The following is a 103,508-nucleotide window of genomic DNA, read 5'->3' on the forward strand; positions in this document are numbered from 1 at the left end:
ACCCAGGATGTTGGGTGCGTGTACCCTTTACGCGAGAGCGGCTGGCGAGCGCCGCCATTTTTGATCCAAACCTCCCGCCATCCGCCATGTTGTGGAAGGCGCGTAATGATGAGTGACAAGGTCGCCCAGTCATCAAACATTACCAGTTCTTCACCCGCCACCCACACAGCCGCCCAAGTCAGTGATAGTGATAATTATGGTGAGGATATGGACTTATATGGACTTTGGGGAGTTTGACAAAGAGGCCCTGCAAGCCTCTGTATAGTGATACAATTGATACAAGTGACACAGGTGAGGGCCAATAATCTGCCCTCTGCCTCGAACCAACCGCCCATCCTCGTGCCCAGCCATTTTTCTACTAATGTAAGTGTTAAAACCTAATATTATTGATATTTCTCTTAATTATTAATTGTGTGTGCATACCATCATAAAGTTAAGATAATATTTTTACAACATAGTTGTGTGTCGCCAAAAAGTGGAGTTGGATCGCCCGACTCCATTTCAATTAATCCCATATGTTATGTTATTCACTTTATGCTTCACTTTTTTACGCTGACCTCCGGTCAGTAAATCACAAGAAAGTGAGGGTTAACTATATATATATATATATATATATACTCTGAGAATAAATTATGAATTCTCTCTAGAGAAGTATTATGAATACACTTTGAGAGAACACTTGAGTTACATGTTCACCCCTGATCAAGTGGTAAGGTTCTACTGGCACTTGCCACTCTCTGTCTCAGCGAGAGGTGTGGGAGCGAGCCAGCTGTTTTGATTACTGAGCTAATGTGCGCTCGACCTCTGAGATAGTTACAAGCTCGGCCGTGAATAATCGTCAACAGTCTAGTCATTGTTGAATAACTTGATGAATAAGTTGGTGCTATTCATTTGGGTGAATATTTATATAAAACAGAGGTGCTGTTACATTAGTTTTTATCAATAGTTTTTTTTTTTTTTTTGCATAAAAATGTTAAATGCCTTTATATCTCCAAATCTTCAAAACTCAATGGTAAAATTTGAAATAATTTCTAATGATTGTCTGCTGGTTTGGTTGTTAAGCAGGTGAAGCAGCCAGGGTCAGACCCAGACAGGGTAGTCTAGAGAGAGCACGGTTTGACCATCAAGTGTGCATAGGTAGTAGGTAGTAGGCAGCTACCAAACAGGGAGGTACTACCACCTGGGAAGATATTGGAAGCATAATGTGTTGTCTAATGGTAGACCCTGCTGCCATTTGGCATCACAAAAATTGTGAACAAGTCCCAGGTTGCTGATCTGACTTTCTGCCTCATTTACATACAATTGCAGGGTCTCAATTGTTTCACTTACTTTGACAACACAATATATGCAAGTATACAGTACAGGTATATCGTTTCTTACTTAGATCTTTTAATTTTTTTTTTTTTTGCATTTATTTTTGGTTCAATTTTTTTTTCACCCCACAGGCCTTGATGTGGGTTGGTGACCTGTGCCTGGGTGGGATAATCCGGTAAAAAAATACTGTACATAAACTTTTAATTAAAATTAATTCAACAGGTTAGGTTAATAGTACTGTACAGTATAGGATAATACTGTACAGAAAACAATGTGCTGGTTTTACTAATATTGTACAGTACTCTACTTAAGGAATATATACAAGACTTCATTATTATATAAAAATATATATTACAGTAATAATGAATGCTGTATTTATTTGCACTATATTATAATCAGAGTTGTAAAGTAACTAAATAAATTTACTTGAGTTCTTGTTAGTACTTTAACTTTTTTTTATGGGGAACAACCCACCTGGGCACAGGTCATCGACCCACACTAGGGCCTGGGGGGCCAAAAAATAAAAGTAAAAAGAAATTAAAAATGGAAGAGAAAAAAGACTAAATTAATCTACACCACAAAGATGCCGTTAAACCAGCTTTTTAAAGTGAGACATTGTATGAGTATGGAAACACAAAAGAAGGCAGAGCATTCCACAGTTTTTTACATTGTGAGGAAAGAAGCATGTACTATAAATGGTTATTCTACTGTGAGCAACATCCACACAGAAATGGTGGGCACTGCGGGCAAGACGTGTGTTACGAGCCCACAGGCCTTGCCGATGTAGCAGTTAAAAGTGAAGCGTTAGGTGAAAATGAAGTGCCAGACGTATGACTCATTCAGACAGCGGCGGACAGCAGTCAGTTGGCTTTGCTCTGCAGTCAGCCTCAGTTGAAGTCAGTTCTGCTTAGATGATGGACATGCATTCCTATGACACGTACGTGCTTATACATTTGGTATTGCTAAAATAATATTATTTTAATACAGTTTAGTGAGTGTTACCCTAAGGTCAGGATGTTATGTGGATGATATTACAGTACGTACTGTATATTAATACAGTTTAGTGAGTGTTACCTCAAGGTCAGGATGTTGTGAGTGTTACCCTTAGGTATATATACAGGGATCCCCCGCGTTACGGAACCCCGGGTTGCGGAATTTCGCTCTTACAGAATTTGTAAATTATGACCAATAATTTTGTGATACTGCCCATAAATCCGCCCTTACGGAAATTGGGGTAAATTTTAACAATTAAAAAAAAAATCACTAAAATTAAAAATTTTTGTTAAAAATTATAATTTGTTTGGTGTGGATTTCTTGCTGTTTGCTACCGCCAAGTGTGCATCGCCATGCGGAGTCAGTCCATTTGTTACATCCAGTGTGCACGCATGTTTCTCGTCCCAGCAGTTGGATTTAACTTTTACAAACATTCAGTAAGTACAGTACAGTACAGAGCATTACCCTTATTCAAGATGACTGGAAAGAGGCCATCAAGTGGAAGTGACCGCAGTAATGCAAAAATAAGTCGCAAAGGCATTACATTGGATATTAAACTTGATGTTTTAAGAAGGTATATCATAAATTATTTAATGTACAGTACTGTATTGTATGTGTTTATAAATGTTTATTTTCATTCATAAAAGTGCTTGAATTACTTTTTTGGGGACGAAAAAAATTCCTTAGGAACACATCTCCAGTTTTATAATGGAAGTCAATGGGAAAATAGGTTTCGTGTTACGGAATTTTGCGATACGGTCAATTTTATAGGGACACAACCCTTCCGTAACACGGGGATGCCTGTATATATTTTACTTTCGGAAATAGTGCGCCCGAAAGTTATAAACATTTAGATCTCCCTATTCTGAGCATTTTGAACCCCATATATACCAGGCTGGAAGGAAGGTGTAGGTGTGCTATTTACTGTATGATGTATGGGCCAAGTGTATGATTGATTTTCCACCAGTCTGCATTTTAAGAAAAGTAGAATGTTTTAAAGCTGAAACGTGACTCTGATAAGTTTTTTATCAAGGATTTCAAAAATAAACTTTATTTTTCTCTTGCACGTCACATTTCATTACCAATAAGACAAGATAATATAACTTATACATATACATATACAACATACAAATATGACAAGATAATACAAATAAGACAATTCAGTTGGCTTCAAAGTTAACTAAACCTAAAGATTATTGTGATTATATTTGTCTGCAAATACAGAAAGAAATGATATACAGTACTGTACTGTATATCTACTTTATCCTCTTCACCACTGATCGGCTCGTTAGCTGCTTGGGTGATCGGTCACGTCTCTGTTATGCACTATTGGCAAGTACTGGGCATGTATGAACATAATATTAGGCTTCTAGGATGGGTGAACTTTTTTTTTCTCGATTTTATGGCAATCTTTTCACTGACAAAATCTCTTCAGCATCCAGCAATATTCTGCCATCATGTTCACATTCCACCTTAATGTCTTGGTAAAATCTTTCACCTTGCTCTTCACTTAAACTACCAAAATTTTCAGGAAAATACTCAAGGTGGGAATATAAGAAATGCACTTTTACACTCATATTGCAACCCATGTTTTTAAAGTCATTCAATTTACAGTTACCTTCAACAATGTTTTGATACTTTAGATCTTTTCTATTGTCTAAAAAACTAAACACAACATTCTTGAAACTATTCCATGCTTCTTTCTCACACTGGTTCATCATTCTTCAAATTGGTGGTCCAACATAAACTTTCGGATTTGAGGGCCCACGAAAATGCCACTTTGATTTTTTTCAAATGTGACTGATGGAAATTCCCTGCATATGTACTTGAAACAATCACTTTCCTTATCTATGGCTTTTACAAATTGTTTTATTAACCCTAATTTAATATGCAGAGGAGGCAACAGCACTTTCTTAGGGTCAATCAATGGTTCATGTAGAATATTTTTTGAACCTGGCACAAGAGCCTGTCTAGGTGGCCAGTGTTTTTTGTCCCAATGTTCACGTCTTGCTCTGCTGTCCCACTTGCACAAAAAACATGGCATTAAGTCTCCACAATCCAACCAACCATGATCTTTATAATGAACTTTCTCTAGAAGTATCTGCAAATTTTTATAAGTTTCCTTAAGATGAACAGAATGAGCCACAGGGATTTATGAAAATACATTTCCATTATGAAGTAAAACTCCTTTGAGACTCGTTTTTGAAAAATCAATGGACAACCTCCATTCAGTAGCTGTGTAGGTAATGCCAAAATAGTTAATTAAAGCAGACACATTACTACAATAAACCAAGGAGCCTTCCTCTGAAAAAGTACTAGTACTAGTTCTTATTCACGTTGCCTATACCATGAAAAATAGGTCCCTATGTTCAATAACTTTTGATTTCAACCTAGATCCTAAAAGTTCAGCAGACTCCTTTGGTAAATTCAAATCCCTAACCAGATCGATAAGTTCACTCTGGGTAACCTCCGGTACATCACTAATATCTTCAGGTTGATAACCATCACTTGCGTTACCTGATGGTGATTCACGGTCAGGTTCTGATGACACGGACTGGAACCTTAGCACCATGTGGCATTGGTCTCATGGCGGATGGAATATTGGGATAAAGGATTCCTTGTATATTTTTTTGCATTATATCCAACTATCTTCACAGAGCAAAAAACAGTCTTCACCTTGATCTTTAGGCTCCCGCCATACCATAGGAACTTCGAATGGCATAATTTTGTTCTTACCATACTGTATTTCCACAGTCTTAAACCTTCAACACAAGTGTGACATACTTTATGTGGCGCCCATTGTTTATCTAAATTACCAATTATCACTGTGAAGTAGATAAAATATGCATTTTCACGGATGAGATTATTTCTTGTCGTTGCTTATGCACAACAATAATACCCACACATGTAGCAGAATACGTTTGGGTTGTTCAAACATCCAAGAGAAGACATATTTACTACAGGAATAGTATCTTAGTAGAGCAAAACAAGGAGATTTAACACTGCATCCACGAGGAAAGGAAACAACTTGGTTAGGTAATTCAATAAAAGATTTTTCTCACGACTTGTAATAGGAGCCCTATACACAGCACCAATTAGTATATTATCCCTTTTCATAATGATCTCGCACCATAACGCTTTATCATACAAATGACCATGAAATTTACATTGTCTACAAAAGAAATAAGAGAATTACCTCACAACACTGGAGCAGGTTCAGGTACAGTCAGGAGCCGGTGTATGCCCAGTACTTGTCAACAGTGAGTAACAGAGAGCCAGTACATGCCCAGTACTTGCCAACAGTGAGTAACAGAGAGCCAGTACATGCACAGTACTTGCCAACAGTGAGTAACAGAGAGCCAGTACATGCACAGTACTTGCCAACAGTACGTGACAGAGACGTGACCAGGATTGCCAACTCGGATTTTCAAATGTCGCTAGGCTGGTACCTAAAAGTAGCTAAATGTCGCTAAATCTTCCATGGAAAGTCGCTAGCTATTATTCCTCCCCTTCAGTAATTTGATGCAAATTATATTTTCATAATGCCGACTATAATGGACGGAGTATAAATAAAATGCATTATGTAAAAATAAAAATATTATCTGTATTTTGTTTAAAGTTTAATGTGCACACTTACCTATTATTCAATAGTAATTGCATCCCAGTCCTCTTGGTAGTGTGAACAACTGTAGAGCTGGAAGCATGTGAAGTGCTTGGTTCAGGTTCTCTTGTAACTGTATGCCTCCACAGTCCCTATCTTTCTTAAAATATCACTAGGAAGTTCATAACAGGTGTTCTGTCTTTTTAACCCATACTTTATTGTAAGAATTGCCTTTAATGTCGATAGTTTCATTTTGTTGCGCAATTTTGATTTCACAAAGTTCATATTACTAAATGTGCGCTCTACATCTGCGTTTGAATGCGGAAGAGATAAGGCAGCGAGTGCAATTTCAGCCAGATTATGGTAAGGGTTTTCACCTGTCGCATCTCTGTAATTTGCCACTTCTGACCACAATTTTAGGGTGTTAGATGCATGGACGGGCTGACATCAAGTGATCAGAAATAGACGTGTCCCTCCTTCTGTACCACGACCCGTTCAAATGTATTAAACTTTTCTTATTATTTATTGTCCCTGTAACCCCGTTGCTATATATTATGGCTCGAAATTAGGAAAAATGAGTTTTCATGGACAGTCCAAAAGTATCCAGAAAGTCGCTAGATTTCTGTGGATATCTCGCTAGAAAAAAACAAAAACCTCACACCAGTGGCCAATCAGCGTAGCCTGGAGATGCCGCCAGCCAATGAACGTCCAGTATTCCTCCACTGCGGGCGCTGGGTTTTAATGACACCACTCTTCTCGTTCACGCTGCAGTGGTTTCCGGTATAATTTGTGTTTAATATTCATAAATAATGAGTTCCTCAATTAGTGATAATTAGTCAGTGGTGTCTGGATATTCACAGAAGCTCAGGAGGTATGTGGAGAACTGTTTGGTGTGATAAAACAGAAAAGGAAAGGGTGAGACGAACACATACAGTACATAGATACTAAACAACCTATTGCTGTGGTTGTGTCCGGCTTGTGCTTCAGTAATATAGACAAGGACATGGTGAAGGTTATTTTAGAAAAGGTTTGGGCTATAGTGGACTTCAGTCTACAAAATGACTGTCTAAGCTTCTCCAATAACTCTTCCTCACCACGAAACAAGCGGACGAGCATCAGCAGTCATGGTAAGTGTTAGTAGAAGTTCGTTAACAATAGTAACTTTTATCTCGTATTACCTTTTTTTTTTTTGCTTTATACCATTAATATTTGTGTTTATGACAGGAGCTATGTGTCCATATTTTCCCTTTTGTATTATTACAGCCATAATCTAACGTTATGGTAAATACTGGTCAATTTATGAAAGAGGATATAATTTGATATTGGGTTTTATTTTTGTTTAATGATTTAAGACAAAAACAAGACGATTTTCATCTATGACACTTTTGGCCCATTTTACCCATAAACCGAGATTATGGGTAAAATGCGAGAAAAGTGTCATAGAAGAAATTAGTCTTGTTCTTGTCTTACTTATTAAAATCCAATAATAGTTGATGATGTTATATATTTTCCATGTTGAAAAACTTCGAATTTTGATTTTACATTAACAAAAAGGTGTAACTCATTACTGTCCTGCACCACGACACCTTATTTTATATGCGGTAATTCAGTCAGATCACATCTGTTATCATCAGTTTTTTTGATACTGTAGCGTAGTATATGTGGCGCAGTAGTCAAAGTTCTCTTTGTGCTTGTCAAAGTGATGCACTTTGTTCATTCTTTGTGGGAACCAATATGAGACCGTGGACAATAAATTTTGGTAATGAGGGCTGTCACTAATCACACGTAAAATTTCGGAGCATATCGACCCCCACCTGCACAGATAGTTTTAGCGGTGGACGGAAAAAAATGACAATTTTGGCTAGGAAAAAAAAGCCACGGGAAAAAAGTCACAATTAAGGAAATAAAACTAAAAATATTTTAAAACAGTTAACTGACAATACATGACTTTTACATATTGACAACACAATTTATATATGATGCACGTAGGTTAGGTTTTTTCCGTGCCTTTTTTTTTTTTTTTTTTTTTTCCTGTGATTTTTCCTGGATTCGTTTTAGCTACTGTACAAAAGGGAGATCTCGCACTCAGGATGGAGGTGAAAAAAACTCGGAATAGCTTTACTCTACATGTGCTAGGGAGTTGCTGTGTGGGGAGGAGTTTGTTGAGAGGCGGTCCTGTCCGTTTGAGAGGGTTGAGTAGAATGACCAGCACGAACAGGGCTGCCGTTTGTCGGAAATTGCTTCTGCTAGTCGGATGAAAGAAAACGGATACGACGCCATCTGATTAGTGACGTGTCAATATCCATCAATCGGAAATTTCAATAATTTTTTGGGGGGAGGGCCTAAATACCATATACTAATAAAGGAAGAAATTGCCCAGCTATATAAAAATAGACATTTGGGTAATTAGTCGGACCATAAAAACATCAAGATTAAAAAAGTTTGAGTGGTTGAATAATATGCCAGTGGGCTGAAGTACCAATGTTGGCCATTAAATCTTCCTACTATTCATTGCAGATGGCCTCAAAAAGTCCCTGAAATTGGTCAAATTAAAAACAAAATCGGGTGAGGTGGGGGGGGGGGAGCGGCTTACAGCTGTACTGGGCTTGCTGTGCTCGCCCCCTGCTTACACCATTCGATGAAAATAAAATAATGCCCCTATCTTCCAGAAGCTTTTATACTGTATGCTACTTCTCATGTGGTACACTGTCAAATGGCTTCTCGAAATGTAAAGATTTTTCTCCTGCTTTAGATATTTCTCTTGTCGTTGCTGGCCATAAATATTGTCTCTGTAGTTCCTTGCACTGGCATGAATCCAAACTGCATTTCCTCCTTTCTATGGCTTTCATAACCTGATCTAGCAGCTTCAGGCTCCTGTAGTTCCTGTATTCCTCAACTCTAGCCTATATACAACTGCATTCCCTCTCTCATCTTCGTCTAAATCTTCAGATTTTTTATTTAAATGTAGGGTATTTGATCACCTTTTATCCCACATCTAGAGATAAAGCTACTGTACATTATTTACATTTATCTTAGTCACGATGTAGCTACAGTACAAGAGTAGCCTAGCGTGATTAAGGTCACACACTGTCGTGTGTACCTCCTCGAGTGCATCACAATGTTAAAAACCAAGTAGCAAAGACTACTACAGTGTGGTTATAAAAACAACATTTCAGAACTGTATTACTATTATTAATGTATAATAAGTTGCATATATCTATATCACATCATATCGAATGATAATTAATCTTATATTCAAGGCAGATTTAAAACTCATGATGCTTGACTTCATGAAAATTAATTTTGAAAACATGAATGAAAATCTTTTCTACGATACAAAAGGTTCACTGTAGTAAAGCTTAGTTGTGACAATCTCTCGATTAAATGTGATGACTACAATGGAATTTCAGCAATAAGATGATCTACTGTATATTATGATGTACTGGTACTTAAAAATGAGTTTAAATATAATCATTTCAGTTTTCTACACAATACATGGAATGGTTCTCTCGTAACGAGGATGGCTCGCCTAAGGGCCACCTAGGCGTGAATTTGTTTTAAGGTGTAGCTAACCTAACAACCAACAACAACAACCACACCCTGAGTTAACGAGCTGCATGACCCAGTGTCAAGGAATAGTCCGAGGAGACCACACAACTTCGCCAACTGCACTGGCTAACCATTACCCCGGAACACGATCCGCAAATTGATTAACCTGGGTGTTGCTTGGTGAGGTGAACATGCTGACCATTACACCACGGGCTGCCACACCCCAACACAATAGGACTAACTTGCAGTGCTGTACAGTATTTCTAATGCTTAGGTACAGTAATTACTGTACTTCTTGTCTGTAACATATGAGGGGGAGGGGACTACACCCACGAAAAAGAAGTAATTGTTGATGCCTACAGTATATATTAGTAATTTCACAAATAAGGTGATTTATACTTGCTTTTAGTCACCTTTTTATTTCTCAATTAATTATATTTTTCATGTATGCACACTGCTCAGTATCATTAAAGTTTATGCAATCTTCAATAATGAATGTATAGTGCAGTATGTAGTGTAGTTTTTACCCCAGATGAAAAACTAAAACAAATCACCACTGAATTAAATCCTACTGTAGTAGAAATGAATGCATCCATTTCTTACTTAATCAGACATACCGGTACAGTACAGTAGTTCATTGATGGTCCGTTTTCATTCAATGTAGTGCACAGAGGCAGCAACATATGCAGTGCAGGTATAGCTACATACTGGACAGTAGTCTTTCATGAAAATTAAATAAAACAATTTCCAAACTCCTGCAACACGCATGGATGAAAGTCACTGATTATAACAAAATTCCTTCCATTGTATTGGACAAGACAACATTAAAAATTGTGAAATGAAAGTACAGTACTGTACTCTCAGAACACTATCTTATTAAAAAGGGATAAAAAAAGTCAAGAGTACAAGGGAGGAGGTGGAGAATTTTGAATAGTAATAAATCTAATTACCATTTTCCTTTGGTTAGCTTACAAACTGGGCAGTCTGTTTACTGTTATGGACTGATCTCAAGTTTGGGTATGTACAGGTTCTTCAATGTACTGGGTAATTAAGCACAGCAGCTCAGACATTTCTCTCGACATACAGTACTCTGTATCTGTGTAATATTAGCCTTTAGGTTAGAGAGACAAGACCTAAGGCCACGGCCGCACTGAGAGCGGGGCAGGCAGTGGGCGGGCGGGCTGGCGCTGGAGACTTTGCAGCCTTGTAACCCATAGACGCGGCCGCACTGGCAGCAGGCGCGAGCGTGGACAGCTAAGACTAAACAGTGTAATGTATGTCTGTGTGTGTGTGAATGCAGTATAATGATGCTTATAAGCCACACACATTGACACCACACCCACAGCTCAAGACACAAACCACTGCTTGTCTACTGCTCAAGACACACAGACCACTGCCTGCCTACTGCCTGCCAAGACACAAAACAACTGCCTACAGCCTTGCCTACAGCTCAAGACATAAACCAGCCTACAGCTCCAAGACATAAACCACTACCCACAGCTCAAGACATTATAAACCACTACAGCTCAATAAACAAATCATTGCCTGCCAGACACAAACCACGCTTCAGCTCAAGCGCCTACAGCTCAATAAACAAATCATTGCCTGCCTACTGCTCAAGACACAAACCACTGCCTACAGCTCAAGACACAAACCACTGCCCTACAGCTCAATAAACAAATCATTGCCCTGCCTACAGCTCAAGATCAAACAAACCAAATATAACAGCCCAAGACGCAAACCAGTTCGTGTGCTCACACAAACCACTGTGAATGCAGCTCAATAAACAAATGATGCTATAAGCCTGCCTACAGCTCAAGACACAAAACCATGCCTGCCTACACACCACACCCACACAAACCATCAAGACACAAACCACAGCTCAAGTCTAAACCACTGCCTGGAAGACGCAACCACTGCCCGCCTACAGCTCAAGACTGCAAACCACTGCCCGCCTACTGCCCAAGACGCAACCACCATTGCCACAGCTCAAGACACAAACCACTGCCTACAGCTCAAGACACAAACCACTGCCCGCCCAGCTCACACACAAAGTCCACTGCTCTCGCCTACAGCTCAAGACGCAAACCACTGCCTACAGCTCAAGACACAAACCACTGCCCACAGCCTGGAAGACACAAACCCACTGCCTGCCTACAGCTCATGCCAAGACACAAACCACTGCCTGCCCACAGCTCAAGACACAAACCACTGCCTGCCTACAGCCCAAGACACAAACCACTGCCTGCCCACAGCTCCAAGACAAACCACTACAGCTCAAGCCTTTCAAGACACAAACCACTGCCTGCCTACAGCTCAAGACATGTAACACTCACTACCTGCCTACAGCTCAAGACGCAGTAAACCACTGCCTAAGCAGCTCAAGACACAACCACTGCCTGCCTACAGCTCAAGACACAAACCACTGCCTACAGCTAAACCACTGCCAAGACACAAACCACTGCACTGCTAGCCTTCAAGACAAACCAGTGCCGCACAGCTCAGCCTACAGCTCTAAGACAACCACCGCCTGCCTACAGCTCCAAGGCTGCTCACAGACAAACCACTGCCTGCCTACAGCTCAAGACACAAAACCACTGCCTGCCTACAGCCTAAGACACAAACCACTGCCTGCCAGCCAAGACACAAACCAGGTGCCTGCCCTGCAGCTCAAGACACAAACCACTGCCTGCCTACAGCTCTCAACACAAACCACCTCCCTACAGCCTGGGCGACTAACTGCTCTCAGCAGCCCAAGACGCACCATCCGCTTCACAGCTCAAGCTCAACACAAACCACTGCCTACAGCTCAAGACACAAACCACTGCCCGCCTACAGCTCAAGACACACAAACCACTGCCTACAGCTCCAAGACACAAACCACTGCCTACAGGCCAAGACACAAACCATTGCTCACACATATTTAAACCACTGCCTGCCTACAGCCTGACACAAACCCTGCTCAGCTCACACACACAAACCACTGCCTGCCTACAGCTCAAGACACAAACCACCGCTTCCTCAAGACACAAACCATTGCCTACAGCTCAAGCACAAGACACAAACCAACCCGCTGCCCACAGCCCAAGACACAAACCACTGCAGGTCACAAACAGCTCAACAACACAAACCAGTGCCTGCCGCCTGCCTGACACAAACCAGCAAGCCTGCCTACAGCCCAAGACACAAACAAGATTAAAACCACTGCCTGTCACAGCTCAAGACACAAACCACTGCCTGCCTACAGCTCAAGACACAAACCACTGCCTGACACAAAACCTACAGGCTCAAGACATTAAAACCACTGCCTGCCTACAGCTCAAACACAAACCACTGCCTACAGCTCAAGACACAAAACCACTGCCTGCCTGCTGCTCAAGACACAAAATCCACTGCCTGCCGCCCAAGACACAAACCACTGCCTACAGCTCAAGACACAAACCACTGCCTGCTCTAAGGCTCAAGACACAAACCACTGCCTTGCTATATCAGCTACGCAACCATTATTTCTACAGCTCAGACACAAACCACTGCCTAAGACACAAACCACTGCCTGCCTACTGCTTCCAAGACGCAAACCAGCTCAAGACACAAACCACTGCTGTCTACAGCTCAAGACACAAAACCACCTGCCTCTGTCTACAGCTCTGGGCAGCACAACTGATACAGCCCAACCGCATCGTCTACAGCTCAAGACACAAACCACTGCCTGCTGATCAAAACAAACCACTGCCCAGCTCAAGACACAAACCACTGCACACACAAACCACTGCTCAACAGCTCAAGACACAAAAACCAGTGCCTGCCTACAGCTCAAGACACAAACCACTGCCTGCCTACAGCTCAAGACACAAACAAACCACTGCAAAACACCGCCTACAGCTCACATAATCCACGGCCTGCCTACTGCTCAAGATACAAAACCCACTCGCCTACTGCTTTCCAGCTCAAGACACAAACCACTGCCTACAGCTCAAGATATAAACCACTGTCTACAGCTCAAGACACAAAACCACTGCCTACAGCTCATACACAAACCACCACGCCTGTCACAGCTCAGCCCACTGCCACAGCTTTCTCCAAGACACATACCACTCTGCCCATAGCCTGGAAGACACAAACCACTGCCCTGTTGCTCAAGACACAAAACCACTGCCTACAGCTCAAGACACAAACCACTGCCTGCCTACAGCTCAAGACACAAACCACTGCCTCTACAGCTCAAGACACAAACCACTGCTTCCAGCTCAAGACACAAACCAGTGCCTGCTCTACAGCTCAAGACACAAACCACTGCCTGCCTACAGCTCAAGACACAAACCACAGCCTGCCAAGACACAAACCACTGCCTACAGCTCAAGACACAAACCAGTGCCTGCCCAGCTGCCAAGACACAAACCACTGCCTGCTCATCATTAGCCAAAAACCACTGTCTACAGCCTTCAGACACAAACCACTGGCTCTTAGCCTACACAAACCACTGCCTGGCTACAATCCACTTTGGCCTATGCCTGTTGCTCAATACACAAACCACTGCCTACAGCTCAAGACACAAACCACTGCCTGCCTACAGCTCAAGACACAAACCACTGTCTACAGCTTAAGACACAAACCACTGCCTGCAGCTCAAGACACAAACCACTGCCTGCCTACAGCTCAAGACACAAACCATTGCCTACAGCTCAAGACACAAACCACTGCCTACAGCTCAAGACACAAACCACTGTCTACAGCTCAAGACACAAACCACTGCCTATCTGCACCTCATGGCACAAACCACTGCCTGTCTACTGCTCATGATACATATATCTACAAACAATTTACAATAATCACTCGTGAATATATATATATATATCACCAAGTACTGCTGATAGTTTAGTCTTGGTTTATTTAAGTGGCAGTACACATCCAAGATTCCAATATGCTATAGCCTGGCAGACCTCTAGTAAGGTTAGGACTTGGTTCATTGGGGAACTGCCTTGTACAGTAAGAGTATAATCTTGGATTTTATCATTGACTGTATATACATGCTAATACCCACAGCTCCTACCCATAACTTAAGACACTGCACCAATCATTAACCACAACTCCAGGGACATAATATTCTTACATCTCGACATAACATACAGAGCCCAAATAACACACCACTGCCTTCACCTCCAGATACTGGTACAAATCACCTTACATTCGCGTACCTAAAGTCAAGGATACGTACGTGTGCCAATAACTACATTACTACAGGTATATGATACATTATGACTATATGCAGTTAAAGACATACCAATACCTGCTATTCAGATTACATAACTGTATATCAAAAAGAGTCCAAAATATATACCAGTGCCAGTAAATGTAACCCATGAGTCAGAGTTGTAAACTCTTGGAACAATCTACCAGAAAGTGTTGTGACAGCACCGAGTGTGAGCTCTTTCAAGACCAGACTTGACCAACACTGGAGCAGGTTCAGGTACCTTCAGCAGCCGGTGCATGCCTAGTACTTGCCAACAGTGCGTAACGAGCCGATCTTTTGGTGAAGAGGATAAAAGAAAGGGAAAAGTAATCAGAGACGTGACTGATTGCCCAAGCGGCAAGCGAGCCGATCAGTGGTGAAGAGGATAAAAGTAAAAGTGAATATCAATATTTTAACATACATCACCATATATATTAGTTGCCAACAATTTATTATACTATACACACCTTATCAAACAAACTGACACCAACACCCTACAAAAATTTCTAGATACATGTCAACATCAAGTTTATCCCAAAAGACTACCATACCATCAACCTAAGAAATAGTACAGGTACTCCTCGACTTACGACCACCGTAGTCGTACCAAAAATTTTTCAAATTACGTATTTTCGAGTCCCAACGTTAGTGATTATGCTGTGTACTGACAAAATTTTCGTTTGTAATTCCCTTTAAAATGGCTGGCAAGTGTAAAAGTGAGAGTTTCGTGAAGCTGAGAAGAAAAAGAGACACCCATTTTAGATTTTTATGTATTATTTTCGCATTTTCGACTTACGACCAATTTTACTCACGACCTGGATGTCGGTCCCTAACCCCGTCATAAGTGTGGGACTGACTGTATATGTCTTTATCAGTTACCTAAAATACATACCAAAACTGTACCACTTTATTCCATCAATCCAATGTACCTGACACAACTCATATCTGTATTTAAAGCTCATGATATATACCAGCAGCATTAGCTATAGCGTGAAATATGCCCAAACAGCTAACTCAAATTCCATGTACCAAAATTCCGAGATACATACAGTACCAATATCATTCTCTTGAAGAATGACTCACGTGTTGACTCAAAATGTGTACCCGTGCCAAAACTGTACATGTTAATACTGGCGTCACAATACTGTAGATACTTACACCAAGTCAAAATATGTGTCAATACCAGTAGCCACAGGAAAGCAGACAATTTTTAAGATTAATATGACACTATCCATACAGTACCGTACTAGCAGAAGGTGGAATAGGAATCTAGGGTGTATCTTATAATGCATTATCAGTTTTAAGATTATTGTCAGCCTTTATAATCCATGACATACTGTACCACCAGTAATAATGACTAAAAGGTAAAGGATTAATGATCCAGCAATGGCATCAAAATGTGTCCGCAGTACAGTATGTATATAATCATCACTAGTAAATTATCAGTACTGTACTGTATTAACAACACTAAGGTTAGCCATCAGCCTTACATGATTCTATTTAATAAAGAAAATTTGTCTGTTTGCAATGCTCTTTTTTTTACTTGTATAGTAATTTGCTAAAAATTAAGATCCTCACGGTCGAGGATAAATACTGTACTCTAACATAACAGAAAACCTTGGAAAATACTTTGGTCCTAAATTTACATACTCAGAATTCATTAACATTTATTAGTAAGACAAAGTTTCTACAATATTTTTATGTAATAAACCAATTTCCCTCAGTTATACAGCACAAGTATTATACAATTACCCCCTCAAAAAAAAATTAAATAAATAAATAAAAAATTTCATCATTATGCGAGTTAATTTACTCATTGGCTTATAAAAGTCATTTGGAAAGAATTCCAATTAGCATCATACAGTACAGTATATTGTTATAAGTTGTAAATATGAGAATAATGATTACAAATGAATACATTAGTTATACCTAAGTAAATGTCCGGAATATTTCAGTCACTATTAAATTTACTGGAGAAATTTGTGAAGCAGATTCATTTATAGTACTGTACAGTATTATGCAAGAAGGTCACCCAAATATATGTTGTGTTGTATCTTATACCGGTAACCAAAAATAACAATTACTGTATACAAATATTAATAATCACCTTTACTATTTCACAAATTGTGTTGTGCCATAATAATGGCTTTAAACCTTCATTCACTCACACTTTCAAAAATATTGCACACAACAATTATTTGACTATTTGTCACAGTATATACTGTAAATGACATGCATTCAAAGTACTGTACATAGTACTGTACAGTATCTCTAAACAAGGCTCAAATTTATCAGTAAATTTTGAAAATTACTGAGAAGGTCATTATTAAGTGACTTCAATATGCTATACATGTACAATACTGTATACAAGTTATGGCAGCAATGTTTGGATCATATCACCACAATTTCCCCGTTCTAGTATTCGTTGCTATGAAATGATAATCCTTCCAGTGTGTAAGTACTGTACATATAACATAGCTAGCTACAATAAGATATTGTTCTATCAATAATATATATTCTGTAGATATGTTGCTACTAAAATATAATGAAACACTAGGCTCCACAAACCACTCTGTGCTTCAAAAGTGTGCATTGTCAAATATACGCAACATTCAAATAAAACACAGTAATATGCATATACATTATACTATATGTATGTATATGTGTGTGTGTGTGTGTGTGTGTGTGTGTGTGTTCCATATAGCTATCAGAGCGAGGTGATGGATGGAATGTATACTCTGGTTATGCAGTACACTACCTACCACCACCACCCCTCTGGTACTGATGACCCACGAACAACCTGAAGGTACTATGCTAAATGAATTCTGTATGTTTATCTGTCTATCAAGTAAGCATTTAGCACATCCATACAGGGCAAATGAAGGATGTTTGAAAAGAATGAATGAAAGCTTGTTTGCAAATACTGTACTGTATAATAAGGAAAGAAGATGGTGAGAAGAAACAGAAAAAGAGTAGACAAATAGGGAAACATTGAAAGAAACAATAGAGCAATGAAAAGCTGATAATACTAAGAAATAGTACATATAAAACTGAAACATGGAGCTGCAGTGTAAGAAAATAAGACCTAAGAAAATAATCCTCTGAAACTTTAATGACAAAAAAATACAGACATTTGAATTGCAGGGTTTGTGACTTGAATGATTTTGTAACTAATGCTTTTATTGAATTACTAAGATTACCTCCTAACATACCAGCTGTTTGTATCTATATCATTTATTTTAGCATGGCTGATGTGTTTGTAGTTGTGCTTATGTCTGTATTCGGTATACTGTACAGGGGGTCCCCAGGTTACGAACAAGTTCCACCTCCATACAAATGTTTGCGGATGATGCCAAGTTATTTCGGGAAATTAAGAATCTAGTAGACTGTGAAGAGCTGCAGGAGCTCTGTGAGCTTCAAGAATGGTTGAAGAATTGGCTGCTAAGATTCTTGTTTTTTGTTTTTATCCTCTTCGCCACTGATCGGCTCGTTACCCGCTTGGGCGATCGGTCACGTCTCTGTCACACACTGTTGGCAAATACTGGGCATGCACCGGCTCCTGAATGAACCTGAACTCGGTGCCGTCACAACACACTCTGCTAGATTGTTCCAAGAGTTTACAACCCTCATTCCGAAAAAGATTCAATGTCATGAAGTGTATGAGGATGCACCTGGGACGTACCAACGTAAGGAGACTTAGCGTATGTCTCAATGGCATGAAGAAACTGCATTAATTGAGAGTGAATATGAAAAGGACCTGGGTGTGTATGTTGACAATGAGTTGAAGTTTTTGGGCCACTGAGAGAAGAAGGTAAATCAGGCAACTAAATTATTAGGTCTTATAAGAAGGTCATTCAGATATCTAGACGGTCCGTCCCTATGATCTCAAGAGTGAGGTGCTTCCCCGCCTGGAGTACTGTCACCCCATGTGGTCCCCAAGATATGCTAGGGACTGTCAGTTGATTGAAAATGTCCAAAGGAGGACCCCCCAGACTGGTGCTTGCGCTAAGGCACCTCAGCTACCCTGAGAGATTAAAGCGCCTGAAATTGCCTAGCTTATACTACAGACGGACAAGGGGGGACCTAATTGAGGTGTATAAACATCTCAAAGGGCACTACTCAGTCGAGTGCCCATGCCTGGAGCCGGTGGACGCTCGCCCCACAAGGGGTCACAGCTCAAGGTTGAAGAAGCCGCAAGCCCAGAAAACTATGAGGGGTAACTTTTTCGGAGTGAGAGTTATGAACTCTTGGAACAACCTGCCAGAGATTATTGTGACGGCACCGAGTGTGAGCTTTTTCAAGACCAGACTTGACCAACACTGGAGCAGGTTCAGATACATTCAGGAGTCTGTGCATGCCCAGTACTTGCCAATAGTGCATAACAGAGACGTGACCGATCGCCCAAGCAGTTAATGAGCCAATCAGTGGTGAAGAGGATAAAACTAAAGTAAAAGTAAATTCCTGAGGACGTTCTTAAGTCGGATTTGTACGTAAGTCGGAACACATGCTATGTGCATACCGTACTTACAGAACAATGTTTAAAATCTCACTATATCATAACCTAAGTCATTATATACATCTAAATTCACTTAATTTAAGACAAAGTAAGAAATAGAATGACAAAAAATAGTAAATGAAAGTAAAAAGTCATCAAGTAAATATAATACTGTAAATTTCAAGTTTAACCCCGATCATATTGGTGTTTGCTTGTAAGTAGGGGACCCCCTGTATACGCAGTACAGTACTTGAACCAATAGGTGATCAAATATTTTACAAAGGTTGTTATGTTGACTGGCCATTATCAATAAAACATTCAGTTAATACCATGTAATGAATGAATGACTGAAATACTAATGACAAGGCAAATCCTATACTGACAGATATAATTTGGGAAATTATATATTGTATTCATATTTGTTAACAAGATTTTCGTCCATTTTTTCAAACATTCTGGCCAGTAAGACGAGGAGTCCCGAACATTGGGTTACTTTTAAGTTACCCAACAAATGGATTCGTCAAAGCTGCTATTTGGGCTTGATGAATCCATTTGTTTGGGTTTCCTCTTTGGACTAATTACCCGGATTGTTTAAAAAGTGGCCATCTACCTCTTGCATCTTAACGACGTTAAAAAGTTATCATTTAGTAATTTACAGAAAGTTGTGTGATAAAGGTTTGGTCTTGGAATGTATGAAGTAGCTTTGTTGCTAATGCATGTTCAAGTTATGAATACAGTATATCACAGGAGCAACAAGTGGAGACATAAAGTTTCAAATGAGCTTTGCTCTAATGTTACTTATATTAACTCTACAGTATTCTAAAAGATATATGTTGTGATATACAATACAAACCATCCCTGCTTTCATGGATTGTCAGAAATATTGGCCATTATAGTCGCCAAAAACATTTACATAAATTTATAATATGACTCAAGCGGTTTATAGTGTTATCCACATAAATTTTGGTATTTGGAGTTTTGGTTATCAACAAAAGACTTTTTACAATTTCAGAAGAATTTCCACTGACTGATACACTGATATGGCTGTACTATGCAGTTCATATCAAAATATAAATCACCTTGAGAGTAGGGAATTTTTAACTCAACTGTCAAGTTCTACTGATATTGTGAAATATCTTTGAGCAATAAAGGCTTACCTCACACCCTCTCTCTCATTGAGGCCTGTAACACAAGGCTACTCAGAGAAGCTATGATAATTATTTTACCCATCATTTTGTGAGCAAAAAAGTTATCAGAAGCCTTGTGCATAATGAACATGAAAACCTGGCTTATGTGAAGATGAGAAGTCAGCACCATTTTTCGTACTGTAGTAAATAAAGGGATGCATTTATGACACCAAACTAGAATGACTCTCAGTGACAGGAGCGATGGTCACCAGACGTGAGAGAGAACAACCAAGGTGCAATACGCAGGACCCTGCCTTGAAAGGCCAGGGTAGTTACAAAATCTTTCCTCATGTCATCTGGTTACAAATGATATACTGTACAGTATAACAAAATACAGTCTAGAGAATGCTGTGTGTAACTGTCAACAGCAACAAGCTCTCCTACAGTACTGTATTTACTAGTGAGGTGATGCATTTATGGGAACAAAACTAGACTGCCGAGTTGAAGGGAACATTCTTAACAGAGGGTAACAAGGTTGCTGTAGTAAACTCTTTAATACCATATTCAGCTGTTGCACATCTTTCTTTCTGCAAAACCTACAGTACTAAAGTGGTCCACATTTGAATTCAAAAGTCCTTTGTTATCTCTTTGCTGATGCCACTCTTAATAATATAAGCAATGGTAGGTCTGCTGCACCTGTTTATGATTACCAGTGATACAAGTTACTGAAGACTGTAAAAAAAGAATTGAGTTAACCTGTGCAGATTTATATAATACAGTATTGTAATATAAATCCTAATTCAAAGAAACTGTAACAGAACAGAAAATTACAGCAATACATACTATAGCTGTAGTGCCATTTGATTCCCTACACTGTTGTGATCAAATGGTGTAAGTGTCCCCAACTAGTACTGATTTTTCCTTTAAATCAATGTCTGTACTGTAGTTCTTTTAATACAGTACAGTATTATGTTTAAGATAGGAGGTGCAAATCAAATTCAAATTTCCCAATCATGCAAAGATGAATACTGTACTCTATAAACATTAGCTATAGCAAGTGTTTGTTAGTTGCCTCTGTTGGGTAAATTATTGATGAAGTGCATCCTCAGGCAACAGTCCTCCAGGCTGGATCCATATGTAGCCGAGAGCAGACATAGTACAATATGCATGGTAGTAGCGACCAGGGCTACGACACCAGTACCATCGGGGGCACTTGCATCGAAATTCTGCCTGGAACTCTGTCTTGCATACTTCACCGGTCCAGCATGTTCTCTGTGGGAGGAATGTCTGAGGTAATAAGAGAGCTTTATTTGTCTAAGTTCAATATTAACACTGATGTGAACTGTGACTGCCAACACTTTTATCATTTTAACTCTTGTGAAGTTGAAGTCTAACATAAGCAAGTGTGAAAATAAAGTTGTCCTTCAGATTTAACTGTTACTTGGTTCATGACGAAACCAGGACAAGGTTCAAATATTACAATGGAAATTACGACGAGAAGAGGGAGGAGATGAGGAGTACTGTATACATTGACCTGACTCACTAAGGAATAAAAATGAAGATACTGTAATACTTTAAATATCATAACCAGTAAAGTTAACTATTCTATCAATAAATATATACCCCAAACCAAACCCAGTGCCTCCAGGAATGCTACACATAAACCATGCGGTGGTCGGCAAAGTTAAGAAGAAAACTCAGGATTTTGAGATGTGGGTTTGGACAAATGATGAGCAGGACAGGAGGATGTATGCCAGATCCAGGAACCAAGCAAAGTCAGAGTGTAGAAGGGCTGAAAAGAATTCCAGAGGTTTTTCACCGCTACGATATGTCGAAATTAAAAACGCGAGTAGGCATATCGGACCTGAGGGTTGGAGATGAAAGTTATGCGGCTCGTCGGCTGCTTGGGCGATCGGTCATGTCTCTGTTTCTCACTGTTAGCAAGTGCTGGGTATGCACTGACTCCTGGATGTATCTAAACCTGCTCCAGTGTTGGCCAAGACTGGTCTTGAAACAGCTCACACTCGGTGCCGTCGTCACAGCAATCTCTGGCAGGTTGTTCCAAGAGTTCACAACTCTCACTTCAAAAAAGTTAGCCCTCGTAGCTTTCTGGACTTGCGGCTTCTTTTACCTTGAGCTGTGACCCCTTGTGGGGCGAGCGTCCGCCAGCTCCTAGTAAGAACACTCGACTGAGTAGTGCCCTTTGAGATGTTTATGCACCTCATTTAGGTCCCCCTTTGCCTGTCTGTTGTATAAGCAAGGCAATTGCAGGCGCTCTAATCTCTCTGGGTAGCGGAGATGCCGAAGTGCCGGCACCAGTCTGGTGGCCCTCCTTTGGACATTTTCAATCAACTGACAGTCCCTAGTATATCTTGGGGACCAGAAGAGGTGACAGTACTCCAGGCGGGTAAGCACCTCAGTCTTGAAGATCGTTACGAGGGACGGGCCGTCTAGATATCTGAACGACCTTCTTATAAGACCTAATAATTTAGTTGCTTGGTCCACCTTCTTCTAACAATGGCCCGAGAGCTTCAGTTCATTGTCAACATACACACCTAAGTCCTTTTCGCATTGTTTCAATTAATACAGTTAATTCGTCCTATTAGGACATATGATACGCCTCCTTACCGTTGGTATGTCCCAGGTGCATCCTCTTACACTTCATGACATTGAATCTTAGCAGCCATTTCTTTGTCCATTCTTGAAGTTCACAGAGATCTTTCTGTAGCTCTTCACGGTCTGCTTGGTTCTTAATTTCCATAAGTAACTTGACATAGTCCGCAGACATTTGTATGGAGGAATGTACAGCTTCTGACATGTCATTTATGAAGCAAACAAACAACAGTGGGCCCAATACACTGCCCTGTGGTACCCCGCTTATCGCAGGTACATATGACAATTTCGTGTCATTAATCACCACACAGTGCTTGTGATCATAGAGAAAGCCTCCAAACCATGCAAGGACATTTCATCGAATCCCATACCCTTCCAGTTTAATTTTTAGCCTTTCATGGGGTATGCTGTCAAAGCCTTGACAAAATCTAGGTATATACGTATTGTCGATATTGCCACCCCGTTCCAGAATTCGGGTCCAAACATCCAGTACCTTGAGTAATTGTGTTAAGCAGGAGCGTCCCGGCATAAAACCGTGCTGGTAATCCTTTACAAGGTTGTTTCGTAGTAGATGTTCCATCATGGCATCTCTTATAATGCTCTAAAGCCAGTTGTTAATCCACTTAAAAATTTTGCCTATGATGCCATCGTAGAGGCTAGTTGTACATGTGAGACTTTGTTAAATGCCTTCAAGAAATCCATGTACAGCCCCCTTCACTAGTGCGTTTACAGAGGCTCGGAAGGTTTTGTGCAGTGTGGCAGGGCCGTGTTTGTTTATATTTGACGGAAGGAAACTCGAAATAGTAAACATATAATGGAATCAAAGAAAAATAATATTAAAACTAATATCTCAATGTAATGATTTGTGGAATGTTTATATGATAAGCCCCTGTAAATGCACTAGTGAAGGGGACTGTACAATACATCCACGATTTTCTAAGCTTAGTTGATAACAGTTACACAGCTCCCTGTCTTTCTAGGAAATTGGAAACTGTTTTCCATGAATTCTAATTTTTGTACAACTTCTGGGTAAACACTTTCAGCCCTAAATGTGGTAGAGGTGGTGGGGGTATTCAACAGGGGGGAGGGGGGCAAGTGTGAGGTGTCCTATGTCTACAGTGTGCAGTGTCAAGTTAATGGTGTTTGTAACTTCATTTGCTTTCGATCATTTATTTCAAGTTCACAAAGTTTGCTAATGGAAAAATAAGATTTATGCACTGTTCCCTTACTGCTAATGTTCCACGATACAACTACAGTACTGTATCACTCTGAGCATTATTGTAATACATGTATAGGTATCTGCCGTTAAGCAATCGTTACTTAGCAATAATTCGGTTTAGCGATTTAAATTTTCTAACACCCTTGGTTATTTAACGTTCTGCATTGTTCAGTTTAGCGATCTTCAACTCACTGGGAAAAACTCAGGAGGGAAAATTATGTTTGAATTCCATTTATCTATTCACCTACCTATCCAGTAATATATAATCACGAGTGTAATACGTATATAAAAAAAGATGTAAATAACAAAATTAAGTGGTGTAAAATAAATGCCGAGTGTGATACTGAATATCTCCCGGCCCACTCAGAGATCGTGGCAATGTAGTATCTTCAAGGACAACACTAAACCATTTGGAAAGGGAGCCAACCTGAAATTTTGAAACGATTTTAGAACAAAAACCAAAGTAATTTTTAGGTAACCAGACGGGGTACATATCTAGGTTTGTTATAGAGAAATCATGTATTGTAAGGGTATGCTACTGGCACGCCACCTACGAACCCAGGTCATTCTTACACTAGTGATTACCATGCCTTTGAATATTGGGATCTATGATTTATTATACTATATTGCTCTGTATATTATTGATCGCTGTGCATCATTCCTATTGCTGTGCATTTCTGTTATTGTCGTGAGTTTGGCATGTTATTGAGTACACTGTACTGTATGGACTGTTCATTACCCTGTACTATTGTGATATTGTATACTAAAGTGAGTGCTCCTCCACCCCTCTTTGCTCATGTCGGCTAACAGGTGGACGAGGTAAGAACTGTGTACTGTATTCCCTTTATGTTTTTGACCTTATGGCAATGATTTTTTATTCCTTTGGATATTCTGTATGAACGAATGTGTGTGTGCATGTAACAGAGTAAAATAAAATAAAAAAAGAATAAAATATCTCGCAGCTCACCCCCACCAGCTCTGAGTGCTACTGGGTGGTGAGTCGGCCAGGCAACTCCGCTACACACTTATGTGCAATCTCCATAGATATTATTCCTTGTTATCCCTTGTTTAAGTTATCATTTCCCATTACTGTACTCTTGGATCTGTTTTTTCAGGAACTCATCCCGATCGCTAAATGACGCATCCCTGTACTAAAAAATTCGTGACTTAGTATCTTGATGGCACTTCGGTGACCTGATGACACACTAGTTACCAGGTCACTAATTTATCCTCATTCATTATTCCCATTTCTTTTATATACCTGTAAGGGCGGAAACGATCTTCCTGCTCGTTACCGCTGCTCACTCGCTCGTTTGCTGGCGCGACCCTCACTTGGGGGTTGGACAGAGGTGAGAACGTCGCTGCTACCTGTGTCATTGGCTCAGATTCACCCCAGCCGTCATTACAGTCACTATCTCCCCGCTGTTCGTCAAATTCTGGCTGAGATCTCATCAAAGGCTCTGGACTCATGGGCTGTGTCCCCAGACCTTCACCTATCGACTGTCATTCCCTGGACCCCATACCACGACCGTCAGTTCACCTCCTCCGTCTGTGCCCCGGTGTCTCTCCCGCGGTAGCAATACATCGGCCGCTGTCGCTCGAGTGGATCACTGCGTTCCAGAACCTTTCCCTGGGCCGCTGCCGTAGGAAATGTCTGTTCATTGTTTGATTCCATTAATTGTTGGACTTCCTTTAACTGTTGATTGCTTTAATTGTTTGACTCCCGTCATTGTTATTTGATGTTTGTCGAGTGGTGTCAGAGTTTTGTGTTATATTTTTTATAGTAAAGAGATGTCAATCTCAAATGGTTGTTTGTTATTCCTCATAAAACCATGGTCCTTGACTTTCTTTTATTAAGATCCTGATTAGTCCGGTAAGGGACTTCTATCCCTAAGTCCCAGGCCTTTACAATACCAATGTTAATTGATCTTGGTGTTTCTTTACTATATTACCCAATCCTTCTATAGTGGGTAACTCGAGGTCACCACTAATGGATATCTCTGGTTTATTGCTTTATTTTCCTCTTTTTCCTGTAACTGGCAGCCTGAGGCAACTGTTACTTAACCATTTGGCATTTCACTGAAACTTATAAAGTTGATAGCAACTTTACCTCAGTTTCTGCAAACCCATACAGTACCTGTCCACCTTTTAAGCCAGTTGTAAGTCTTACCTCATTATCATACTCCTTGATAGAGGTGTCAAAGTGTGGCCCTCGTCCAGGCTTGGCATCCACAACCAACATTCCTCCAGTAATTACCACCGCCACCATCATCAGCAACACTACTCGACCCATCATTAACGGCACCGTGGACCCAATCGACATCTGAAAAATATTATGTTGTTAAAAAAAAAATTAAACTTGGCATGTGCAATATCAATTTTGGAAACCATACATAACAAGAAAATACTTTTGAGATAATACACTTATGTGACAATTAATGGTACAAAATCGTCATGTGTTCCGTAAATGCTATGCCAGATGCTATTCATTCTTCCTTGAAAGTGTATGCAGACAAATTAAAAGTACAGCATATGTACAGTATAATGGAATATGAAATACTAAAGGAAGATCTCTATTGGCTTCAAGAGTAATTACACAGGAATGAATATTGGAATAACAACGTCAAGAAGTGCAATAGGATGCACCATGGTTGTACCAATAATATCTTAGTGATGACATTTCTCTAAGTGAAACTAGATTTGAGAAAGATTTGAATGCTTATGTTGATAATGAAAAGAAGTTCTCAGGTAATTGTGAGAAGACGATTCTTGCTAATCAACTGGTGTCTCTGAGTTACACCAAAGACTACCAATTAATTGAGAATATCTAAAGGAGAGTCACCAAACGAGTGCCGGCACTCGGATAAGAGAGCCACCAAGCGAGTGCCGGCACTCGGATATCTCACTTACCAAGAGATTAAAACATCTCCACTTGCATTTTTTTTACAGGGAATAGTCTACCCGGGCACAGGTCATCGACCCGCAACGGGGCCTAGGGGGCGAAAAAAAGTAAAAAGAAATTAAAAATAGAAGAGAAAAAGATTATATTAATCTACAAAAAGAAGATGCCGGAAAAACCAGCTTTTTGAAGCGAGACATTGTATGAGTGTGGAAACACAGAAGAAGGCAGAGCATTCCACAGTTTGGCTGTGTGAGGAAAGAAGGATGTACTATAACGGGTTATTCTAGTGTGACCGACAACCACAGAGAAATGGTGGGCACCGCGGGCAAGACGAGTGTTGACCAGCCCACGACCTTGCCGGTGGTACGCAGGATGCCAAATCCACCGAACATTGCCCATTAAAGTACTGTACCTGTAAAAGAGAGAGAGTGAAGCAACATTGCGGCGAAGAGAAAGGGAAGAGAGATTATCAACTAAAGGAGGAAAGTTAATAAGTCGAAATGCCATTGATTCCACTCTAACAGTTGGACAGAAGAACCACCCCAGACATAAGAGCAGTACTCCGTGTTAAGACGAATGAATCTCTTATAAACTTGAAGCAACTGCTCAGGAGTGATGTAGCTATGGCATCTGTACAGCATTCCCAGCTTTTGGGAGGCAGCTTTAGCAATGTTGTGGATGTGTGGCTTCCATGACATATTACAGGAAATGGTGAGGCCTTGCATATGTATTTTAGAATTTGGCAGAATGATTGCATCCTGAAATGTGATTGGTGGAAAATCATCTAATTTGGAAAGTGTAATTGGTGAATACTGTGTTTTAGTACTGTTGAATTTATCTAAGTTTCTCCCTCCCTATTCGGAGATGGCTACTGTAGAAGGCAAGGGATTATTTAGTATTAGTTTATAAGCATCTTTAAGCACATTATTCCGTCAAATATACATAGTGTATATGGAGTTATCAGATGGGTGACCCACAAGAAGTCACATCCTCAAACAAGAGAAGCTAACTTCTTTGGAATAAGACTTGTTAGCTTTTAGAACAACCTGCCAGAGAATTTTGTGACAGCACCAAGTGTGAGCTGCATTTAAGTCCGAAGTTCACCAACACTAGCACATGGAAGAAGTTACAAAGTGAAATTAAATAAGCATGTAAACTAATCTAAAATAACATCACCACCAAACCATGAGATTGTCACCAAGAAACTCCTGAAAACCAAATAAAATGCGGTTCACCAACAACCCCAAAAGCATTTTAATCAGGTATTTCACCATGAAAACAAAAGCACATCACTATGACACCATCAGCCCTTGACCAACATCTGGCTGAGAATGGGGTTGGCCTTGAGGAAGAGACACCAGCCTCATTGTGAGTATCCTGCTGTGCTCGCCTCAACACAGGTACTGTCGTGTCGACTACTTTAGTATTAGCCGCTTCCTCTTGTTACCACACAACCACAAGAAACTCTGCGACACTTCTTAGTGAGAGGGTAGCACCACCCAGCGTATTTAAGACGCCATTAGTGGTTCGTTGGTGTAAATTTGGAACAATTGGAAGTGGATCGAGATTGAATGCGATATTTAACCATCAATCCATGTGGAGTCTACGAAAATGTGTTCTACTTCGAACTAATGCTAGAGGTGGATTAGCTAGTGGAAGTGGCAACTAGCCACTTGTTCCTGGACGGAAAACTACAGTAACCACTATTTATTGAATCTGTAGAAGACAATTAATCACCTGGGACTGGATCAGTGGAACACACAACTTACTTCTTGGTGTTGGATGAATGGAACAGTCTCCCAACCCCTCCAGAGTGGATTAGTCATTAATGGAACAGGCAACTAGTAGATCGGTTTCTAAAGGGCCAATTGCTTAGTGTGTGATATTTGTTCATATAAATCCTAATTTTATGTTTATTTAACTTCGCCGTCAGTTGTACAAGTCTGCAAGTCCCGTCCATGTTTATTTTCCTAAAATGAAACTAAAAATGTCGCGCTGGAACTATGTTGGATAATGTATACTGTCACAGTCTTTCTCATTTTCTTATTGAGAAAACCAAATGAAATAAAGACACGCACAAGACCGAAGATGATCATAGTAAACAAGATCCTCAAGAGAGAGGTCGTCCTTGAGTAACCCCTCTCCAGCATCCTGCTCGAGGCGTCACCCTCAGGACATTAAATTATTAGGTAAATGCGTCCTAAGTTCGCGATTTAAAATGGTTTGTTTTCTTCGGGAGTTTCACTACCGTATACGTTATTTGTTTTACTGCAAAGAAACTTAAGAGTCAAGTTTCCTACAGGCAGTCGGCCTGTCGGCTTTACTTCATAGAAACTTAACCCTGGTTTTAAGTTGTATTAATATGTCTGACGCTCAGTGGCGTGTTTCTTCTTTAAATCACAGTTAAACACTGTAGTTTATTTCACCGAAGGCGCAGAGAGGTCGCTATTTACTTGCAGCTTCATAAGTAAATTCAAGCTCGCCTTTTCCTTGCTTCCCCATGATACCATCAGATTTGCGTTCTATGCGTTACACACAGTTCAGTGAAAATCCTGAGAAAAAAACAAACAAATCATTACAACGGATGCTAGCATGAAGGATATTTTCACCGTCTCATAAATATTTAAGGCTGAAGATGCTTGTAATACGATAATTTGGCAGTTGTTCAGATGAATGAACAGTATTGTACAGTATTCCGGAAGATTAAACCTCAGCGCCAAGGTCCAGAGGTGTGTGGGTAGTATTGAAGGGGAAGTGTCATTGTCCCACTTTTCCTGCCTAGAGTGTTTCTTGGTAGTCATCTCACTACGCCATCGAGCTCCTGGCTCATTCCTGGAAGGCAGACACGTAAAGCATCCCTAGTGTGGTATCCATCAAGCGGGGCAAAGAATACTGTGACCTACCGGGCAATCAGTCCGGAAAAAAAGAAATAGATTGCCCTTACTACCACACCAAAATATTTTTCTCCCTGTCGGGATAAGATACCTTCACATAATTATATTCATTCTCTAGTCATTATTTGGAAGACCTTGGAATATGAAAGATGTAATGGGGCGCCTAATGTGAGAGGCGGGACCACATAACTTAGGTAATGCTGAGTGGAGTGAAACTGGCGACACGAGTCATCAGAGGCTCCCTCACCCCGTCTCCACACATTCCCCAGGTCCACCACCGTCCAGGTGCTCCCTCACCTTCAACCATTCGCTCTTGCCTCCCTCTCCCTCATCTATCATATCCTCTCCTAACCTCTGCCCTTCACTTTCCCTACTATACCCCTTGCCTCACTTCCACTCCCCTCTCCGGGTTGCTCGACCAGTGGCTGCCTCACCCAGTCCCTTCACCTTTAACCATCTGCGTCTCGCCGCGGACCCGCCAGCCAGGAACCTCCCTCCCTCCCCTCTCCTGCCTACTCTTCTCCTCTCTCCCTTCCTGCCTCATCCCCTCCCCTAACACCCTGTACCCTTTAGTATGTTTTGTGTTCTATATTTAGCGTATTCGTTTCTTGTACCGTTTCGCCCACATTCATATCACCACCCTAGTCCGTTTTACCATTGATGCCTTATTATTTAGGTTTCCGACGTTCTCACTCACCTCAGTTACTTTAATCATTATCATTTAGTCTCACCATTACATAATTATTTTTATTCGTCACTATTATCCCTGACCATCACCCAACTTCATTCGTCATTCTTAATAACCATTCAGGCTTTTTTTTCTTCATAAAGATTGCCCCCAATCCTCCCCCATTTTTATGCAAATGCAATCATTACTATGTTACGTGGATCATTTTTTATGTCATTGTACATAAAATAATATGAAATCTTAACACTATCTCTTGAAGCATGATTTTAACCTTCAATGGCGCGTACCTGGCCTACCTCACCCAAGTACAACATGCTTAAGAAAATATTTCCTGCCACTACTATTATCATCATCCCTAATAACCATCGCTCTCATTATCATTCAGTTTTAACACAATCATAAATTACCCACTCTTGTCAGTCACTGCTACTCATTATCAGTCATTGAAAATCATTATGACTTGCTGGCAGCTTCACCATCAGTTATCATCACTACCATTCATTATCAGTCATCATCAGCACCACTCATTATCACTCATCACCACCACCCTCGTGTTTAATCATCCTCACTATCACTCAGAGGCTTGTTTTCACGTCAGTATACACCTTGGACATCATCCTTCATCATTACCTTCCTCCACTGCCGCCCGTGACATGTTCTGGAACTGTTTATCGTCGCAGCGGTTGTTTCTAACTTGTGTCCGGGCAGGAAATGTTAATGGCTTGGCTGTCCAACTTGTCCATAGTTTTATCTTCACTTAACTTTATCCGTTTTTCCATTTTATTTTTTCTGTTTTCATTTAGTCAGACGATGGGTTAATTTGGCTGTTACGCCGCACTGCTGGCAAATACTGGGCGTCTAAGGGCATTTGAATGTACTTAAACAGGCCCCCCCCCCCCCAATAAAATGCTCATCAGTAATTAATAAGACTAATTTTAAAGTGATTTGTTTTAATCCATTCTAGGAAAACCAGATGGCAGGTAAAAATATATTTTTTTCTAAGCCTTCGTAAATAATGCTATAATTTTTTTTGTTAGTTTTAAGAATTTCACACACGCAATAGTCTGCCAGTTCTCGTAAGTGAATGAATGTCTTCTGAATTTGCTTGATGTAAAATCTAGAATGTTATCAACGCAAAAATGACCATCAAACTAAAAAGCTGAACTTCTGGCAGCGTCATAACTACGAACAAGAGGTAGTTTGGGGTAATTCCTGAACGACGCAATGTATGGGAACAAAATTAATTCAATACGATACAGTTGTCGATAGATAATAGGTAGGAAGAATACAGTTACTCACGGATTAAACACTAAAGTTGTTATTTTAGACTGGGATGAGGAAAGGGGGCAGGCGGTCTTAAACTTTTCAACTTCACCATAAATAATCTCATCTTTACTGCACATAATCACAGTGTGTCACCATTTTTCGTCTACCTTAGGGGATCCGCGTTTAGTTTCAATACGGTTTAATCTTCGTTATTTTATTGTTATCTGTGAGGAAGACGTAGTGTCACTCTCATCAGGGAGGTTGATTAGTGGCGTTACATTACGTTCAGAGCTCTGGAATTCTGCACATCTTTTGCTGTCTTCTCTCGTAGGTAAACGTCAGCGTGGGTACTTAATAGTTGTGTTTGTATTAGATGAGGCAATTCATGTCCAAGTGAAAACGAAACACCCTACACAAATGTATACTGTTGCATTGAAATATATTGGGATGAACGAATCACTTAAAGGTTGGCCGTTATTTACTCTGTGCCTGGTAGCGAAGCCTTGGCCGGCCAGTCTCTAGGGTAAAAGTTTGTCGGTACGGGGCTGGGGCTCTGGGATAGGGGGTGTGCCAGGCTAGGCTCTCCAGAGCGTAAAGTCGGGGCAGACTTATCCAATAACAAAACAGTATCACAAACATGGAACACAGTTGGTCGCCTCCAGAGTATCAAATGTTGTGAGAGGCAGCACCAGCCATCGGTACCATATATTGAACATTAAATAACTTAGTTACCCCCTTCTAACCAGCACAAGTCATCACAACGTACCTACACCCAGCACCACCCCCCACACAAACACACACTCAGCACCACCACACATACAAACACAAACCCAGCACCACCCCACACAAACACACACCCAGCACCACCCCCACACAAACACACACTCATCACCACCACACATACAAACACAAACCCAGCACCACCCCCACACAAACACTCACCCAGCACCACCCCCACACAAACACCTCACCCAGCACCACCACACATACAAACACAAACCAGCACCACCCCACACAAACACACACTCAGCACCACCACACATACAAACCTAAACCCAGCACCACCCCACACAAACACTCACCCAGCACCACCCCCCACACAAACATCACCCAGCACCACCCCCACACAAACACCACCCCACCACCCCCACACCACACACACATCACACCACACCACATACAAACACAAACCCACACCACCCCACACAAACACACACCCAGCACCACCCCACACCACACACCCACACCAAACCACCAGCACCACCCACACAACACACCACACACCACACACACACAAACACACACACAGCACCACCACACATACAAACAAACCCAGCACCACCCACACACAAACACACACCCAGCACCACCCTACACAAACACACACCCAGCACTACCACACATACAAACACAAACCCAGCACCACCCCCACACAAACACACACACCACCACACACATACAAACACACACCCAGCACACACCACACCACACACACACACACACCCAGCACCACCACACACCACACACACAAACACACCCAGCACCACCCCACACAAACACACACTCAGCACCACACACACACATACAAACACACACCCAGCACCACCCCCACACAAACACTCACCCAGCACACACACACAAACACAAACCAGCACCACCCCACCACACAAACCCAGCACCACACACCCAGCACCACCCACACAACACACACCCAGCACCACCACACAAACCACCCAGCACCACCCCCACACAAGCCCAGCACCACCACACACCAAACCAAACCCACACTCACCACACACACACACACACACACACACCAGCACCCCCACAACACAAACCCACACCACCCCCACACCCAGCACCACACACACACCACAGCACCACACACAACACACACACAAAACACACTCAGCACCACACAAACCACACCCAGCACCACCCCCACACAAACACACACACCCAGCACCAGCACACCCAGCACCACTCCCCACACAAACACACACTCAGCACCACACACACACAAACACACACCCAGCACCACCCCACACAAACACACACTCAGCACCACCACACATACACAACACACACCCAGCACCACCCCCACACAAACACAAACCCAGCACCACCCCACACAAACACACACCCAGCACCACCCCACACAAACACACACCTCAGCACCACCCCACACAAACACACACTCCAGCACCACCCATCTGCACCAGCACACAAACACATCCAGCACACCCCCACACAAACACACCACCACACACAAAGCACATACAATCCCACACCACACAAACACACACACTCAGCATACCCCACACATACACACACCACAGCACCAGCACCACCCACGCACACCTAGCACCCCCCACACACAGTTTACCCGGGGATGTAAAAACATGCCAGTAAAGCATATTCAATATACTGTACAGTATGCTGGTATACCAAATACAAATAAAAACGTATTCACTGTGCACTTTACAACGGTGTTCTGTTTTATACCTTATCCTGTGTTGTGTGTGTGTGTGTGTGTGTGTGTGTGTGTGTGTGTGTGTGTGTGTGTGTGTGTGTGTGAGAAGAGAAGTTAATCAGTATGGTGGTGGGGTACAACAGATGATGCAAGGTGGTACAAGACAGGTAGGACAGGTGTAAGGTAGAATGTGGCAGGACTGGTGTGTGGGCAAAGGTGTGGCAGGACAGGTGGTGTAGGCAGAGGTGTGGCAGGTGTAAGGCAGGGTGTGTAACAGGGTGGTGTGTGGGACAGTGGTGTAAGGTGGTGGTGTGGCAGGCAGGTGGTGTGAGCCAAGGTGTGGGTGTGGTAGGCAAAGGCGGGGGCTAAAGTATTGTGCAGGGTGTAAAGGGTGTAAGGCAGAGGGGTGGTGGTGGCAAGACAGGGGGTATAAGCGGGCAGGGGGTGAAAGGCAAAGGTGTGGCAGGGCAGTGGGTAGCGTTACAGAATAATGCCTGGTGGACGTGTGACAGTACTGTGGGGGTGTGACGGGATAATTAGTAGTGACGGGACTGGATATAGTGTGGTGAGACAGGTGGTTCATTGAGGGGAGATGGATGGACAGGTAGTTTGGAGGGTGTGTGGTGTAGGACAGGTGGCGCGGGGTGGAGAGACCAGCTACCTGCCATGCCACCGCAGTATTGAACGTAGGCACTGAGGCAGCTTTGGAAACCACTATCACCACCACAGCTCCTCTTGATGTCTCGCCCACACTGCATGTTTACCTCTCACAGTCTATTAAACTACTGTAGTTGTCCACTTAATAAAGGCATTTGTGAATTCTGGTGTGTAGTTGTCTGTCTGTCTGGCAGTGTTCAGGGGGCGGCTTAAGAGGCCACTGGAATGTAATTGGAACAGATTGCACTGGTTCCCTCGTGATTTCCATTTGCTTATCATGATACAGTATTTTCCGTATTATAAACAGTGTCCTGGTCCATAGGGTAAGAAAAAATAATAATATAATCCTTTGTATTTAAGATTTATAACCTACATAGGTAGTGTCATTTATAAATTAATTGAGCAACTTTTTTAATTTTAAAATTGTTAAACGTATTACCAAATCAAGATTTAATTAAAAACCCGTCATATCAGTTCGTTATATTTTAATATTGGCCAGCGAGTGTCGCAACCCAGGGTATGATGCATGACAACTGATATGACATAAAATGTAAATATTGCAACATTAATTCAATTACCCTGGACACACTAGATATTTGAAAATTCAGTTCATATGACTTTTCATACTTTTTTTGTTTTACCAATGAATGCTAATGTTGCCACTAGCTATTGCCTTGTTGATAAAGTATTTTGTAATATTTCAGAAAACTTCACTTGATGGTCCTAGTAATGAAAGTTAGGGCGATAAAATAAAAGCAATGAAATTTTGTTACATGATATCAAACAAATTTAGAAGTATGTATTTGCCTGGTGGCCCATTTATTGCGAACGTTCAAACTGGTGCGCGTACACACACACACACCATTTACTAGGGACGTTTCCAGTTGTCTAGTTTATATTACTATAGAAGGATAAGGGGCGAATTATCAAAAGTTTGTCAACACCTCATATTGGCATGTTTGCAAGAAGCGTTATGAACAATTTTAAATAACCTCTAGAGCAGTGCCGGATTTAGACCTGTGGAGGCCCATGGGCAGCCTCTTTGTGGAGGCCCCCCCTCATTATAACTACCCAAGAGGGTGGGGTGGCGAGTGAAGCGAGCCTAAACATCTGGGAGTTCCGGGGGGCGCTGTAACCCCCCCGGGAAATTTTTGAAATTTGAACACTTCTTTGGAGAACTTTGAAGCCATATGCAGTTATATTGAGGAAATTAGAACATTGAGAAATTTTTAATTAACTGTATATTTATTGATAGTGTACAAATTCCCAACACACACACACACACACACACAAAAGTGAGACATGACTGGAGTCATTCATGTGGTTTCAAGTCGACCAGCCCTGATATGTGGAGGCCCCCAGATTGTGGAGGCCCCTGGGTAGCTGCCCACTTCCCGCGGCCTCCTGTCCACCCTTCTTCATTGACGTCCTAACATTCTCATGTAATTAATTTCGCGCAAACGCCGGCTTTTTCGCAACTATTCCAAACAAATCTAATAAAACGTAATTGGAAATACTAGATATAGTCGGTCTCAATTCTGTATATCCACCACACCCTTCACCTACGAGGACACGATCAGGATTACTGTGTTGCCCCACCTGCTATTTTTAAACTAATATACTGTAATAAGTGTGAATATATTAAATCACCAGTAGGAACCATGAGGTACACACCATAGCTCACCGTCAGTAGCAACGAGCGATGGTTGAGTGGGTGCTGGGGACAAGGACGAGTACGGCTGTAAATGACGCGTTAACCAAAAGGTTGAGTGATGACTTGAAGGGAGTGGAGGGGCGGTAGCAGGACAGTATCATCTAAAGTGAGCAGCTGAGTGATGGTTCAGCAGGGGAACACTTGTATTAATACGGAGAAGTACAGTACTATTCGCCCTCACTTAAAATGATAAATTCCTGTAAATTACCTGTAACTAGACTACCTATGGGGAGTGTAAGAAGTGACGTATGTTATTCTGTAGTCTGCGATTCATTTGTTCTTCGCCTGACAAAACCAAAGTGGTACTGTATGACTTCACATGTGTTAAGAATTTCTGATCTCTGGAATCGCTGAGGTTCCACGTGTATTATAACCTTTGTTCACCGATGAATTTATTAAAGTCCTGCTGACTAGTTGGAATCGCTAAGTTGATAAAAATGTGCAAGACCTCTAACAACGGCAGTGTGTTATTTTTACGTAAAACGCAAGACTGGTAATACAAAACCACGTGACGCGGGTGACATTACACCTGTCCGGGAGAATATTTCTTGTATCATCGAGCTGGCACGAAATTATGTCTCCAGCAAGACCCTTCCTCTCCTTTCTTCCATGTTCCCTCTAAGTGAAAAACACAAATTCGGACATTTCATTCCAGAAGATACTCTGAAATCATGCCTGTTTTAATTAGCAATCTGATACAGTATATAATGACTGTTTAGTGTCAGTTCATCCGCCCGTCTCGAGAGGCACACCAGGGGGCCCGGACCTTCGTTTTCATCCAGAGAATTCCAATACTTTTTCTTAAATTTAGTCTTGTACTCAGAAATTTTTGTAGGGTAAAAAGTAATTACTATTGATATCAGCTGGGTGGGTTCGCTGTGCTCGCCATGTTCCCCCCACCCACAACCTCGAAGATCCTCCTCCTCTTTTGATATTCCTGGTTCCGCCCCTGACTGTTCATTATGACCTCTGCTTTATATCGGTTGTTGCTTCATGTTCTGACTTATTGTTACTTCAAACCTGCGTTGGTTATATCTTAATCCCTGTTGATCATTGCTTCACACCTGTTCTGATTAATGACTAACACCTGATTGGGTTATTTCGTCACATAAATGTTAGTTGTTGGTGATTGAAGCCTCATACCTATGATATTTAGTATTTTGAACTTTTTTGATTAAGGCTTCACAAGTGTTGACAATAAAACTGACATTAAAAATACAGGTGTAGACGAAATTAATGGAAGCAACACAATTAAAGTTGGAGACTGAAGAGACAACACTGACGTAGACAAGATTAGTAGACAACACTTGAGCACAACAATACTGTACTGATGTAAACGAGACGGAAACAGCAAGATTGGGTTAGATAAGAACATAAGAATGGAGGAAACTGTAGCTGTCCTATTGGCCCATACTAGGTACGTCGTCCCATTTACACCAAACCCCTATAGCTCAGATAAGATGGGTGTACAGTATACAGCAAGACTGGCATAAACAAGACAAGTAGACACTATGACATAGAGACAATAACATTGTTGTAGACAAATCTGATACAGGCAACATGATTAGTTCAGGCTTTGGCTGATGTAGACAGCAACCTTTGAGTAAACAAGAGTGGTGTAGACAAATACAGTAGAATGTAGACAGGACTGAAGCAGACAATAAGACTAGTGTAGACAACATGATTGAACTACAATTCTACGCTAAAGAATGTAGATCACACTGGTGTAGATTGGACATTATTCTGAAGTATACGTTAGTGTTGACAATAACAAATGCACAACAATTGGAGTGTTGTAGAAAATAATTATAAGTGTAGATAACAAGATTTATAACTACGAGATGAAACCCGTATATACAACGGCAATAATGTAACCAAGATAATTACTGACTCGATTGTATAGCCTAATCTAGTGTGAAAAACACTCTTGACATTGCAGATGAAATCATGACCTCTTGATTCGTGAAATTTACGATCCAAAAAATCATAGTGATTTAGTGTAGAAAACATTGCTGTTAAACAATCCTACTAACCTTGGTAACGTAGTGATTAATAACAGAGGCTAAATATTTATACGCGCCACCTTGTACACTCAACGTCTACTGATGCACAGCTTCCCCTCACTGCTCGCTCCCTCACATTGAGCGTCGCAGTTTATAACACAAACCGGAGATCCTGACGACGCTGCCAGACGCTTGATGTGGGTGTCGTTCCTACTACCCTCAACAAACTGATCCACATAGAAGGTGTCAAGTAGCCGTTAGGTATGCAACTACAAAATGTATGATTCATAAAGAGTAACTGTTGCATGCTTCGCAATTTAGGTAAAGTTCTTATCATCACTTCCAGACCTATAATAACCAGTATTGTTTACGCTATCAGTATGATACTAATACATGTTGCTTCACCCAAGGTACAATCTTGGCTTCACCCGTCAGGTATATTCACCTAATTTACCGAATGACCACCTGTTAGAGGTAGACATGCCAAGGGAAGGACCGGTTTTGTCCTTCCAGGGTAATATTACGCGTGTGGGTTGTTCTAGCAGGCACGTGTTCACACGGGCGTGTTTTTCACGCTTCAGGTCGCCTGCATTTACTCATGATGAAGGATGTAAGCAAAATAATTATTAAGCCACAAATATAAATGCGATAAGCAATTAAAGTAATTGGGAAACGATCAAAAGAGCCCACTATTTGTTAATTTGATGTAGTACTTCACTCCTAATGGGTTATTGTCAAAAGAGCGTTTTGCTTCCCAAACAATACAAAATACCAAAACTCATTTTTTTTCTTTTACGGGGAATAGCTTACCCGGGCGCAGGTCATCGACCCACAACGGGCCTAGGGGGCGAAAAGATAAGAGTAAAAATAAATTAAAAATATAAAGAAAAAGGCCATATTAATCTACACCACGAAGATGCCGGAAAACCAGCTTTTTAAAGTGAGACAGCTTGTGTGAGTATGGAAACACAGAAGAAGGCAGAGCATTCCACAGTTTGGTTGTGTGGGGAAAGAAGGGTGTACTATAACGGGTCATAGCTCAAGGTTGAAGAAGTCGCAAGTCCAGAAAACTGTGAGGGAAAACTTTTTCGGAGTGAGAGTTGTGAACTCTTGGAACAATCTGCGAAATAGTGTTGTGACGGCACCTAGTGTGAGCTCTTTCAAGACCAGACTTGACCAACACTGGAGCAGGTTCAGGTACATTCAGCAGCCGGTGCTGCATGCCCAGTATTTGCCAACTTTAATAGCTATGATATTCAGCGTAGAGTCTGCGTTCTTATACCTTTGTGAGTCAGGCTAGTGGTTACTCCTCATCTCGTCGTAATTTCCATTGTAATATTTGAACCTGGCCTGGTTTTGTCATGAACCGAGTAACAGTTATATCTGAAGGACAACGTTGCGGTGGCTGGTCCCAACAGGGACTAGGTGTTCCAGCTTGACCACCATACTCTCCTCGTTAGTAATGATGAGGTCCAGTGACTGAATGTTTGCTTTAAAAAGTAAAGGTTTCAAGGTCAAGGTCAATCAGGGTATCAAGATCGGATGCTAAAAACAGCCCTAAAACTACTGATGATCTAAAAGGTTGATTCTGTTGTCAAAATGATCTTTATAATAAAGCAGAGCCACACTCTAAGGCACGTGCAACCCACCCTATCACCTGGTCATACACACGGGGTCATAAGGTCAATCACGTGACCGCTAGGTTTGCTTACTCTTAGAGGAGCATCAGTCTTCTCTCTACAAAATTTACAGTTTGACAATATCGCCAAAAAGCACGCTGTGTGTCAAAATTCATGTTGACTTACTATATTGAATGTTGGATTGGCCGCTAAACTTGCCTCCAGGCTGGATTAACACGGGGATCGACAAATCCGATCTCAAACCCGGTTTGAATCTTTGTGTTGGCTCAAGACAGCGTTCTGAATACCAACAATCTTCAATCTTTGCTCGATCCTTGGTTTAAACCTTCATGTGGTTTCAAACCAGAGTTCTGAATTCGGGCCTAGGCGTTCATGAGATTTTAGTCATCATTTATTGCAGAAGCAAGTGTACAGATGAGTGCAGACTTCCTGTAGGTGCAGGAGCTACATTAGTTTTTACAACTACACTGCCGAGGAGATGTTTGAATCTTTCTTCCATCCGTAATCTTCTCGAGATGACATTTTCAATAGAGGAGTGTTACCTTTGGTCCAGATGAAGACTTGATATAGGGGTCTGTTCAGATGGAGGAGTAGAACATCTGCTGTTGGTGGGGCACTCCACTCTTTGAGACTTGTGGCAGAACAATTTTTCCAGTAGGAGATTGACTTTTTCCAGGTCGGAGGCTTTGTTATAGAGGCAGCATGTGAACCTGTGAAGAATTATAAAGCTTTCATCCATTGCACTAATGAGGGAGAGGCCCGTCATTGTGAGACTGTTTATTGTCGAGCTAATTCTTTACCCAAGTTCTGCCATGATACTTCTTTGCAGCTTGGGATTGTGTGATGTGGTTCAGCCAAACTTACTTCTCTTTGAATGCCTTTTCGAAGACTGGCAGATTTTATGGAATGGCGACTGGAAGCATTGCCACGAGAGAGTGCCATTCATAACATTTCGTAGCTCACCATGTATCAAAGGATAGCAATTTAAATGTAACGTGTGCTGAATATAGAGGCAACTGACATACGGTAGTACTCCACCTACAAAGGGCCACAAGTCTTGCCAATGAGAGAAGAAATATTTCTGTGCAAATGTTTAGAAATTTATGGTAGTGAATAATGGTACAGATGTAAATGGGAGGTAAATTAGCTTTTGTTTGCAGATGACACCGCTCAAGTGGACGATTTAGAAGAAAACTTGATAAAAAAGGTGTGCATGCTTTAAAAATTTGTATACAGTACTGTCCTAGGTGACAATTACTAGTTAATGTGAGAAAAATAAATGTTGAAAGTACAGTAAATAGAGAAGGAAGAAATCTTGTACAGTATTTGGGTTACCTTCAATAGGGATAACTGGAGAAAGTGGAGTGTTTCAGGTGCTTAAGCCTTCACTGTATAGACCATAAAACAACACTGACCCAATATACATACTTGACAGTGCTGTACTGCATGCTATAAAGCTGTATGATAAGAATTTACAGTGTTCTATTCAAAATGGGAAAATAATACTGTACATTGTTTGAGATCAATCTTTACTAAAAAATTTTTGTACCATCAGCAACCCATTTACCAGTGAGCTTAATGGTTACTCACAGAACACAGTACATGGTGGACATTGTTTGCTTACAGCTATATTTATACATTATAGAAGAATGAAGTCAACAAGATAAGAAATAAACATATAATAGTTCTCTTTAATCAGTTCACAAATGGATAACTGGCAGGCCTGCATACCTTTCAGTAAATGACTCTTGTCTTCAGGTTTAAATTCACTTGTTCTTTTCTAACCCTTATACCACTTCTGGTTTTGATCCAGATGACTTTACATCAGAGGCAATATTTTATTTTGTCATACCCCAACCTGTGTCTGTTGAGTTCTTGATATTACCCTTAATCAAGTACAGTACTGTACTGCACTGTACCAGTACAGGGGTACAGTATTCACAATTCTATATTCAAACCTTGATTTTTTCTTTTATGAACTCAGATGTAGCAAATAATTTCATGCATTATTTGGGCTGTAATTTTAAGACATAAATGTTTTATTGTTTTTCCTCAAAAAATGCACCTCGTCAAAGTAAGTTCGCAAAGAATATCCTTAGAGTAATCAATCCCTGCATGTGATAGCTTGAACAAAAATCTAACTATACCTGTATAAACTCTTAAGTCTCTTTCATTTTTGCCTCTTCCCGGAGGAAGCAATATCTGGAACAAAATGGCAACAGGTATTGGAGAGTTGGTGAGCCATAGATGCAGAAAAAACACTGATCAGTTAGTAATGTCTGTTTTGCCATTGGCATAGAGGCAGTTTACCATTTACACTATTGAATAAAAATTTACAGGGATTTACTGTACTGCATTCTAACACTATGATGTTGTGCGAATTTGATTTACTTTATACATTCAAGTACTGTACATTATGGAATACATGTACTGTGCTGTACAGTACAGTACAGTACACTGTTAAGTGCAAAGAGCATCTTCAACTGTAGAACTGCCATTACAAAGTATAGGGTACTACCGGATTTTACAGCAGATAAGATGCCCCCTCACCCCCCATTTCAGCAGGGAATACTGTATTGAGGAAAAACACGTTTGCCTGTTTTTGGCCTCATGAAGAAAATTACGTGTACAGTATTTACATGAAATTATGAGTTGAAAAATAACCATAACATAGTCTCACAGCTCTGTCTGGAGTGAGTGGTAGGGAGAGAGCTAGGGAATGTGACTATAGTGATGAGTTTTATGTTACAAGTACAAAACTATTACTATAACATACAGAAAAAAAACAAGGAATATTATCACAAATGTAAAGTAACGGCCTACACAGCAATTGCCTCAACACTTGCCATAGCAACGCAGCCCAGCTGGGATGCTGCCTCTGCCGACTTTGCAATCACCCCCCACACACACACTGCACTGCCTTCTCCGTTACTCGGCCTGCTAACTTGTGAACACAGAAATGTTTCCCTTTGTGTTTGACCTGATGAAAAGTATTTATTTTAATCATTTTTATTTTTGGCACAATATGTATGTAGGATTGTGTGTGCATGCAACTGACAAAAAATGAAATAAAATAAAGTTACATACCGGTACTGTATATCTAACCAAAATTACAAGTTGAAAACTAACAATTACACTTCACAGCTCGGCGTGGTAGCTACAGTGATGAGTCTAACTTGGCAACAATTTCACCAGCAATCTTAACAGATGCAAATGTGAAGAATTTTGTTTAAAATTAATTAATTAAAAGTAATAATGTGTTTTATGCACTACATATTTTTAATTCTGGAGTTAGGCTAGGTAGTGTTTAGCTTACTGGAGACAGCAACTGGGGGATTCATAAGCCTATAGGAGACTGCACCTTCACATACAGGATGCAGGCTGATTTGTTTCAGCCATTTATCCAACAAAAACCGTGCATCTTATATGCTGTACAATACGGTAATCATTGAAATGCAAAACCGATTACTAACTCCTGGTCAACAGGCAACGAATCATCTATGTATCACAGAAAATATGTGCAATGATATTAATGAGCGAACTGTGATTAATACAGTACCTCTCTCTGAAGCTTTTAACGCACCTAAGAGGCATACAGTATTTGTAATCCCCCTGAAGAAACTGGGGAGTAGAGTCAACTACTGTACAGTATTCCTAGTTGAGAGTTGTGCGATGAAATACTGTACAGTCAACCCTCACTTTACGCGGTCCCACATTCCGCGTTTCCACGTTTACGCGGTACCCTGTCGAAACAGGAATGCTCACATTCTGCGGTGCGTGTACCCCTTTACGCGGAGAGCGGTTGGCGAGCCGCGCCATTTTAGGATCCAAACCTCCCGCCATCTCTCCCGCCATCCGCCATGTTGTGTAAGCGGCGCGAGCATGGTGCACACAAGGTCGCCCAGTCATCAAAACATTACCGAGTTCTTCACTCGCCACCCACCACAGCCGGCCCAAGTCAGTGATAGTGATAATTATAGTGAGGATATGGACTTATATGGACTTTGAGGGGTTTGACAAAGAGGCCCTGCAAGCCTCTGTGGTGGATAGTGATACAATTGATACAGGTGAGGGCCAATAATCTGCCCTCTGCCTCGGAACCAACCGCCCATCCCCGTGTGCCCAACCATCTTTTCTATTAATATAAGTGTTAAAAAACCTAATATTATTGATATTTCTCTTAATTATTAATTGTGTGTGCATACCATCATAAAGTTAAGATAATATTTTTACTACAACATAGTTGTGTGTCGTCAAAAGTGGAGTTTGGGGGGTCGGCCCAGTCTCTATTTCAATTAATCCCATATGTTATGTTGTTCACTTTACGCGTTTCTCACTTTCCGCGGTACCCTGTGGGTTGAATTAACCGCGTAAAGTGAGGGTTGACTGTACTGTATATATATCAAAACTTTAAAATTAAATTCATAGCAAATCTTTAGGCTCCAATTCAATTTAATTTTGATTATTATTTTTTCATCCATTATAACATAGATTACTGTACAAGCATTAATATAGTAAACAGGTACAGTATATTATTTTTTACATAAGACTCTTGATTATCTGCAGTTCTTGGAGACAGACCTCCTGTAGATAATCAATTTTAAAAGATAACATCAAGTAAAGGTCAACTAGAAACACAGGAAACCTAAATAGTACAGTACAAACATATAAAATATTAACTAAATACAGTATACATGCATTACTGTACAGCACTGTACCGAAAAATTTTCCTTTTTCTTTAAAGTGATTATTACACCAATTCCTGGAAAATTCCTTATACAGTATATCAAAGACATAATACAGCACAAGTACACTGTATCTGCTTTGTAATGCACATGGATGCACTTTTATGAATATATATCAATATACATACTGTATAAGACTTAGTAGTGCTTAATAAGAAGCTGAAACCAGTGCATTCCTGCAGCATTTGACAACTTACGTTGCTAATTCTGTTGTTTAATTTAACGTCCTGATGCTGAGGCTTCCTCACCACCAGATAGCATCTGTATTACCAAACATCAGTAATAAACAGCAGTTTCATCAGCATTATACACTGACTTTTTGGGGACAGGTTAAGGTGTTCAGCCACCTTTTGGAAATCTGATGTATGGGTCATGTGTTACCTCACTGGCAGATGCTTTCTGTCCGTAAAATGTAAGCATATGGATGCCATGGAAATTCAGGTACAGTTCTCTACTTAAAACATGTTGACTACCCAGACAACAATTTATTAAGCCTGTTTAAGGCTTTCATCATATTTTTTTTTTTTTATGAAATTCCTTTTGTTTTTCAATACAAGAATGAGGATACAAAAACTATACAGTAGGTACATGAATAAATGCATACATATACCATAGTGACAGCTATATATATATATATATATATATATATATATATATATATATATATATATATATATATATATATATATATATATATATATATATATATATATATATATATATATATATATATATATATATATATATATATATATATATATACACACACACACAGTGGTCCTCGGTTAACGATTTACTTCCATAAGATTCTAACTTCGTTAACGAAAGCAACCTCGATTAACGAGTTTTTACGAGCCGACTTCAACATGTTTTCGCTTGCATTTGGCGGTCCACCAGCTGTAGTATTAGTCCGCCAATACAGTAATCGGTTTTAGGGCTTAAATGCCTTACTATTTTAGTAAATATCAAGAAGTTTATACTATTCAATAATTTTAAAAGTTTAATATTAACTTTTTTAGTCATTTTAACAATTATTGAACATAATTGAAGGTAAAGAAACTAGTTTCTGGCGTGCCATCCAGCCTGTTAACACACCAGACAGGCGTTAGTCTCTCTCTGTTTTCAGTGGAGGTAACATCTTGCTTGAGACTCTCTTCAACTAAATGCTTTTTTCTGTGTTTCCAAGCAAATTATTGGTCATTTTGAAATATATTTTACATATTGACAATATATAATGCAGTGCAGTGTTGATTTAAAGAAAATAATCTTGAAATACACCAAGAGAACTAAAATTTTATGGGTGAAATGGCGCCATGGGGTGACTTCTCTTCCACCCCAATGCCTTCTCTTCTTCCTTCTCCTCCACCCCCATTCTAATTCCCATCATCATCATCCAGGAGCCTTCTACATACACACCTCAAAGTATGTGTACTTTTCTACCTTTTTTGTTGAATTTAGGCAATTTTCGGTGAGCTGGAACCAATTACCCCAAAACCCATTGAAACAATGGTTTCGGTTAACGAGCAACCTGCTGGAATGGATTGTGCTCGTTAACCGAGGGACCACTGTATATATATATATATATATTCTGTGGTGTTTGGTGTAAGAGGGAAGGATTTGAAACTTCATGAACTAAACCTCATTTTTCCCATTGTTTCTAGACTCAGGTCTTTGTGAATATATTCATCATAAAAGGTTCCAGAACCAAACCTTCTGAAGTATTGAGGGAGTCCTAGACTAAAAATTATATACGTACTACATTATTTACCTAAAAAATCCAAGCAGTGGCATCATCACCATATGGCTTAAATTGCTTCCACATATAAATCTGTCAGTAATACATTTTAATTTGTATTATGGGTAAGAAAACTATATTACATTAGCAATTCTAGCTGTCATGTTAAGTTATTCTAATTATGCACATAAAATAAATACTGTATTAAACAATGGGGAATAATTTAATTTGTAAATTAAACTGTGCAACATGTACTGTAGTTCAATAAAGGATGATTTTACTGGGTACTTAAATTGTAATCATTATAATCACAGTTTTAGAGCATGTTTGTTCCTAATTATTGCAGCAAATTACTGCACAATATTATATTATTTTATAACCATACATATAAGTCAACTGAATAAATATTGAGGTTATTTGGGATCATTTTTGTAACACCTTTCCTAGACAAGCAATAGTACAGTAGCATGCTCACATGAATAACAAGCTAGGTTGGTGCAACTCAGTACTATATGATTAACATTGCTTGCAGTGTTACTAGATGCAGCTAGACACTTTTTGTCAGCAAAGCAGGAGAGAGGCACCTGCTCTCTGTGTTTGTCAGCTGGGGATTTAATCCAAAAGAGTGGATTAGCTTTGAAATTAAGATGTGGTCTGTATTGTAACTGGTGGGAAGAGTGCATTGGCTGGATTGGCACATGCTTTATTAGACCTCTTGCTAGAGGGCAATACTGTACAGTACAGTATTTGCATTTAATTTCCCTCTTAATATGACTAGGGATGAATGGGTGATTGTAGATCAGCCCCATATTATGAGGGTAAAGTATGACTAACCAAACCCCTCAATACAGTATATGCAATAATGAGAGCCACCCAGTTTAAAATGGATGCTAAACAACTTTGAGTTGTGCTTTAATGTTATAGTACGAGGAAATAAATCAATGAATAACTTAAGTACAATATAGTACATGAAAAAATATGATTATTTATTTATTTATTTTATATATATATATATATATATATATATGTATATATATATATCATGACTGACAATGAGAAAATAAACAAATAACTATACAGTACTGTACTGAATATTGAAATGTCTCATTGTAGTGTAAAAGAATTTAAACTTCACCAAAATTTGGTCAAGTACAGTGTGGAATCACTGCAGTACAGTACAGGGCCACTAATGGACAAAGAGGAATATGCATGTTCAGGGATACACTATTGCTAAATTCTTTATAGTCTTTGGAATAATGGTAAATACTATACAGGCAGGCCTCACTATATATAGTTTTGCATTTACCCTGTAGTACAAAATTCATAAATTTGTGAACACTTTAGTATTCACTACTGTACTGTACATAGGGTATATTCACTGATACACACTTTTAATGTCATGCAAATTTCAGAAGTTGCCAAAAGTTACTTTGGACTGTATCACTCCACTGAAAAGGGTTCACTGTGCAGGTACTATTCTTGTGCCAATCTAGGGCACTAAGTCAGGGACTTGTCCTTTGTATCGAGTGACTTCTGTTGTCGTTAATTTTTATCCTCTGCTTTATTATACAGTACAAACAAAAACTCCCAAATTATACAGATGTAATTCTTTTTTCTCATATAATTGGAAGATGTTTGGGTGCTGACACAAGCATGTGGGAATGTCCTTATGTTAGTTGGTCTGTGGTCTGGATATTGCATACCGGTAGTTTAGAGAGGAGGTAGGCTTGGAAGCTACACCTGCATCCATCCCCACCTCCTCTTGCAGAAAGGAAATATGAATGGCTTCTATGCCAGGCACCTACATTAAATTTCTAGAGTGAGATAAACAATACTGCAAATGAGTACCAAATCATCTCCCATGATGACTAGATTGGTGTATAATACTGTACAGTACTAATTTACTTTTCTGTTGTTTGAAGATGTTTATGGGGAGGTATTTTGTATTGAGTTATTACCTGTATCTCTTGTAAAATACTCAAGTTTGGTTAGTTTAGGTTACATAAGGTGCTTGAAAGTCAGCCCCCAAGAATAATTCCTCCATTTATAACATTATGATAATGTTGTCCATGGGAAAATTCTGTTCACTATATGAACTTTCATATTATGCACCACACCAGTGGAACACATTCTTTTGGATAGTGAGCACTGCCTGTATATATGTAAGTGAAAGCAGGGAAGAGTCTCCATACTCAAAAGAAGCCCGTTAGTTTCATTGTGCAAAGCCAAGACTCACCACACAAAGTTATCTTCAATGTAGTCTCCTTCCAAGGGAGGAGATGTTATCACATTTATCACCATACACAGTACTGTAATTATACTCTCATACAGGTTCTAACATGGCAACAAAATTAACACACATCAGTAACTGAAAAAGAGTTAAATGTTTTAATTACCTGCTAGAGGTCATACTCATTCTTCTTCAATAATGTTCTCAACAGTTACTAGTGTTTTTAACTCAATATAATACGGGTAATGTTTTTTTCATCACGGATGAAGATTCAAATTATATTATCAATTAATTAATAATTATGCACCAAAATCTGAAATTAATGTACAATAAAATAGACCAAACAAGAAAATAATCTTGTTGTAATTTATCATAATAATATACAGACTTGATTAAATAAAGAATTATGATCCAAAATTTCAAGTTATACTAAATACATTCCAAGTCAATCACCTTATTAAATAAAGCAAAATATATGATTCCGAGTCAAAAATATGTCAAAGAAAAATAGACTGTCTTTCCGTTTCTAAATATTGCACATACAGTACTGTACTACAGTATACTGTACATATCAAGAAGTATTCTTATACAACACTTATTACAATACTGGCCTCTAATCTTGTCACAAGCCAAAAGTTTTGGAGGGACAGAAATATAAAGGTAGAAAATATTACACAAACCGTAGACATATAAATAATTGATTGTCTTCATAGATATTATTCTCTGAAATTTATATATATACGTATCCCACACAATATTAATACGGTACTACTTAAAAGAGTAAATTATTGCAATATTTTTGGACTGATCACTATATTTATTACATAATGTTTGTTACAAATTCCTGTGACAGCTATATGATGGTGTAAAGATTAGGATTACTGTACTACTTATTAGGCTTCGTATCAAGTCTGATCTGGTAAAATGTTAATATGTGTGAGATGTGTGTGTGTGAGGTGAGACTCATCTAGATCAGCATCATGGCCAAGCTGTGCACTGTGGATGTGGTTACTGGTTAATTGTGTCTCTACCAGTTGTGTTGTGCCATTGTTTCCCTGCTGAGGAGTGGCTGGATTATATATAACCTGCAGATCTGAAGTTTCCTTAAGAATAGTTGTGGGTTCTAGATGATCCACTTCATGTACTGTGGCAGGATTAACTAAGGGTACCATTGTACTATTTCCAACTATAAGTGATGATGTGGTGCCATCTAATGTAATAGTGGGACCACCCTCCAACATTTCACTATCAACATGACTGCCATCCTCAGTAGACATAGCCCGCACCAAAGCAAGGGGGATGTAAATGATGTCTACATTCTGGGTATCGGCATCACCGTCTACCTCGGTGATGCTCTCAACGGTCGGCACACTCAAGATATTTTCTTCTACCTGATGCTGAATTTCCTGTGTCTGTATTATATGCTTTTCCTGCTGCTGGTATTGGTGTTTCACATCCTGCAGTTGTTGGTTTTGTCTACGTGAAGAATGACTTTGATGCGCAGATCCCCCTCTCTTCTTCCTGCCCCCTCTTTTACTGCTGGCTTGATCTCTTACTCTTCGTACTACTGCTTGACGGACAGGACGGATCCTTCCTGTGTGTGTTACCGAGGCACTCGGGTCTCTACCCTCGTTATCAATGAACCCACTATTAATATCCTCTTCTACCAGGCATTTGTGATCATCTTCTCCAGGTGGAAAAGACTGAGAGAAAAGGAAAAAAGTATATACAGTACAGGTATATATATATATATATATATATATATATATATATATATATATATATATATATATATATATATATATATATATATATATATATATATATATATATATATATATATATATATATATATATATATATATATATATATATATATATATATATATATATATATATATATATATATATATATATATATATATATATATATATGTTGTTTTTATTTATATGTTTTTTTTTTTTTACTTTTTCTATTCAGTTCTTTTCTAGACAGTTTCTTGCATTCTTTAAAACCTTGTGGCAAACTTTCCCTCATCTTCCTACTGTCTTTTTACATTTCTTTGCTATTCTTTTCACTTTCCTTCTAATATCCCTGTACTCCTACCTTCTTGGTACAGATACTAATATGCCCTTCTCTTCTCCTAAACCTTTAGCCAGCAGCCTAAGATTTGCTTACTCTGCCCCTATATGTACAAAGATGGAATGCAAAGAACATGAAACGTTCACTAATGATGGCAGCCATCCCTACAACTAACTTTCACTGATGATGGCTGCCAATTAAAGGTTAATGAGCACTTCCAACCTTTCTTCCCACCATTCCTTCCTCTTGTTTTTCATTTCTATTCCCCTGTAGCCACACAACTGAGACTATGTTAGACTGCACACTTGAACTGGGTCCATTCTTTACCACCCTCAACCCCACTGCTCCCAGATGAGAATGCCCATCCGGTCTTGATAATGTCTCTGAAAATTTTATCAATGAATTCTTTCAACCTGAACCTTTTACTCACTATTAATCTTGCTTCTACTCAAGTAATTGTCAGACACTGCATCGCCCCTCACAGTACCACACTAATCAACTTACATTTCATTCTTCTTTCCACCAAAACAGTCTAACACTCCTCTATCTTATCATAATCTAACAATCCTCTATCTTATCATAATCTAACAATCCTCTATCTTATCATAATCTAACAATCCTCTATCTTATCATAATCTAACAATCCTCTATCTTATCATAATCTAACAATCCTCTATCTTATCATAATCTAACAATCCTCTATCTTATCATAATCTAACAATCCTCTATCTTATCATAATCTAACACTCCTCTATCTTATCATAATCTAACACTCCTCTATCTTATCATAATCTAACACTCCTCTATCTTATCATAATCTAACACTCCTCTATCTTATCATTATCTAACAATCCTCTATCTTATCATAATCTAACAATCCTCTATCTTATCATTATCTCACCTCCATGTATATTTATATATTTTTTCTTTCTCAACTTTGTACTCCCCACTACCAATCAAATTTCAGTCTCTCTAAATTTCTCAACAATCCCTCCATTTCCCTAACACCTACTTTTACTTTTAAATTCCCCATCACAACTTTTCTCATAACCTCTGTCTTTTCTCCCCACTCTGCTCATTCACAAATGCACATGTACTCACTGTAACCATGATTCAACCTTTAAGTGCAACTGATATTTTTTGCCAATTAGGGATAACTGTTTTGTCATAATTGCTATAACTCGATGGAAATGAGTTCATATATGGCAATATTTGCTGTCAGACTTTTGGAGCAATACATCTCCATTACTGGTACACAAAGTAATACCCTTGATATAAAGTACAGAAGGAAGTATAAAACTTACCAAATGACAGACTGAGCACTTTATTTCTTCAGGGGGAAGGATCTCTGTCTTCACCTGTCGTTCCATTCGTGTGGTGTTGGAGCCTCGTCCACGTCCTCGCCCACGGCGTGCACGACCACCCACGTGAGTCATCATGTGGAGCCGTAATTTATCTGACAGTTGAATATTAAATGAACTGTACTGTAATTTGAATGAAAACATGAGAAAGTTCAAGAGTAGGATATGAGTTAAAGTACAAGGTGATCTTGTTCCTTTCTTCCAGCACTGATGATTACTGTTCTACAACTCAGGGATTATACATTCTTACCATCAAGCTAGCTATTTAAAACATTACTAAAGGCATACTGGTTTAGCTTACATACAGTACAGTATTTGAATATTAAGTTCACTAAATTAATATTCTGCCAATTAAGTGATTAAGATATTTAACTAGTTCAATTATAAAATATGGGTTTACTCAAGTGAAATGTCCCCAAATTAACTGATTAAACCAATATAAGTTATATTACTCTGTTCAGGTCAGGCAGACTTTCTTCAGTTGATAATGTACAGTACATTATATGGTACTGTACATAAGAAACAACATATAAGGTGTAAAAAAACAAAACAAATCATATTTTACAATCACTCTATGCAAAGATCTATTCAAGGCTAGGATATGCAATTGGTCTAGGTTTCAGAAAATGGGGAATTTTCAAAAAGTGATAAATATTAGCTCCTGAAGGTACTGGATTTCAGACAAAAACTTACCAGGTCTGCTGAATTCCCTGAGACAACCAGCAGTAGACTTGAAAGGACACTGGAATTTTTTTGCTTCATGGATCAGCAAGTGTCGTTTTAACTTATCTTTACGATTAAAGGCAGCATCACACTGGTTGCACTCGTGTGGTTTCTCCCCAGTGTGTATGAGCTGATGCATCTTTAAGGCATACTCTGTCTTAAATTCCTTGGAGCATTGCTGTAAGACAGAGAAACATCAAACAGACAATTTTTGTGAAATGATTAATATGAAGTATCATACTGAATATATAGTTGAGGAATGAAAAGGGTGACTGATGATCAAGTGTGTCTAAATGGTATGTTATGGAATGGCAGGTATCGCAACTGGAGCTGAAAAGTGGGTATACTGGATTGGGTATCATTGGTCCACTGACATTGGAAATAGTGGTACAAAAGAATAAGTGAAGAAAGGATCATCTGATATGGAAGGAGGAGTCTGGAGGAAGTAAAGAACTAATTACTCATGAGGTAATGACAGTCAAACCTTGCCCAATGTGGGTTTCTCAAACATGGATTTGATTGTAAGCTCTAAGAATGCAGCACTTATTTGTAGAGTGCAGAAAGTAATTGGCTGCCAGTGGGTCTGAGATTGAAAATGGCATGTGTCTAGGTCTGTGCCCCACCTGGTGATGCTTCCTACTGCTTGTCTGATATAGAGATAACTTAAACTACCTATCGCTAATAACAACTATAAAATATAATACTCACGACACAAGTGGAAATATTGCCTGTTCCGTGACTGTGCAAATGACGGCGTAGTAATCTCTCAGTTGTGAACATTTTTCCACACTGTTTACAAGGATAGTGATGTGAAGAGGTGCGTAGATGGTGGTCCAATGCCTCAGCACTGGCATATTTGTTCCTACATTTGTTACATCGAAAATAACTGAAAAGATGAAAGTCGATAACATAATGTAATACTGTATGCACTGAAGCACACATTCAAATATGCATACACACACAACATACACAAACGATACCAGTGCAAAAAAAATGCAAATACACCTGTACTATACTATACTGTACTGTACTTGATCATATTGTTCTCCTCTCCCTATGATCCTTGTTTATTAACTGTTGTGACCGATCTTTGAGTTTTATTTATTTATTATATATTGGTACAGGTTGTACCTCTCTAGTCCGGCATTCTGTGGTCCGGAACGATTTTAGTTTGCCCATGGAGAAAATTAATTTGAGTCTGGTACTGTACTTTCGATGTTTGTCTAAATTTGGCCTTATTTACCCTACTTTTTTGGTGAATTACTACCTGTAATAAAGCAACATCCTAATAAGCCAACGAAAATAACACAGATAAAGTTAATTAAAAACTAAAAACAACACAGAAAAGTTCTTATGTTCTACAGCTTTAGCTAGAGTTGAACCTGATGGCTTGGCAACTTCGTCATCCGAGTAAAAACACACACAACAACATTGGCTGTCTTTATGTTTTCAACTCTACCACCACTGGTGGGTAGAATTTTTGTTTTAAATTCAAAAACATTAATTAAAATATATACTGTATGAACAGTAAATAAGTGTTGCTTTCATATTCTTATGTAGAGTAATGACGATATGTTTACACATGTGCTCACGTACATACGTGATCTCACTTTTTTTTTACCATTAATGGTTAGCTATTTCCATTGTTCCATTTATTAACATTAAATAACATTTCTTAAAACAACCATATTAATTTTACTACAGCTACAACCAGGGTCTTATTTTCTTCAGTTTTATATGTAGAACCAGTCAGTCACTAGTTTTGTAAACAACGAAAACAATGCTGTCTCGTCTCCTCGTGTGTTTTAATATTCTACATATTGTTAATGAATTGTATTGTTCATTTTGCACACATAAATATTAATTCAATCAAAAAGACATAAAGCAATAAACAATATTGAATGTTTTGTACATCGAGAAATGACGCTGTTTACGCAATTAAGCATGACTGAACGTTGGCGGGCCACTCAAACCTGTCGAAATTCGAGTTTTCACCATCGAAATTTTAAATTGTGCAGTGTTTTTTTTTGTGTTCAAATAAAAAATGTTGAATTAAAAACTCGCGAAATTTGAGAACCTACTGTACAACATTTAACCCTTCAATATGTCTTCAAAGAGACCATGAAGCAGAGAAAGTGGTGCTAGTGCTTCCTAGTGTATGCACAAGTCACTATCTATCCAGGAAAAGGGTGAATTTCCATGGTCCGGCACCGGTCAGGTCCCGAGGTTGCCGGACTAGAGAGGTACAACCTATAGTGCCATCTCCTTCCTCTTTGACTTACTGGTACTAATTTTGGATTGTGAGAAGCTGAATGGTGGAGGGCATATGCCATAAGTTGGACTACTACTGAAATTTCTTTTTATGGCAGAGCCTGTAGCTAGGAAGCTGCGCCATCTTCCTTCCTCTTGGGAGTTACAAAAAATTATAACATATTCTTGATGAATTAATTTCCTTCAATTTGAAAGACAGATAGACAGACAAAATAAGCCCCAATCATTCCATGAATGTCCAGAGGAATATCACTGAAAGGTCTCAACTGTAGGGCTGACAGCATGGACATGAAAGGGAGATTCAAGAAAGTGAAATATAGGTTGAGGTTCCACTGGCTCCTGAGACAACCAGTGAATTGATATGGATTTGATTGGGTAGGAAGGTAGCAATGTGTTCATTACTTGCAGCAATATAGTGTCCATTACAATACTGTCCCCTGCTGTCAAGCACTAAACATCTTATGAGCAATGGCAGCATCTGCCCATGAGGTTTTTGGCTAAAGTATCACAATTATCTTGCAAGTTTTCTGTGCTATAAATTTGGTTACTCACCTCGGGCCTACAGTTTTTTTTGACTGACGAGACAGTGAGTGGTCCTTCTGGTGATTGCCAAGAGTCTTGAGTGAAGAAAACACCTTGGAGCAGGTATGGCAGCGGTACTGCAAGTCATGGTCGTGTGTGTTGATGTGGTCCAGAAAGGGGTCTATGTCATCAAAGGACAGGTCACAGTTCTTTTGAATGCACTTGTACACCTGGAACATGTTTGAAATGTAATCAGGTCTGTATACACATATGAATGTGCCAAAGAATGGTTCTCATATCATAGGTGCTAACTTACACTATTCACACATTTCTTAAGATCAACACAAGTCAGTCATTTTCATTTCTTCCTTTTGATAACAAATCTTTTGTTCTTTTAATGGAGCCCAGCTGGCAGGAAGTATAATCTCCCTAGTTCTTTGTTCACAATAAATATATACTGTAAACAAAAACATAACAGTTTCTGAAAACATGTAAGGGTGCAAAGTTGACAACAGTACAATCCCAATTATCCAGCCTTTACCTCTCCATACACCTCAGACAACCAGCATTTTTTTTATTCAAAATTCATGGGTCAACTGACAACTTGGCATACTTGCATTCATTACATATGAAATTTGCTATGAGTAGTATTGCCCCTTCCTGAGATGATACAGTTTACTGTGTCCACTAGTATATCCCTGTTCTTGATAGTGAATGGTTGTCCAAAAGTACAAATGTGTCGATCAACTTATGTAAGTGGTTTTGGAGCAGTTCAAGTCAGTGATGCTTCCCAGTTTTTTGCTTCTGTTACTAATTGTCCATTGTCAAAATTAAAGGCTCATGCTCAAAGGATGTTTGAATTGTTTGGATCAATGTACACTTTTGAGTAGGCATTTTCTGTGATGGAACTCAATAAAGAGGCTAGGGCTCAGCTCATACTGTGCTAGGTTGGTTTGTTATGGTAACTTTTGAGTACGAAATGCTTGTCACTTCCCTGGAAAAGTGCAAAACTTAGGATAAAATTAAGGATATGTTTACACAGTCACCACACTAAACTTTGAATAGCAAACTGCTGAAGGATGCTGTACCGTTTCCTGTTAGTGCTCATCACAGTCATCTGGTGTTGAACCAAAACAAATCACAATAGTGAATAGTTGCCACTCATGATTTAAAGTGGATTTAGCCATTAGTTTTGGCTTGTACAGAAATAAATACATTTCTGACAAGTGCTAGATATGTGCCTGTGAGAATGTCAAGTTTACTGGTCATCATCTACCTATTGAAGGGGGTGGGAGGAGATACAAGAGGATGATGTGTGCATGAACAAAGGCAATACTGTACAGTGAAACCTCCATATAATGTACGTCTCTCTCCATATATTCTGTTAAATGGAGATTTCATATCTAAGGATCCTTGATAAAACGGACTTTCATTTCTATATAGTTCGTTAGATGGAGGTTTCACATCTATTGGACCCGTGATAAAACCAACTTTCCTCTCCATATATGAGTAGTCCTTTATATAGAGGTTTCACTGAATTAGACATTCATAAATGTGCCAATTTGCTTAAGCCCTTATACAAAATTGCCTTTAACAGACTACTACAGAATAATTTTAATATTTTTTCAGTAATCTGTAATGAGTAGCTTACATGTTGTTGAATATTAAAATTTTTGATAGTACAGTATATTATAGGATTTATTTATTTTTTTTTTTTTTTACCTTTTCCTCAACATGATTTTTCATATGGGTGCGTAAGTTGACGTAGCTCTTGACGGAGTGATCACAGAACTGGCAGACATAGGAGTCATCCACTAGAACCTCCTCTTTCATTACACCATCTTCTAAAAGGTTAATTTGAGGTACCATCTGTGGTTAATATAATATAAATACGTATTAGTCTTTGTTGTAAAATCACTGAAGAAAGGAAATTTTGTCTTATTTTATGGCTTGCTTTATGAGAAAAAAAAATCTTGCAAGGCCTTTCCCATTATGACAGAGAGGAATGCTCTGATAGATAATAAAACCCAAAGATAAACATGTGGTTGACTCCTGTTACATCATACAACTCTCTAGTATCACACATAGGCAATATACTGTATATATATTCCCTAAAGCAATTTGATTCTACTTATTCTATTACTGAGGTGCGTGTTGTGTCCTGTATGCTGGTTGGTAGTACAGTGAACCCTCACTTTACGCGGTTAATTCAACCCACAGGGTACCGCGGAAAGTGAGAAACGTGTAAAGTGAACGACATGACATATGGGATTAATTGAAATAGAGACCGGGCTGACCCCCAAACTCCACTTTTTCAGACACAATACCTACGTTGTAGTAAAAATAACTTCTTAATTTTATGATGGTATGCACACAGAATTAATAATTAAGAGAAATATCAATAATATTAGGTTTTTTAACACTTACATTAGTAGAAAAGATGGCTGGGCACACGGGGATGGGGGGTTGGTTCCGAGGCAGAGGGCAGATTATTGGCCCTCACCTGTATCACTTGTATCAATTGTATCACTAACCACCACAGAGGCTTGCAGGGCCTCATTGTCAAACCCCTCAAAGTCCATATCCTCACTATAATTATCACTATCACTGACTTGTGGCGGGTGAAGAACTCGGTAATGTTTTGATGACTGGGCGACCTTGTGCGCACCCTGCTCGCGCCGCTTACACAACATGGCGGGAGAGGGCGGGAGAGATGGCGGGAGGTTTGGATCCAAAAATGGTGCGGTTCGCCAGCCGCTCTCCGCGTAAAGGGGTACACGCACCGCGGAATGTGAGCATTCCGGTTTCGGCAGCGTACCGCGTAAAGCGAGGGTTGACTGTACTTACCACCACCATACAGCCAACCAGCAAATTGGATATGCAACATACTTCCACTTCACGTTAGTCTGTCACTACATTGTCATGTCAGTTAGATTTTATCGTTATAATTTAATGGTTCCTTTTATTACCAGTATTTTTTACAATAATAGAACCTACAAAAAAATAACTTTCTTTAACTTCCTACTTGTTAGTTAGTATTTTTAGTAGTCTAACATCTGGATTAACAAATATTTTTCTTTATTAGTTGGGTTTTTAAATCTCCAGCTACAAGAAAAGTTCAAGGAATGTGTGTGTAAATGTGCGTGTGTGTGTATGGTTCTCATTTATCACAAATATTTGATTAGCACACCGTGTTTTGTTTTTTGTAGTGTTACCGTGAGAAAATAATTCAAACCACTTACAAAAACTGCTACACAGTGAGCACAGACATATATTAAGGAGAACACTCATATGCTTCTCAATAAATCACTCATTCCCTTAACTTGTAGAATTCTCTAATGCATACTTATAATTTATTACATGTTTATTGTTTAATGTCATACTAATGGTAGAAATGGGTGCACAGTAGATGGTGGTGGTAGCTAGCTGTTTCAGGGTACTGTGAGTGGTAGAACATGACCCCTGCCTTTCAACTGATACCCTAAAAGAGCTACAGTATTAGCAGGGGCAGATCCAAGAATATAAAAAAGGGGGGATCCAAGAAGTTGTGGGTGGGGGAACATGGTGAGCGAAGCAAGCCACCCAGCTGGGGGGGTTTGGGGGGCGCTGTAAGCCCCATAGTTTTTTTTTTAATCTGGCCAATATCATGGGCGTTTTGAGGCCATTTTGAGGCCATTTTGAAGCCATGCGCACTTGATATTAGGAGATATTCTGAGGTCAATAGTAATTACCTTTTACTTTACAAAAATGCCTGAGTACAATACTACATTAAAGAAAAAGTATTGTAATTTTCTGATGAAAAGGGGAGTACGGGACCCCCCGCCCCTCCCTGACTAGCTAACACCCATTTTTACCATTCCTATGACAGCAAAACAATGAGTAAAAGATGATAATTAAGTCCAAATTCTCTATCAAACAAGTTCATGCATGAATGTCCTGAACACCATAATAAAATCCATAACATACTTTATAACTGCACTAGAATGAATTAAGTTAATTAGTCTGCACTGTATAACTTACATCTATTGTTGAGGTTGACATCATAAGTTTCCTAATTGGGTCTTTGGGTAAAGTATCACTGAGGGAGCCAGATGGCCACACACGATGGGTGGCCATATGTTTTTTCACATTGCTTTTCTGTGTGAAGGCTCGACCACACACAACGCACTGAAAGGGCTTCTCTCCTGTGTGTGAGCGGATGTGTTGCTTAAGGTCAAAATTCTTGCTAAATTCCTTAACACAATATTGGCATCTGTGCTTTGGCTGAAAGAACAAAAAAAAAGATATATGATTAGCTACTCTTTAAATCTAAAATACACTCCCAAGTTTCTATTTATTTTATAACTATTTGTGGAGCACCTTAGCTCTCATTTTTTTTAAAGAAAAATTTATCTGATCATAATTCCACTAAACAGCATTACAGTACTACAGTGAACCCCGCCACCTAATGTTGGTTTGTCCAATGCGCTTTTGACTATATGCATTTAAATATATGTGATCAAATAATTTGCCCAACAAGGAAAGTTTGAATATAAGTGGGTTAACAATGTGCTGCCTCCGCTCTCTTCCCTCTGCTCTGCCTCCACCAGTCTCGCTTACGTGTTCGTACTGCCAGCAATACATATTCAAACAAAAAATTTCCTATACCCTGTACAGTACTGAATACATATACCGTACAGTAATAACAACGGAAGTAAATTTCTATAACATAAAACACACCTTCAGTTTTATGGGTTCATTCTTGCTAGGAGCAGTCTTGGCCATCCCACCATGGAAGAACTCGTAGTTGTAACAAGCAACTTCATCCTTCTCAGTTATATCCACTTGTATTGGAACTCCACTGCTGCTGCCTCCACCACCATCAGTGGCGTCTCCAACACCCCCAACGATTGTTGTTAAAGTTTGGGATGATGACAAGTTTGAAGTAACATCCTGGAATAATAAGTTCATCTTACGATACAATATATCAAACATTACTCAGCAGTGACATCTTTCTTTGGTGATGGTCTAATCTACAATACCACATCATTTCATAACTCTTACAAATACTTTCTCGACCACCCGTGATTTTCTTTATTCTCTCTCAGATCGCTGTGCACCACACTTTACTGTGCTGTATTGTACTGGTGTATATCAAGCCATCACCTTTAAAAATATGACATTTGTTCTCTATAAAGTATCTCTTTACAAACAATCTGGCATTGACACTGAATCCATTTCTCCAAACTTTAAAATTTAAAGACTGGCGGACTCTAATACATAAATATATTTAAAACTATTTACTCGTAGCCCTCGGTTAGTTAATTTGCTTAATGTTAATTCAATTTAGTGCTAAATTTTTTTGACGCCATTTTCCACTTAATGTTAGGTCAAAATTTAGTTTAACGATGACTTGACTCACTGGGAAGATGACTTGACTCACTGGGAAGATGACTTGACTCACTGGGAAGGGAAAAACTAGGGATTCTGTTCTCCACCTGCATATCTCAACTGTCATTTGTTTATGTTTACTCTACCCACGTGCCTGAAAGTTTGCCGTGAATTCTTTTGAAAAACTGATAGTATAATAATAAAACATTGTAAAATTTGTGAAGCGCTGGGAGCAATGTGTAACCCATTTCCCCCCATGCACTGACTGGAGTGGCATTCCCATTTGTGAATTATTATTTACCCCCAAAAATATGTTCTAATTTACTTATATGTATTGTTTACATTGACTTGAGTGTGAATCATAACTTGCTATGATATCTGAATACTAAATCAGTAAAATATCTTAGAGTGACAGCCTATACGTACAGTATTCCATCATCAGAATGTGTACCGTTGTTGGCACACACACACACACACACACACTTTCAAATATTTTTTTTCATAAGGGTATACTGTACTAGAATTTCAAAAGCTTTCATAGTGACATAGTAATACAGGTACCTGTATATTGTTTAAAGTATGTGGAAAGTAAACAACTCTTTCTAATGCCTCCATGTTCCAGTTACATAAAATTAGGATATTAGAACTGCCCATTTGCTTGTTGGGCAATGTTGACATTTACCCTCCTAAATCTACAATACAAATAATCTCTCTTTATTATGGTCAAGGGTTTGACACAGTAGATACAGTTGACTGACCTTGATTTCTTGTAACTAAATTCACAAGTGTGATGATAGTAATGGTGGTAATTTTCATTTAGAGTCAGGTAGTAATGATAGTGGGAATTAGTTAGAGGTGGTGCTAGAATGCACAAGGCATTACAGTAATACTTATGGGTATTTTTAAGACTTTACTAAAATTTGTATCTGATTAGTAAGCTGCATCCCTATTTATCCCTCGTTTAGTGATGATTTCGCTTAATGTTAGGTTTTCTGAAATGCAACCCCCACCATTAAATGGGGGATACCTGTACAGTGTTTATCAAAATCTTGATGAGCAATAATACAGGTACAGTATTGACCCTCAAACCCAGAGCCCTTGGGACCAAGCCTGAACCAACTTTGAGGATTTTCTGGTTTCCTCGGTCCTACGTTATCCATCAATTACCCTAATTCTACCAATAGACCATGTCAAGTTTTCCTTCCAAACAATCTTAACAAACCCAGGAACATTTGTTTTACTTCTTAATTAACAAAATAAGGAAAACATCATTGTGTGCAACCTTTTAATAAAAAAAATCATAAAATATAGTCTTTTTATAAGTTGAGAGTTGCCTATGTGGATCAACAACACATGTATCTTGGGTTTGTTATGTTTGACTACTAGAAGCTTTTTATGTTTCAAGACATTTAAAAGAAGTAGAGTTCATAAATATTTATTGTTTTTTTAAATAAATATCCTAATACTGTACCTTGAATGTCTTTATTTATATGAATAAATACAAAGACACTCCTCAACCCCTAACTTTCTCATTGTGTTCTGCACTGTCACGTGGTACTGTACCCTATCAAATGATTTCTTTGAGTCTACACATACAGAGTTCATCTTTCTCTTCTTACCTAGATATTTCCTTGTAGTTGCCTGGTCATAAGTATTGGCTCTGAAGTCCCCAGCAAGGCATAAACCCAAACTGCATTTCATTAAAGTCCACTCACTCACTCACTCGCTCTCCCTTATCAATCTCTCAGGCATTCTTTCCACAACTTTCATAACGTGACCTAAATGCTTCAGGCCCCTGTACTTTCCATGTTCAAAAAGCAGTTGAATGTAAAAATATACATTAGCAATAAACCTGCAAATGACAATGTTAGAACTCACAAGGGAGGCATTTATAGAAGCAGTAGTGGTAAGTAGTGGGGATACTCCCGAGGATAATGTTTTGTTGCTGCTAGACACTGGTAAGAAGCTGGCCGTCTGCAGACCCCCAGGCAGTGGTAATACCTGGGAAATAATAAACACGTCACAATCTCAAAACTGTGATATGAAGTAAAGGATGGAAGATACTTATATCACTTCTTCCTATGACAAGAGGATTAAATTAAAGATACAGGACAGTATATTTAAGGGAGAAGAATTTCATGGTATTATAAACCACCAAACACATTGGTGCTGGAATGTACTGTACAGTCAAAGAACAAAAGTTGCATTACACTTACCGTGCCTTATGTTCCAAAACCCATGATGAAGAATTGGGGCAAAGTTCACTGTTCAGATTCGAAGCGTTGCTGTCACTTCACCCATATTCTTCGTTGTGGGTTTTGGAACATAACATTAGGGGAGTGTAATACAGTAAGTCTTCGTTTAACGTTGCCACCGACAATTTTGTTTCGTTATAATGTCACTACTCTTTAGATACCCATGATTCAGACAACGTCCCGCCGATTAAGTATGACTTTGTCACTTTGTCTCATCCAGTCAGAGTGGGGGGAGGAGCCACCCTCCTCTCCACTACCCACCACACACTCGCTCCACCTCCGCCCGTCAGTGAGTACAATACAAAATTATTTATTTTAATTATCTTTTTGGTTGTATAATAAATATTATTTTCTGTAAAAATTCCATTGAATTTATGTATATGTAATGTATTTTATGGGGCAAAGGGAGGCTGGGGAACGTAACTCCCATATTTTATCTATTTCTTATGTTGAAAATTTATTCCGTTAACGTTGTTTCTGTTAACGTCGCGGTTTTCAGGAACGGAACCATTACGTTAAATGAGGACCTACTGTGCGACTTTTTATATTGACTGTACAATACAGAACATGCCAATTGGCTGCTCATGTCTCTTTACTGACATGATGGAATTCTCAGAAAGTTACATTTATATTTTGTCATAACAGTTAATGTTTGTATCATCCTTTGTTTTAAAAATATGGAGCTTGTTTAAATCTTTGACAATACAGTTCTGTACAAATACCTGGTACAGTACAGGTACAGTATATCACAACACAAACCTTCAACAATACTGTACAATACCTGGTACAGTACAGGTACAGTATATCACAACACAAACCTTCAACAATACTGTACAATACCTGGTACAGTACAAGTACAGTATATCACAACACAAACCTTCAACAATACTGTACAATACCTGTACAGTACAGGTACAGTATATCACAACACAATACCCTTTATGATATTATGAGTTACATTTATTTTATAACCTGAAAGAAGTTTCAATTGCCAAGAGATCTTATGATACATGAGCTTGATGCTACACAGATATCAGCATAAACATATCTAGGATATCAGTGCCACCAGCACTGTACATGAATTTGGGTTCTTTCTTTGATTTCATTTCGATTAGCAACAGGCTAATATGGCCAATCAAATATTATAGCAGGTGGAAGTCAGGCTGTGAAATTTAGCTACATGCAAATTTTCAATCAACCATTGTTGAATCAATAGCAAAAACTATCTATAACTGTAAAAAAGCTACATTAAGGAATAACAGTAGTCTCAGTTTCTTGCAATGCTTGGGATGAAGCCCACCCAACCTCTGCCAGCTATTGTCAATGGTTTACAATTGCATCTATGTGATAAGTGAAGGTCAGTACCATGGGCCTAATGCCCAATTAAGTGAAGGTCCTAATGGCATAAAACTACTGTAGATCCTTTTTAGGATCATGAAAACCCATTGCCAGTCCTAACAGGGAAAATACCTTTAAGGAAGCTAAATATTTATTTTTTCTTAACCAGGTTCTCAGAGGACACCAGGAACCTGAGAATATGTCCTAAGAACCTGGAGATGTGCAATGGCCTTGAAGATCATAAAAAAGTATACTGTACGGATGAAGTACAATACAGCATGTCCTTAAATGTCTCGGAAGACAAACTTGCAGCAATTCTCGTAAAAATAACCTAGTTCATGCACACTTATACTGTAAGTTGTTGAAGTACTTAGACAAATTACTATTCCTAAAATTACAAATCAGGATATCCACCAGCAAAGAGGCATGGAAAATTCCCATTTAATACCCTAAGTCTGTGAATTCAGCACATGTAACCCTAAACATTGGTGGCTGCAATTTAATTGGTAGTTACACCTTCCCATCACAAATAATTCCCTGAAAGAGATCTTTAGAAATAGACACATCTGAGGTATTTATTTAAGACATTTTCTTTGGGATGAATTCTCAAACCAGAGAAAAGGTTAATTACTATTATAGTATTCTATATCTACCATACCTGAGTAGTTACTATTACAGTATTCTATATCAACCATACCCGAGTAGTTACTATTACAGTATTCTATATCTACCATACCTGAGTAGTTTCTATTACAGTATTCTATATCTACCATACCTGAGTAGTTACTATTACAGTATTCTATATCTACCATACCTGAGTAGTTTCTATTACAGTATTCTATATCTACCATACCTGAGTAGTTACTATTACAGTATTCTATATCAACCATACCTGAGTAGTTACTATTCTATATCTACCATACCTGAGTAGTTACTATTACAGTATTCTATATCTACCATACCTGAGTAGTTACTATTACAGTATTCTATATCTACCATACCTGAGTAGTTACTATTACAGTATTCTATATCAACCATACCTGAGTAGTTACTATTACAGTATTCTATATCTACCATACCTGAGTAGTTACTATTACAGTATTCTATATCTACCATACCTGAGTAGTTACTATTACAGTATTCTATATCTACCATACCTGAGTAGTTACTATTACAGTATTCTATATCTACCATACCTGAGTAGTTACTATTACAGTATTCTATATCTACCATACCTGAGTAGTTACTATTACAGTATTCTATATCAACCATACCTGAGTAGTTACTATTATATTCTATATCTACCATACCTGAGTAGTTACTATTACAGTATTCTATATCAACCATACCTGAGTAGTTACTATTACAGTATTCTATATCTACCATACCTGAGTAGTTACTATTACAGTATTCTATATCTACCATACCTGAGTAGTTACTATTACAGTATTCTATATCTACCATACCTGAGTAGTTACTATTACAGTATTCTATATCTACCATACCTGAGTAGTTACTATTATAGTATTCTATATCTACCATACCTGAGTAGTTACTATTACAGTATTCTATATCAACCATACCTGAGTAGTTACTATTACAGTATTCTATATCTACCATACCTGAGTAGTTTCAATGAATGGAAGAAACTCTGCTTCACTGACAATAATATGCTGGTTGATGGTGGTACCAGGGGAGGGCAAACCACTACTGACATATCCTGCAGACACCTGGTAAATATACATAAAGAAAACATTCATTACTACCGGTAAACTACTCTGCACTAAGTACTGTACATTGAATATTGTCAAGTATGGGGGGTCCCCGGGTTACAAATGGGTTCCGTTCCAGAGGACGTTCTTAAGTCGGAACACATGCTATGTGCATACCGTACTTACAGAACAATGTTTAAAATCTCACTATATCATAACCTAAGTCATTATATACATCTAAAGCCACTTAATTTATGACAAAAGTAGAAATAGAATGACAGTACAGTAAATGAAAGTAAAAAATAAGTCATCAGGTAAATAAAATACTGTATGTATTGGCAGGCGTTTGTAAGTTTGGGACCCCCTGTACTGTATTGCACATTTATACTTTATACACAAACAATATGAATTCTATATGATTCTTTATAAAATATATATATATATATATATATATATATATATATATATATATATATATATATATATATATATATATATATATATATATATATATATATATATATATATATATATATATATATATATATAAAATCAACTTACTGTGGCTTGTTGAGGTTGGACTTGCACATGGATCTGGTTAGTAAGTGCAGCACTTTCACCAAAACTATTTAGGTCTGTCACTGAAGCAGACTGCGCCCCTTGGGTTGTCTGTAGCACACGCAGCCCACCGTTTTTACCTGTGGTTACAATTATTTAACTTGTCAAACAGAATTAGGTAAATGATAATCACAGTACTGTTATCTCACTGATTTTTCCCCTCGATGATGATACTGTACATTAAGAGTCTCGTCCAATGTGGAGGTTAAATTCTTGAATAAATGTGTTAGTAAATCCACATTAAGTAAAATTAAAACCTTAAGGGTAGGGGAGAGAGGAAGATCCTAATCTAACCTTACGTGAGAATGTGTTGTACTGCTTACGCCGTTAAATTCTGGTCACCGTATTACAGAATGGATATAGAATCCTTGGAAAGAATGCAGAGAAGAATGACAAGACTAATCCCGGGCATTAGGAACCTTGAGTACAGACAGGTTAAAGCATCTTAATTTGCACTCCCTCGAGAGACGTAGAGCGAGGGGCGACCTGATAGAGGTGTATAAATGGAAGTCAGGGTTAAACAAAGGGGACATTACAAAGGTACTCAAACTATCCAACCAGGAGCGAACTCGTAACAATGGTTTTAAATTAGACAAATTTAGATTTAGGCGCGAAATAGGTAAACACTGGTTTGGAAATAGAGTAGTGGATGACTGGAACAAGTTACCAAATATCATCATTAACTCGAATCCGCTGGATAGCTTCAAACATAGGTTGGATGGGTATATGAGCAATAGGGGTTGGGTGTAAATGGGACTGCCCAGTATGGGCCAATAGGCCTGCTGCAGTTTCCTTCATTCTTATGTTATGTTTATCTGTACATAAACATTAATATGACCTAAACAAGCAGTTATTAATATGTACACACACACACCAAAAAATATTTTTACAGAGTGGTCCGATGAATTTCAAAATGAACACTGTGCTTCTGTTGTCTCGGCAGGGCTGTCAAAATCATTCTTCCATTGTACAGTATAGTCTGGATTTACGCAGTTTTGGTTAACGCATTTGGTCATTTACACGGTGCCTTGCCAGAATTGAAATGCTTTAATTATGCTGTAAATTTGGTCATTTACGCGGCGAGTCGCTGGAGGGTCCAGACGGGCCGCTCCATTTTGGATTCAAGCAGCCCAGGCGACCACAAGCGGCGCGAGTAAGGTTGCGCAGTATGTTGCTGTTGCGTTATCGGTGACGTCATATGATGTATCGGACTGTGATTGGGCCACGCATCCTTACCACCCACGCATTCCCTCCGCCGCTAGCTGTGATTGGTCTAATGTAACATGACGTGCCATGCCACCAGAGGGTAGAAGTCGCTGACCTAGCAGGGCCTGTCTCATTGTTCTCAGTTCTCCGCGTATATAGTTCTCTCTTGTGCCCGCTATTCCCCTCACAACTCACAATGGCTTCCGAGGGACCCCAACCACCAGAGAAAACATTGAATTACCTGGACCAAGCCATGATTGTGTGAAGGAAATCATCGAGTTGGGAGAGAAAATTGAGCTCATCCTTAACAACTACCCAGACAAGCATCGGTATGAAGCGTCTAATAACCATCTGACGAAATTTATGGAGTCGAGATAGATCTGGATATATATCCAGATCTATCTCGACAACATCAATGCTAGTCGTCAACGTAGTATTGAGGACTTCCTCGCCCGCAACCCACCACAACCACAGCCAGCCCAAGTCAGTGATAGTGATAGTGACGATATGGACTTTGAGAGGTTTGTCTGGGAGGCCCTGCAAACCTCTGCGAGTAGTGAAAGTGAAGGTAATTCACGGGAGGACAACTAATCTGCCCTCTGTCTCAGAACCAGCCGCCATCCACGTGTGCCGACCCAGCTTTTCTACTAACGTAAGTGTTAGAAAACCTAATATTATTGATATTTCTCTTAATTATTAATTATGTGTGCATACCATCATAAAATTAAGATGTTATTTTTACTACAACGTACGTATTGTGTCGGCAAAAAGTGGAGTTTGGGGGGTCGGCCCAGTCTCTATTTCAAGTAATCCCATATGTTCTGTTATTTCATTTACGAGTTTCTCGTTTTACACGGGCCTCCACAGGTTCAATTGACCGCGTAAATCCAGACTATACTGTATCTTATTGTCTAACACAAAATCGTAAATATACTTTTATGGAGCGTGTGTACAGTACAGTACAGTTCATGTACAGTCAGGAAAATATTATTCTGCACCATTACTGGTTCCTAATAGTATGACACACCAGACCAAGAATGGACGAGTTGTCGGTTCTGGGTAAACACAAGAAATACTCTCTGCCAAGTTCGTAGAGTGATACGGTACATATAATTTGTAATAAAAATTTAAAGTCCTGCTATAATAGTAGAGATAAGTTTATTTCTCTAGAAACAGGGCTGCTATTTGCAATGACGTCACCACCTACCCATCAGACGACGCTCTCGAACACACTCACCGCTGCAGTTGGAGCCTAACAAAGGATGGCCTCTTCAGACCCAAATGCCATGTTCAGGTAAGTTTTAAGGGTGTATTTTTATGGTCTTAAGTCATGGACATTTCCTAAGTGAAGAAATGTGCCATGAAGAGCAGCTTCAAACATAGGTTGGATGGATATACGAGTGATAGGGGTTGGGTGGAAATGGGACTACCCAGTATGGGCCAATAGGCCCTCTGCAGTTTCCTCCATTCTTAGGTTGTTTTGGACATACAGTAAAAACTCCCATGTTCACACCAGTTCAGCTGTCATGAATTCTTACCTGGTAGACTTTCTCTTCTTTTTTTTCAGTACATTTACAGAGTATATCAGTTCTAGATGGAGATACGAGTCAATTTAGAAGTATTGACATTGTCTGGACTTTGTTTTGAGAATGCCTGATGCTAGGTAAACATGACATCATAGTTCTGTTATTGTTTTGATGATTCAATAATGAACCACTGGGATATATCATCATTTATATTAATTAGTGGGTAAAATTTTACTTTAACTACCATAAGTATTTGAATGCTTAGATTCGAGGTAGACTATATTGGGTAAATTTTAAGTTTTGGTCATCCCCGTACTTAGACATCCAGTGTTTTTTCTGATGGTTTGCGATGTGTTATGAATGATTTTGACCTTCATTTCTATCGGAAATCACTAGTTTTGAGTTACTAACCCCCCCCACCGGTGTATGTTAAGCTAATCTTATAACTTATAATATAACTTACCTAACCTATGACTTGTATTTTCATATGCGAAAGAAAAATGTTTTTTGATAAAAATCCCGTAAAGATAATGTGTCTTAATCCCATAGTTAGAATTTTAACGTTCCCCAGATGACCAAAACCAAAATAATACCAATATTGTTTGGAATGTTTATACTATGAAATTTGTAGTAGGGGCAGCAAATATCCATTAAATTAGTTAATGTGCTTAGTAATATTTATATACTCAAAATAGTATTACCCTGTACTGTGTTGCACAGTAAAGCACAATTAATTATCTAATAATATATATTTACAGAGCTGAGAAGGTTGGACAACTACTTCCAGGGTTCATCAAGGCAGATGAAAGAAATTTACCAAAAGATGTCTTTATGATAGTAGAGTATTATCAAGAACTCCGCCATCCAGCTATGAAGCACATTAAATTACATGTCACCTGATCACCTCAAGCCCATCCCTAGTCCTTCTACAACATTAAATATAGACATCGGTGATGAAAACTTACATTTTCCTGACATGAAATAGAGAACAGTGATAAAAACTTTCATGTTGGAGTTATCAGTCTTTTGCATCATTTTGGCAGCCAGCAAGTAAATACACACGATGATACTTGAGCAGTAATTTATTTTAACCTAAAAATAAGGTATGACTGTGCATATCAACATTGTATATGACCACAAGTCCTGTATTTCTGCTGGTAACAACACGCACTCCACAGCTGGCTGCCTCCAGACTCCTGCTCAGCGGCTTGACCTAATATGTTACGTCACAACCAATCGGAGCTCTTCGCAGTCACGTGACTTTTTAGATATTTTAACTCTTATTTTTTTTTACACTTTTTGGCTCAATTTATTTTAAAATATCATTACCATAGTGAATTTAAGCGTTTTCTTTACCCATTGACCTGCCGTCTTACGAAAAAATTCCGACTGTCAACTTGTCTATTCTGAAAACACTCAGAGTCAAAGCGGAAGTTGGTAGCCCTGGCTTCCTGAGTTGCCAGTTACTCTGTAGATTGTATTTACCATAAGGTGTTCCAGTGTGTCTGCGTGCACATGTGTTACAAGATACGTATAGAGCAGTTAACATCATACAACTATATTTATTAAATAATCACATTAATATCAAAAGCAACTGCCATTGCCGATCGGTATTGGCAACATAAAGGCCTGAGTGAATGCTTATTATTGTACAGTACTAGTGTAACAGACGTAAACACTCAGTCACGTGTTAGACAAGCTGATGAGGTTCTGGCATAGGTTAATGATATGCCGTAGAAGGGCCGCGCCTGGTATGGTAACATGTTATTCTAAGGTAAACATGTTTTTGGTGCCCAAAACGAGGTTGATATTCATGGAAGATGAAAGATAAGGTACTGTACCTGTATACAGTATATTACAACCGTAGTATATAAACACAGAAATTGCATTCATTGATTCCCACATAATATATGTTCAAATATCCTAACCTATGATAGGTAAACACGTGTAATTTGTGACTGTCATTTTATTTCTATCAATATTTTGTGTAGTCACCCCCTACGTCAATGACACAATTTAGCCAGTTAGGCATAGATGCACACAAGTTCTGGATCAAGGCCTGGCCGGCCGTGCCTCCCATATCATCCTTGCATTCGCAATTATTTGTTCTCTGCTACGGCTGGGGATGTTGTTGAGCCGACCTGTCTTGACCATTTCTGCTGATATGTTTTCTATGGGGTTGAAGTCTGGTGATTTTGCAAGATGTGGCAGAAGCCTAACATGTGGATGGTTCTGAAACCAACTCTTGACAAGATTACTCGTGTGTATGGGAGAGTTGTCTTGTAAGAGGTAGAATGGGGTTCCTTCAGGGTAGATCAAGCATTTCACTGAAGGAAACAGGACCTCTTCCAATATCTTGTCATATTTCCTCCCTGTAAACTGGTCCGGACCAACATCTGCCAGCTCCCCTACACTGCTTGAGTGAATCCATCCGAATACACCAGCAATAACTCTGCCACATCTTCGGGTTCCAACAACATGTCCGGCTTCATAACTGGGAAGATGCATAAAAGGGATTGATGAGAACAGACAATTATGTATTGCCATCCTGGTATTGACTATGTGGTAGACGATTCCACATGCGTGACATTACCTTGGATTTCCTAAATACTGGCGACTACAGATGCGTGACATGTGTAACATAAAGGTTCATTCAGCCATTAATACAGTATCTCCTTCATATCTCCAATTAACTACAGTACCTGAATCTATAACTAAGCGATAGATATTTCTAATACAGTGAGAAAGAGTGTGAGGGGGGGGGGGAGAGAGATTGTTACCGTTCGTTGCGTCTGCGCCAAACTCTGGTAGTAGTCATCTCATCCGTGCTGAACGTCTTCTCGTCGCAATACACAACATCCTCCCAGAAACAAGTTGGCTTTTCTGCATACTCTAACATACTCCAGGCACCTTTCCATGTTTACCTCAGTTAGGTGTGGCTTCATTGTGGGTACATGGGCATGGAGGTCATTGTTGTGATGTCTGTTTCTGATTGTCTGTGGTGTGCAGGCCAATCCAAATTCTTGTTGGATGCTGGGGTCAGTGGTAATTGTTTTTTGGATGATAGCTGCTATTGCTCTATCCTGTGCAGGCATTGTGCAGCGAGGCTGCCCGGCTCCAATCACCATTGCTCAGGCCCTCTCCAGCTACAGCTGGAGTATGGCCTATTACAACTCCTGCTGTTTGCTCTGATGGTCTGCCCTTTGCTACATTGTGTTAAATAACACTGACAATGTTTTTGCTTTGTGAAATTTACTACCAGTTACCCACGGTCAACCCCCAATTCTTATCATATATTGTGACATATTAAAAAGATATACTGTAGTTCGTTTCTTAACTCACATCTTTCCGATAGCTCAGTTACCTATGCGTAATATTGTATAACTTTCCTACGTTACACATTTTTTATATATTTTTTCTGGTTGAGGTCTTGTACAGTATTATGCCACTTCTCATCACTTTCTCAGATAGTGGTTATAATCATGAGTATTTCCACGATTTTGTATCTCAGTGTGTGAAATTCCCATACGGCACCTCAGTTTCTAAAATGCCTGCCATTCCTACTGTATGTGGGTGATACAGTATACACGGTAGAGTATATAATGCTATGACATTACCTGGTTTTAGTGGTATGGGTTTATATGTATTCCTGATAATTTCTCTGTGGTTACTACACATGATAAATACATTACCTGTATTTAGATGCAGTTACACATGAAGAATTACTTGTTTGAGTACAGTATCCATGTTTTAATTTGTATACCTACACAATTTTACTAACCACAGTACAGTACAAATGTCTAGCCAAGCACAGAGGGATTATTTGCTGGATCAGGTCTCAACAAATGGTTGTTTTGATTGCTACTGTACAATGGAATGTTCCTCAAATGACAATTTATTTTGCATCAGCTCTTTCAATATATTTCCTTATTTTCATCCTTCATATTTTACCTTATCTTATATTTTTACCTTATTTACCTACAAGAGAGCTCAGGCTCTCAAATGGCCCAGCCATGTCAATATTGTTATTATTATCGACTCTGTCTCTGTATTTTGTGGCTAAATAAACTGCGTCATTATCAATATGGCCCCCCAACTGGAGGTGGCCATGCTAAGGGAAAGGGGCCTGTGTAGGATCCCTCCTGTTCTTGATCACTTTGTCAAGGGCTATTTTGAAGCCCAGTATTGTTCATAACTCCACAGGTTTGACTGGCAGACCGTTCCATAGGTCTACCACCCTCTGTGTTAAGATAAAGTTTTCCCGTACAGAGAATTGAACCTGGGCCTCGCGGGTGAGAACTGCATGTCCTGGGTTCAATTCTCAGCACAGTAAAACTTTATCCTCACACAGAAGGTGGTTGACCTTTTATACACTGTACTATTTATATGACTTTTGGAGATACAGATAAATTAATTATCACTAAACTACCTGCATAATGGGAGGATAAACATGGGAAAAATGAGACAAATTTGAGTTGGCAAACATTTTAGTATCTGATCTTCAGTGTAAACTTAAAAGGTACTTACTTGAGCACTGATCACGTTTATGGGCCATAAAGAAAGGAAGAGATGAGAACTGTTTCTTGCATCTCCCACATTGAAATACATCATCTTCGTCCAAAGACACTTCCTCACCTGTAAATTAATCATGAAAATATTGGAAAATGACTGGACTGCCACTAATATCTTATTGCTTGTGAACAAAATGATGAAATGTAAATGCCTGCACAAACTTTATCCATGTTTTATGAGTAGCACAATTTCCAGATAGACTATAACAAACACTGTTTCAACCTGACATAGCTACTGTACTGTGTCATGTTTCTTGAGCAGTGGTAATGTTTTAGTGCAACCATCAATTCCCAGAGGGCTAATGGTTCTGCATTGCCATTCATGGCCAGAAAGACTGAGGAACTTTTCCAGTCGCCTTGGTTGACCAATTGATAACAGAAAATTCCATTCCCTGAATCAATTGCTGGTGAGGCTCTGGTAATGACAGAGTTGCCACTAGCTGTATATTATTAACCTTATTTCAAATTTCAGAGTACAAAATACTGTCCTATGGCCATTTTCCATACTAGCATGAGTTAGCTGTAATTACCTGATAGCATAGTGCACCAACTGCCATCACGCAAAACACTTTTACAAAGTATGAATTGAACATTTCATGTAAAACTTACAAGTGACCTCTTAACTGGTAAGGCAAGGTTGCTATCTCCCTGGGATAATCAAAGGTGACCTGCCTACCCCAATTAAAACAATAAGCCCTGTATAACAAATACTCACTTATACTAGTATTTGTGATGGCTGAGGAGAGCTGAGCACACTGGTGGCTGGTAGAGGTGGCAGTGGGAGGCCCCCCAGATATGGTAACAGTACTTTGGGTCAAATCAGGTACTTCTAGCAACTGTTGCATTTGCACCTCTGCAATAATGAGATTCAAGACTGTATTACACATTACAGTACCTTACTTTACAACTTAATTAAAATTACATGAGTAGTATTCAATTGGACAAATGGTTACTTGGGGTTCCGTTCCTGAGGGCGTTCTTAAGTCGGAACACATGCTATGTGCATACCATACTTACAAAACAATGTTTAAAATCCCACTATATCAAAGCCCAAGTTATTATAGACATCTAAAATCACTTAATTAAAGAGAAAGGAAAAAATAGAATGACAAAATACAGTAAACAAAAGTAAAAAATAAGTCATCAGGTATATAAAATGCATACTGCAAATTTTAAGTTTAACCCCGTTCTTATCGGTGGGCGTTCGTAAGTTTGTTAAGCAAAAATTATATTAAGATGAAAATTACTGTACATGCACTGTACTACCTGTACAGACAACAATTTCTAAACCTGAGGGAAAATTGCTTAATTACCCAGTACAGTACAGTAACTGTATTGTACAATTATTTTAAAATCCCTGAAAAGCATGAATTCAACTTATCATATATTTTTATCTTTTCTCAGGTTCATCTCCCTACCCCAGCTGGCCTTTACACAGTTTCCTCTACCATCTAGGGTAAGTGTTATCTTATTGTCCTTCAGTACATTTTATATCTAAATATTTATTTTAACTTACAATACAGTACAGTACTGTAATTGTTTTTGTATTTATATTTTGGCTAAATTTTTTATCAGAATTGTCTCCCCAAAATGTGAGCCCTATCTCTATCATTAGGTTTGTGGCAAACTTGCGTTCATTACATTGTTTCACTTAATGCCGCACTTTTCAAGAACACACCTCCAACTCCTAGCAAGGTATACCTCACTATACCGTGGACAGTACAGGCATACCAGTACTGTAGTACTGCATATAGGATGGTAAAATGCAATCTCATATCAGCTTCCTCATGAGCTATAAAGGCCACCCAATGATCAGTGAGGAAAGCAAGTGTAGTAATGTATGGTCTATACTGTATTTGGTAGCTCACTGCCCCAGTCAGGCATAATGCTTTAAAAAAAGGTTCCGTGCTTTGGTTTACAAACAAAAAGCTTGAAGGTAAGATTTTATTTCATAAATTTTTTGGAGCATCACAAGACACTGAGGGGTTGATGCAGGCATCTCAGGGCTTCCTACACCAAACCTGGTCAGTTGACATTACAGTACTGTACCGGCGTTACTTGTTAATTCGTACCATAAGCATCCATGTACAGGCAAAATAATATACAGTATGTACTGTACTGCATACATATAGGGCAAATGGCTGTTTGTCTTGTTTATTTAACCTGCCTTTCTTAAAGGTTTTAAGTGCCTTAACATTTGGGCTTTCATTATAAGTGTTCGATAAACATAGAGCAACTCACATTATTACTTTGTAATCTGTGCAAAAGAATTTTGCTGAAGCCTGAAACACAACTGGTAGACTTTGTTTGTGAACAAACAGGGTTTTTTTTTGATGGCAGCACCACTGTACAGTACACGCTTGTTTAGTTGCGTTTGCCATATTGCATAAATTGTATTTTGCTTATGATTATTACTGGCATATTGTATAATCAGTGTACTGTACAAAAAAAAAAAAAAAAAAAATGTTTTGTAGCACTTTCAAGACATTTGAGGATTTTCTTCAAAGGAATGTACAGTACCTCAGCTTTTATAATGGGAGTCTATGGGAAAATATTTTAATTCATGAATTTTCAGTTTACCTAAGGTTTATCAGTAGCAGAACCCCCTCATAAATTGGGGTCTACCTGTATAAATTAAATGCAGTTAATATTCTTCTAATCAAGCACTCTTCACCACACCTGGTCTATATTATTTGTACTTTTATCTTTTTATTTTATCCTCTTCACCACTGACCGGCTCGTTAGCCGCTTGGGCAGTCGGTCACATCTCTGTTACGCACTGGTGGCAGGCACTGGCTCCTGAATATATCTTAACCTGCTCCAGTGTTGGTCAAGTCTGGTCTTGAAACAGTTCACACTTGGTGCCATCACAACACCCTGGCAGGTTTTTTCCAAAAGTTCACAATTTTCACTCCCCAAAAGTTTGCCCTTACAGTTTTCTGGACTTGTGGCTTCTTCAACCTTGAGCTGTGTCCCCTTGTGGGGCGGGCGTTCGCCAACTCCAGGTATGGACACTCGAGATATTTATACTTCTCAATTAGATCACCCCTTGCCTGTCTATAGTATGAGGTGTTGGGGTGCAGGCAACAGTCTGGTGGCCCTCCTTTGGACATTTTCAATCAACTGACAGTCCCTAGCATATCTCGGGGACCAGACAGGGTGACAGTACTCCAGATGGGAAAGCACCTCACTCTTGAAGATCGTTACTAGGGACAGACTGTGTAGATATTTGAACAAACTTCATATAAGATCTACTAGTTTAGTTGCTTAATTCACATTTTCCTCACAATGGCCCAGGAGCTTCAGTTCATTGTCACCATAAACACCCAGGTCCTTTTTTGCATTTGGTCTCTATTAATGCAGTTTCTTTGTCCCATTGGGACATATGATTTGCCTCTTGCCCGTTGGTACGACCTAGGTGCATCCTCTTACACTTCCTGACATTAAATCTTAGCAGCCATTTCTTCAACCACTCTTGAAGCTCACAGAGATGTTTTTGCAGCTCTTCACAGCTGCGGACGATGTCAAGTTATTTAGGGAAATTTAGATCCGAGCGGACTGTGAAGAGCTGCAGAAAGATCTATGTGAGCTTCAGGAATGGTTGAAGAAATGGCTGCTAAGATTTAATGTCATGAAGTGTAAGAGGATGCACTTGGGTCATACCAACGGTAAGGAGGCGTATCATATGTCCTAATAGGACGAATTAACTGTATTAATTGAAACAATGCGAAAAGGACCTGGATGTGTATGTTGACAATGAACTGAAGTTCTTGGGCCATTGTTAGAAGGTGAACCAAGCAACTAAATTATTAGGTCTTATAAGAAGGTCATTCAGATATCTAGATGGCCCGTCCCTCGTAACGATCTTTAAGAACGAGGTGCTTCCCCATCTGGAGTACTGTCACCCGGTCTGGTCCCCAAGATATGCTAGGGACTGTCAGTTGATTGAAAATGTCCAAAGGAGGGCCACCAGACTGTTTCCGGCACTTCGGCACTTCCGCCACCCAGAGATTAAAGAGCCTGCAATTGCCTAGCTTATACAACAGACAGGCAAGGGGGAACCTAATTGAGGTGCATAAACATCTCAAAGGGCACAACTCAGTCGAGTGTTCTTACCTGGAGCTGGCGGACGCTCGCCCCACAAGGGGTGACAGCTCAAGGTTGAAGTAGGTGCAAGTCCAAAAAACTGTGAGGGCCAACGTTTTCGAACTGAGAGTTGTGAAATTTTGGAACAGCCTGCCAGGGTGTTGTGATGGCATCCAGTGTGAACTGTTTCAAGACCAGACTTGACCAACAGTGGAGTGTAACAGAGATGTGACCGACTGCCCAAGCGGCTAACGAGCCAAAATTGGTGAATAGGATAAGATCATTGCTAACCTAACCTACTCTTACAATGCCTAGTTTATGTACAGTACCAGTAAAGAATATTTGTACTGTAGTTTGTTTGTTATGATAGTAAATGACAACTGAGATGTTACAATGCAAATTTTTAGTATATAGAGTGAAATAATTTCTAAGTATTAGCCACAAAAATTAAAAGTCATCCTAATTGGGATTTTTTTTTGCCTTTGAACTTCTGTTTATCCCATTTTATATATACATATAAATATATATATATATAAATATATATATATATATATACATATATATATGTATAAATATATATATAAATATATATATATAAATATATATATATATATATATATATATATATATATATATATATATATATATATATATATATGCAAGTAAATCACTGTAGGTGAATTACACAAAGCGCTTGCTGTGTTTTCTTTCTTTCTTCTGTTTATATATATATATATATATATATATATATATATATATATATATATATATATATATATATATATATATATATATATATATATATATTGATATAGTTATTCAAGACATCTTCAGTTGCCTCTGAAGATGTCTTGAATAAAGACGAATGCTAAGGTGCTCCGTTGTTTCCCTTTTCCCCGTGTGATTTTATCAATATATATATATATATATATATATATATATATATATATATATATATATATATATATATATATATATATATATATATATATATATATATATAATGTGTGTGTGTCTGTGTATTGCATTAAAGTTTGCTTACAGTAACAATATCATTAACAAGTAATGTAATTATTTCACCTCGTCTTTAACCTTCATTTAGAAAGCCAGTACTGTACTCACATAATTTTGTGTACAGTATTATATTAAAGAGGTTTGTGTAGTTACATCAATAGGTACTAAATAATTCTCATTGATAAATTTTCTCATATTAAGTTATCAACATGTTACAAAACAACCATTATACGTTCCTAACCTATAATACTGTACACTGTGGTAATTAATGTTTTATCAGTATTTCTTATCACCACATTTAACAATCATAACAAGCTTAGAGTTAGGCATAATATCATGACGAGCTGATAAAATCTATAAGCTATCTTCAACAGGTTAACATATTTGAAGGTTTCTTACTTAATAAATATAGAATATACTACAACATATTTGAAGGTTTCTTACTTAATAAATATAGAATATACTACAACATATTTAAAGGTTTCTTAATAAATATAGAATATACTACAATACTGTATTACAGATTTAAATGATTTTGTGATTGCAACAAGTAATCAGCAACCAATGCCATACTTCCATCACTCGTTAACTTTAATTACAACAAATAAAACTCTAGTGATAATTTACAGATAAAAATAGGTTATAATTTTATATTTATGTTTGAATATGAATGATTTATGACTATAATGGATAGAGAAACATTTATTTGTTGTATAAGGAAGCATACTTGGCACCACCGCCTGGCTCGCCATTATAACGGGGAGGTTTGGCTTTTCCCGTCGCTGGTTTCACCCCTAAAATTATCCTTAAGATAAACATGAGCAGCAACAATCCAACTCGTACACTGGCGGTGGCTGAAATGACACGCTCAATGAAGTAAACCATCCAAAAGTAGATACAAAGTAAAGTGTAAAGTATATATTGATACTATCATGCTGCTCTCCCTTGACGAGTAAGAGAGAGACAAAGAAGGGCTGTTTTTCACTCTTAATTACACACTTGGAAGCCTGAATATCCCGCTCAGACGTCAATGGTATATTCATATAACGGGTGAGTTTCTACACGTATGTTTTAAGGCTACTAAACGATAATAAAAGTCTAAAATACCTGGCAGGGCGTCAAAGATGGCGTGGGACATGACGGCGGAGGTAACTGTGACGTCATTGAACCCGATGCTGTTTCTATATGACGTCATGAGTGTGTAAATATCTAATTTCTCAATATTTACGGACACTCGGGAATATGGGTTGAAATAATTATATTTAAGGACTATTTAAGTCGTATTTCAGCATATTATTAATAATATTTAGTGAGATACGATGATTTAAGATTTACCCTGAATCCACCAATGGCTATTGAGCTGTAAACGTCATAAAGACTGGGAGGAGCTTAATTATGACGTCATGTAGAGGGGCGGAGCTTAATTATGACGTCATATAGAGGGGCGGAGATTATTGATGACGTCACGATGGGCGGGGATTTGAAACTTTCCCAAACTTCCCGCCAGATGTGTGTTGGTAGTTGTTAAGTGTGGACTGTGTCATGTGTTCGTGGGGCATTTTGTAACTTGAGCAATCCATATGCAATGTCGCGGAGGAAACAGAGTAATCCTAAACCACTGAAAAGTAAGTGTTGGGTGTCCGTGTCTGTTTGTTGTGTTAATAGTGTTCATACGAGGTTTTGATCGTAAAAGTAAATACGATCTGTTTGTGCGCTGCAACATGTGCGGCTTGTTCTTCCTTGATATTAGTGATGTATTTGTTTTGTGTTGCGTAATTGTGTTTCTATGTTTTGATTGTCAGGAAATTTTGATAATGGCTCATGGTGTGACTACATCTGGAAGTGCTGTACGTTGCGATATCGTAAGTGATGCTGCTAAATGGTCAAGAAATCACCTGTGGGTATTGTTTATTATCAGTGTCCACTAAAAATAGTTTGTTAGCATGTGTAAAAATAAGGTAAATTAAATAGGATACCTTATACCAGCGTGAAATCAAACTGCGTAGCTTATCGAGGTAAAATATTACTGGATATATTTATAGTTTTAGTTTTTTTTTTAATTTTATTTATTAATTAAACGCTAACAGATATCATTAAAATATCGTTCATAACGTTTATGTACACTTAGTAGATAGAGAGAAGAAATCTTTAAAGGTTGTGGTGTGTGCAGCCAACCAACATGGAGTCAGACGAGTGGAGTTAGCACTGGCCCGCCCCACCAGCCAGCTATCAGGCCGTCCCTCTCTTATCGGCCAGTCCATCCGGCCCAGAGATCACTATCACCCACCAGGGAGGGGGGCCACGATCCTTATCATCCTGGGGCTGCTGGCTCGCCGGATGATTGGATGTGGATGACGGACGGATGGGAAGGGGGGGGGGTATTTTTATCATAACGGAGTTGAGATAGGAGACGGAGGCTGGTTGGTTGTTACAAGACAGTTCTCTCCTATGTTTTAGTATGATTGTCATTTCATCGCTTCAACTGTTTAGGTGACAGGTTAAACATCATTAACGTTTATGTTGAATGTACCTACGCGTTGGTTATAAATTAAAATTAGGCCTTCTTTTAGGCTAGTTAGGGAAGGAAGGTTAAAGCGATGAATAGGCTGAAAAAATAATTCCCTTTCCGGGGGGAGGGGAGTAAACACCAAGTGGTTTTTGGAGCGGAATATTTTGCAAGATATATTGTGAAAGCTATTAAATGACTTAGATTTGTATGAAATATTTAATTTTTTGAGGTAATGCGATAATTATAGTGTTAACGAGAAGTTTAAAGGGGTGTGACAAAGTTCAACTTATTGTGTGTTTTGCATAATATTTCGTATGCAGGAGAAATCATTTAATTTGTTTCCATTTTCTTTGCTGTGTAACTAATTTGAGGTTTGATTGCTTTCCATTATGTTCACAATATCGTGAAATATAATTTTTATTAATATTACAACAGCAAAGGAAGCCTTTTGATGAGACTATTTCAACTCTGGCAATGTTAAGGTGTTGCAGAACTAACAAATTTCTACTTGAATTTTAGTGCTAAGTATAAATATAGAAGGTCTGATTTAGATCATATAATGTAACACGAGGAAACGTGACAGTGCAACATAACTCATGATAGCCGAATACAATTATTACCCGGAACACAGATATTTTCATAGATAATTAATATTGGATAAATAGCTGTTGTAAAGTTTGGTAAATGATTTTTGAAATAGCTTCTTTTTTTGCGACCATATTATGGCCTTTAAAAGGGAGATGGAGATTTTTGGGTCTTCTGGTAGTTATATGACAACTTTTAATTGTGGATGAACTACAGGTAGTGTAATTACTAAAACCATTTTCACACTTAAAGACCTTACCCGTTGGAGTGTAGTTATAACATAACGTTAACAACGGATCTTATTTCCTTTATTGAATACATTTCGGCAGGCGCGTGCATGTTTCCGCAAATTAAACCCTAAAAAAAATTATTTTGAACCACGTCAACTAAAGGAAAAATTAAAAACTAAGTCCCTGAAACATGAAACAGTCTTAGGAACATGATACCCTGCAGTACCTCTCACACACACACACACACACCTGTTGATGAAGCCGTAGTCTAGACTAATTGGTTGTCGTTGATTTGCTTTTAAAACTGAAATAATAAGGAAATATTAACCTTATTGATATAATTTACTGTAATAGTGTAATCAATCCTAGTTTTTGCTTTCATCGTCAAATTCCGAATAGATTTGTTAGGTATAATTACATGGATGAGTACCAGCAGTGATTAGTTTGTTGTAACACACACAGTACAGTATTGTAAATTTCCGGAAATTTATGATTTGTTGAAAATTATATCGTTAAATAATATTAGTTTTTACCAATGCAGTACAGTGTATAGTTGCCAGCAAAAGTTCTCCCACAGCCCTGTGTAGCGAGTTGTGGGAGGACTTTAGCTGGTAACTGTACCTCATCCACTGCTGGATGAAACCCTCGTATGATTCCACAGTCATTTGTCTCAGACTCCGTCCTTTGAGCTCCTCCAACTTCTTCATTTCATCTGTCCATTTAGTGGTGTACCATAACCCCGTTGTTTAAGTGGGGATAGTAGAGAAAACATAAAATGGCCTTAACACATCCTTCTTCACGGGAAATACATGTGCTTTGGAAATTTAATTAATTTTCCCCAAATCGGAATGTTGAGTGGATTTATAAATATTCAGAAAATGCAATATTACTTTACGGTAATTGACATATTATTTTTTACTAAATACGAGAGTACTATAGATCCACAAATTGAGGGAGAGATGCTAATTCCCTCAAATAGAGGTCGACAGTGTATTGTAGATCCTGAACTAATAAGAGCAGCAGAGTATGTTCTTATGTCAAATGTGTTACTTTGATAATAATTACTGACATCACTAACTGGAAAGTGCCGTAGAATCTGAACTAAGGACGGCGGCAATAGTACATATTATATAGTACCGGTAAAGGACGGTAACAACTCCTTAGCTGGTGGAAGTCAAGCATGGTTAGGCTACTGCCACACCTTCCCTATAGGAGTAATACTGGTAACTGATGTAAACCTCCATAAATCAATATGTTTAGTGGTAAAAATCAATAGCAGTTGTTTTACCCAATGGACTAAGGGAGGTACACATGGCAGTGAGATCTCCGGAGGACAAAATCAATTAAAACTAAGCTTGGCAAACTTTATATTTACTGGCGGATTTCTTTTGCTAGGATACTAACATAAACCGCTTGTGGTGTAAAGCCATAATTAGGATACAGAAACTATGAATTAAGGTTAGTCGCGGAACCTTCATCTTAGGATATTAAATAAGTGTTTAGATTATTACCAAAAACCATCTTTGTTAGGGCATTAGATTTCCCCAATTTTCGATATTTACTATAGACCTGACCAGGGCTGGTAGGTAAATTTTAAACTTAGGCATACATAACATAACATATAGGCTAGTAACAGGGGGGAAGGATAAAGGGAGGATTGAAGTGAATTTTTGAAGGAGAGGGAAGGTAGTTATATTATTAATTTATGTAGCAGCGGGGACAGTAGTAGTAGTAACAGCAACGGAACGCCAATAGCAGACTTGGTAAAAGCAGATAACCTGACTAGGGGTAGACGCTGTTAAATTGCGAGGGAATGTCTACCGACGGTATATATTAATAATTCTTTCATAAATAATCCTTAGGACCTTAACATCCGGTAATTCAGTGTATTATAAATGTTATCACAGCAGCCAACGTTGTGAAGGAGAGTTATGGGTAATCTTTTGCGTATTAGAAATAGTAATTACACATCTATCCCCGAAACAAGTAAAATTCATGTTACTTATTTCCTGAATTCTTCAAAGACTGACTCACCATTCATGAAACCTAGCAAATTCCGCTTTGGCTAAGCTATGTAACTAACTGCTGTACACGATAAACAGGAATTGCAGTTTATCGTTTCAGGCCATTCGCTGTTCGTAGCACATGAAAACCCGTATATATATAATATTACCGTGCAACTAGCTATGTCAATTAATATTTGACATCTCATGGCAGAGGAAGGGGGTACTAAGCCAAGAATCGGGCACAGGTAATGTCTGATTAATGCCCCAATTTTATTATTGTATAAGGACGTAGGTGCTCGAGTAACCAAGAAGCAATTTTTTCCAGTAATCCTAACTGCCTTGAAGACAGTGTTCAAAATAAATACAATATTATCGTTTGCTATAGTATACTACTGTACTACTTTTGCGGCATCAATCAGTTACCCGAGTTCGCTATTCTTGTGTTGACCAAAATCGAGAAGCTTGTGTGCGATTGTGGAAATAAGAATGTGTTGACATTTGAGGAACGTTTAAGGGAAAAAATGGCACTTTAAGGGACTTATAACAACATAAACTGCAACTGGTTAGAGCAGGATATTCCCTTCGCTCCATTGTATTGTATTGAGTATCTTTTCTCAATGTATTAAGAAAACCTGCAGCTTCATACTGCTCCATGTTATATTCCTTTTATATTGTAAAATAAAATATGGAAACCTGAACACCAAATCCATTGAAATTCTCTAAATGTAGTGGGCCAGTGAGCTATAGAATTAGAGTACCAACTAGATGTATTACTACTAACAAACTCGCTTGCCTCCTAGTTCCTTCGAAACTAATCCTAAAGTTTAGTTTCGAATCCATTAAAGCTGTCTAGTAACTTATATTGCCTTCATCACCTTGATACCAGTATTTATAACCCCAGTCCTTTTAGAATCAAAGGGGTATTAAATGTCAATGTGGGTTTTTTTATGGGTTTCAGATCAGGTTTGTCGAATACTTTGTCGCTGAGTGACGTGTCCATGAAACTGATGAGTGACGTGTCCATGAAACTGATGAGTGACGTGTCCATGAAACTGATGAGTGACGTGTCCATGAAACTGATGAGTGACGTGTCCATGAAACTGATGAGTGACGTGTCCATGAAACTGATGAGTGACGTGTCCGTGAAACTGATGAGTGACGTGTCCGTGAAACTGATGAGTGACGTGTCCGTGAAACTGATGAGTGACGTGTCCGTGAAACTTACGTGAACTTAACCATTATTGTTAGTTTCTTTATGGTTATTCTCGTTTGATTAATTTTCATTTGTTTTTAATTGCAGTGGATTTATTTTGATTAACATTTGCTGTAAAGATTTGCAAGAATGGCAAATATTTCACAATTACTGTATTATACTACTACTACTACTACTACTACTTTTTTTTTTTTGTCGGTTAATTAGAAGTACATCGATGTATTCTACACTAGTGTTGATCAGCGGGTGATTTAATGAAGACATCGAGGAAAGGCAAATTAATATTACAAATATGATTATTAGTATATTTTTTATGTTAGGAAAGAAGTGATTGTGTTAGGTTGTACTACAGGTAGAATATAGCTTTCAGGACAGTGAGGCCGACTGTATTGTTAGATGTCACGATTTGCTTAAATTATTATTTTGACGGGAAACCAGAGGAGCAAAAAGCCTCCATTATTTTCGCACAGTTACCTCTACCCGAAGAAGTACCGTATATTAAAATTAAATACGTTTGATATGCTGCTGACATTAGTGTGTGTGTATATATATATTGATTACAGAGTTTTGCTTTGAATTGAAAAAAATATGCGCGTCTGACAAGTTATTGAACTATATCAGTTAATACTGTAAGAATGTGAAATAAAGTTGACACGTTAATCCACGTTTGACTTAAATGCACCACATTCAGGGGTTTATCTTGTCATGTTTGCTGCTAATATAAAGCTAATAGTCGATGGCGGCTGCACTATTATGTTTAAAATTAAGTTTGGTATTATTGCATTTTCGCACCCGACATTCCTACCCCTAATCTATTATCATATTCGAATATGACGCCTAATTATAAGATAATTTTCTACTATTACATTACCGTCGCATATGTATAATAACAGAGATAGCGTATCCAAAATTTTCTCTATTTTCTTCCATTAATCTTCGCCATTATCGCCTACCTCACCTCCCACATTGCATGTCTCCTTCATAAATCATCATGCGCATGCGTTCCCGTACACATCACGAGGCCAATCAAAAGCGATTTTTTTTCAACCAATTAAAATTATTTGTGGCCCAATCAAATTCGATTTTTATTTTGGGTCTCATATTTCGAAATTCAAATTCATTTCCGACCATGGAAGTCTGGGATGGGTGTCACTTCAATTACATGGAGCTGATTGCGAGTTTTGGGGAAAAAACGAAGAAACTATAGTATTTTTTCGATCTCATGGTGTTCTCCAGACCTCAGTAAAGTGTTCTAAGTGCAAGAACGAATGTAAATATCGTCAAGACCAACATATGTGGCATTGTGAAGTAAGTCATAATTGGTCTAAACACACACAAATACACTAGAAAAATAGAATTTTGACTTTCTAACAGAGTTGGGTGCGCTTATACAAATTTACCTTAAGTTTTTATCTTGCTAATGAGAAGGAAATATTAAATAAAAATGATTTTCGTGATATTTTAATAGTTTAAAGTAATAGCGAAACCGGGTATCAATTTACTGCCTCTATGGTGGACGTGTATAATTTGTTTAAATCTCCGTCACAAGTTAAACCTAAGTTGGAAGTTCCTTTACAGCTCAACCAGTTGAAAGATGCATCCATTTATTTGTGTTTTATGTATCATTTTAAGCTGTAACATATTTAAAACTTTTAAAGAAGTGTTTGCAGGCTTCCGTGAAAGTACATATCAAGATTGATTTTGGCTTTCTCTTGGCGCCTAAATAATATCCTAATTTTAGTTGTTGTTTTATTGTAGAAACTAAGACGACTTAGCGACCGGCGTTTACAAACATTATCCACTGAAGTATTTTTTTGTATTAAAATGCAAGTTGTAAGTCCGTTCAGTTACCAGTAATTGTTACTATAAGAAAATAAATAGAGGTTTAAGGCATTCATTAACACTGGTTGTTAAGGTGGGTGCTTAGCACGATGCAGCCATAATTTAATGGCTTCATGGACTTAGGATATCGGCAGCCTGCATATGATCATTTAATTACTACATGTACAGTAATCTATTAAAACAATGTTGCATACGCGGTGGACGTAATGCTGTTGGGTTAATTTAAGTTTGGAGCGACAGGAATAAACTAGAATAATCGTTGGGGGTCTTGCTGTGGAAGAATATCACAGTAGAAGATAATGTATTACAGCTGTAAGAATGAATGAATGAATAACAGCTGGTGATGGTGAAGTGAGTGTATGTGTGTTTATTCGCGAGTCCGGTCGGTCACTCAGCGTCTTTTAAGTGGGGAGAGGTTCGATAAAGTCAACGACAGTCAGGGAACCTAAATATAAATCTATAAAAAAAAACCCAAGGTAATTAAACTGTTCCTGATGGCGATATTAACCAAATGATCACATTTTACCGGTTCAGTTGGTTTTGGTTTTATTCTTTGCGGCTATAGACTTTTACAGATTAGAACTTAGCAGACGAGTGTGATTTTTCTTCAGAGAACGTTAGATTAGAAACACGGGTTCTTTCCCTTTGTTTCACTCAGGTTTCTTTTTTATTTATTTTTTATTTTTTTAGCTGGTCTGATAATTATCGGTGGTCAGTGGTTTCTGTGCTAAAAGTCTTACGAAATCCTAGCTTAATCGACGGTCTTTCACTTGTAATTTGTACTTGATCTTACCTAGCCTGTTCTTTAGTAGTCCTTAGATATGTTCAAAAGCCCTATTAATTTATGTCTTCATGCTAATTTGTAGTCACTTGCAATAGTAGGTATTTTTATAGTAGTTCCTACAACTTTCCTACCCCAAATCTATTATCATTTTCGAAAAAACGTCTAATTTTAAGATATTTTTTTGTCTATTACATTACCGTCGCAAACGTATGATAACGGAGATAGTGCCTGTCAATTTTTCTCTATTTTCTTCCATTAATCTTCCGCCATTATCGCCAATCTGACCTCCCATCAGCTTGTTTCTTTCATAAATCGTCATGCGCATGCGTTCCCAGACACGTCACGCGGTCAATCAAAAGCATCTTTTTTTTTGGGCACCAACAGTTAAAATTAATTGTGGTTTCTGCTTTTAGAATTGGCGGTATTTTTTGCCCAATCAGATTCGACTGTGATTTTGGGTCTCATATTTCGAAATTAAAATTCATTTCCGACCATGGAAGTCTGTGGTGGGTGTCACTTCAATTATATGGAGTTAATTGCTCGTTTTGGAAGAACAAAAACGAACAAGCAATAGCATTTTTTAGATCTCATGGTGTTTTTCTGACCTCAGTAAAGTGTCCTAAGTGTAATAACGAATGTAAATATCGTCAAGACCAACATAGTAACTCGTTCTTTATTCCCAAGACCTGTACTGCATGATCTCAGAATCCGACGACGAACCGGAACCAGGACAATAAGGTCAGAAAACAGTGATTCCGTCATATGGTGAGAGTTCGGTTAAGTATAATCACCAAGAGAGTTAGGTTAGGTCAGGTCAGGTTAGGTTTAAATGTTTTTCTAGTGTTTTTTTGTATTTTTTTTATTCACTTGGCCATGATTTTTGTCGGAAAAAGCCCCACCCAAAACCCTAGTTCCCAACAGGATCCCTATCGTGTTGGGGTAAAATGGAGCGATAACTAAAAAAAAAAACCAGCCAATTTTCGACGGAAATCAAGGTCAGAACTAATCAAAACACACACAAATATACTCGAAAAACATACTTTTGATTTTCTAACTACTATATATTTACCCTCTCCTCAGCCGGTTATGCAGCATCTTATCTTATTCAGTATTCAACTTCTTGGGCCAATTCAGTTGTGCTGCGTCACCATCAGGACCATATATGTAAGCCTCTGTTTTTAGTTTCCGCGTCAGAAATCTTGGAAACCCGACACATTCTTTATTCAGAGCTCGTGAGTGAGGGCCTCCTTGATATTATTATTATTATTATTATTATTATTATTATTATTATTATTATTATTATTATTATTACCACCAAATATATATATTGTATACGGCTTTAGCAATCATACTTGGGATAATGACAGAAACCCCAAACAGCATTTAAAGTCACCATTGACTCTTGTACAAATGGTGGAAATACCTAAACTCCAGAACTCTTTACATCATTGTTTAATAACTGTACCGATATATTTTAGTATCAACTCCCATATTACTTGAATTACAGCAAAATTGACCCTAATTCCGCTAATTGGACAACTTTGTGACTAAAATTATAATATTCTCGTAAAAATTGTGGAGTCTAGAGCAAGGTTTAGTTGTGGCGAATCTCTTATCGTAATTGGTGTTTATAGGACCGAACAACAGCTCATAAACGCGCTCTCGGAGGGTTTGACTTGTGAGCCTGTAAAATCCTTAAAATAACGTGAATAAAGACACGAATCTAGAGTACAGGCCCACCATAACTATTTAGAATTAATTGACCCGTAATTGAAAGAGAGGGGATAATATTTGTGCCGTTCGCAAGAAGAAATAATAGAAACCCAGGAAAAACCAAATATACATCTTGGTTTAGGGGGAGACATGATAAACAGTGGAATATACCACTAATAATACTGTAGTGGTGTAATTACTACCTAATATGCGAGGTTGAATGGTATACCTTAGTAATATTCGTGAATATTCTTGATTTTAACCATCTGAATATTCATTTAGCATTGCAATTGTGTCTATACTTATTATTATCGCAGATTTGTCAAGTCAGCCAAATTTAGTGTGTGTGTGTGTGTGTGTGTGTGTGTGTGTGTGTTAGTACTGTAAATGATAGATAGGCCACACGCTTTCCAGCCAATTATGTTTACCTAATGTTTGATGTTGTTCCTACGCTCTTTTCATTATTTCTTGCCTAAAAAGTGAACATCACAACTTTATTCAGTGAGATTATAATACTGGCAGTTGTAATTCTCACTCAGGTGTACTTGTGATCTTTGACGAGCGGTACAGCAGCAGGTGGTCCAGGTAACCGAGCGCGTCCCGGTTGGCCTGTGACATCAGTATCCGGTATTTGAGTATCATGTTGTTAATGATGAAGACCGTAAATATCAACTCTAGTCCTATTTTTCCTGACGATATTTCATTCCATAAAATAAATTATTGTTTCTTTCTTTTTATATGCAAAGTTTTGGCTTGAAAATGTTAGAAAATAAACCTCTTCCGCGTCTAAGTGCCTGCAGGAGCACTTAACGAGCCAAGTATTGTTTCTGCAGTATAGTTGCAGGTCACACTTTGTATCAACAAAATTATATAGTAAACTACAGAGTAAAAGTTTAAAATTCTTTATGATTTTAACGAAATTGGGTTGTTTAACTTTTCAGGACATTCTAACAGGAGGTGTATAATGTGATTTGTTGGATACAGTATGTTGATATTTTTAGGGTAGATATTGGTTGACCCCGAGTCGAGTCTTTTAATGGATGGTGAGGAAGTTGGGTATAGTATTTTATTTTTTGTGTTTATTTATTTTATTTTTTAGTTTTTTACGGGAATTAGCCGACCCGGGCACAGGTCGAACGACCCACAATGGGGCCTCGGGGACGAACAAATAAGAATTGAAAAAAAAATATAAAAGAAAATGATTATATTAATCTACACCACGAAGGTGCCGGAAAACCAGCTTTTTAAAGTGAGACAGATTGTGTGAGTATGGAAACACAGGGCATTCCACAGTTTGGCTGTGTGAGGAAAGAAGGATGTACTATAACGGGTTATTGTAGTGTGACCGACATCCACAGAGAAACGGTGGGCACCGCGGGCAAGTTGAGTGTTAAGGGGTCTTTACAGGAACAGTGTTAATTGACAGGTATAACCGACAGGCTTGCCTCCCGACGCATTTACACGATTCAGTTAAGACTAAGTTTTGTCAGTTCAACCCAGAATTCTGAAGTGTTAACCTGTCTCCACTGGACGACGAAACATTAATTGTGATTGCCGTTCGAGACAAAAAAAATCAAAATGGGTGAAAGAATGGCCATCTAAAAGGGGTGAACTATCACATACAAGTCTATTAAATGAACTAAGATTAGAGCCTGAGGACTGGTTTGATAATATGAGAATGAATGAGGTCACCTATTTGAAACTTCTAAGCCTAGTTACATCATGTATTGACTGCAAAAATACAGTTATGCATGATGCGATTACACCTTTTGGGGTTTCCTGATCACATAAGAACATTAAACTCAAAATACCACAGATTTGGTTGATACACATCCTCAGTGGCAGATCCTGATTTCTTTGATAAATTTACTTTCTCAGTTCTTTTCTACAGGATGATCTAAGTGTTATTTTTTTGAGCACTGATTTCCTTGTAGCATTGGGATCTATTTTTTCTAATAGTTCACCATGACATTTATTTTTTAGAAGTTTGAATATTCAGTAGATTTCACTTTCCAAAGTGCTCAGGATATAGATCAATGAATTCGGTTAAAATTTCCTATTCTGTTAAGTTCAAATCCATTTTTAAAAATAAGATAACTTTTAAGCTCTATGATATGTGTCTTCACACCACGAGAACTTTACTCGCATAACTGACGAAGTGGCTTGATGAGGCTGATGAGCATTTTGGACGTACAGGTTTGCCTTCCGACCATTAGGCTCCGCACACAAATTTCTGTCACTGCTAGAATCCATCCGGCAATCCTGAACGGCGTGCCTGTGTGAAAAAAAAAACCTTTGCACTCAATTTTGTCGTTCAGGCATAACTGTCAGTTAAAACTGTGAGTGTAAATGGGGCTTTACGAGCCCACGGCCTTGCCAGCGGTACCCGTTATAACATATACCCGGGTTATTGGTCAGTTTTCTTTTGTACAATAATTCATTGTAAATAAACAGTACTGAATTATATTATTTTATTTGTTGCCATCGTTTTGTTTTACAAATTAACTATGAAAGTGAACGCCGTGGAAAGTTGTTTTAGATATACAGGTGCGGGCTCCGGTGACCACTGCAGAATGTGGATTGTAAAAATTTTCCATCGTAAAAGTACTCGTATGTAAGAATTTTGGTTCCACCTGCATATTTGGTATTTTTCTGAAACGAAATTTAAATATATACAGTAATTAATTATTTTTATTTCATTCTTTTTTCTTCTTCAAAATTCGGGATTTTAGTGTCCCAGGAAAGTTGGAAACGCACTCTCTCGTTCGTTCCAAGCACTGTAGATTACCTTCTTCTTGGCCAAGTAAAGAAAGGCACCATTTTTTCTCCGCCATCAAGTATTTCCACTCCGACTGAAAGGAGGAGGAGGATATTGACATTAATCCAGCTGCCGAAAGACCTCGTCGACTTCCTAATCACGGGGAGTTGGCTATCTGTGTTTAGGATCCCCCGGGAACTGACTTGAGAATCCTCGACTTATTATAGAGAGAGTAGTTCAATCTCGATGAATGTGTAAAAAGGTTGATATCAATGTGGATAATATCTTTAGATGATGAACGCTTAGAGGACAGTGTGTGTGTGTGTGTGTGTGTGTGTGTGTGTGTGTGTGTGTGTGTGTAATATTTATTGAAAAAGTTCTGCAGCTCGAAGGCTGAAAATATTCATTGGACAAAAATGACTTATTACATACAAAGACATGGGGTGGGTGGGTCGTTTAACAAAAGCTTTCATTACTGTAAGAAGAAGGAACATGGATTGAACACACAAATTATTATAGTTTGCAGCTGATGGCCCCGGCTGGTCATGGAGACACCAGGTGGAGTGGTGTAGTAACTCGTCCTCGGGCGTTGATATATGTGCGTGTTTGTGTGTAGTTTTCCGTTAATGGAGGTAAAATATGAAAACAAAATGCATGGTAGCATTCATATTTAACGGGATTGCAATGTGTAAGATTTGTAATTGGATACAGTGCAGGAAAGATCTCCGCGTCCAAGAACAGAACCTTCACGCGGGTGTTTGGTCCGAGAAGCGCGATTTACGGATTGAGGTGTTCATGTTATTCAGAAAAAATAGACTTTATATTAACAATGTTGTACAATTCTTTAAATTACATTGTTATTATACTTTAAGATTTTTTTAAATGATTACCAGCTGTGTCTCATCACAGTAAGGCTCAGAACAAGAACATTGTCAGTACAAACAAGGTAACTCAGTGTTATACATTGACCTCAGATAACTACATGTTAGCGGTGCTCCAGTCTCCATTAATTATTATTTAACGTTTGGGTCCGAGACTCGCCTGTGGACGATTGCTCTCTGGTCATTGTATAATGCAATTTACCCAAATTAAAGTAATGGAACAACAGATTCTGAAAACTTTGACTGTCCGCTAACGGGGAGACGCTTATTAAAAGGATGGCACCGCTACAATAGGATACGCTTGTAGGTTACAAGTCCTACGTGTAGGTGGGCACGTGTACGGATGTTACTATCACGAGAATCTCTCCAGAGTTTACGAGAATGAAATTACATGGATTTAATTTTCCAAAAATTTCTACTTGAAATTTTAAGTTATTAAATCGTACTTGTATTATATATATATATATATATATATATATATATATATATATATATATATATATATATATATATATATATATATATATATATATATATATATATATATATATATATATATATATCACTTACTAATATTGATCAGATTTTAAAATTTTACATTAACTTATTTTGAACAAGACAAAGACAAAATAAGCTGCCGAAGCTATCACTCGTGCACGACAGACAGCCAGACACAATTGGTGATAAGTGTAGATTGAAAGAAATATCAAGTGTGGGAAGGAAACGGGTATCTCTAGTGAAATAATAACAATAAAAAAAGGTCTCGTGTCGCCATCGCTTCCGTTCCTGTGGCTTTCGTTAATTTTCATCTTACTATTATATTGGTTATCAGTAGTTAGACATGAAGAAATTTTTGAGAAAAGTTTCATCACCAAGTAAGAAAGTGGAGACGCACTGTACTAGTTTATTGTGTCGACGGTGGATACAACTGAAGGCTCTTAATGACGGCATGCATAACTAGTTACCAGTTTATTTCTGCCTCAAATATGTAGAGTTCGATGGCCTAATTTCTTCGTATCTGAAGTATTAAGGTTTGAGTGTGCAGTATTATTCCCAACATTTATATTGTAAAGAATACAAACATGAGTCGGCGGTTATAGTGGCAGGACAGTTTACTTAATTAGGGTGTGGCAGCGTAAACCTTTATAACGTAAAGGGATCTTACAATAGAACGATCAGTGGGAATATATTCATTATTTTGCAGTTTTCGATAACAGGTACACCTCAGTAGGACAAAAAACGATATCCGTACCCACACAGGAATGAACAGCGGTACAAGCCGCGGGCTCTACTATTACGTAGCTTAGGACTCGGCAACCTTTGATTAGATACAGTAAGGATGTTCCATAAAAAAATTGAGGACGATCTGCGGTGCCGTCAATGAAACTGTGATAGTTTAGTTGGCAATAACCTGACAGTCGTGTGGGGTGTAATTATCGTGGCGCTGGCAGACCGACTTGTAGTTGACGGATATTAATATGGTGTAAAAAGATAGAAAAATATATTATATAGTTATCGTTCTCACAGAGTGTATGGTGCATACAAATGTGTGTCGTATAGTGAAATAAATGAAGGTTAGAATTTGCTGTTGTTTTAATATTTACCTGTCTTTCTATTAAAAGGTCTGGACTGTATCGGCCTACGATCTGGGCTTGGCGATCGTTATCTTACCTGTGTTATTATCCTAGCCAGGTTACAAGAGAAGGGCTGCCTCGAACACTCTCAGTAATAGCTGGCTCCTAAGGTACCACACCATATTCTTCAACGCAATTTAAAACTGTTATGGCAGCAGTTATTCAGTGGTCACACTTTTTTTTCATCAATTGTTAGAGACGGTACACAACATGCGCGCTAAAAATTGTGCTGCACTGAATTTCCTTGACGGACAGCTGTAAAAAGTTCCCCGCTAAATGTTCACACACTGGAAATATTTTCCAACCAATCACCTCGTTCCATCAAGCCCAGGAGCAAGCAAGTATCCGTAAGTCGCTAACTCGTGATCAAGGAACACGCATGTATCCCAACTCTCTAACCTGTGATGAGGGACTTGCGAGTCGAGTTGAGAGTAGGTTAGGGATGGATTAGGATTGATGGTGATGATAGGATTTGGTGGAATGTGTAAACGTTGAGGGCAGTTGAGGCTGGCGTTTATATTCATGGATAAGAGGTTCCATGTAGACGGAGAAGTGTAGTGTTTGGTCAAAGGATTATTACATACCCCGGCTGAGGTTTTGATTCGAAGATTAAGAGTCTTGCGTCTGTTGCCCCGTTGTGTAGGTTATTACCGCCCCTGATGGTCCGATGCTATTTTGTTTCTTCTTAGGAATTTCAACTGGAATATTAGCTTTTCTCATTGAGTATATAAGAGTATATATATTTGGCGTATTTCTTGTTGATGTGTAAATTACTAGGTGTTTAGACAATACTGAAAATGGATAGTTGGTAAAATTTAATGGGGTCTTTAGTGACGTGTGGTTATTTGTGTGTTGTTAATTATGATCGTTGAATAAAATTACTGTTTTCCTTATTTTCTTCATGTGAAATTATTTAATCTAGAGAACTCCATCATGATTGTGTATTATCTGTCGTTACTGCCATGAATGTCGATGTGGTGGACGCAGTGGTGGGACGGACGGACGGACTAATAGTGATCGGACTGGCGGACATGTTATTGAAAAAAACACGGGATGGACGAAGTCAAGGATGAACTCAGCTGGTCACAAACAGACTGACGGACTTATAAATGGCCACAAACAGCCAATAAATTAATATAACAGTCTGGATTAGGGCACTGATGCACAAACGGATGAACATATATTAAGATGGATGCATACTGGTTTTTTTAGTAACTTTTTATTCTTGTATTTATATAACTGGAAATAGCTTTTAATACCACCTAAGTTAAAACACTGAACTCCCACTGTAGGAGAAAATAAAACACAAACATGAGGGTTTTGTATATTTCATCACTTGTTTTTATCATTGTCACTCATCATTATTGTCACCACCTGTCGTCATTATTGTCACCTGTCATCATCTTCATCGTCATGTCATCATTATCATGTCATTATTATCATCACCTGCCATCATCATCATTATCACCTGTCATCATCTCCATCGTCATCTATCATCATTATCATGTCATTATTATCATCACCTGCCATCATCATTATCACCTGTCATCATCATCATCATGGTCATCTATCATCATTATCATCATATCATCATTATCATCACGTGTCATTATCATCATCATCACATCAGCCTCCGTTTTTATCAAGGCTCTTTCCCTATTTCAAAGAGATTAATTATTTGCTTAATGTTTCCTATTAAAAAATTCCTTTCCATGTAGAATTCTTGGAAATTTTGTAATTATAATATTTTAAATAGACCTTTAGTCATTAATACTACTAAGGTATTAATTACTATTTAAACACCTTACCTGGGGTACTTGATTACTCGGAAGGAGCCTAGTTAATCGACTTTTTTTTTTTCATTTGTATTTTTTTTGGGGGAATATTTCGAAACAATTTGACTACCTGAGCAGTATAGTATTATCTACCTCTCGATCTTACAGTAAGGCCGGTGTTGAGTATGTTCAGTGGGGAATACCTTATGTTTGTTATACACAGGATCTCTCTCTCTCTCTCTCTCTCTCTCTCTCTCTCTCTCTATCTCTATCTCTCTCTCTCTCTGTTTTATTCTCTTGGAGTTGTATGTTTTCTAGATTTTTTATTTTTTATTTATTATTATTTTTTTATATAAGATGGTGAAGCTTGGTAGTATATTCAAACGTCAGCATCAGCGGTTTTATTTTTTTGTTTTCCGTTTTTTTTTAAGGTTTTGGGTCGTAAATACAGTATGTTAAAACGGCGCCCGAGATAAACTTTTGGTCCAGGTAACGTAAAGTTAATCAAGTGTTGTCATGGTAACGGTTCAGGTAATGAGTGATAAAGAAAACATTTGGGGAGAGGTTGGAATAGGTTTGGTTGTTAAAGAAAACGATTCCATGAGACCGCCTTCAAGGGTGACTTATATTAATTTAGATATTTAGCCAAGTATGGTCATGGTTCGCTCAGATGATGATGATTATTATTATTATTATTTTTATTATTATTATTATTATTATTTTTTTTTTAAGCCCTTGTAGCCTCAGATATGTTTTTTTATTGCATTACTTTACTTGTTTTTTGACATTAATTTGTTTTTCTGGTACACTCGTTGAGCAGCTTCGTTTTTTATTAGTTTCAGAACACACACACACACACACACACACACACACACACACACACACACACACACACACACTTGCGATATTTGTCTCTACTTTTATCACCATTTATTGACTAATTACTAATATACGTTTACTTCATTGCCCACCACTTTCGGTAGTCATTACGCCCCGCTATGAGGGTGGAGCAGCTTTATGGCAACCACTGATTGTAATGTTCTAATTAAACATCCATGACATTGTGTAGGTAATTAAATGTTTCTTTGATTGTGGTCCTGTAAAGTGTGATTTCGGCTTTCTCTAATGTAACTGAATTGAGAAAGGCTCGAATTTGACAAGGAAGTTTTGGGTTTGGGCTAATGCTTCCAGTAGTGACGACTCTTAAGAGGGGAGGTACTGTACATGATGGGGCGTTATTGAACATATAACTACGGTTTCTGGTTTTCTTCATTTTTTTTTTAGCTCATCGGCCTTGTGGCGTTGAGTTTCTGCCGTGTTGGCGTGTCCGTCCGTAGTTCAGTTTTACCCCGCGTGTCCGTCCGTCCGTCCGTCGTTCAGATCTACCCTGTATCCATCCGTCCGTCGTTCAGCTTTACCCCGCGTGTCTAGATCTACCCTGTATCCATCCGTCCGTCGTTCAGCTTTACCCCGCGTGTCTATCCGTCTGTCCGTCGTTCAGTTCTACCTTATGTATGTCTTGCAGTGTACGTGTGATGTAAATTTCTTTTCGGTATAGGACGTTGCGAACAAAATGGAATGCTCAAATTACACCACCAATCGCCACGAACCTAACCTAACCTACCACATTATACAGTTTTTAAGTCGTTTAAATGAGAGCATATACACTTGAACATACCGACCGACATGTAGAGTGAGACGAGAAATTTAACTCATATTGTAAAAACTAAACTACAGCATATCTCCAAACTAGTGCTGGCAAATCTCACTCTGTCTCGTTTACCTCTAACATAAGAAGTGAATATATTTTCTCATAACCTGCCCTTGTCCTCGTCAACCACACCACCATCACTGTACTCGATCTTGACGACTCTTGACAAGTTGCGTGTGTCGAATCATACTCGTTTCAAGACAATAATTTAAGCATAATTTCTCGGTGGTGATTATATTGGATTGAGAGTGGTTAGTGGCAAGGTTTAAATTACACCTTTTTTTCTAAGTCACCCATAAGATGTTTAGTAAGTTATGATCCCGAGGGCCTTTCACTAACGCCTACTTACACCTACAGAATAAACTACACCATTGGATATTTAACATTAAATTATTATAGTGTCACTAATTGCTAGTCCCCACACGAACGAGCTAACCTGCCCCCACACCACCCCACCCCACCCCACCCCACCCCACCACCCCACCCCACTCCACCCCACCCCACCCCACACCCCACCCACCCCACCCCACCCCACCCCACCCCACCCCACCCCACCCCACCCCCACCCCACCCCACCCCACCCCACCCCACCTCACCCCACCCCACCCTCCCCCTCAGCACCTACCACAGGACCCCCGGGAAGAAGGTAAATAAACACACATTGTCGTACACACCCGCCATGACACCTGGATTGCTCACGCGGCACCAGACCATACACTCCGGCCAGAGCCTCTTCAGACAGGTCCTCCAGCCACTTATAACACCTATGTAATATAAGGGACAAGACTACTCAGACCTCCTTGTTATTCACCCTTCCTGCTATAGTATTAATCACGGTCCTTTAACATATTAATACTGTATATAACCCACAAGTGCCCTCAGCTCTCCTTCATTAAACAAAATAATATTCTTGAACTTTCCTCCTCCTTTATCACCTATTCACTTCATATTTTTATTTATCCTGTTTTTAGTACACCTACTTCGGTTTCCTCAGCCATCCGCTTTGTGTTGAGAATGCATTACGATATAATTGGGTCTTAATATTAACAACTCAAATTTAACAGTTTGACTAGTCTGGTCTTTAGCGGAAATGGTGTCACAGAACAACGAAAATATTAAGAGAATCAATTTAAAATGATAATATTTATTTTATATCTCAAGAGGTGAAAGGTTATATTCATTAAAAAACCCAAACTATCATTTTTTTTATAAGCAGAATAATGCGTGTATTGATAATGGCAATCACGGTGTGTGTGGGGGGGGGGGTCACGCAGCATCTTCGACAAGGAGGATCGGAATGTATTTTTATTTGTCTTCGTTATCAACCGTGTTTATCAAGACTCCGGCGACGTAGGACTGAGCGATAACAGCCTTAGCCACGGTGACCGGCCTACAGGGGTAACCATAACCAAAAACCCCTCACACCTTGTCTCTCCAGCCATCTAGGCCCCACTTCTATCCTGGGGAGTTGAAGATGACGCCACACACACACTCACACACACACACACACACACCACACACACCCCCACACACACACTCACACACACCCCCCACACACACACCCCACACACACACACACCACCAGAAACCAGAAACCGTAGTTATAGGTTCAATAACGTCCCATCATGTACATCCTTGACCACCGAAGGGTCAAGACGTACCTGGCGCTCCTCTCGGAGCAGCCAGGTCAACTGTTATGTTGGCCCATACCAACTCCCTCCCCTGAACCCTCCTCCCCACCGGAATATCAACAAGTTCACGCCAGAAGTTACTATTTCATTTAGGAAAGAAATGGAACCAGTGTTAAACAGAGGTGAACAGTGGTGAACAGTGCTTAAGTCAGTGAGAACAACTCAACAGTAACAGTGGTACCCAAGTTGACCTTTCACACAGTGAGGTCCCAGGTACCCAGTGATAACGGCCCGTGAGACCCAACTACCAGCGATGTGTTAATCCGTCTACGATAGGAAGGCCTGGAACCACACCTCACTCATATAACACCATCTGTGAGGGAATTACTACACCACGTGAGGCCCCTCATAACACCATATGTGAAGGAGTTACTACACCACGTGAGGCCCCTCATAACACCATCTGTGAGGGAATTACTACACCACGTGAGGCCCCTCATAACACCATCTGTGAGGGAATTACTACACCACGTGAGGCCCCTCATAACACCATCTGTGAGGGAATTACTACACCACGTGAGGCCCCTCATAACACCATCTGTGAGGGAACTACTACACCACGTGAGGTCCCTCCTAACACCATCTGGGAGGGAGTTACTACACTACGTTTTTGCTGTTCAACACCTACATTAATCTGTATGTTCACTGTATGTTCCTTTACCTTTCTCTAATGAAGGCTTTTGTTAAACCACCAATGTATGTAATAAGTCATTTATGCCCAATGTATATTTTCAGCCTTCGGGCTGCAGAACTTTTTCAATAAACCGTTAATTATTATTATTATTATTATCATTACCCCCCACACACACACTCACACACACACCCCCACACACACCCCCCACACACACACACACCCCACACACACCCCCCCACACACAAGGCTTTTATCATCATTTTTTTATCTGTTTACTGACCTAAAGCATTGTGCAAAATACTAATATCGATTTGCCTGTGTTGTGGAAGAGTATAATGTAGATACGCTTAACCAATGTCTTTTACCGTCCTCACTAATATTAGCAGTTGCTCAATCTAACGTATCATTTATTTTTAAGTTAAACAAGAAACAAGGTGGTATCGAGTTGCGTATTGACACACCGACGGAATTAACTGAGTCTTCCACGTTGGGGGGGGAAAGAAGGTATATTAATTGAAATATTTTATTTGGTGTCATATACTGGTTGTATTTTAAGATAATTATTACATGGGGGAAGAGAAAAATGGTTGTGGTTAATATATGTTCTGATCAGAATTTGACACATACAGCACCTTGGATGCCTCCCATTCTGTGTATGGACGCTAAGTTAACCCCTGAGTACCTCATATTATTCCCAACACTTCTATAAAATAATTAAACAGTCAAGATATCATAGCCTACCTCTGATGTACAGGGACTTGGCCGTGTACTTGGTTACATCCGCCAAATGTTTTAAATCATATAGGAACCGAAGTCGGCATTGAAGACTCGCCGAGTATTGTTTTGGACATAAGGGTCATTCTTTCTCACTGTTAATGGGGATGTGTTGGCGGATGAAATAATTTAGTTGAAGATGATTGTAAGCGCCGTGAATATGGTATAGCGGTTTCCTCCCTGTAGTAAGTGTTACAACATCCCGCGTCTTATTGCTGGCGTGAGTGTTCCTGACTCTTGTTAACATTAAGCTCCCAGGTTCATCGCTTCGTGTTGTTGGGGTTTCATTAGATTTGTAGGTTCGTAGTTCATAGATTTATAGCTTCAGAGGTTCACGGTTTGTTGCTTCGGAGTTCACGAGTTCATAGCTTCTTAAATCAGGTACGGGAATACATTGGCTGGTCTGTTGTGTTTAGAGGTCAGAGTTCATGCGTAGCTTTGATATTTTAGGCTCATTGTTTCGGCTCTTGGATACTTTGGTGATCAAAAACTGTAGCTTCGAAGCTTTCAGAATTTATGTATTCAAAGCTTCAGAATTCACTCCTCGTGGCTAATGGTTCGAAACTTCAGTATTTAGTGTTCTGAAGTGTCGATTACGCAGCCTAAGAGTGCACGGATTTTCATTTCCAAGACTCGTATAGCTATAAACTTACCACCTTTTCAAGTGTTGGCGGCCTCAGGGAGTCAGGGTGCATATATTTTAGAGTATCCCAAGAAGGCAGGATGTTGTTGGGCCGGGTCACAGGAGCTCTACTATCACCCAGACAGATTAAAACGAATTGGAGGGGAAGATATAGACGTGTGCCGGAACAGCGATACGATACGTCGGTTTCGTCAGGCAGTCCTTGTCGAATCTTCTGTTACGAAATATTTTATTTTTTGTGAGTAATCTAAAGCGTGGTTGGGGCTTTTCCTTGATTACTGCTGTATATTATAAATTATATTTATTGTGTAAGTTGTGTGAGTGGATGTTAGTATACAGTATTTGTGGTTATGTATATCCGTGTGTAATAGTGTATGTATA

The 103,508-nt window shown here is 38.8% G+C and overlaps 2 protein-coding genes and 1 long non-coding RNA gene across 5 annotated transcripts; all 3 read right to left on the minus strand.

The window, feature by feature from the left end:
• Positions 1-11,040: 11,040 nt before the first annotated feature.
• LOC121878699 lies at positions 11,041-12,727 on the minus strand. Its single transcript, XR_006091209.1, has 3 exons — positions 12,673-12,727; positions 11,794-11,796; positions 11,041-11,119 (listed from the first exon to the last, which is right to left on the minus strand). It is a non-coding gene; the product is annotated as an uncharacterized LOC121878699 (long non-coding RNA).
• A 7,242-nt stretch (positions 12,728-19,969) lies between these two features.
• On the minus strand, positions 19,970-38,926 carry LOC121878700. Of its 2 annotated transcripts, none has more exons than XM_042385051.1 (3): positions 38,769-38,926; positions 26,312-26,464; positions 19,970-21,581 (listed from the first exon to the last, which is right to left on the minus strand). In XM_042385051.1, the coding sequence occupies exons 2-3, from the start codon at positions 26,462-26,464 to the stop codon at positions 21,396-21,398; spliced, it is 339 nt and encodes a 112-aa protein (XP_042240985.1). In that variant the 5' UTR covers positions 38,769-38,926; the 3' UTR covers positions 19,970-21,395. The 2 variants fall into 2 exon arrangements, with proteins under 2 accessions (XP_042240985.1, XP_042240986.1); XM_042385052.1 differs by lacking the exon at positions 38,769-38,926 and adding an exon at positions 27,052-27,129.
• A 9,825-nt stretch (positions 38,927-48,751) lies between these two features.
• On the minus strand, positions 48,752-80,901 carry LOC121878698 (zinc finger protein 341-like). 2 transcript variants are annotated; one of them, XM_042385049.1, is made up of 14 exons: positions 80,852-80,901; positions 75,360-75,497; positions 74,601-74,708; positions 67,285-67,421; positions 66,634-66,741; positions 63,297-63,419; positions 60,768-60,980; positions 60,069-60,311; positions 57,771-57,917; positions 56,079-56,278; positions 53,964-54,141; positions 53,226-53,433; positions 52,476-52,627; positions 48,752-50,791 (listed from the first exon to the last, which is right to left on the minus strand). In XM_042385049.1, the coding sequence occupies exons 1-14, from the start codon at positions 80,880-80,882 to the stop codon at positions 49,994-49,996; spliced, it is 2,784 nt and encodes a 927-aa protein (XP_042240983.1). In that variant the 5' UTR covers positions 80,883-80,901; the 3' UTR covers positions 48,752-49,993. The 2 variants fall into 2 exon arrangements, with proteins under 2 accessions (XP_042240983.1, XP_042240984.1); XM_042385050.1 differs by lacking the exon at positions 57,771-57,917.
• Positions 80,902-103,508: the final 22,607 nt, after the last annotated feature.

This window comes from Homarus americanus, unplaced genomic scaffold (genome assembly GCF_018991925.1).
Source record: "Homarus americanus isolate GMGI-L3 unplaced genomic scaffold, GMGI_Hamer_2.0 scaffold48745, whole genome shotgun sequence".
Taxonomy (NCBI): domain Eukaryota; kingdom Metazoa; phylum Arthropoda; class Malacostraca; order Decapoda; family Nephropidae; genus Homarus; species Homarus americanus.

Excerpts from the sequence above, each read along its gene's own strand:
- LOC121878700 (XM_042385051.1), bottom strand. The coding sequence starts at position 26,464 with ATGTCGATTGGGTCCACGGTGCCGTTAATGATGGGTCGAGTAGTGTTG. Across the intron at positions 21,582-26,311 it reads TCAAGGAGTATGATAATGAG|AGAACATGCTGGACCGGTGA; the intron begins GTAAGACTTACA and ends TTCCTCCCACAG.
- LOC121878698 (XM_042385049.1), bottom strand. The coding sequence starts at position 80,882 with ATGTCCCACGCCATCTTTGACGCCCTGCCAG. Across the intron at positions 75,498-80,851 it reads CATCTTTGACGCCCTGCCAG|AGGTGCAAATGCAACAGTTG; the intron begins GTATTTTAGACT and ends TCATTATTGCAG. Across the intron at positions 54,142-56,078 it reads AAAAAAACTGTAGGCCCGAG|TTATTTTCGATGTAACAAAT; the intron begins GTGAGTAACCAA and ends TCATCTTTTCAG.